The sequence below is a fragment of the Colossoma macropomum genome, unplaced genomic scaffold (assembly GCF_904425465.1).
Source record: "Colossoma macropomum unplaced genomic scaffold, Colossoma_macropomum, whole genome shotgun sequence".
NCBI classification, from domain to species: Eukaryota; Metazoa; Chordata; class Actinopteri; order Characiformes; family Serrasalmidae; genus Colossoma; species Colossoma macropomum.
The window spans coordinates 22078879-22223057 of NW_023494792.1; the positions used below are offsets into that span (position 1 = coordinate 22078879).

Consider the following 144179-nt stretch of genomic DNA (forward strand, 5'->3'; position numbering starts at 1 on the left):
GAAAACAGTGGTGGCAGCTCTACACCAGGGCTTTACTGAAAGAGCCACTGTAAAAGATATAAAATATAAAATATATGTTAATGTCTGTTACAAGCTTAAAATAAAACTCAAAAAATGTCTTTTACGAGCTTTAAATGTTTGTGATTAATCTAAAAAGGTCATGAAGTGTTAATGTGAATTGCCATTAACTCCTGTTAGGGTGCGGGAAGAAATTAGCGTTATCAAAGAGGTGATTTTTTTTTTACTTTTAAAGTTTTAAGTTTTAACATTTATGCCCCAGACAGGAAGCCTAGCACAAATAGTCCCTAATAGTCCAGTTTGCCACTGGAGTAACCAGTTTATTAGGAACACTACTGTCTATTTGCAAGTTTTACCTCCTTTGATCTCCAGATCAGCATGTGTTTGAATGTGTAAGTGATTGTGTTGGGCAGTTGTTGCAAATTGAACAGCTAAACAGTTTTGTTGTTTAACTTTTGCGGTGAACTATTGTGGTGCGTCCCAAAGATCTGGGGACTGTTCATCTCACTGTACCAATGAAAACACTGCTATGTTCTCTATGTTCTCAACACTGCTCAGATGATATGTTCCTTGTAACATGTTACATTATTATGCTGGTAATGTCCATTCAAGTGTGGATGAACTGTAGATATGAAGGGGTGAACTTGGTTGGCAACAACACTGAAATGCTGTGCTGTTCAGATGTGCTGTCGGGACCCTAACATGTGCCGGATAAAATATTCCCCTAGAATTCCCGTAGTCCATTAGACTGCCTCCATCAGCCTGCACTGATAACACCATATCAAACTACTGCATGGACTCATATTGGCCCCCTAAGCAGTCTAATTTTGCTCCTCAGCAGTCTAGTTTTATTGTTTCTTTGTTCATCAGGACCCAGCATGGTCTTAGACTCAGCTCATTGTAAAGTTTTGTTTTAACAGCCAAAATGCAACATTTTTGAGACCCAACAATCTTTACAATTTAGACCTGCTGTATAGAGTATATTTACATGCAGTTGTGTTACTTATAGTCATATTCACAACTTGATGCATGCTAGTAAGTAAGACTTGGAATAATGGATCTATAACAAAATAAAATTTTAAATGATTTATTGTTCTGACACATTCTGCTAGAGATGAGGTAAGAGGAACATGCATAAAATTTTCAAGGGGCCTAAAAAATTCAGGGCACTGTACAGCAAGTATGATGCAGATGCAAAGTTCAAGAGGGCAAAGGGAAAGTCAAAGAGAAAAAGAAATGCAATGGGGGGTGGTGGCCTTGATCCTCTTTGTCTATTTGATTACTAGGATCAGAGAGATTCACAGCGTGATTCAAAAAGATTCATCTGATTTCAAAATGATTTATTTCACTTGGAATTCATTACAGAACAATGCAGTAAATGGTTTAAGTGAGCATAAACTTTATTATGTAATTTTGCAGTTGCTCAATATGACCTCCTCCACCTGTACGGACAACATCAATGTGACAGTCTTCATCCCATACTCGTTTGAGCATGTCGGGTGTCACTGTACTCATGGCTATTTCAATGCGATTTCGGAGATCATCCAGTGTTGTGGAACCAACGACGAATGCTCTGATCTGTTGGAGGTTCACTGCCGATGAAAACCACGTTGCACAGTTATGATGGATTTACTTTTATTGAAGTGGAGAATGCAAAACGCTTTCTGCTCAGGAGTCTCCTTGCAGACTGAAGGGAGCCATCTCCCGGTGACAGTCAGAAACTCTATGACCCCCTCTTTCTATTGGTATGTGATTGGTTCCTAGGTGCCTCATGGTTGTAAAAATATGGCGCTTTGAAATCAGATGAATCTTTCTGAATCACCCTGTATAAACAGGATAGCTCATAGCACTCACTATAGTGGTTAGTGGCTAAAGTCCCACCCTTCAATAAAACAGACCATCACATTGTTGATAAATGTGTAATTGGAAAAAGACCTCCTTGTGGTGGACGTGTGTGCATGTGTTGCAGCCAGAACAACCTGAAACATCTTTTTTGTGTGTTATTTGAGCCAAAGACTACAAATTAGAATCAGATTTTACCTGTAATTTTATATGTTTTAAAATGTAAGCTTAGCTTGCAGACCTGGGTTTATAGGTCTCTCCTCAGTAGATAGGAACTTGGTCTTGTATTACAGGAAATAACTGCCTGGGAGCTTTGCCAAGATTGCCCCTCCAAGTGGACAAAGTTACCTACAAGGCCTTTGGCTCATTGGACGGTGTGTAGGAGTAGATTAGGTGTTTCATGTGGTGGACCTTCTGCTTTCATGATGTCACACATCTTCTGACATTAAACAGCAGTACTAATGACTGAATCGCTAAGTCCAGATGGATCTGATTGGCTGGCTGCTGCAGTGGAATGTGTTCTCAAGCGAGCAGCAGTCGGTGCCCAGTGTCCGGGCCACGCCCTTGCTCTCCGCCGACACCTACTCTGCCAAACTTGATTCCTCTGCAGTGCCTCCTGCCTCTCTGCTTGAGTGAGAAATAATGCTGCTCTAAAGGTTCTAGACTCTGTAGCTCCAGTGCAAGAAGCCGAATCAACCGCATGCCGATTATGGCTGGTTTATGGTGTTTATCAAAGCAGACTTTTGACAAGTTAATTATTCCCCACTTGTTCTCCACCAGTGAGCTCACAATATTTTCCTGTTCGGAGCGGTGTTGTGAGCAATAAGGAACTGTTGGAATGTGTTGCATGTGTCCTTACCAGTACTGAAGTCACTATCAATCACTGTTTCTGTAGAGTTTAATGAGTTTTTTTGGCTGTTCCGTGCTTTGACAATTAGACCACATTCAAGACTGATGAAAAGACATTATGGCTGTTTTTATAGAAAAGCCTTAAAAGTAAAACCTGCACTTTCTAATGGCAAACAAGCAAAACTATGCTGATTACAGCAAAGGATTTGCCTTTTACAAGTTTAAAGAAACTTCACGTAATGTAAATGTTCAATACCAATTCAGGGGTTCTTCTTAGAGTCGTTAAATTATGTGAAGGTTCCTTATAAGCCAAAACAGTTCTTCACACTCACACATCTAAGATCTTCAAAGAACCAAAGGTGTTTCTCCTGTACATGGCATTGTGCAAAGAACCATTTTTGGCATGCTTATTTTTAAGAGTGAAGCCGTAATGCATCTGTTTCAGTACTGTGTGCTTATATAGTAAACCTATTAAGTTGGAAAGTTGAGCCTCTTTCTCTCTCTTCTCCCTCTTTTGGAACCATAACTTTCTTTGAGCCTCATTAAATTCTATTACAAGCTATTTATTCAAGTTACTACATCATAAGATATACAACCTTATATCGATACTGGTGCGTTTAACATTGATAATAGTAGAATAACCATGACAAACGAATGTCTTTCTAGTGACCTCATGTGATAGTAAAATTCCCAGCATTGTGAGGGCTCACATTTCCGGTGTCTATTCTTGTGCACTCATTTTGCAAATGTATTCACACATGCCAACAGCAGAACTTTCATGCATCGGCATGCTTATCCAAACAGCCATCTGGATTTGAAATTTGTAGCCTTTATTCTTCCTCTGGCCTTGGTGATTTTATCTTGTAAACCCTGAAACTAGTATTTCAGGTCAGATGACAGAGCGCAGCAGCGGCAGAAGACAAAGAGCTCTAGAACACACCTATGCCCATAGCTGTTTGTCTCTTGGTCAAAGGTGCATGTATGCTGAGGTGTCGTCATACATGCTGTGAGGATCTGTTGTTCTGTGAAGAAGCAGAAGAGGGATTGTGAAACTCCTGAGAAGGAGCTGTTACATGAAGGCCAGATCCTGGAGAGAGAGAGACAGAGAGAGACAGAGAGAGAGAGGGGAGGGGGAGGCTATGGAAGGGGTAGTAAATCTTTAAGTGGGTCACAGGATGACATGTCATGCATAACACATGCGTGCCAGAAGTGTTCAGAATGCCATTGGCCATGTGATTATCACCATCTTTCATTAGACAGGCAACAATCACAAGCAATACAACACCTAATAAATGAAATACTGAAAGTAACCTTGAAAGCAACCATGATCGTCTTTGGGGAGCGAAGCTTGAGAGATTTTCCAAATCAAACAGTCTGTTGTATGATTCTAACACTGGAGATGTTATCATGTCACATGTGTAATATATACTGGAATGCAAGAAACTGAAATGTTGCCCACAACAAGTGCCAAAGATTACAGTTACAGAGCCACACCTGCCTCTGCATCATCTTCTGTTGTGCACATGAGAGCTGTTTAAGTGAAATATGGATGGTTTCCCATCATTGTTAGTATATAGGAAGCCAGTTTCATGTTTTAAATTCTGTGAATAAAGAAAGTAAATAAAAGCTTGCAAGAGAAGCCAAGCCTCTCCTGAAAATCCAAATAGCCTACATTGTTCTGCTGTCAGTTATGTAAGTGTGGAAGTAAAAGAGGGTGGACAACCATGATGGAAAGCTTTTGTACATTTTGTGTAGATGTTAGGATACTCCCCACCAATGCTGCAGCCTTTCAAAGGAGACAGTGGCCTAAAGCTCCTCCCCTGACCCCGCCCCTTCCCGCCCCTCCATCCTAGAGCCAGAGCAAGATCCCAAAGGAGACAACAGCCACTTCCTCAGAACACTGAGTCCACATTCCTCACATTCTGTCTGACCTCCATAAACAACATTCCAGCATGGGAAAGGCACTCTATCTCCAGTCCTCCATGATGCCTCTCATCAGTCTGCTTCTCTTTTATCTCTCGCTCTCTTTCTCGCTCTCTTTCTCTCCCATCTATCTCTTCTCTCTCTCCCATCTCTCACTTTCTTTCATTTCTTTCTCTCTGTCTCTCTCTTCCTCTCTCCCATCTCTCTCTTACTCTCTTTTTCTCTCCTCCAACTCTATCTCAGTCTCTCTCTTTTTCTCTTCCAACTCTATCTCACTCTCTCTGTCTCTCATTTCTATCTCTCTCTCCCATCTTATCCAAACCCATCTCATCATTCGTCTTGCTCTTGCTCTTTTATCTTTTTCTTCTTCCAGTTTCTCTCACTCTCTTTGTCTCTCTCCCCTTTTTCATGTTCATTTCTCTCTATTCTTCTCTTTATTGCTCTCTCTTCCATTTCTTTATCTCTTTCTTTTATCTCTCTTTTTTCTTTTACTCTTTGTCTCTCATCTCTTTCTGTCTTCCATCTCTTCCCCTCTCTCTCTTTTCTGTCTGTCTTTCATCTTTCTCTTTTCCATTTCTGTCTCTCTTTCATTTCTCTATATCCCTCTCTGTTTATCTCTTTGTTGCTCCATCTTTCATTTCTTTCTCATCCCATCTCTCAGTTTCTCTCTCCATCAACTCTTCCTCTCTCTTTTTAAATATTTCATTGTTTGTCTCTGTCTCTCCCAGCCAGTGCCATCTCCTCTCTCTTCTCTACCTCTCTTTAACCTCTTTCTCTTTTTCCCATTTCTTTCTTTCTTTCTTTCTTTCTTTCTTTCTTTCTTTCTTTCTTTCTTTCTTTCTTCTCTCTCTCTCTCTCTCTCTCTCTCTCTCTCTGCCTCCTATCAACTTTTTGTCTCTCATCTCTTTCGGTCTCCCATCTCTCCCAGTGCCAGCCTCTCTCTTTTTTCTGTCTCTCTTTCATCTTTCTTTCTTTTCCATTTCTGTCTCTCTTTTATTTCTTTCTCTCTCTCTCTCTCTCTCTCTCTCTCTCTCTCTCTCTCTCTCTCTCTCTCTCTCTGTCTCTTTCTTTCTCTTTCTGTCTCTCTCTCTCTCTTACAGCTCAGTGGAGACTCAGCTGGGAATTGTCCGAATTGCAGGCTGCGCCGACCGCTATACAAACACACACAGTGTATACAGGACAGACTAGCTGCTCCGTTGGAGAGAGAACACTTGGACGGACGAACAAACAGGACAGGGTGCAGTGATTCACAGTCCAGTCAACTGTAAGGAATGAAAAAAAAACAAAAACAAAAAAGACTACAAACTTGTACATTAGTCCTATTTTAAGAGAGTTGCGTGAGAGCACCTCGCACAAACAAGAGCTGACGAGTAAAGTAAAAGGCAGGAGCACATTAGCGGGTGCCGTATCTTGCCTGCTTGCAATCAGCTCAGTTATTTCAGCTATTTCATAACCATATGACCCCTGCATTTTCACAACAGGCTGTGCAAGTGGGTTGCGCATGCATTAACACACTGTCATCGACCTCAGGATAGTTTCAGTTTGACATGCCCCACTGGCTGCTAGAAAGTTTTCAGAGAGCTTCAGCCATAAAAGCTGGTTTAGAGCCACTTCCTAACATTAAACACGAGAATATACACATCCACTTTTAGATCAGTACTTTGGGATGATGTCTGCTAATCATAAGTATACATCTGCAGCATAGTGATTACCCCTGCATTTAGAAAGTCAATAATGTTACCACTGATAAGCTTCAGCTGTTCTAAAACACCCATAATAAGATTTAAAGGGTGTGTTAGTGTTTGTGAAGGAGCTGAGAGAGAGAGAGAGAGAGAGAGAGAGAGAGAGAGAGAGAGAGAGAGAGAGAGAGAGAGAGAGAGAGAGAGAGGGAGAGAACTGCTTGATCCGGTTGTAACTTTGAGTGTACATGCCAACTCCTCCCCCCTAGTGTGTTATTTGGTGGATTCTTTCTGTCTGTCTGTGGTTCTAAGTGTTCCAGGATAGAAAGAGAGAGAGAGAGAGAGAGAGACTGAAAGTTACTTACAATTAGGCTGCTGACTCGCAGCTTCACACACACGTGCATGCACACAGAAAATACATGTAACAGACACTTGTTTTTCTTTGGACACTGATGATATGGAGCAGAGATACTGGAAATAGATGATTCATTACTAGTTTTTACCTTACTGTCTCCAGTCCAGTCCTGGTGCAGCTCAATATTGCCATACAGCAGTAGTGAAGCTTGACTACAGCTAGGCCTTCAGTTCGGGCCATATGTCAAAACTCTGAGAAGAAAAAGGAAAAAACACCTGTATGATAAAGCTAATTTCTGCTATTGCCCCTGTGTGATTCTAGTAGTATGTTAGCATTAAGCTAACAGCATTTCACATAATGTTTTATGGCCATTCACATGTTTGTATTGAAAAAAAGGTCGATCCAAGCCGCTTAGTGGTATGCAAATTGATGGCAATATGAAGCCATGCAAACGCTGGCCTGGTGACAGCATTACCGGTGGAAATGGATGATCACCAGAAGAGAGCTTCAGCTGTGCAGACTGTTTATTTAAGGTGGCAAAAGCAGAAAGGTGCTCTGTACTCCTTGATTGTTTGCTGAACAATACAAGAAGATATTTGACATTGATGTCTCCCAAAAAAAAAACGAGATATTGACGCTGTTCTATCTCCAGAATGTTCGGTCTGATCAGTAATGGTGTGTTTTTACAGCTTTTTGATCCAAAATACGTTTTTTGTAAAATCTTTGTTAAATTATGAATTTTTTTCTATAGGAATGAATGGGGTGAAAAACTGTGCAACAATCTACTGTACTTCTGCTCGACCAAAAGACAGTTTCTCATATACTATCTCAGGGCAGGCCTCTGAGCACAAATTCAGTGATGCACTGACCCACACTTATCTGTTTGTCATTTTTACATCTCTTATTTCTCTCATAGATTCCTATTCATTTTTGCACACACAGAAACTCTATTACTTCTCTATTGTCTATATTTCATTGCCCGACAGCCACCAAACTGCATGTACTCACTCAGAGCAGGTCCCTAGGCTCTAAACCACAGCCACACTGACACTCCTCTATGTGTAATTTTTTCATCCCATGTTCCTCCCATACACTCCCATTCATTTTCGACTCCTCCCAAGCCCTAATCTTTCTTTTGTCCAACATCCACAAAACTGCGTGTATTCACTAAGGTCAGGTCCCCAAGCTCTAATTCACAGCCATACAGATATGCATACATCTATGTGTCATTTTTCCCCCTTTTTCTTCCCATAGACTTCTATTCATTTTTAACAATATCTAGCAGCCACTTGGCGACCCCCTAAGAAACACTCAGTAAGCATTTACCTAGCAACACTTTAGCAACCACCTGTGATATACCGTAGAAAACACCTAGTGACAACTTAGTAACCACCTAGGTTACTGTAGCAACCACTTAGCAACATGTTAGCAAACACCTAAGATACCATAATAACTTCCTTGGAAAATGCTATCAACTATCAGGAATACCATAGCAATCACCTAGTAACATCCTAGCAACCACCTTTGATACCATTGCAACCTCTTAGCAACAACCTAGCAACCACTTGGGATACAAGAGCAACCTCCTTGCAACACCCTAGCAACCACCTAGAATACCACAGTAACCAGCTAGCAACACCCTTGCAACAATGTAAAATACCATAGTAACTGCCTGTAAACACCCCAGCAACAGTTCTCGAAATACTTATACTGCGCAATCACTCTGCATTTCCATCAGGAAATGCACTATTCTAGTTATTAAATTATTAACCTTTATGTTTTTTTTTTTAATTCAGTAACTACAACTGATTATTCAGTAACTATTATTAAACTAATAAGTAAGTTATTTGGTTTCAAGAGGAACTGAAGTGTACAAGCCCTTTGGGTTTGAGGTAGAGATGGGTGCATTTCATGAAAACATTTATCGTGACTGTCGCGAATTAAGTCATTATACATCACAATATGTTCTGAGCATACTGTGGATATCAGAAGTTAAAGAACACTGACCAACTGCATGTTTCATTACAAAGAAGGCGTACTTAGCCCTGTGTAATTGGATTTAGCGCAGTGCAGTATGTGAAACACTGATTAAATGTCATTATATTCATAGTCTTTGATTGTATATTTTTTAATTGTGGTACTACAGTTTGTGGTGTCTCCCACTTGCTCCATGTTTCATAAGGGGATTTAGTGGCATGGTATGCAAAACTGCACAACGTGCGCCTTTCCTTCTTTAAACAACATTGTAACTGTTGTTTGTGTTGTTGGTTGTAAGTTTAAGATGTGTTTTTTTGTGTCATGCCATGAGTTTAGTGTTTACCACAAGTTGTATGGCTAGAAGTGACCTTCCCTGCTATTCCGGCTGCTAATCAGTGGCCATTTCTGCTTTGTTTAGTTTTACAGTATTGTGAAAATGTCTTGAAGTATTGTGGTGTTGATTTTTGCCATACTTGTGCCATTTTTGCCATATTTTTGCCTTATCTGGGTTAAAAAATAAGCCGTGTACTCTTCGTATTGCATGAGTAAAATGCACCCATGTGGTTTTGTGCTGAGACTGGCTGCAATTCTGAGGGCAGTCTAAATGCATTTCCAGACCTGTTCTCCTAAAATAACAGCCTGAGCTTCCACACTCTTATCCCAGAGTTCATCAGGCCTCTGTGTGCATTCGGCTAGGTGGAAAACAGTCAGCATCGTCCAGCAAGGGTGAAGACAGGCCCAAGATCAAAAGCTCCCTCTCGGGCTCTCCTCAGGCGCCCGCCATGACCATTTCCTGCCAGTCTGGTGTTTCACCGCAGCGCTCGCCATGCGGGAATAGACTGTGTTTAGTTTGGAATGCTTGGTCTCCATCACCCTGCTGAAGGTCCAGCCCATTGTAAACACACATCACCATGACAATAGTGCTCCATCCAATCAGGACAGTGATTTAAGATGATGTCAGAAAAGTAACAGGGATGAGTTGTTGATATGGAAGCATCAGCGTTGTGACAGAAGAGCCTAATTTTAATGGCAGTCTAATCGTCTCTGGCTGTCTGCAGGAGGAGCAGTGCAGGGTGTGTAAAACAGCACCGAAGGGTACAAATAAACCTCCAGTTGTGAGGAACACAAGAGGCCCATACCAAGGCTTAAGCTTTGTTCTGGCCAAGGAAAAAAAGAGCACAGCAGTTCATTCACTGCACAGTTGAATTATACAAATTCAAACTAAGGATGCTCACATTAGGGGCAAGTGAGACAAATCAGATCTTTTGCCTGATCTTAAAATAAAAAAAATCATAGCTGTGTGAAAAAAAATCAATACATGTTTGGGTACCCTTGGTAAAACTACACTTTTGAAAATAAGTGAACACATCCTCTACAGAGAACACACTTCTGAACAAAAAATCAAACATAAAATGTGGCCTATGCAAGAGTTGTGGCACGTTATATTTTATGTTTTGTTTTTTCAATATATTAACCTCAAATACATAGATATTTTGCACTGAAATTTGCAGAAAAATGTATCATGCAAAACTGAATTTTTACTTTTTTGAAAATAAATTAACTGGATGTAGTATATAAACACAGTAAAAATTAATTAATGTTTTTGGTGCATATATCCATACAAACATCATGGTAGAACATCAGAAGAAAAAAAGCCAGAAAAAAATGTATGAAATGGGCCATTTAAAGGTTAATAATATTTTTGCCATATCCTATAAAGATACCATTTTGGACGTATTTGGTTTTATGGTTAGAACAGCAACGTAATCCAGTACATGGCCATGTGACCATAAAGGGAGTGGTCAGACTGAAATTTGTGGGTATGTCAAGAACTACACCCTACGCCGATACGACCATCTTGTATCATTGTTGAAATGCATAGTGATGAATGTCTAGTGCGTTCTTACAGTCCACTGCAAAAGGATGTGTGCAAACAATAGAAGCGGTTATGGCATTCAGACTTGCTGAATAGTACATAAAAAGTACACCTCCATTAGAAGTGCATTCATTAGTATATTAGAACCTTGTTTCCGAAAAATGTGCACAATGTAAATAAAAGCAGAATGCAATGATGCGCAAATCATGAAAACATTTTCATTTTAATTGAAAATTGTACAAAGTCAGCACATCCATTATTGAAACCGAGAAATTGTATTGGTTTTTAAAAAAAAATATATATATATATATATATATATATGCCCATTTTGAATTTGATACCAGCAACATGTTTAAAAAAAGTTGGGACAGGCCATGTTTACCACTGTGCTGCATCATCTCTTCTTTTAACAACACTCTGTAAGTGTTTGGAAACTGTGGAGACCAATTGCTGTAGTTCTGAAAGTGAAATTTTCCCATTCTTGCTTGACATAGGATTTCAGCTGCTCAACAGTTCAGGGCCTCCTTTGTTCTCTTTTTCATTTCGTAATGTCCCAAACGTTTTCAATGAGTGACAGGTCTAGACTGCAGGCAGGCACTTGGACTCTTTTACTAAAGAGCCATGCTGATACAATACGTGTAGAATGTGTTCTACACTGTTATGCTGAAACAAGTAAGGTCTTCCCTGAAAAAGATGTCATCTGGATGGCAGCATGTGTTTCTCCAAAACCTGTATCATTCTGTATCATCCTGTATCATACCATCATGAGTGCTGGCTTTTGAACTGTGTACTGATAACAAGCTGGTCCAAGATGGTCCCTGGCCTCTTTAGCTCTGAGGACGCAGCATCCATGATTTTCAAAAAGAATTTCTAATTTTGATTTACAGGACACTTTCTGACTTTGCCTCAGTCCATCTTAAATGAGCTTGGGCCCAGGGAAGGCGGCAGTGTTTCTGGATCCTGTTTACAAATGTTTTCTTCACAATCATTGACATGCAGCACAAAAACATTTTTACATCAATAAGCTGGGACGTGTCAGTACAGCATACTCAGGCAGTCTTGAATGTGTGTGAGTGAGCACTGAAGACGACTGCTAGCAAGGTCTATCCTACCTCACCTGCAGCCTTAACTTTAAAAAACTGGGATATCCCGCAGATACACCCATAATGCACCATGTTGTTTTGTTTGAACATTCACATGCTGCTACTTAAATTGTTTAAGGTGGTTAGCTAACCTAGCTGTCTAGTCTGAGGTAACTTTTCACCGGAGGAGTAAAAAGAATAACACAGGAAGTAAAGGAAAATGTTTAGCAGGTAAGCAGTTTTCAGAACAGCAAAAAACAGCAAACACTACCAAAACTTTTTGAATGTATCCATTTTGCTACATTTGTGCAAGCTATGTTGCGTGTTCCCAGTCATACTGCCAAAATTAGTAGTTAATGTGGACTAAGGTGGACATGATGTTTTGCGTGCATATAACTTGACTACTGTTGTATAGTGTCGGATTTACTGAACAAATCTGTGTAATGTTAGCATACAAAGTTATTTACTTAAATCAGGAAATCTGTTCCCTGTAATGGTGTTCACTATAATCTTGATTTTCCAATGTACTGAATAGTAATTCACTGAGATAAAACTGCTCAAAAAATCAAGTATACCGATTTAGTTTTTCTACCTCATGTGAAAGCTACCCAGCTGTCCTTTACATTGTATGAATGAAATCTAATTATATGAACTTGCATTAAAAGTTAAGAACATTTTTGCCTTCTCTTGTAAAGTTACTTTTTTGGAGGGAACAGGTATGCATATCACTGTCGTCATCATCCAGCGTGAGCAGCATGTTAGTCATGGCTAATTTGGTGATAAATATGTGAATGCAGGTCATTTCTAGGCAGACACTGTTAAGAGCAAAAGATTGGATTTGAGCGAAAAATTGGGATTGAGCAATAAATGCTAAATGTTCATTGAGAGTGTACTCTACTCAGACGCTGGGTTGAGGATGTTAGGTGGTTTAGCTAGGTAGTTGGAATTAATTTAGTTGCTAGATTAGTGACTGTCACAATAACAACCCAGCCAACAGGGCAATTTCGGAAACAGCTTTTCATCAGGCAGCAGCAAAGACGGCAACTTGTAAGTAAACTTATGTAAAATATGGATATTTTACTGCTTATTATTCAGTGAAACCAATAAAGACAGGCGTTTTATTTCAGGAAAAATTTACATTATAAACTATATTTTTCTGGATGTGATGTGAGACTGATAGAATTAACTGCTAGCTAACGTTAGCTCGCTATTATGCTTGTTTCCACTGTCTTAGCAGAAGGTCACTGATAGTTGCAGCCTATTGTTTGATATTTGTTGATATTTATAACTGAATATTTGAATACTTTAATGCCACTTAATTTTTAAGTAGACATTAATGTTATCTGTGTAATTATTTTACTGTATTGTCTAATGTTAGCCTACCAACTGGGTAGCTAGCCTAGCTAGCTTTGGATAAGGTGCTGCTTTAGAGTGCTAAACGTTATGTATCTCAACATTTTTTCCTCTAACTTTTATCATATTTGTTTTACACATTTAGAACAAAAATAGTTAAAAATATATTAGCCATATATTAGGGTAAGTCTTGCTGAAAAAGACTATTATGACCATTAGCTAGGATTAAAACCTGATGGTTTTTCATTCTAATGGGTATTAGCTGAATGCTTACCATCAGAGACCACTAGTTGACTGTAGGTCAACCTTTGATCCCAATGAGAAACCAACAAATGCATCTATAATCAGTCTCCAAACATCTGTTAAAACATTAGAGCCCTTTCCACTGCGATATCAACTCGTCAGGAAAACACAAATTATGTTTTGCTGATGGGTTGATATCACAGTGTAAGGGATTCTAATAGCTTAATAGGTGATCTGGAACTGATTATAGGTGCATCTGATGGTTTGCTAATGGGATCTAAAGGTGTCCTACAGGAAACTAGTGGTTTCTAATGATAAACCTTAAGCCAATTTGCCTTAGAAAGCAAAATCATCAGGTTTTAATCCTTATAGTCTTTTTTTCAGCAGTTTTTATTCATTTTCAGCAATGTTTATTCATAATTCTTTCCACTGCTCTTCCAGGACCATGTGTGGCCAATGCAGAACACACTTACTCCCAGCAGTATGTCCACACAGCTGGTCACAGGGCAGCTGATGCTGTCACTTCAGCACAACACTGTTGGCTGTATCTGATCTCTGAGTGTGATGAATGCTTGCGGAGCCTGCGGGGTATCTGCTGTTCACTGTGGTCAGTGACAGAATGGACCTTTATTTCACTCTGAGTGAACACTGGCCCAGTGTTTGACCCTGACGCACCCTCTGGACCTCAGCATCTCCCCTGCAAAATGTGCTCTGGAGTTAGACTCAACAAACCATAGGCTTGTGTCTGGGCTCTACAGTTCTCACCAGCTGTACTGAAGTACAGGGTCATATGTTCTACAGGCCAGATTTAACAGCTGCTGTTGCTGGCAGCTGTGTACAGAACTGTTCAATACAGTCCTGCTGTATATGTATCTGCGCTACATATTTAGAAAGACACCTATGGTAGATGTTAGTGTATGTGTTTGTCTGAATTTGTACATAGCCACATTAAATGTTTGGTTGAACTGTCAAATACTGACTTTTGGCATAATTATATTGCATAATTATATATTTATCTAGCACAGTTACATGTTCTATCAATTACAGTAACCTATAAAAATCTGTCACACACTGAGGATACGTAACAAGGTCAGCATGTTGTGTGTCTTTTGTCCAGATGCAATTTCTTGTCTGAGTGCTGTCAGCAAACTTCAAAGCTCTGTTGAACTGGCTCATCTCAGATGCTAAAGCTGTCCGAAGCAGTAAATCCTTTCACAAACACGCTGGGGCTTCTGCTATGATGAACAGGTAAGACCCAAATGATCCTGAGCTCTGCTGAGGGCATCTCTCTGTTTCTAATCTTCCAGCTAGACCAGGATATCATCACTGTTGGAACAAAACTTTGTGTCTTTGCATTATTGTATTTAAAAAAATAAATTTAGCAGAATTTGAAAACACTAGCTGCTCTTGAAATTATAAAATTCTACTCAAACTTGCTCAAAATTAAAAAAAATTACTTTGAAAAACAAATTGTGTTCTATTAACTTCCATTCAAAGTTAGAAAGCTGTTTGTTCTGTGAAATTAGGATTTTGGAGATTTTGTCACAAAAGTGATGAGATGTAAGGCGCATCCAAGAGTTTTCAACAAACACAAAATAGGTATATTGGCTGTTGGCTAAGTAAATGTTAGGGATGTAATGGGAATTGTGGGCCAGTGCAGATTTTCTAAATTTTGTATGCGTACATATCTCCCGACAGAGATAATGACCTTGTTTTCTTATTTATTTATTTCTTTATTTAATCTGTATTTGTTTTTTCGTTGTTCAGTCAGTGCATCACACAGTTATACTGTGCACAAGTTCCAAACCATCCTTATTAACTGTTTCAAACATAAGATTAATAGAAAAGTGCACAGAGAAGTGAAGTCTTCTTTGAGTCTTCTAAATAATAATCCACTGTAAGGAGCAAATCTGCAGTTTCACTTGTGGAGTGTGTGCAAATCATTTGTGTGGATCTTCTTTCGCATATGTCATGCTGAGCTCATACTTTCCCTTTCTTCTCGGGGGCGTGTCTTCGCAGTTGACACTGAATCTGAAGGGCAGGATCCGATTCTGTCATTGGTCAGCTGCTTCCCTCTGTGTGTGAGCTTTACAGCTGCTGACACCTCCCAAACAAACGTGTCTCTTGACCCAGTCAAGATGGTCTTCAAAGTCATGTAAAAAAACAGAAGAGTGAAGATGGAATGTGTGACACATGGCGCTGTTTTCAGTTCATAAGAAGTTAACTCTTAAACTCCTACAGCTACAGCAGTCATGTTGCAAAATAGGAAATTAATGACAAAAACAACACAATCGCTATGAGTCGCTTTCTTTAAATCTGCTTTGACTAATTAGTTGGAATTTATGCCAACATGAGTTACACAGAAATGTGACCATTTCCTGGAAGGCCAGCAGCAGAACCTGCATGAAGAATCTTAAGTTCAACAGAGAAAGTGAGCAGAAAGCTAAAATGTGCAGCAAGAGAAAATGCCGTCTGTAGGAAAGAATGACTGCAGATCCGGGGCTTGTTAAATGCTGACGAATGACTACTTGTTTCATGGCTGAAAAATTTCACGTGCACTCTTGCACCATCTGCAGTTTACTAAGTGTGTAGCAGAGCAGTGTCCTTCAGATCCTGGAGACCCACATTTTAATCATCTCCATGATTCATTTTATTATGCCTAATATATTCAGTAAACATAATGAATGTAAACTTTACTACACAAAACAGGTAACTGTTCTATGGACTGTATATGATCATATAATTCTCAAGTGTGGTAAAAAAATATATTGTATGTGAAAGTTTGTGCACCCCCGGTTAAATGACGTTTTGTTGACTTTCTAATTGAAAATAGGAAAAAAATAAGAAACTATCCTCTACAGAGAACACACTTCTGCACATATTAATACACAATTATTGTTTATTTGCTGAAATTAACATAAAAATTGTGCAAACATTATGGCACATTTTGTATTGTATGTTATATTTTTTTTCCAATATGTTGAACTTAGCAAATAAATAAAAATTGTGGCCTAAAATTTGCCAAAAAAAAATGTTTGTTCCCTGTACAGAATGTGGTAACTAAATTTCACATAGGAAATCAACATTGTTATTTGACTGGTGGTGTTAAGCTTTTTCATACAATAGTATGGTAATATTGACCATAAAATACACTAAGTGAAAAACCTCATTTTTCTTATTTATTCATTTATTTAGTTCATTTATTGGCCTTCATTGACATTTTTTCTTTTGCACAGAAAGGGTTACATTTTCAGAAACATTTTAGAAAGCATATTGGCAGTAACGGTATATAAAGCCTAAATGGCAAAAATAAATAGGTAGAACTGTTGTTTTTTTTCTTTTTCTGGGAATGAAGTACCGCACTAAAGTCTAAACACCGAAGGAAACTAGTAACAAGTGCAGCCAGTCAGAAAAAATACATTTATGCTCAGAAACACTTTCCAAGAGTTCTTAGACAGGTAATGCTATCAAACAAAATATTTACAAACAATATGAGCATAAAAGATGAAAAATAAGGCCTGGATGCTGCATTTGGGAATAGAGATTCATCACCAATTCTTATATTCTCACATATTTAAACACTGGTGAATGAAGTACACAAACCTAAAACCTGAGTTATATTCTCTAATTAAATTACCTCTTTTATTCTGTTTATAAGATCATAGACAGATAATAGTTATCTCATTGGCCCTGTGATAAATACAATATTTGCTTAAAATGAGGTACAGGCACACGTACCGGAGACACAAGTAACTTTATATCCTTCATAGAAAATACAGTAAATTTAGACAGAACTGAATTCACTAATGTCTACCTCAAAGAAAGTAATCATAACTATTAATTGATCTACATAAAAAGACAGAACACCCTAAAGGCCAAATACTGCTTAAAAAGTCAGCCAATTAAAATATATAATCTTTTGATGAAACTCTAGTAAAGGCCATATCTTTTGTGACAGTAATCATGTATGTACACTTAAAATCCTACACTTTAAAATATGGAAACATAGGAAAGCTCATGCCTAATGGGCCACATACGTAATGGGCAATGTAATAACAAACGGTCTTTCACTATAAATCGTAACTCATTTCTTAACTTTAATTTGAGAAAGAAGCCCTAAAATGTGACCATGGTGAATATTGCTTTTCATGTGGAAAACATCCTTTTAATATCCACATCATAACTAAAATTCTTCAGCTTTGTCCTATAACTAATAAGATTAACATAAGAAACAAAAAATATTTGCAAACTTATGGAACTGATAATGGAATGTACAATTTGGACAGTTTGAATTACTGACAGGATGCCAACTGGACAGTCTGTAACTTTGTTACTCTCTGTAACTGTTACTGAGGTGGTTCAGGCTAAAGCAAGTCCATGGGCGAATGGAGACCCCAACATTTACATTTACGGCTGACAAACTCTCCATAATATATATGTATAGAAGTGGTATATACTACTTAATAAAATATCAAGAAACTAAAGCCCTCCAAGCAAAGAGTAAAAACAGGCAAAGTCACTTTGCAGAATCGTCCTAGTTGGAGGAAAATACTCAGACACAACCTCAGGGGCCAGGAACGTATTGTAATTGGTAATTTTAAAATAATACTAATAAAAACACACATTTCAAATTTTTTCCACCCTCTTGAAATACACTACAACAGGTTTCTTAGCAATTTCAATGCCGTATAGTTTTCAGTGACAAATGATATAATTGCAGTGTGTCAGGAAGTGAGAAGGGAACGCTTAGTTTTCCAAAAGAGCTCCATTTCACTTCTGGAAAACAGAACCGACAGTTCAGAATAATGACCTCAACCTCAACCTCCTATCAGCCAATAGGGATGCAGCTAACACAGCCACTGTTGAGTCACATCCTGTCTGTGGCTTCAGTAAAGTATACTTTACATAATAGTTCTTCAGTGCCTTATGTCAGTCCAGTGGATGTATGTATAAAATATCAGTTGTGTCAGCCACACTACAAAAGCACTGAGGGAATTATGATACAACATGCTGCAGATGGATGAAATAGAAAAAAAAGAAAACAATAAAATGTTTGTACAAAAATAGTTAAACCCAATATTCATTCAGACAAAACCAATTGAAAATTCTTATACCCACTAAAACATATTTTGAAATATTTTTGATTACAGGACCCAATCTGACAGAAACTCACTCAGTTCAGTAAAATCAGAATCAAACTACTGTATTAAACTACTCAATCACTTTGTTCTTGAAAAATGATTTATGACACAAAATATTATGGGCATTTTAACAAAAAAAGTACATCATTCATGTCATAAAACCCCAAAATGCATTATTATCTCCAATTTATTATAAACAAAACTACAAATCATTTAACAACATAAAAATATTTTGTTCAAACATAGTAAGTTATGTTCATGTCCAGAAGTTCTATTTAAAGACAGGAAAATTAATCTGAGTCTAGCTTGGAAAGATTGCCTGTTTTTTCCATCAGTGAATTATTGTGTAGAAATCAAGCTTATCAAAATCTTTTTGAGGAGCTTAAAAAGCCTAATCAGATATATGCCTTGCTCTTAAGGACAAAGTCAGCATTTTGGCAAATAACTGTATATTTGACTTCATTAGCTCATATGCAGTAAATAAGCCTTTTGAATTACTAAGCGAGTAAATTACTGAGGAGGCAATCACACTTGGGCCCATTGTGCAAAGGATCCACAGCAACCAGGCACCTTAAAATCTTTACTGGGCCCCTCATATAGCTTCGCACACCAATGTACACCAGTTACTCACAGAAACATCACATTTCTTACCAACATACCTCACCAGCTAACTTACATCAACACTACTCAGACAGAACTGATGTCTGGTTATCTCCTTCTTATTCATAATGCTGCTCATCCATGACCATTTTAAAACGGATCCTACACAGTCTGCAACACGATATATTCATTTTTTATAAGTTTAAATCTAAAAAAAAATTCATATGGTGGCCCATTTATTTTTTTTTTTTTAGCATAAGATAGTTACATCACTACCAACAGGACAACTCTTGTCCATTTATTTACAAAAAAAGGTGCATAAAGCAGTCCTCACATATGAAGGTAAATATTTAGGTGACAACATGCAAATAAGTGTAGTATTTCACTGATATGTTCTGAAGTACAGCTTTCTGCAAGGACAGCTAGTTCAACTCTAATGACATCCTATAAGCTGATCTAAATATTTGCCTGTTTTTGGTCCTACATCAGGATTAAAACATACATAGACTTGAGAGCTTGCTTAATTGGTTGCTCGTCTCTCATTATAAAAAGATCCACTTACAAAATATTCTCCCAGAAAACCCAATTAATATGGAAAATGTCTGGACTGATTGTGAAGTGAAATGTAATTATTTGCCAAAATGTTGATGTTTTCCCAAAGCACTAGTATTGCAGGAGGTCTTTAACACTGTTAGGAATGACTCAAGGAAGCTCCCATACACATTTCCAAAGTACCGGTGCACATCTGCCAACATTGACACAGTAGAGTCCTTATTTTAATCTTTCTCATACCCAGTACTGGTTCTTTTTTAGAGCTGGGTTTGTTGTCCGACAATGTTGCAGTAATTCGGGATCCGCCTCTTTGGACTCTATGGTGGTCATGGAAATGTTGTTTGCTGGATCGGTTTTCCTGAAGGTTTCCTGGCTGACCTCTCCATTCTTCGGCTTTGCTGTAGCTGTCTGGACGTTGTGCTTCCCTGTCTTGTTCCGTCTCACCAGGTAGTAAGCTAGCAGACCAGCCAGAAGCAGAAGAATCAGGATGACTAAAATGGGGATTAGGATGGCCCATAATGTGTTCCGTCTGGAAACTGGGGCTCTGTGGGAGCCAGTGGTGGCAGTGGTGGGGCTCACTCCATACGGCCATTCTCTCCCTCTGGTGTCGGGATAGCCTGCTTTACTCTTGTCTGAGGTAGGTACAGAGGGGGGAACCTTGAGGACTGTGGCACCGTAGACTCCTGCAGGGTCATAGGGAGCTGTCTTGAAAGAGAGAATGCACTCTGCAGGGGGAACTCCATGTGCTTTGAGGAGAAATCGGGCCTCATCCTGACCCTGGCTCTGATTTTGACCTTTGCCTTTTGGAACCCCTGTAGTGTTCAGAACCTCTAGAGCCACACGCCCCTCATCCAGGTCTCTCTGGGTGAAGGATTCCACAGGCTGGCCATCTGCTGATCCTCCTCTCTTCACAAACCTCGCTCCCTTTGGCTGCTGGGTCACACTAAAGGTTGGAGATGTTCTAGTTTTGTTGGCAAGCGGGGTTGCATCTAACAGCTTACGATCCACTAGGACTGTCGTGCCTCGTGGAAGCACAGGATCCTTGGCCACATTTGCTAAGGGTCTCACTGTAATGTTGAGAGCAGAGGAAACGTTAGCTGCTCTGCTGCGGGCCACAAAGGCGAAACTGTCACTCGGGGAAGTGGACTTGATGAAGCGGACGCTCACCCTCCCTTCCTTGATCTGTTTCTGGGTGAAGGCAGAGGTAGGCTGCCTGTCCACCATCACCGCTGCATACTTGGGCACGTTTGTGATCTTGTAAAGGACATCCTCCTCTCTGGCACCTCCTGTGGACACTTTCAACATGGCCTCTGTGATTGGAGTCTCGTCATCTCCCTGCTTCACTTGGATCTCCTGCACTTTGCTCAGCGTGAGTTTCTTAGCCAGGATGCCGATATGCAATGTGTGAGGTTCTGTTTGATGCTTCCCATCAGAGACAGTGAACTCCATGAAGCCATCTGACAAGGTGCCATCGCTCACAAATGCCACACGGCCCATGTTTACTTCCTCTTGGGTGAATTGCCGGATCCTGTCCCCAGTGTCTTTATAGATGATATGGCCATTAGCAGGGCTCTTTAAGATAGTGAACCTGACCTCATCTGGTGTGCTGTCTTGGTCGATGGTGTTGAGGTACTGCTTCGACAGCACAGTGGTGGAGCCTTGCAGAGCTTCCAGCAGCAGGTCCAGACGTTCTAGCTGTGGAGGGCTTGAGTCTCTTCGTGTGATAGAGATGAAGAAGATCTCCTCCAGCACCACAGCTCCTGGAGCAGCCTGAGGGGAGCGGCCATGGGGGTTCAGCCGCACACGGAAAGAAAAGCTGTCTGAGGATGCACCTGAGTCATCGTGAGAGTATTCCAGCTCCCCTTTGTTGATGTCATCTTGCAGAAAGTAGGGTGTGTCCCGGGGAAGATTGGCCCCTCTAAGAGTAAGCCGGCCTTGCACAGGAAATTTCCGTACCTCAAAAACAACGTCCTGTCCTGCTTGCTTCTCTTTTGGCAAACTGGCAAGCAGGTTAGATGCGTCCAGAATAGAACTGTCGATCACCTTAGATTGCCCCTGCACCACTGACATACCTAAAATACAAGCAGGAAGCAACACATTAGAAACATCTAATCACTGCTCAGTTGGAAGGATATCCTTTTTATACTCTAGCTGTTTAGCTGAGATTTTTGCTGAGTTAGCTGAGATATCTGCCAAATCTAGCCAAAGATGACTAGGTCAAAGGTAAAAATATATACTGTGTAATTCTATAAAATTCCACACATTTCATCAGTATACAGAACAGCAGGTAGTAGGGTGCTTATGAACGCATTTGACAGAAGAATGCTAAACGGACTCAGCATGATACCTTTGTTCTTCCACAGCTGCGAAGACACATTGCGGTTAGCGGCATAGTATGATACGGTGACAGGAAGCGTGTGGTTGAGTCGTGCTGCAGGTGGTGATGAGAGCTCAAGCTCAACAGAGTCTTTAACCACCCAGAAAGGCTCTGATGGCATCTGGTGCTCATAATACACAGCACTGGCATCCAGCTGATAACAAACATATAAACACATATACAAATATATTAACAAATACATAAACAGATAAAATGCTTTCATTATCACACACAGAATGAATGACGCTATGCAGAGGGATTGCTTTTGAAGAATAAAGGCAATATTTTACATCCATTCAAAGCTAAAAAAACACTTCAAATCACTTTCTGCTCTTCTAGTTTTCTTTTACATTGCATTTGTTGTATATCAGTGAAACAACTTTCTAGACACAGATGAAAACTAGTCATAGATAAAAAAAGAACTATTTTAAACAGAAAATCCACACATAAATCCTTTATGACTTAATTTAAACTAAGACTATTAAACCAAGCTGTGATTTTTGAAGCACTCAGAACAGCTTTTGTGAGTGATCACAAGCCAGTAAAAGGTTTTCTGAAATAGTCAACAAAACAATAACTTTTTTATCTTTATTGATTTTGTCAGGTAGGTTTATCAGGCATTTCAGTGAACATTTTGTTCTGCTTGTTGAGTATATGGTTAAAGTGGAACTTCTATGGGTGGTTTATAAAGGACAGAGCAAAGTCACAGTAGGAGTTTCTGTTGTGCTGGACTAAAGGACTGTTCTCTGGAATGAGCCTTCACTCTGAGGTCATTCTGTCCTGAACTGAACTCCTGCTGCTAAGCTCCTAAGGAGTTTTAGCACAGAGTGGAATCCCAGACCTTCACACACTGAATTACACTCAAAATGTTTGACTGACACATTTTTAAATTCTTCAGCTACAGTAAAAGCAAATTTATTTCACCACTGAGGCAATCTGAAAACCACTCAAAATACTATTAGTTGGGACACTGCTGACCAAAAATGAAAGTGCTGTCCATAAAAGGCTTGATTATGACAGATTTAGTGCTTAGTTATACCATATAATGGACACTGCAGGAACTTACATGTGCAGGGCTGCCCTCTGGTGGCTGGAGGGGGTTTAACATCTTAAAACTATTTAAATGTAATTTTTAACAGCAAACTTGTTTCAAATACATTGAAACAGTGATACACATTTGAGATGAAGTCACCTCAGTTTGTGTGAATTTGGTGATTTCCTCAAACTGTCCACTCTGGTTAGGTTTGATAAGTCGTCCAAGGCGTGGAGGCCTAACGAGAGAGTAGCTGATCTGATCTCCATCCTCACTAGTCACTGCGCGAAGTATATCACGATTGATCACTTGCCTGGAGCCTGAAAAAGGAGAAAATTCATTTATTGCATATTACTTGTGTTATATCAGATTAATGCACATTTCATATTCTTCTTCTTTTGCATTTGTGGCTACCTATGTGATACGACTATAAGAGAAAATCAAGCTGCAGTCTGCAGTAAATATCAAGGTCAACCCCCCCAGTGGTCCATATTCTATCATGAGGCATGTGTGCATAAAACATCTTTGCAGATCGAAGAGGAATGAGATGCTGACATGGTTTTCAACTTATGTACCACATGCTAGAGAATAGCTCATAGGCTGAGAGAGAGAGAGAGAGAGAGAGAGAGAGAGAGAGAGAGAGAGAGAGAGAGACAGAGAGACAGAGAGAGAGAAAGAGAGAGATGTTTGCCTGGGGACTGTCATCCTTTATTGAGTTTAAGTGTGGAGAGTGAGTTAGCCATTAGAAGCCCACCTGGGAAGACCAAGAGCTCGCCCTGTGCCTCCACAGAGATTGTCAGCTGTCTGGCAGTGACAGTGAAGAGGTAGAGAGGAGAGGTGTGGTCTCCATCTGTCACTGTGAAGGTGAAACTCCCAGATTTGGATCCTGATGGGAGAAGCAGCTTCCATTAGACAGATATATAAGATGCAAAATGGTCTGATATTACTACTTTGTGGTTCTTCAGTTTGCTCCTGAAAGAGATTTTTTGCCATCAGATGAGCTCTTCCAATGAGGGCCAGTAAAGCACTGAAGAGAAGTAGATCTACATGTTGCTAAGGTGCTGACTAATCCAAACATAAACGTGGAAGAATATAAGTCCTGTTACACCAGTTTAGAACCTGCATGATTGCCAAAGAACTATTTAGGAGGAAAAAAGTTTGTTTATGTTCAAATAGTTACATTCAGTTACATCCAGTCCAATAACTCCAAAGTGATATATGATATAACTGTAGGGGAAATTATGTTATGAAAAGTTAGGAGATTTAAGTTCAACCTATACATTTTTTGTTTAATACATTCTTCTACACTGAGTAACTTTTTTCATTATGTTCTTACCCAATTTTTCTCCCCAATTTTATCGTAGTCAAATCCCACCAGCTAGTTTGATCTCTCAGTACTGTAGTGGCTGCAGCTATTAAAGAACATACACAGCTTATGCACAAGTTGTGCTTTATTAACACATCTGCCCTGCGATGGACTGGCGACCTTTTTAGGGTGTATCCTGCCTTCCACCCAGTGACAGCTGGGATAGGCTCCAGCTCCCCCCGCGACCCAGAGGGATGAGCGGTTTAGATGATGTGTGTGTGTGTGTGTGTGTGTGTGTGTGTAGTTGGCCACAGCTAACTGGAGAATGCTAACTGCTAAAAGTTACTACTGACATGCCTCCCAGCCAATCACAGTTGTCTCTAAACATTCCTTCTTCAGTCAAGCGAAGGAAAAGCTCTGCAGTGAGAATGGCGATGGCAGTAAATTAGTTCAAATTTTCAGGCTAAAGATGAGAAAATGTGTTACTGCAGGATATTTAACTCAAAAGAGACACACTATGCTGATCGTCTGGAGGGTGGTGCTGTGTTTGTCATTCCTCAAGCTGAAAAAGTTTTCGATCAGAAGAACACACTTGCAGCTCAATGTCAAACTTATGCTGGCTCCAAGGTAAGCTAAATTTCATGTGGGTAACTGTATTTGCTAAAAATCACATTAATATGATGTCTGACAATAAGTAATGTTACAGTAATAAGTTGATAGCTAACTAATTAGCTTTTCTTAACTTAGCTGTTGACAGTTAATTAGGCAATTAAAATGTGTAAAATTATATATATTAATGTACTCAGATACATCATTCTTTGCATTATTTTGGTGTCTGCTGAACGATCTTGTGTAGAAGATGATGAGATCTCTTCAGTATATGACTTTATCCTGACCACCAGCATTAGCATTAGTACATCTGAAGGGGATCTTCCGTTGCTAAAACTTTTTCCTTATTAAACATGAGAATCTGCCACATTAACACTGAATAAATGACTTCCCTGGTTTAATTAATGTAAACATGGTTTCATATATGAAAACATGAGCCTCTAGTTTATTTCTGAATGAAAAGTGTTTTGAACGCTATCCTCTGTGTGCTTCTAAATGTTCCTACCGAATGTACTACTGACCTTTTTTGTAGTTTTAGTTTATTAGTAGACTGTCCACTAACAAATACCTGTGTTTCCTAGACAGTTTGACAAATTCCAACAAACATACACACAATAAGGCTTCTGTCACAAACTACTGACCTGTTGCATGTGGGCATGAGGATAAATTCATTTTTACCCTGTTTTAAATAATATCCTATGAAGCATAATGGCTTTTGTAATTCAGTACCTTCATGGATGAAAATGACCTCTCCGTTGTTGATCTGAGCTTGGGTGAAAGTATCAATACTATCATCAGGTGACTCTTTCAGAGCAACGATCCCATTGGTTGGTGCTTCTATTGAATATACCAGCTCTTCCGGAGGGGTGTCCACATCTTCTGTGTTCAACACTCTGTTTGTGATTTCCGACTCTTCACCAACAAGGACCTATCGAGAAGGGGTGGATAGAAGAAACACACAAGATTGGAAAACAAAACAAACTAGTGGAAAAAAAAATCCCTAAAAGGGTTTGATTGTTTTGCCATGGAGTGTAGCAGCTTGGCGTGTTATCTGAAGATAAAGAGCATTGCAAAGGGAGATGGGTCTCTCAGGCCTTGGCGGCCTCTAATGGACCCATAATGGCTGCAGAGCTGAATGGAACATTAATTGAAAGAGCCAGAGCAGATCTCCTGAAAGAGTGTCTTAAATAGCAGGAGTCAGTAGGGAGAACAGAGAGGTGTGCAGTGAAAGAGTCATATCGATTTATTCAGCCTTGCTCCCCTCTGCTGCCTCCATCTACCACTCTCCAGACAGAACCAGAGAGCGCTAGAAAAAAAGGCTGGCAGAGAAATTCAGTTCACGAAGCAGTGGCCCAGATAAGCAAGGTCTACAATTCCATTAACTTTTAGGGAAGCTATTTCCACGCAACGCATGTTTGAGAGCAGAGAAGGTACTTATTTAAACACCATAGCCAAAGTGCAATATCATATTAAACTACAAAGAATTCACCTTGCCCGCCTCATATCTAGTCAGTGGTAATGTGAGTTATATGTAATTCATAAGGGCAATGTGCCATGATTGCCAGGATCCCTTTATACCAGTTATGCCCTCTAGTGGTTACTGGGGGACTTGCATTTTGTGCCATAAGATATCCTATGTGGAGTGCATATGGTCGACCACGTGGTGGCAGCATTAGTACATTTGTGTATTCGGCTCCAGTCAGTACAATTTCATACCACAATTATCCTCCAAATTGTGTAGGAAATTGATATTTCTTCATAATCAATGTGTAACGCATATAACATTGATCGGATGCTGTGCAGCAAATTTAATTTCAGCTCGCTGAGGGAGCCGGGCTGTGTTTGAGAGAGACTTAACAAGCCATTATTACGGCAAGTCGTAATCACTCTCTGATTGAGCTGCTGTGTCCCCCAGAGTTTCTCTGTTCCACAGTCTACATGCTGCTGAATGTGCAGCTGAACTTATGTGCGTATGGTAGTCTGTGGGAATGTGTGATGGAGACATGCTGTCCAGAGAATGTATGAGTGAACGGGAGAGTGTGTAGGTCTGCTGAGTGTGTATTTGGAGGGAAGCCCTCTAATGGATGCCAGCTGGAGTTCCACTGGGCAGGATCTGTGTCACCACCATGTTATTCATCATGTCTGATCATCTGCTGCAGGTCATACAACACTGCAGCTTCCTGCCTTAAATCAACACAGCAGAGAGAGAGAGAGAGAGAGAGAGAGAGAGAGAGCAAAAAAGAATGAAAGGGTAAAGATAGAGGGAGCACAAGCAAAAAAGATAAATAGAGAAAGATATAAGGCTTAAGAGGGGAACAAGATCAACGAGGGAGAGAGAGAGAGAGAGAGAGACACAGAAAGACAGAGCAGAAAAGAAAGAGACAGAGGGAGAGAAAGAGTGAAAGAGTGTAAAAGAATAAAGGAACATGAGAAATAGAGAGAGAGAGAGAGGGAGAGAGAGAGAGAGAGAGAGAGAGAGAGATTAAAAAACAATGGGCCTCATTTACCAACCGTTCTTCAGGTGCCCTCTTAAAACCCACTTACACATTTTTCATGATGATTCTGTCATTCACCAATGTTTTCTTATTTGTGATTTGTTCTTAGGTAAAACCAGAACCTACACACACTCAAGAGCACAAAGAAGTGAACAGTTCTGCGGTACACGTAGGACCTCTCTCAAGAACAAAATTTAGACAAAATTTAGGAAGATATTGGTGAATGAGGCCCAATGAGAGAGATAGAGAGAGAGAAAGAGAGAGAGAGAGAGAGAGAGAGAGAGAGAGAGAGAGAGATAAAGAGAGAGCAAAAAAGAATGAAGGTGGAAGGGGGTGGGGTAGAGGGAGCACAAGCCAAAGAGAGAAGGATTAAGAAAGAATGAAGGAGAGAAAGAGGACAGCAAGAGCAAAAAATAGGGAAAAAGAGAGATCAAGACAGTGTGCGAAAGATAAAATACAGAGCAGGAAAGAGAGAGATATAAAAGAATGAAACTGAATGGGCGAGAGAACAAGAATGAAAGAAATGCAGAAAGAGTGAGAGAAGAAGCACAAGCAAAAGAGAAAAAGAGAGCGGCATCAAGAATGAGAAGGAGAGCGAGAGCAAAAGAAACAGAGAGAAACTGTAGGGGGAGAGAGAGAGAGGGAGAGAGAGAGTATATGCTCTGTACATGTGGAAAAAGACGTATCATTATTTCACATTTTGTGGGATAGTAATGGTGATTGGCCGGACCGCTCACAGATCCCAGAAGCCGAATTCCTGCTACAGTCATGGTTTTCCAAAAATATGAGTTACCAAGGCGATGCGAGACCACAGACAACATCAAAAAAACATGACACACTCGTTTCCAGTTGTGGGAGAAGAGCCGTTTGGTATTTTCCGACTGTGTATCTGTTCCAGGACCTCTGAGGTCTCTGTGAGACACTCTGTAATTCTATAGAGGCCCTCTGGTCGTGAGAGTCCATGAGAATGAGCCTCAGTCAGAAGTGATAGAGCTTTAGGGCTGTACCTCCAGGCCGGTGTTGAGCTGTAGCATGGGCGGCTCATCATTAACAGGGATGACGGTGATGCTGATGGTGACAGGTTGGCTGCGGCGGTTGATCTCATAGGCAGAGGCAGAGAGAGTGAGACTGTCCTCTGAGGTCTCTGTGCTGTCGTGAAGGTAGTAGATGAGACCCTGCTGCACCTGAGCATGCGAAGATAAAGCAAATACAGTGGATATAGGGGTGGAAAATATGGCAAAAATATAATCATGCATCATATATCATGATACTTGAAGACATTTTCATGGTTCATGCAATGTATCATGACATTTTGTTTATCTGAAGTTTAAGACGTTGGACGAGACACAAAACAGTATCATATTTAAAAATGCTATTAGAAAATGTAAATACTTTTATTTTTTTAGCTTCAAAGTTTCACATACTGCACACCACTACATCCAGTTAAACATTTATTATTATAAATTAGGCTTTCTCGGACTCCTGGCATTGCTGCAATTTAATTCATAACTTAATCTCGACAATAGAGGAAAACTTTAAAGGGAAATTCCACTGATTTTCTTGCTTAATTCAGTTGTTGAGGTGTAAACAAAGTAATTCAGAGTGGTTTGATGTGAAATTGTTCATTACAGCAAAGCAAGTATAGCCATTTTATTTACTATTAAAAGATAGACCAGTGATCTAGATGTGTCTTCTGAGTTTTTAGATGCAATTTAGATAACAGCAAAATTATGTTAGATCTGAAAAAACAAGTTTTTGTGGTGGAATATTTTGTCACACAGTGACTTGCATGTATCTCTCCACACAGCATATACTAAAAATGTTTTAAAAATTAGGTAAAAATATAAACTGTGGTAGGACATGTTTCAACATATTCAGGCAGCATATTCACAACCATTTCATGTTGCAACTTTCCGGGAAGGGAGCTTTTAGAAAAATTAAACTCTTCAGACGACTGGGTGTCATCACCACCATTGTGAACAATTCTGACTTGGTAAGTTTCTATGTCATTGAGCATTTAACATCAAACCACTCTGAATGACTTCAGTGACTGTTTTTATCTCAACCAATTAATTATGCAGAAATATTGAAAAATCTGTGGAATTTCCCTTTAAAGGGACACTGTGGGCACATGCTTACTTGCATCCTACAGTGATGCCGCAGTAGTCTCTAGAGTAGGATTTCCAGTTTAAACACTAAGAAAACCCCCTTCTGATGATGTCTCATGAGGGTGGGAGGAGCATATGAAAAACTACTAGCGCTCTATGGTGGATATTTGGGGCAGGTTGTATGGAATGTCCATATACAGAATGTCCAACCATCATGTGTGTACATATGCATACAAGACACTGCTCCACACACCAATATGAACCATAAACATACCATTCTAAACAATTCACTTTCACAGTAAAAGAGTATTTCCGCTACGTATACCACAGAGCACCACTGACCCAACTTACACACTTCCCACATACAAGCACTTACTCATCTCCACTTAAGTGCTACAATAGTGTGTGTGCATGATTGCATGTTTCTGTTGTTTTGTGCAACACTCTTGTGCAGCTGTAAACCCTGGGACCAAAAGCTTGTATACATATGTTCATTGCAGTCATTAACGGCTGGTCTGTTGGTGTGCTTTTGCTCCAGGCTGCTGCAGAGCGTGAGCAGGCTCTAGTACGCTGCTATGTGCAGATTTTAATGGCCTCCAGATGATCGCCACCTCATGAATGGAGCGACTCAGTCTTTTCACTGATGGCGGGTGTTTATCTGGCAGACTGGTGTTTTCTACAAGAAGCAACCTTTCTTATGTTGACGTATTTGATTACTGTGTATTTTGACTTCATTTGACTTTCGTTTCTGGTGCACGCTTCTAAACTCCAAGTGCCGGTGTCCATTGAAGCCCAGAGTAATGCTGGGAGCCTGTACTCTTTTCCACTGAGTAACACAAACTACCGCAACTCTTGTGTGCCTGTTCCATCGTTCATGCATGCCAAACAACAGCATGAAAAGAACCACCGGTCCCACATGAGTGAGTGGAGAAATTCCCAGTGATGTCTGATAATGAGCATGATACATGCCTCTTTCATTTAGGGGCCATTATTCTCTGGTTTCAGTCCTTTCCAAAGCTACTCTGCAGTTTTCTCCCTCAATATGGTACTCATTTAGAGTCCTGCTGAATTCTTTACGCTGTACTGCATAATAAAAAAGAGGCTCTATAAAGACATAACAGGAAGGATGCTATGGAGAATGAAACATTACCCACAGCTTTGTCAGGAGAATGCTCTGTCTAGAAACACTGCAAAATGACTATTTACTTTTTTACTGTTGCCTGTTGGTGTGAAGTGGTTATGGCAGCTACATGGAAACCAAAGTGGAGCCGTCATCCTAAGCTTAAAACTGTCGTAACCCTGGAACTAACCTAAACAAGTACTTGGGTTCGCCTTGGTTTACAACTCCACCGGAAAATTATGTTTGTTTAGGACAAACCTGACCTGATGACAGCTCAGCGTTTTTTCTATACCAGTCCAACAGAGCCACCCCACCAATTTAGCAAAGCCAAAACCTTCAATAAACTCCAAGTTTAAGAGCTTTGCCTGATCTGGGTTCAGTTTTCAGGCTACACTGATCTTTCTTCACAGTGGGGTCTTTGACAGTCTGGTAGTGCTCAGTAAAAAATGTGTGGATGCTTTATTATAGGAATATATGGGCCAGTTTATTTTGGCTTGGGGCAGCAGGGTAGCTCCGTCAGAGTTTCCACCCGTGCTTGAACAGAGAATGAGCTGAGGCCAAGCTCCACACTGCAGCCATAAGAACAGTGTCTAACCATCTCCACGAGGCTCAGCACTGCTACGCTCACATGACATATAGTGCTTTTCCATCAGAACCCAGTCATTTTACTCTCACTCTTTCCACTAGCAGACCTTTGGACCGCTGCTGTAAGTGACACACAGCTAGCAGTTCCAGCAAAAGCCTATCCTGAGAGGATTCGAAGAGAGCTAAGATCACGCTGAACAGAAAGAAGAGAGAGAAAGAAGAAGGGAATGAGAGAGAGAGAGAGAGAGAGAGAGAGAGAGAGAGAGAGAGAGGAGACATTGATTTCTTCTGTCACTTAAACACAGAGAACATCACTGTTCTGCGTTACAAACAACTGGTTTGATCAAAGTCTGGCTCAATGGCTATTATGCCATGAATGGCTTGTAATTAAGATGCAGAAAATGCTATTTTATGCCTGGCTGTGCTGAAATGATACAGCTAATACTGGGGAGAGAATTTATTTGTCTCAGAGTAACCACAGTGCCAGACTGCTTCCACTCCTTGTCCTTTTAATTAAACCAACAAAAACCTCCCCAGTCGCTCCTGGTCTCTTCTTCTGGTGTGATCAAAATTCGGCTTCTTTTTCCTTTAGCATAACAAAATGGTGGAGACACAAAAGCAACAAGAAAAAGCAAAGGTGTAATCCACCATTGCCTCTACCTCCTCTGCAGGACCAGAATAGAACAGTGATCTGGAAATGTGTGCATGTGGGTATTTTGGGACCTGTGCTCATCGTGCTCTCAGATTTAGGTAAAATAATAATAATAATTAAAATAATAATAATAATTTTAAGAAATTATTTTTACATTTAAAAACAATTATAATGTATATCAGATCCTACTTAAAGATCATATACACTTAATAACAAAGTAACATCCCCCTTTTCTTACAGTGTCCTTGAGAGGCTGAAGCTTTAGCATCAACCCCTCACCAAGCCATGGGCCTGCCAGTGGGCCAAAAGTTTGATTACAGACTTCTATAACCTAAGAAAAGCTCCATTAGTTTGCATTAAGGTCCCTGTAGTTACTGAATAATAAGCCTCAGTAAGTAATAAGCCAAGAAAAAAGTTGCTTCCTATTTTGTGATGAATACCTTAAATAATAATTGGTAGTGGTAAATAAAAGCAACATGTCATTAGGCCAGCTACATTGCAGAGTTTTAGTTTGCACTGTAACCTTTTCTTGGAATTAGATACAGTTCATTAACGAGGTACATTCAAAATCTGTGGTGAACTGTGATATTAGAGCTAGGCCTTCTCTTCGGCCCATGCACATAAAAACATGCTCAAAAAAATGAAAAAAAAAAAAAACAAGAAACATCCCACCATTACAATGCTCATTTCTGCTCACTCCCTATGGGATTTCTAATAGTATGTCACCACATTTCTCTGCCCATTCTAGATTAAACACACACATTTGAAGAATATAAAAGACCTGCCATATTTTTATTTGATGCTTGCAACAGACATCAGTGTATATTTTACCTGGTATGTTTCAGTTTTATTTTAGTGAAGAGTCCTGACACAGAACTGCTACTGTTTTCCACTTCTAACAAATGCCTGGAACCTAGTTGGGCTGTCACTCTTCCAGAAGGACTAGAGTGATATTTTCACAAAATTGGCCCCACCCATTGGAAATTAAAACCCAATTTTCTGACTGCACTGTCTCTTTCTACTTATGTTGGATAATAGAATGTACAATGCCTTCTGTCCAGCTCCTAAAGGCCAAACAAATGGAAAAAAAATCTTGAATGGACAATTTCTGTTGGCCTGTTCAAGATCTGAACCCATGAAAACTTAATCATAATAGTATTATACTACTTGTAGAGTTTAAATACAATAAGAATACAAATTAGCTACAAATTACAGACATGTATTGTTTTACTTCTCAGAAATTATTAGGCCTTTTTTTTAAGCCTAGAAGGCCCTGAGTGTTCCCTAGTGTTAAAAATAAACATCAAGGTACATAGGTAGGTACATAAATAAGCTTATATACTTTATATACTTTTAAGTAATATTAATAGCTTGTAAACTGTTAAAGACAGTGTCAGTTAAGATAAAGAATTCCCTGCTTGATATAGATAAGGTTAAGGTTGTGCCTATTATGAGAATATTATGCGGGCCGTTATTTGAGGAGAAAAACGGCTATACTCACATCTTTCCAGGTGAAGGAGACAATTCCTTCGTCGTCCTTGTCCAGGTATTTGATCTCTCCATTCTGAGGTGCCTCCTCCATGATGAACTCGATGTTGACAGACCTGTAGAAAGGGTGTGTGACATTGAGTACCTCCTCAGAGAGTGCCACGGCTCCTCCTTCCCTCAGTGTGAAGTTGACCACCTGGATGGGAATAAACCTGGGTACAATGTCCACCTGCACCCTCAGGTCCTCCACTGTGGTGAAGCCATTACTAATGTCCATTGTGAACCCGTCTGTACCTTGCAGCGAGGCTGACACGTACAGGATTGTGCCTTTATTTATATCCTCTTGTGTGAAGGAGTGGATATAGTCCAGCACGGGGGTAGCTGTGCTGTCTGAGTCACTGGTCATTTTGACCACATGGCCAAGACGTGGGGGTTCTTTAATGCTAAACACCATCTCAGTAGGGACGATATCTGCCTGCTCCACCTGAAGAGGAGATAGTAAAGTTTTTTGTATGTTAGTTAATACAGTTTAAGACTATATTTTTGCAGCTTTACCTGAGAGCAAACGATAACCCAAAACAAAAGTAAAATTTGTGGGTGTCATGTCTTTCCAAACACATGTGCAGTATATGCCTATCATTGTAAAAACACAAATTTAATGTGAAGACATGTTTACACAATCCAGCTTGTCCCATTTGGAATGACTCACAGTTCTGACATGTAATCATAGATTTCAGGGAAAGCTGGCATTGATATTGAAAATAGGTTCTCTTTTATATTACCCATTAAGCATGCAACAAACCTGAAAAATATTAAGCAAATACTTAGATGTGATTCAGAGTAAGACAAGCAAGGAGAACCCCATCTTTAATGAATTTGCAGGGAAGCTGGTATTCTTGAAGGCAGCACTGTGTGCTGCATGTAATTATTGAGTGTGCACACAGCGTAAGGTCAGCCACATACCAGATCTAAATCGCGATAGGCACAGAACTCTGCCTAAACTACTTCCTTTCAACACATATTTTGCAACAAAAAGCACAGTAGTATTTGGTTAGATTTATGAGTTCGTCATTTAGTAAGTTTGAGAGCAGTAACACTGTGGTTTTGGAAACTTCCATGGTTAAAATATGAGGCAGTGATAGTCTTTTGATTGTATGCATCTGTACATTTCAGTTACCCCGATGCACTAGTTGGCATATGCTGGATTGATGTCTTCTCTACTTGATTAACCACAATTTATCACCTTAGGAGATTAAAAGCAGGCACTCTTGCTCTCACTTTCATGTGTGAAACTAATTAACACTGAAAAAGGAGGCTGCATAACATATCAACCACATATGTCAAACTTTGCACTGGTATAACATAAGCTTCTTTCAACAGACACCAAAAAAATCCCCAAAAAGATGCTGTGAATTTCAGTAACATCAAAGGGTATGTAATTCTGCATATCCCCACTCTACATTTGCAGTAATGAGCATCCTTACCCCATTGTGTCAAGGGGAATTCTGCTGATTTTTAAAACATGTCTGTGTAATTCAATCGTTGAGATGTTAACAAGGTCAAGGTCAGTGATTTGATGTAAAATGATTGTATTAAAATGTACTAACTCTGATTTCTTTGCAAATGTGGTGATAGGAACAAGGGCTTGTGAGGCGTGCAATGTGAAATTAATCATATCTATCCAAAATGACCAGTGAACCCACACAAGTGTTCTGAAGTTTTGTATGTGATGCCGAAAATGGTAAAATAGTGGTAAATTAATTTACCTTAAAACATCCTGCTGTAGTTACCTCTCCAACATGAATCAATTAAAAATATATTTTAGCCCATGAGCTTAAATTAAAATTATCATTAAACAATACCTGAGATATCAAGCAACGTATTTGTTACCATTTCTTCATACAACTTTTTAGAAGCATTAAATGCTTTGCACATATGGTTCCTATCACCACCATAGTGAACATGACATGAACAAGTTTCTCTAGAATGGTATATATTACATTAAAATACTTTATGTCTTAACCATTTAATTGTGCAGACAATTTAATAATTCCCTGTTAAAATAGTCACATCAGAACATTGAATTAAAAGGCACACAGGTGGGCTCTCATTCATTCCATTTTTAAAATAATTGTTAAAGAATTGCATCATTGTGTTTGTTCTTATTTTAAATTCAATTTTGCTTAGATTTTGTTGCTGTTGATTGTGATCTTTAATCTCAGTGTAACTACCCTGGTTAAATGAAGGTAAAATAAAATTAAATAAAAAATTCAGCTCTTACCCGCAGATGATCCGAGTCAATAATGGAATGCTCTCCTTCATACGCAATGATCCCCTGATTGGAGGTAACCTGAGGTTCAGACAGATATCCTTTTTTGAAGATCTTGATTCTGAAAATCCCTTCCTCAGACAAGCCTTTTGCATGAACAGTGAAGGTAAACGAGTCTTTGGACCTCAGGCTCTGATCGCTGTGCTCATAGGACACCACTCCTTTCCTAAGGTCCTCCTGTGTGAACCGCTTGGCCTCGATACCACTGACTATAATCCTCCCATCACTGGGAGGAGAGGTTATGTCATACACAATTTCTGCAGCATTTCTGATGTCAGTGTTGGATTCTGTGCCCAGAAGACTGGTGTTAAGAGTCTTGGTGCTGCCATGGTCTATGACGACCATGGTGTTATTGACCACACGGAGGTATGGCTCACTTGCCTGAACCTGAAGCAGGGTTGTTGTCTTGTGCAATCCATCAGACACTTGAAGCTGGAACCGTTCACGGTCAGCACCTTGATGAACAAACAGAACCTTCCCATCCCTCAGGTCTGCCTGTGTGAAACGGTAGAGGGGTTGTGAAGGGTCTGCAGATGAGACAATGCTACCTGAGAGAATTCCCACTCGAACATAGACCAGCTGGGTGTCATTAAAGTCTGAGTCATCATCCCTGAACATAATATCATCAGTGGTCAGCAAACGCTGGCCATTTCTCACCACGCTAAAGGGTTTATTGATGACCCTTTGAGGTACATGATCATTTTTGGATTGAACCGCTATGTTAAATATTCCTTTGAGGACCTCCTGTCCTTCTGTGCTGCCTTCAGCTTCTTCAAACACAAGGAAGCTAAACTGGTCATGGTTGATCTCTGAGCCATCATGTTGATAGATAAGCCTGTTCAAGAGTAGGTCTTCATTACTGAAAACCCGAACTGCACCCTCAAACCTTGGCACACCAGGAGGGGAGTCTCTGATGAGGCGTCCATGCCTGGGGTCTTGAACAATCCTGTACACAAAATCTGTGGATCTGGGAGTCTGTACCCAGAGATATTCTTTATTCAGGATGTTTTCATTTCCTTCCAATACCACCAGTTTCTCATTGGTCAGGCTGGGTGCACTGGAGTCAGCTTTAACTCTGATTGGGTAGGTGTATACTCTAGAATACTGATCCTCTGCAGATACCTTGAACTGAAAATGGTCCTCAGCATCAACAGCCCTACGGATTGTGGGTCTGTAACTGACATGTCCATTCTCAACATCCTGTTGGGTGAAGCTATTTCCTTCTGACAAATCTCTGCCTTGCAACATCAAGGCACCCAGTGCTGGATGCTTCCAAAGGACATATTTTATTGATGCTGAATTAATACTCTTCCCCTTCACCACAGCTTCCAGGTTTTCATGTTTGATGACTTTTGGCTGCTGTTCGGTAATTTCAAGGGGGACAATCTTGGCCATTCTTACCTGATCAGGCATGATTTTAATTATAAATACATTGTCTGGAAGAGTAAACTGTCCAAGGTGAGCATTAAAGTGAATATACTCCGTTTCTGTGTCGTCCAGATCAGATGAGATTGTAGTGATGTACCTCAGTTTATTCTGCTCCAGGTCAGATTGATGAAATAGTGACACTCCCTGTGGTACACCGTTATCTGCAATAATTTGCAGTTCTCCGAATCTCAAAGGCTGTGTAACATTGAATATGATATCTCCATTCCTAGGAGTGGCAGAAACAGCCAGGTTCTGTATCCCTATAGATGAGTCACTGCCCTGAGTTAGGAGAAGTCCAGTGTTGGTGACTAGGCTCATCTGTGGGGCTGTAACTGCTAGTTTGAAAGTAGCTGACTGACTAATCTGATCCCCATCTGAAACTTGCAAGGTGAGTCCCGCCACTGAGCCTCCTCTGTGGACATAATAAATGAGTCCATCCTTAAGCTGTCTGCAGGTGAACTCACTCAGGCTCCTGCCAGGATGCTGTGCATTCTCCAAGTATCCATTAGGATTTGGGTTAGAGGTGACAGTAACGGTCAACTCATCACACCGATTATCTGAATCAACTATTTTGATCAGGTTAGGGCTTAAACGAGTGCGTCCATTTTCTGTGACTGAAATGTCTCCTCCACTAAGCTGGGGGATGTCATTGACAGGGAGGATTTCCACTTGAAGCACATACTGGTGGGGAGTTTTCAAACACTCTGGAAGATTGGAACCGAGTGCAACCACCTCTAGCTGGATTTGATCATTATACTTTTCATTGCCATCATGAAGATACTTAATCTTCTTATTCACCACATCCAGAAGAGTGAACTTTTTTGTGCGTTTAGTATTAATATTCATATCTACGAGCCCATACCAAGGATCAGCCTGTAAAGTGAAGATGATCTGAGACTGTCGCATTCCAACAGCATTTAGATTGAATGTTGGGTTGAGGTTGGTTACATCAATAATAGCCTCCCCACCCTCAGGAACCAGCAGAGGGCTGACATCCAAAAGTTTGGAGACATTTTGAAAGATCTCTGGCATGTCAGGAGTTGGGAAACAGTGCCTTTCTGCAGTGCCGGCGACATATCTGATACGCAGTGGGGCTGTAGTTGTGGTTGTCTCAAAATCATAATAGCTGGAATAATCATAATCTTCTCCCTCACATTTAACATGAACATCTTTAGTTATCAAGGCATCCTGTAGGCTTCTGTCTTTTTGGTTCACCTTGATTTCTCCTAGACAACCAATGAAGGACTCAGAAGTCATCTCCTCCTCCATACGAGACAGGTAGTCATCACGGAACACTTCTTTCATTTTCCCCTGGATGCCTCCTAAGTATAGATTTCCTACAAGGTCTAGGTTTTCTGATCCATTCAGAGGGAGTGAGACAGATTCGCTGTCCACTGTAATAGCAAAAGTGTTGGGCTCGATCTGCATCTTTATCCTGTGCCATTGATCATCATCCAACTGCACTTTTACGTTGTTAAGGACCACCATGCCACTGCCGACGTCTACCACACCTTTGAGGTGACCTCCTATTATGCCCATGGCAATGAAATCAGACTGGTGACCGGGATGGAAGAGAAGCAGTGCATCTTCAATAGTAGTTTTCATCAGTACCTCTATGTTGCGAGAGCCAGTGCTGGCCCTGGTCCAGGTTGGGAAGGACACAAAAGATTCTGGGCTGACAAAACTCGTGGCCTCCCCATCTCCTGCTTCAAACTCACTACTGCAGACTTCCTTGGTGTCTTGGCAGAAAGGAGTCTCTGAGGACAAAATATCAAACTGTTGGGACTTAAACGTTATGTTGCTCATACACCCACGGAAGAAGGGGACAGCAGTGCTGAGGTATTCGACGTCCAGATCTCTCACACCTCCAAGGAACACGCCTGTATCGATATTGAGGTCCTCCCCTTCTTGCATTTCAATGAAGGTTGTAAAAAGGTTGTCCACAGTCATGCTGAGTTTGCTTCCCTTCAGTGTGAGAGAAACTTGATGATCCAGTAGATTATTTAGCTGCACACCTGTAGAGGAGGTCAGCACTTTTTCACCTGATCCCATGTCTATCCTTGCCTGTGGAAATAAACACAAACAATAAGCATTAAGCATGTAAGGCTTTAGTGTTAAAGCCATGTATTTCACATTTACATTTGATTTACATTAAAGAAAGTTAAACCTCCTTGCTTCTCATTTTCTTTTTCCTCCAATACTGTTAAGCAATTAATTATGAGATTAAAATGTCAAGATTCTCGTTTTCAAATGACAGCCTGGGCAGACGAAGAAACAATGCTGTTTACAATGTTCAATCTAACGAAAGGCGTAGCTGGAAATGCCTTTTTAATGAAGAATCTCACAGTACGATGAATGATGAAATTGTTTTGAGAAAGGACATATTGCAACATAATTCCTGCATTTTCATTGCAGCAGTATATCCATACAATCTATGCACGCTGTGAGACCAAACATTTTCCTCAGCGGCTGAAAGATATCAACTCAGGTCAGTAACTCACTCCAGCTCCAGGGAAGATGTTTTCCATATGTGATGAGCAGAGAAGTGAAGCATAGCCTGATTAAATGTAAAGCAGCTGAAAATACATCTGACTCATCAGAATACCATTCAGGTCGACCACATACCAAATCACTGTGCATCTGAAAGATGGGATGAATATTTGGTTCTCGTAAAGAATTGAAAGCACAGTCTTTTAATGGCCACAAGAGAAATTTAACAAGGGTTTGAATTTGTTAATACACATGCTGTAAAAAAAAGGTTTGTAAAAAAATTACTTCATGAGGTAGCAAGCAATTTAACTGGTCAACTCAAATAAATACTTTGAAAGAAAGAATGCAATGCCAACTTTTAAGTCCAGATATTTTACATCAGTATTTTACATTCAAACCTCAGAAACACTTTTTACCAAGCAAGCTTGTCAAAATAAAGCCTATTTTTAATAATTCCATGGTTATACAAATATTTTCCATGCACTTCATGGGATTTAGGGTGTTGAATGTTTAATACAGTACCACTAAGCAAGTAGGGGAGAGCAAGTCTAATGCATTTTAGTTTTTGCTAAATCATTTGAAAAGTATTTAAGGAAGAATAATATTTTTCTATATAAGAAGCCTACACGTCTGCTACAAATGAAAACATAAACTTTGTTTCAATTTAGCTGAAAGTAGAAGAGCATGATATCAGCAAAAATGAAATATATTTTATTTACAAGGCAGCTATAGTATGTTTTGATGAATTTGTGCATAACACATCCAAAAAATTGGCTGTGGAATTTAAAAGGGAGATATAGACTGTTCTCACTATTTGAGTCTTAGTTGTAACACAGCTTACAATTAACCTCGCCATGAGGTTAGCCTGGCTAACTCTGACTACAGACACCAAGAAGGCAATTTAAAAAATAGGTGGGAATTCTGTGGCTTATACACACAGTTCAGTAATCAAAAACACCTGTGATCAAAAAAAGTTACTTTTATATACAATTACCTTTTTTAGATACAAAAACAGTCTTCAGGTGAAATCTTGAGAAATGTCTGACTGATTGCTGTCAAAATTTCATTTACATTGCTATGAGAATAAGAAAATGTGACTAAAAGCATATTCTAATTGAACCTGTTTAACTACACAAAATGTTACACTTTAGCCCTCATTAATTTGTGCCCCGCTATCTTGTGTAGTGAGTTTTTTGACACTTAAATAGGCAGTTGAGCTTATTACCTGCAACCTGCCATTGTAAAGCTCCAGGGAAAGGTAATCTTCATTTCCGGCAGCTAGGAGGAGGAGCCCACTGCGCCTGCTCGTCTTAAACTGGAGCGACAGATGAAAACTCAACAGATCCTGCACCGCATCTATCCGACAGTAACTATCCCCGAAGAATGAAACTGCAAGCAGAAAAAAGAGAGACAAAACATGATGCATGTGGCACTTCTGACTTTCATGTAATTCTGTTAAGGAGTCTGTCAAACAACGAGCTGCTAAAACATTAGGAAATTGAACATACACACAACGGATGTAAGTGTTGGACAGACTTGCGCGCTGATTCAGTCTTACACAGCTGCTGCAAACAAAAGGAAAACTGGAAGGGTTGTACAAACTGCTTCAAGGATTCTCTCTCTAAGCTATCAGTCAGAGCCCCATGAGAGAGTTTGGCCGCCAGCACTGCTGCAGGATTTCCCAGGCTTTGGTTGTGAGATTTCAGACTCTATGCTAATTCAGCCACCTGCCTAGCACAGAACCCCTCTCTTCTCCCTCCACCAATACAGCACACTCAGGAAGTGGATTATTTCCCATCGCTTCCACTCTTAGACTAAACCGGGCAACAGAGCTGGGTCTTACAGACAAGGGTTTCCAGGGCCTGAGCCAAGCCATATAGACAAGATGGACATTTCACAACAGCATACAAACTGGGCAGACTTGAAGGCACTGCAGCATGACTCTGGAAAGCCCCTAAGTGTTCTTTCAAAATGGACCAAAGTGTTAGGCCACAGATGCTTCTAGTGTGGATATTATCAGGCTTTTTCATCAAACAAAATAAAAAGCCTCACAGCCTCAAACCTTTCCCTTTTTTCAAACCTTCAAAGACGTATTCACACCAACTAATCAGTGAAAATGGTCAGTGCAACTGTAATATGGGAAAACATTCAAACAATAACGTATGCAAAAACATTTCACACGGTGTTGATGATGCATATTACTAGCCTCTTAGCATCTACTAAACTGACTCTCACAAACTTATTTCAGATGCAGTGTAAATTGGGCTTTGTTTTGAGCTAATCTGCAGCACTATTTTTTCATCTAGGCATCTGCATTGTGTTTCACCTTTGGCAACACCTAAAAATACTAACACTACAAGCAACAAGAGCATATTTTTTCTTTCTTTCTTTCTTTTCTTATTTTTGTCATCTGCTGAACTCCACAATCTGTGAGGAATGTACTGTGCAGTGGGGAAAAATAAAAATGACTCAAGAGCACAGCCCTTAAATAGTGCACATAAATAATGTTAAAGGCAGCATAATATGAAGGGAAACTGGCATTTATCAGCGCGCTCAGACTATTGTGATCAAAGTGAACTCATGCACTTTCTCTTTCTCTGTTTCTCTTTCTCCAATGAACAAAAGCTATAAGATAAAATGTTTAAAGCATTACCCAGTCACTGCAAGCATGTAGCTTGGTTCCTACAGTCAGTCACACAGTTAGTGCCCATGGCTTAGCAAAGAACGTTGGATCCCTCTGAAGAATATTCATGTAGATCACGCGCAGTGTTCACTTTGAAGATCATGCCAGCACACCAGGGCTTTTCCATGGTCTTTTTTAGGCTTTGAAACGCTTATACTAGGTTTCCTACATGCCTAACCTTGTACTAAAGGCCCCTTTTGCAACACATGTGGTAAAACTCTATATGTTTCCGTTCATTCCTCACTCCATATGCTTGTCTTTTTCATTGGAATCCCCTTAGATTTGGATTTCTCTTCATTTTTGGGGGGAATTACAGGAATGTCTGTGTAACATGGCTTTCAGTTATTACCAGTATGAAGTACCAGCCAGGTTTGGACACACCTACTTCCAGACGGCTTTTCCTTATAAATCAGAATAACAGTGAAGACGTTATTCTACATTTTGAAGTAGCATGTTTGGGATTATACAAGGACTGAGAACTGAAATGATCATTGGCGTGTCTATATCCACCATCGACACCTCCTACAACAAACGCTGCATCCACAAGGCCGCCAGCATTGTGGACAACCCCTCCCACCCCTGTCATGGACTATTCACCCTCCTGCCATCTGGCAGAAGGAACTGGAGCATTCAATCCACCACCTCCAGACTCTGCAACAGCTTCTTCCCTGAGGCGGTCAGATTACTGAAAACCCCCCAACATCCACCTGGACTAATCTAGACCTTTTCCAACATCCACAATACACTGATCACACACCCTTTTACCATCACTGCACGCTGGCACTTAAATGTTTTAATAATTTGAATGGTGCTATAGGACCTCAGTCTTTCTGTAGAGTTTAAAGTTGGCACTGTTTGTACTAACATGCTGCTTTGATGCCAATCGATGTCTATATATATGTATGTATGTACATACATTAAAAAATGTGATGCCCATTCATATGTATTGTTTTGTTGTCCTGTATTGTATTTATTGTCATGTGTAATTATTGTATATTCTGCACTCGTCTCATACTGTCATGTCTCCGCACTCTAAGCAGTACTGTGTAATGTGCTGCTGTTGTGTGCTGCACCATGGGGCCTGAAGAACAACATTTTGTTGCAATGAATACAAGTTATATTGAGGAATGACAATGAAGACCACTTGATTAGACTTGATGACTTGAAAATATTACTTTAAAATATCTGTAAGATTATGAAAACCTTACATTTGATCAAATGTATCAAGACCTTTGATTATCAGCGGCCAATCAAAGCACCTTAAACTTTGACAAACTTTTAGAAATGTAAAAAACACCACAGCTCTATACTTGGCTAAATAAGATGCCCAATATCTAAGAGTTTAGAGGAGAGTGAATTTTTACCCATTTCCTAAAGTGAAGATAAGGTGGATTAAACGGTGTAGAAGACTGATTAAACCTATAAATAATGACACGGAACTTGTCACTTATATCTCCTCCATGGTAGGTGGCTAAGTTATCTAACTAGCTCTATGCAGTCTTACAGAGCCAGTTCAACACTTCTGTCTTCTGACCATGATAATGTGCAGAGCAAAAATAGGTACCGACACTGACAATGTAAACAGGTAAGAGAGTGCACGAGTGTTTAAACAAGCATAAAATATGCCGACATGATTCTGGACACGAAAGTTTAGCGAATTAGCATTTAAAGTGGAAAAAGTCAAGTGAGGAGAGGAGATTAGAATACATCTAATGCCATTCCATACATGAGGTTTCGAATACTTTTTGTTTGATATTTTATTGGTCATGATGGTTAGAAAGGGTACATTTATATCTGATCAATTTGTAATGGTAGTCATGCAGAGTGGACACATCTCTCTGGTGTGTATTGCAGATTTTAATGGAATATTCTGGTGCATGGCGGTAGACAGAAGAAGCACTGCCAGACATTAGTAAGCTGCAAGCTAAAGAGCAGTGTGTGTGTGTGTGTGTGTGTGTGATTGAGTAAAAGAAAGAGAGAGAAAAGAGAGATGGATTAGTAGTTTAACTAAGAGAATCATAGTCAGCTTCATTATCCTCATGGCTCTACTTGTGGAGGGCCCACAGCTGAGGGAGCAGAGGATAAAATATGAGAATGGCTGAAGCCAAATAATTCCGCCTGCTGTTTCTGAGCTTCCTACAGCGCCAGAAGCAGCCAGAGTGAACTGAGCATGCCCCGAAAATGGGGGACACAATGGTTACTCTCAGCAGAGCCAGTGCGTGTCAAGCTGGAGCACATTAAACCTCTGAGATGATTGTGAAATAGGACACATATGTTCAAGGACCTAAGACCTTTTCTAGAGTTCAGCATGTACCATACATTTCACTTCCACAGCTACATTTTTTGTATGCTATTGGTGAGGTAAGGAGATATGGAGAAAATAAAACATCATGATACGTGATGACACTTTCAAAATACACAGTTTTTTAATTGTAATAATTGTTTTTTTATTTGGTTTAAAAACAAAATGACTGAGCAAAACATTTACATTTAAAAAACACTTTGAAAACTGAATACAATAATTGTTTTTATTCAGCATTTGTAAAAGTGAAGTATTTGAAGCTATTTAGGTTTTGGAGACCAAACTGGTAAAAATGTGGATAAAAAAACATTTTGTAACATCAGCTGTGCTTCAGACCCTTAAGCGGATGAATGTGAACACTTTAAAAAAATGAGCTCGGTCAAAACTTTGTGAAGGCCATGTCTTCTGAGAGTGTAAGTGAATTATCTTCTATTGTCATCATATCTTCATCAGTATAATGTTGATTTTGCATTTCAGACTTAAACACCAAGCCGGACCTTCTTTTTGAGTGCCATTAATATGTAAAGACATAGGATGTGTTCTGATAAACTCCTGTAAAATCCTACCTGATGCCTCTGACTTTTAAACTGTTATTTCAGTGCATGCATATTTTAGCAAGTATTTTTTTCCTCTTGAATCAATAATGCTACATCTTTCAATTTCAACAAAAAAATCTTCTTTCAGCTTTAAGAAGTAACAGGTGTTAAAATCAAACAGGTAGTAGCAATAAAGAATAAAGTAAGGAAATGCAAAATGGGCTGACACACATTCAACTACTTGTTACTGTGCAGTTTGTGCAGTTGCTGTATGTAAGTTGCTGTTTACAGACTCTCTATACAATTGATCTATTCATGTCCTGCCCACAAATATGGTCTTTAATACTAACTGTTGCAAAGTTGGACAAGTTTTACAGAACGCTGGAAAAAAATCTCATTCTATGAGAAACTGTAGTGCACAGCTTTCATATTTTGTTCAAAAATATTTTGAAAATTAAGCATGTTATTCATTTAAAAAGTGGGTTGTTATGTAACCAGGGTGATGTTAACATGGGATTTCCGAACTGCCTAGTTTGAATTAGCTACAGCAACACATTCTAGCTTGGTAGCCTAGTATTTTCAACTGGAAACTCATCATTATGTAGTGTATCTCAACTCTATCTAAATTCATTAGGTTAAATCTGATTTTTGACAACATTACGTAAAGGTTATCTAACCTCACAGCAGTTGCTAGAAAAGAACAGTTGTGGACAGAGCAGATGGGTCAGTTGGTCTCTTTATGACAGATGGAGTTAATTTATCATGATTACAATAACATTTCATCCTAAGATAACATATTGCCCTTGCGGTGAGGTGATGCCAACAGCATTCACAGCTCTTTTAAAGGTCTGGATTGTTGTGGATTGCGTTGTGTTATGAAGAATTAAATAGAGGTAAACAGTGTAAGGTTGCACTGTGTAGTTTGACAAATCATAACAGAGTCACAAACATTGGCTGTATTATTTGCCTGGTGATGGTAGTCAGTCCAGGTTTGGTAAAAGCACAAAGAAAGTCTAATAGGTCTTTAAGCCAGGCTATTTAGAGAGATTGTGTATACACAGGAGAAAATAAGGCTTTGGTGTCTAACACAAATAAGAAGACAGACTTTGTGTTTTAAAAAAAGCCTGATTTGTATCTTTTTTTAAAAATATACAGAGGATTACCCACTTCCACTCATCTTTGTTGTCTTGTGTTTATCCATGTCTTCCCCCAGACACAATATTAGGATCTGCAGTGGGAAATTCTGACTTCAGTGCATGACAATATGTATCTTTCTCACAGATCAGATGTCAGTCCAATGAATGCTATGAATGATATTATCTTGCTCACCACATCCAGGGCAACACTGACTAATTGTGTGCATGTCTTTTTGCTTCAGCAAGGCCAGATGGCAGTGATCTGATGATTGGGCCTGCTTGTATTTATAGCATTCACGGGGAAACTGAGTGTGCCTCTGTCTCCTCTATGAATGAATCTTCCCCATTTTACGGCCCAGCCCAAACCAGTGCCCGAACACATGTACAGAAGGGGGGAACAACCACAGCTCTAGGAAGCAGCCAGCCATTTGGAGCTTTTTCTGTTCTCGTGATTTGGCTAAGAGAATGAGTCAGAGCCCATGAAGAGTCAGGATTGTTTCTGAAGCTTGGGTTTTTGAGCCAGACTGAAACAGTCAACTAACAGCTTGAGAAGAGTCCAGACATGCTGAACCCAATAGCTGAGAGTTCTTGAATGCCTTGAAAAGCATTTGAGCTGAATGAGCATTTGTTGAGTGTGTTTTGAGAGCATAAATGTCCTCTCTTACTCTCCTTGAAGGAACTCTGCTTAGCTAACCCAGAAAAAATGGAATATGTTTCACAAATGGAATAATGTTCCACTGTTTCCTATTTACATTTTGGAATGTATTGGCAGCACTGTTATCTATTTCGTTAGGTTCATTAAAATACAGGCCAGGTAAATAAAGCTGCAATGACTAAAGTGCCCAAAAGACATTTTGATTTGCGTATCGTCGCTGTTGGAAGAAAATGCTGTATCGCCATTTTTGTCATTTCTTTTTTATATAATTGGTTATGACTGGCGCGGCAATGGCCTGGCGACCTGTCCAGGGTGTAATCCTGCCTTCAGCCCAATGACTGTTCCAGCACCCCCACGACCCAGAAGGATAAGCGGTTTAGAATATGTGTGTGTTTGTGTGTGTGGTTATGGCTTTGTGCACGGTGTCAAAATTTTATGATGAATGGGCGAATAGAAATGGTTCAAAATTACTTCGAATTAAATCTTGTTGCATTAACTTACATTGAAAGGCAAGAATGTTTTTTCCTTCTCTTGTAAAGTCGCCATATGGATATACTAGGTTTTGCTCCGACAAGATTAATAAGAACATCTGTCCAGTGTCGTCAAGTACAACAAATCCAACAACTTCAAATATTATTAAACTAATCTCTCTGCAATGCTCCCAAAAAAGCCTGGTGACAGTGTCATCATTTGTCGATGTACAAGATATTGTTTGTAGTGCCTCGAGTGTCCCTCCAGTGGAAATGTGATGATTTGCATTTCTGCTGAAACATCATGAAATGTATTGGATTATGATATTTTGGTTGAAGAAACTTGGGAAAACATGTTTCTGTCAGAGTCCTCCATAGCAACAGCTGACCACTGACCACCAAGTTTTCTGAGCAAACCGCTCTCTTGTGTAACTGCAGATGCAAAATTATGGACCCATGTCTATAAATAGTGGTTATGTTGGTGATTTGTTCCCCTGGTTGTTTAGTGATGCCATGGCAAAGAGAGAGACAGAGGGAAGTACAGAGAGAGCTGCTTATAATTATATGAAACATAAGACACTACCACTTAGCTGGAGCCACTCTATGTACGGACATGACAACATTTACTGTAAGTTCCTATGACAAGATTAGAAGTATACCTACAGTCTCGGCTATGAAAAGTATTTGAGGAAAGTCCCTTTACAATGTAGAAATGCAGCAATAATGACAAAAATAACTGTATTTCAGTATGTATTGCTCAGAGGAGGATTCATCTGTAAGAAAAGAAAAGGAGCAACTAGTAACTGTTTGGGTACTAATATGAAAATAGTATGTAATGTGGATTTAAGAGTGAGGAATTGCAGTGTGGGCCCATATACAGTTCCTTGAGAGATTTAGGGGTAAACCCTTATAAGTAGAGAGTTATTCCTTTTTTAATTTTTTTTAGGTATGCTGTCAAATTGTAATTGTGTAATTGCATTTTAATTGCATAGTGATTTACATAATTAATCACACTTAGAGTCCATTTTACTTTTCATTTCTAAGTGCATGTTAAACTTTTTTCTGTTTTGTGTTTTTCACTGTCAAGAAATCACAAAAATATGGGAAAATCATAAAGGACTGTTCTTCTTTCAGCCAAACAAGACTGTTCACACAACATGACTACATTACATCAAATTTATATCATGATAAAATATTTCTTCTTCTACTTTCAGACACAGATGCGGAACCAGCTGAAAGTTTAGAATCCTCACTCCTCACAAAATTTACCTGTTTCTAAATTAATATTAAATGAAATCAAATCATTCATGTCCATCAGTTTCCTTTAGAAATGAAGTAGTGACATATCATTTCAATGAACTCCAACATGAAAAAGATTTAGACAGTTGTGTTCTAGAGTTGGGGGTGGGGCTTAATCATGGCTGTTCTCACCCGTAAACCATTAACCGGCCCCGAGTAATGAGGGCCCCTTTATTAAGAGCAATTAAGGAGTTTTAACTGTGGATAGAGACTGAGCCAGGTTGTATGTGAGCGTTGAAGTTATTTAAGGCAGCTGGTTGCTTTAGTGTGCAGTTTCTGCATGAAGAGGACATAGTAAAGCTCAGCATAGCTCTGCTCTGGTGTTTTATAGAGCCCTGTGCTCTCTTTTGCTCCCCTCTACGGGACTCACTTTACTGCCGACCTGGAGCCTCGGCCAGCCAGCATCAAATCAAACTGAAAACCAGCTCAGCATCCCTTAACACTGCTATTCACCAAGATCCTCAGAGGAGCCCAAGCACCGGCAGACGCAGAGCAGAGGAATAAAATGTAAAAATGAGTCTCACTGAAAACCCCATAGCACGCCAGCGCTCTGCAGTTGAGGACGGGTGTACACACACACACACACACACACACACACACATATATATACACAAATCTAGGGCAAATATTATGTGAAAATATTCCACAATCCCAAAAGACCTCTACCTATGGGAAGAAAACTTTTACCTTACAGATACTCAGTTGCTGCATTTATATTCATTTGCTGCATGTCTGTTTCATGTGTCACTTTGAGTGCGTCATGAGTCATTTTTCATGTTTTGTAAAATAGACTTATTAAAATACAATCAGGACTTCTCAAAGAATTAAGTGTAAAATAGTAACTCAAATTACTTTCAGTGTTGGGCTATTTACTCAGAAAAGGCATCCATCACTAAATACTCATTACTTCTCTTAATATGTAATGGGATTACTTTCTTACTACTTGCTGTAAAAAGTAATCTCACTACTTATCATGTTACTTGTATGCTACTAAAACCTACACAAATATGTACCAACTGAAAAGTACAAGGAAAAACCCAATATAACTTTCAGGATTTTATTTAGAAAGTAATAGCCAATCACAGTAAACATTAAAAGGTCACTGATCCCTGCACTTCCCTTACTTTGGGTCAGTAGAGATGTTTAAAAAACAACAAAATAAAAATTGTTAAGAATAAAATGTAAAACTTGCATCACCTTTCTGGCCTGTTTAATTGAGGTTGGGGCTCTTCATCATGGGGATCTTCATCCATCACTTTCTTACTAGCATTATTAGTTGCTTCGAGACATGGTGTGTAAAGTTAAAGGCGGTGGAAGGTTGCTCTGCACAAATCATATTCACGAAATTGCACAGATGCAGGTAGTACATGCACACGCAAATTACAAACAAACAGATAATATAGAGGTGCAATATACAATGGTATGTAAAGGTTTAAACACCCCTTGTCAAATGACATGTTTTGTTGATTTGAGTGAAAATAAGTTAACACATCCTCTACAGAGAACACACTTAAAAATGGCATTTTCTGCACATTTTTGTGCACAATTTCTATTTATTTGCAAAGTTTAACACATAAACACAAAAAAACAAACGTAAACTATAAAATGTGCCACAACAAAACAGTTACTGTGCATTAAAATGTGCAGAAGTGTGTTCTCTGTAGAGCATGTGTAACTTATTTTCACTTAAAAAAATCAATAACACATGTCATTTGACCAGGTATGCCCAAACATTGTCTCTCAGAAACAAATAATTAATGGGCAACATTCTTATTAAGTCAGTAACTGCAGTGTGATTACAATAACTGTAATGTGTTGCACCACTTCGTTACAGGAAAAAGTGATTACACTACTGTAATGTGTTACTTTGTACCATGTTAGCCCCCCAACAGTGTTTACTCTACACTTACATGCTTAGCATTTGCTCACTTTGGGAAAGCTTTAGGCATCAGGCCTGCTGTATATTAGGTGAAAATCTGTGTTTGTGTTATGGGATTTCACATAATTGTAGCATTCAAATCATTTGAATTACTCATTATGCTGTTTACAGTGTGTGTGCATGTACACACACATATGAACATACAGCAAAGCAAGGCAAATTGCCTGCATGTTTTACTGATGAGAGAAACATGGGTGTGCATTTCAACAGGACCATAATGATCTCTCCACTCTAGAAAGAACTCTCTGTTGTCTGGGTTTGGCTCTTGTGTAGAGGCTGGGAAATTATCCCAAAATGAAAAAGAAAACACCTTTATTCTGTAAATGCACCAAATACTTGTGCTTCATCTTCCACTTAGCGCAGGAATGTATTTGCGCAAGTCTGGTGGCGAGTGTGACGGGGCGCCTCTGCATGGCTGTTTCATCATTAGATTAAACGCCAAGACTCCGGTGTAGAGCAGGAAGTGGCGGGGTGAGAGGTGAGGGTCGCAGGAGGCCTCCATCTGGAGAGAAAATCACCTAAAACCTCTCCAGCTCAGCTTCTTCAACCCATTTTCCCTTCCCCCTGCTCTCCACGTGAAACAGCCCAAACCTCACAGGCCTTAATCGAATGCTCAGATGTCATATAGTTGCGCACATTCGCCAGTTTCGCATTCACCACTTGGCAGGCTGCTGGGTTCCGTGTCTGCTTTGCAGTAGCTCATGTGCAGAGAATGGAGTGGGGGGGTGGGTGGGGGGGCATGGGGATTGGGGGAAAGTTCTACAGAAGCAAAAGTTACAATCCTACACTGTTGAAGCAGGAATGACCAAAGAGAGTTGTAAGACTCTTTGTCTCAGCCTCTGTAACTCAGTGATTGTCTGCAGCACCTTTCAAATTTTAATATGACACCCATATTTGTCTGTTTCAACAGTGGTTTACAAATTTACAACTTAATCACAGAATGAGTAAGCTGGTGTCAAATATGAAGAGTTACGGTGAGACAAACTGCCCCACTGCCAGGGCGGTCAGCCACTTTGGTCAGTCTCCTTAAATATAAATATATATATGTGTATACATATATATATATATATATATATATATATATATATATATATATATATATATATATATATATATATATATATATATATGTGTGTGTAGATATGTATGCAAACATTTGAACACCACTGGTCAAATGACATGTTTTGTTGATTTTCTAAGTGTAAATAAGTTAACACAACCTCTAAAGAGAACACACTTACATGTGACTTACATTTCTTTTTAACAAATGGAAAAATAAGACACAAAAAAAATGTAAAAAACCTTTTGCAGAGGCCAAATTTTGTTTGATTATTTTCCTCCAGTATGTTAAATTCGTCAAGTGAACCGTAATTCTGCTTAAACTTTTGCTTTCTTAACTCAAAATTGTTTTTTGTAAATAAGTCAGCACATCTATATAAACATATCAGTCACATGGTGGGCTTGTACAACAGTGATATCACTCCTTTAGCTTCTGATTGGCAAAACTGGGACCGTTACAACCTAGCCCGTGTTACAACCCTCCCTTGCTGTGCTCCCATTTTTCACGCTGCACTTTCCTCTCTGTTTATGTTAAACTCTTTCCGTTCTATAAACTTCAGGGCCACTGAGCCTGGAGAATCAGTTCAGGTTCATTACAGCACTTCGAGACTCTACGATGTTATTTGTCGTAAGAGTGGGCCGTATGACTCACCTATCAGCATTGTAAGAAAAACGGCTAGTTGAAGGTTGAAGGGTGATATTATGGAGAGAGAGCAGGCAGACCTGCTTTTTATATGCATCCGACACAAAGAGCCACTCTGTGGGCCACTCAGAGCTGCAGAAACATTCAACTTCCCACATCCACAAGGTGCGGCCACTGACATCACCTTCATCGTTAAGAAGCAGACCAGAGTAACAAGTGCCTATTTATCCTGCATTGATCTGAGGCTAATGGGGCAGCCATGTCTCACTCTAGCACAGTATCACTGTGAGAATCACTTGGTGAAAAGTGGCTGATGGCAGATGTCTGAGTTGTAAGAGTGAGCTCTGTGAGTGCTGGGTGTTCTGGCTTTGTAGGAAAGGCTGAGAAAAAGAGGGCTCACCCGCAATGTCAGACCAAACAAACCAGTCCTGACAGGGTAAAGTGCTTTTTACAAAGTCTACATGTTTAAAGGAATGGTTTGGCCAAAAAGAAAAAAACAGTTTTACACAGTTTTCCACTTACTTCAGATGTAGTTGATCAGCCAAGACATGCTTGCTTGTTTAGTTTGGTGCTGGAGCTATGAGACTAACCTTGCTAACCAACACTAGAAGTCAAAAAATACATCCTCAAAACCTTTTTCACACCACATCCAGCTCTTCATTAAAGTCATGCAGACCTTGCTGATGTGGTTTTGGGCACAGCATGACTTACTGTCAACTATAAAAATGAACTAAACTTAACTGCTAACTGACCACAGTGAAGTTGTGCCAAATTCCAACACCCCTTTGCATGAACGTATGTCATACAGGAAACTTGAATTTTCAAACTGAAGACAAAGGTTTTAAAATAGAAACAACAGAAATCTCAAATGTAATCTAGCATCTGTATTCCTGAGTGATGTACATGCGGAGGTCAGATTCTGAGAGGGATTGGAATTCGGAACAACTCCTCTTGTCTAAAATGGCTACCTGCTACTTTCAGCTACGTGGTGAAGTTTTGCTCATTGTCATAGCTCACAGTGAGTCATATTGTGTCCTAAACCACATCAACATGTCTGTGTGACCTAAAAGAAGACCTGGGTGCAGTTTAAGTGGATTGAGAGAAGTTTGAGAGAAGTTGAAGATGTATTTATGGATTTATTATGGTTATTGAGTCTTTGTGTTAGCAACGCTGCCTCGTAGCCCCAGCACTAAAGAAGCAACATTTGGAAAGCAAACACGTTTATGTTTTGTGTGTGTGTGTCTGTGTATATATGTATATATACACATATATTTGTATATATACATTGAGCATATGTAGGACTTGTCTTCCTGACAAGGCATTAAAACAAATGTGTCTGTGTCTGTGAGTTGAGCAGGGAGCCAATCCATGTTTATTTTACCCTGCTCCCCTGCTTAGATTCTGACCCCAGTAACCTCTGACCCCTGTGACATACCCCTGCAAATTTGTTCTTTTTTCAGGACGCTGACAGCATTCTGGAGCCGAGAGGACGGCCAAGACAGGAAATGCTGAATCCTGGATTATTCAGTCAAGGTGAGGAATTCTAGATTAGATTCAAACTCAAAGTTCAAGAGCTCTGGAGATTCTTATTGCTTGCAGATGTCCTCTTCTTTTGTGTGCTAGGTTTCTTCTCCAGCTCAGTAGAATGCCAGCTGCGTTGAACACAGCAAATGCAGCTTGTCGGAGCACAGCTGCATTACATAATCATTCTGTAAACATCCATGGCTGAGCTTAATGCTGGACAATCGCAAGCTTGTGCTGAGCCGTTAGTTCCAGCGATGATTATCGGCCATTGTGTTTTCAGTAGAGTGTGAAAGACTTCAGCGAGTCACAGATCACGCTCATAAATCAGCTAGTGGAAGTCTGAGGAGATTTAGGCTCTGGCCTGCCGCTGTATGCTCAAACTACCTTCTTTGTGTGCTGGCAGTGGGCTGGTGGCCCCTTTTCAGACAGCGTTAAAGTGTACAATCGTGTGTTCTTTGTAACTTTAGCTTTAGCAGGAGCCACAGTAGCTTTTGAGCATCATAAGCTTCTGTGTTCTTGATCAGAGAGGGACATTAGTCTCTAATTCTTTGCAGCTGGAAGCACAGAACGCCAGACTGACCCTGTCTAGCTCCTGCAGCCCCCTTTTTCCTTTAACTTTCCATTTTTCGGGGTCTCATAAATGCTTTTCCAGTAGCTCCCCCAGCTTTCCCAGAAGCCCTCAATCAGCGTCCTGCTCCTTCAGAGGCAACTCCACCCTCAGCAGCAGCTGCTTGCGCCACTGTTTCCACCAAGCTACCGTTTTCGGCCACACCCAGTTCTCTCTCTCTCACTCTGCCTCTCATTAGGGAGACATTAGGACTCCACCAATGCCTGACTCTGTCTCTCATTCTCTCTTTAAGAACATACTGCTGAAAATAAACACCCAGCTCAGGAAAACTGCAGAATTGCTTAAACCCCAGACTGATTGAGCCATTCATTTAAAGTGGCAGCATAGCAGTACTTTGTAGGGGTAAGAGAGAGGGGGGTGGCAGTATCAGTTACAGTAGAATATGTATATCTGGAGTTAAGCGCCACCTCGTCCCATGGGGGATTAATCAAGTAGAAAAGCTATTCTACTTCTTCATTCATAATATTTAGGACTAGCTGATTAGGCTTTTTCTTTTTCTTTTTTTCCTGTGCTAAGCCTCAAGCGGAGAAGAGAAGCAACCATTGAAATAAGTGATTTGTGAAAACTCCGATTTGCTCCACATTGCTTATTTGCCCCTAAAATGCACACACTGGCATGCCTTATCAGGCTGTGACACGAGGTGAAATGGAACACTCCGCTAGAGCGTGGCTACATTTTCAGTCTCTGTAGTTTTGGTACCACTCCGGATCAAACCCATACTCCGCTGGCACATTCAGGTTAATGGTTTAAACATGCGCTCGGCTGGGGATCCCCCAGAGATATCCTCCTCCATCCTCCTAACAGCCACTCATTTCCAGCTCTCTCCATTTCTATTTCACTTCTCCTTTTTTTTCTTCCCCAACATTCTTATTGCATTCATGCCAGATTACAGATGGGAGCACAGAGACAAAACCCCAGAACTGACTCCCTCCATAACATCATTAAGGTATTCAAACTTCAGCATTATTCAGCCAGCTTTTCCCACAGCTAGGCAGAGGTAAATATAGGCAAGACTCATCTTTGATCTGTCTCCCATCTTTCTTATCTCTCGGTCACTTGTCTTTTCTATACTTTCCTGACTGTCAAAATTGGGAATCACCAACCATGCCTTTTTTTTTTTTGCTGAAAATCAGTATCCTTAACTGACTGACTGACTCCCACGCAGTGTAGGCGGTGCCGCTCTGGGAAACTGAGTATATCAGCCACACTGAATGTTCACTGTGGCTGCAGTTCTGGAAAAAAGACTTAGCAAAACTGAACACAACAATAAAAGAGAGATCTGCTTAGCTAGCATATGTCTAGTTGCATGAATGGGTCACGTCCAAGAATATTGTTTTTCTGTTTTCTTAGCTTGCTTGCTTTGGGGAAAACATTTAGCAGAGTTAGCTGCGGTTAGCATGATTAGCAAGAAGCTTGCAGGCTAACAGGCCAAGCAGTCGTTTGGCTAAGGTAGCCTTGCCTAGTCTTGGTTCATATATTGGTTCAGGTATAATGTTTATATTATATTGTCTCAGCTTTCCTCAGTTGCTGAAACACAGCTCTATCAACAAAGAATTTTCAAATCCCCCCCAGATTCCAGATTGCAAAAATGATACTGAAACAGGGCTAATTGTACTACAAAAGTAGGCATAACATATAAAATCCACAAGTGTGATGGTACAGGTAAACAGAATTACTATCCCTATTACATGTGGATTACCTTTCCTCCAGTTTTATACAGGAATCAGTTTGTTGTGGACTAGGATATATTGATATGTTGTATTGCTGACAGGGTTTAGCTTTTTTTTGGTGCAATATACTCACTAAGCTGATTTACGCAAAAGATTATGTTTGCTTCAGGGGATTTTGGAGACAAAATGTGCTGTTCTGCAGAATGATAAAGTGGTTTAAGGCTTGAGTCAGCTGTTTGGAAATGACTAACTTTTCCACAAATTGCGTTTAAGCACCGGAGAAGAACTGTAATAAGCTCCAAGCGCAGATAGTCTTAAACAGTCTTTAACATTGTGACTCACTCTAGTCGCTTTGGAGTCCAGTGGGCAGATTAAGTGAAAGACCCATTTCTGGTGTTCTGCTGATCATGTAGGCTTTGGCTTGTCTTAGACAGTCAGACTAGTCATAATGTGCCTTATCACACGGTCGCAGCACAGACAACACAGCTGCACACCTATGACAGAATATTATAGGCAGCAGTGCGACGAAATCTAACATGAAAATGCCTGGAGCATATCTTGAAAATGTCTTATGCGTCCTCCAAATATTTCCCAGGCCTATTATTTCTCTATACCTTAAGTACGCCAGGCATCCATCACGGCGTTGAGACGGCTGTGCTGTAGTGAGGGTGAGATTAGCATGATGACAGCTACGAGGGTGTTTGAATGATTAGAGAAGTGAAATATGTGCAGCCTGCAGATTGCTGCCTCACATATCCACACAAAACATGGATCACTAAACGCAGTTTTACATACAATGAGGACAAGCCTACAGCCTTATTTAGATTAATATCTTCTCTCTCAGGGGGATCAGTCTTGAGGAAGATGGGCTTTTTGCACTCTTCACACTTATAGTATTGACATTCCTGTCAGTCTGTGATGGATTTGAGTTTGGCAGTGTACAAGACTGGGGTAAAGCAGGGTGGGTAGTATATAAACAAGGTTAGGAGTAAGGCTGAACAATACTGAGGAAAATGTCACATTGATATTTGTTTTCGTGGTAAAAACTGATATTTGTAAAAGAATAAAACAGTGAATCATGGCCATCGGAACTACAGGGGCGAGCGGGGATTTGACCCACCACTTTTCAAAGTGCTTGGGTGACACCCCACCACTATTTGAATGAGTTTAAGACACTTAAATGTCAAAAAATCTCAACCCTCCATAAACTGCACAGACTGCTGTGTTGGGGGGGGGGCAGAACATTTCCCAAACAACTAAACCATGTTTTACTGCAATACATAAATTAATGCTAAATTGTTACCTCACCATGGGAAGTATTTCTCACTGCTACTTTGCTAATTTAATACTTGATTTCTGCTTCTGAGCTGACTCCAGTGAAGCACTCAAGGTTAAAACATGAGCCCTTTCACACTCAAAACCTGAGACATTATCTAGATACTTTTACCTGTAATGTTTGGGCTTTGCATCATTCACACATGGAGCCTTTATGTGGCATTTTACCAGGACTTATACATGCCAGCTCCTTTATTTTGGAATTATGTACAACCCTGATTCCAAAAAAAGTTGGGATGCTGTGTAAAATGTAAATAAATGTAAATAAAACCACAATGCAGTGATTTACAAATCTAATAGACCCATATTTTATTAACAAGAGAACATAGAACACGTACCAGATGTTGAAAGTGAGACATTTTACCATTTCATGAAAAACATAAATACATTTAGAACTTGATGGCAGCAACGCATCTCAAAAAAGTTGGGACAAGGGCAACAAAAGGCTGGAAAAGTAAGTGGTACTAATAAAAAAAACAGCTGGAGGAGCAATTTAGAACTAACTCGCATGGCTGGGTATAAAAAAAGCATTTCAGAGAGCCAGAGTCTCTCAGAAGGAAAGATGGGCAGAGGTTCACCAATCTGCGAAAGACTGCATCTGAAAATTGTGGAACAATTTCCGAAAAATGTTCCTCAGCATAAAATTGTGAAGACTTTGGATATCCCACCATCTATAGTACATAATATCATCAAAAGATTAAGAGAATCTGGAGAAATTCCTGTACGCAAGGGACAAGGCCGACGGTCAATATTGGATGCATGTGATCTTCGGGCCCTCAGGTGGCACTACATTGAAAACAGGGATGGTTCTGTACTGGAAATCACTGCATGGGCTCAGGAACACTTCCAGAAATCATTGTCGGTGAACACAGTTCGCCGTGCCATCCACAAATGCAAGTAAAAGCTGTAACATGCAAAGAAGAAACCATATATAAACAAGATTCAGAAATGCCACCAACTTCTCTGGGCCCAAGCTCATTTAAGATGGACTGAGGTGAAGTGGAAAAGTGTCCTGTGTTCCAATGGATCAAAATTTGAAACACTTTTTGGAAATAATGGACACTGTGTCCTCCAGGCTAAAGACCTCCCAGCTTGTTATTAGCACACAGTTCAAAAGACAGCATCCATGATGGTATGGGGGAGAATTAGTGCACATGGCATGGGTATCTTGCACATCTGTGAAGGCAACATCAGTGCTGAATGAAATATACAGGTTTTGACAACATATGCTTCCATCCAGACAGCGTCTTTTTCAGGGAAGGCCTTCCGTATATGCTAAACTACATTAGCATCCACCACAATAGCATGGCTGTTGTTTGCAGAAGAAGAGTCTGGGTGCTGAACAGACCTGCCTGTAGTCTGGACCTTTCACCAATAGAAAACATTTAGTGCATCATGAAACAAAAAATCTGGCAAAGTACACCCAGGACTGTTGAGCAGCTAGAATCCTACATCAGACAAGAATGGGACTACATTCCCTTCCCAAAACTCCAGCAATTGGTCTCCTCACTTCCCAGACATTTACAGGCTGTTGTTAAAAGAAGAGGGGGTGCTACACAATGGGAGACATGGACCTGTCCCAACGTTTTTGAGATGCGTTGCTGCCATCAAGTTCTAAATGAGTTAATGTTTTTCATGAAATGGTAAAATGTCTCACTTTCAACATCTGATATGTGTTCTGTGTTCAATTGTGAATAAAATATGGTTCTATGAGATTTGCAAATCATTGCATTCTGTTTTTGTTTACATTTCTTTACATTTTACAGGTGGCGCAGTGGGTAGCGCTGTCGCCTCACAGCAAGAATGGCCTGGGTTCGATTCCCGGCCGGGCGACCAGGGTCATTTCTGTGTGGAGTTTGCCTGTTCTCCCCGTGTCTGCGTGGGTTTCCTCCCACAGTCCAAAAACATGCAGTCAGGCTAATTGGACATGCTAAATTGCCCCTAGGTATGAGTGTGTGTGTGTGAATGTGTATGTCTGCCCTGTGATGGACTGCCGACCTGTCCAGGGTGTATCCTGCCTTTTGCCCAATGACAGCTGGGATAGGCTCCAGCACCCCACCGCGACCCAGAAGGATAAGCGGTTTAGATGATGTATGTATGTACATTTTACACAGCATCTCAACTTTTTTGGAATCGGGGTTGTACAAAATACACTCCCATGACTTTATTCTTTATTCATTCTGCCTAGCCAGCCATGCTGGGTCCCTTCTGCACAGAAGCAGCATACGCACAGAGAAGATTTTTAACTGTCCTCTGAGGAATCCTGTACCATTTTCAGTATCAACACTACAAAACTACAAAACAAAAACTAAAAACAAAATCGCTACCCCAACCCCCCTTTTTTAGGTGTGGAACAATTTAAGTAAATTATCACTTTAGCAATAATAATGTGCACTTAAGGGGGGAATTAAAGGAGTCATTCAATATTCTGCATAGTTTATGCTCAGCTTAAGTAAAGTGCTTCAATCAAAAACAGCTCATTTTAAAGTGTAGTAGTTTTTACATAAATGTTAGATTGTTATTGGGTGAAGGTTTCAGTATTGATATCAGTATTAGAAAAGAATAGTGTTATCAGGCCATCTCTAATATTGTTACATATTGGTACATATTGCGATTGCAATGAAAAACCTGATATGACCCGATTAAGGATAGGCCTGCTTTATTTTTGACCAAATTCATGTACATTTGTGGATCATGTGAACGCCTTGATTCATCCAAACACCCAAGGGACATCTGTGATTGGTCAGAAGGCTTGCAGCACACAATAAAACATTCAGTGATTGATGAATGGAAGTGGTTAGAGGCTCTTTGAGTATTGCACACTTCTGCAATACCAGTGTCCCGAAGGCCAATATTGTGAAAATGATTAAAGGACAATATATGGTGCAGGCCTAACTGGGACGGGATAAAGGGTGGAAATGAGAGGGGTATAGAAATAGCGTTAGGGACATTTTATAAAGGAAACAAAGCTAGACTTAATCTGCCCATATTGTTAGGTTTATACAGATATTACAAGAATTCAGATTGTGAGTTAAACCCCTTGTCTCCCCCACATTTATAAGTGATCATGAATGATTTTATCTCTGAGCTGATGGGTGATATTGCTCTGGTAAAGAGCATTAAGGATGGTTTGTATCTGGGCAATGAGGGCATGGCAATAACTCATGGTAAAACTACAGAGACGGTTACATCTCCCACAGGAGCCATTACCCTGCTGGCTCTCTTCTCTCTGCTTCATTCCCAACCCTTCACTGATATATCTCACACGTTCACACACTCACACGTTCATCTGTGATGTTCCCTGAGAAGAAAATCCTGCACAAGTCATGAGACATGAAAACCCTTACTGATAACCTGACTATCATACACATTTTGCATTATGGTGATATAAATCGATTTCATCTGGAACTGAAATCAGATGTGGAGAAAACTGCATGCATGACCTTTATGTTATGGGCTGATACAGTTATGTATGCTTTGCTTGTGGTTTGAAGCTTCCAAGTAAGATGCTTCTACTCCATAATTCTGAAACTTTATGACCATGTTTGTAAAAGATCCTGAAATGTTTGGTTTGCAACGGCATTGATGAGATTTTTGACCTTAAAAATGTCAGCTGACCTCCTGTGAAGACTGTGCTGTGTGACATACGGCTATTTATTGCCTGCGTTAGTGCGATGAGTCAGATTGCTCCTCTCACTGTCTCTCATTAAAGCACTCTAAAATGTGCAGAGCAGGGATGCTCCAGCACTAGGGCTTTGAAACACTGAAGAAAGATTAAGGTCATATTTAGAACTCAAAGAACAATTTGAAAGGTTAAAGTCAATGTGAATCATTTTTTCCTCCACACTGTGGTGTATTTTCAAGTGAAACATGAAATTAGTGAGGGTCTCTGAGCTAGCTAAGTGTTTTCACTCAGCTATGGGTGGGGGTGGTGGGAGTGGGAGGAAACAAATTATTAGTAAATATTATTTTGCCCTGCCCCGGTGCATGGTGATGTGATAAAAAATCAGTAATTTTAGAAGTGAGCAAAAGTCACTCCAACTCGATTAAAGATTTCAGGAGAACAAACTTTCTGTCTTGTAATGTGATGATATGATGAGTCAAGGGTGTAACTTTGGGTTGACCACTGAAGGGGTTGAGCCAGACCATCTACAGCGAGTCTGGGGGCATGCAGAAATGAAATAGCAAAAGGTATTACACAGCTTTTGTAAATAAGTATAAGAAATCTAACTCAAAACTCTTTGGAGGTTATTCTCTAGTCTCTAGGCTACTGCACACTTTTAACACTTTTTATACAGTAACAAATGTTAAATACATCAAAAGGCACTATTACTCATGGCTCCATGTAACATGCTTGATGGAGGAATTTCAGTTGAAGGCAGAGAACATTTAAGCTCCTGTTTCCCATTCTGGGCACAACCAAGTTTTTAGAGGGGGCTTTTGGAGGGGGAAGGGGCCAAACAAACACATTTAAATCAATATTAATTAAACCAGTATTACTAATATTGATGGATTTACATTACAATAATAATGTTAACGATGTGAAGATGGTCAGTTGGTATACTGTCTGTTGCATCAAATATTGTTATATTACATTATACAATAATATATAGATATATCTGTAAATCATTTTAATTGAGAGTGTAGTATTATTGTTTAACCCTCTAAATTAAACTGAACACTAAAAGAAGCGTCATCAATATACAAGCACTACATGTTGAACATGGACATGACCTGAATCCACATGAGTGAGTCGTGTTCAGGGTGAACCAGCGTAAATCTAAACTTTACATAGAACTAGACACAGACTTTGCGCTATACTTTAGCTGATGACACAGTCCCGGAAAAGAACTTTGAGTAACTCGTTGGCGATGTACTTTTCCACACTCGCTGTCAATATACCCAGACTAAACATGTTTCGCCATATCTGCTGCACATATCCTCTGCTCAGCATCATTCTGACACCTGCTTTCAAATAACTAAAAATACTTTTAATAATAACATGTATTCCACAGGCATACTAAACATTCCATCATACCATGCCTGACTTTCAAAAGCATTCCGGGAATGATTATAAAACACGTTTCCTCACAAAGAGGTGAAAACATCTTACTTACTAAACATAATTTACCAACAAACAACACAAGGAACCAATTTGCAAAACTCTCTTTAACATTATTAAAATTTGTGCCGCACATTCCGATGCATTCCAACGCATTCAGGAGACTGCTGGTGGAACAGCGATGCCTTCTGCCTCTAATTTGTGATTTCTAATTTCACGCTTGCTTAATGGGAAGCTTTGAGGTGTGCCTGCTTCAGTGGGGGATGAGATGGAAAAGGACAGGCATTCAGTGAGATCCATTAGCATTCATTAGGAGGAATCAGATCAGCAGCCTCCACCACACTGAGCCTACTTATTAAACAACCTATATAGCCTTGTGCTTTATCTAAACCCAGCCTGATTCTCAGGAAGAACAGACACATTATGCTGAGATTATGATAGATTATCAATTTTCTTGTGGCTGAACACCAGCTCATGATTTCATGAATTCATACTCATGATGAACATGGCTTACTCCTTAAAGGACCCCACATCATGAAACAAGTAATTAGATGTAAGATATAAACACTGTTAAGGTTTCAAAATGCTCCCCAGTCATATTTTTTGCTTGGGCCACATTTATGTTTTATAGTTTTCCACAATATGTCAAATTCAGCAAATAAACAGTAACAGTGCATTAAAATGTGCCTAAGTGTGTTAACTGTAGAGCAGGGCGGTCAAACTCAACCACTAAAAGGGCCATATTAAAAAAATCTCAACAAATCTGTGGGCCAGAGAACGCCTAGGTTTTATTTCATTTTTAATGAACATTTCTCTATAAACCTGAACTGATTGTTTATTGGAAATACGCAAACTTCAACAGTAAAATAGACACTTGCAGTAGACCTTGAAATATTACATGAATACTTGAAATATTCAAAATCTAAATGTCCCCAGGAGCTCAGTCTTTTAAACCTACCTATTTGCTTGAACTAGACACCTGGCATCCTTTCTTTGCTGTAGGTTTATTAAGACTTGGGCTCATTTTCTGAGCTGCTGAGCTAACGTTAAGCGTTTATCTTGGCTGACGTGCAGTTAGTTGTTTGGTGATATGGCTGGTGTGGAACTGTGTAGAGACTGTGTAGAATGAGGTGTGACTGCTGTACCATGGATTGTTGTTAGAGTCTGAGCACACATTATGTTGCAGTGCATGCTGGGGACTATAGTGTAGCGCATTGTGAAATAGGCTAATATTAATTGAAAATTAAAACATTTTGCGGGACGAATATAATTGTGTGTTGTATCCGGCCCGCAGGCCTTGTGTTTGGGAAGTCAATCAGAACAGAGATCATTTAGATATACCAGTCTTAAAGGCACAGTAACAAAAACAGTTTTGTGCATAAACTCAAAGGGGGAAAAAATATATGAAAAATGTAGGATGTGGACCCTTTAAAGAAAGAGCTTTCTCAGTTTGTTTATGTATGGGAAGCCCTACAGGTTCTGTAATGAAATCATTAAAGGGTTGTTCAGCCTGGTACAAAAAGGTTTCAGGTTGGTTGTGTAGGTTGTCAGTAATGAAATTCAAAAAGTTACCTTAAACTTCAAGCTCTTTAGGAGGAAAAATAACACCAGAGCACACAAATCTACCCTTGTCAGGCTGAAGGATCACATTTTCGACAGGTTAATAGCAAACCCCTGTTCTTTTGGCCTTGCACTGGAAAACTTCATGGTACATAGACAAAGTGGTGGAAAGCACATTGTTTAAAGCACAAGAGCTTTCAGCTCCTCCACCTACAGTCTAGGGCATTTGGGCATTCTCTCAACTACAGCAGAATTTATCACATAAGTCTGTGCCCTCATCAAACATAGATTAGAGTGGTTAGTAGGAGCAGGTATGAGTATGGACACCAGGGAGGAAAATGAAGCAGCGCTGGGGAAATCAGCTCTCAAAAAGTTGCTGGTTGATGTATGAGCAAAGAAGCACAGATGCTACTGGACTAACAAACTAAGCCGAAAATCAAATCTTTGAGGAAGACGATGTTGTATAGCAATGCATGTATCAAGGAAAAATGGAAAAATCAATAGCAATACATTTTTTATAACCTTTTTCTGCTCATTAATCAGTATGATAAAATCTTTGCCAGTTTATAAATCAGTAATAATGTTACATACAGTAGGTTGTTTTAAAGATAGCGTCCAAAATTTAAGATACATGTTAGATTTCTAAAACTACATGTAAGGGAGACCCAGTGATTCCTCCAGACACAAATCAGTGCTCAAATGCCGTATCCAACTATAAGGAGTTGCCATATCTAATTGAAAGAAGCTCATTATTACTCAAGACAACATTTGTTTACACCAGATGTTTCTTCCCAATATCATGACCACTAAGAATGGCATTAATTCTCAAATGACAAACTATTATGCAACATGTGTTCAAGGTTAAATGCAGTTCGGTAGATCTGTGAAAGCGGTGTGTAAATGATGTTTCTCCTAAATTGTGATTTATGTTGAATAAATTTGATTAATTTGGACCATTTACACCTCGTTGTGCAATCCAGAACTCTTGCAATTGAATGCAATCAGCATCCAATTAAAATAATTTGATTAAGTTAATTAAAACCTTATGCTGAAAAAGTTCCAAGCCCATCTGTGACCACAGGCATGTTCTGCTATGACAAAGATGAATACTGGATGATAATCAGGGTCGTTACCTTTTTTTCTCAGACTCATTAGGGTTTGTTTAAGCAGATTGCTCTGAGGCGTCTGCACTCATGCGTAACAATAATGCAGTAAATATTTTAATAAATGAAGTTCCTACTGTAAGCACAAGTGAAAGCTATGATGGCGTCTGATCTTTTGGGACATAGGAATGTGCAGGACATAACCTTCAGCATACTTTTGGTCATCTTTTGGTCATCTTCTCATACTTAGCATCATTATCTATTACGTTTGACAGAAATGGGAGAGATGTTTCGTAATATTCACGCTGTTTTTGTACTATAAAAGTAACCTTTTGTCATTATTACCGTTTATTATTACTGAATGGTGTATATAACAGTAACAGAATTCACATCTGTATTATTGTAATCACTCTCTTGGTGTAATACAGCACTGAAGCACAGAACCCACTCACAATGAGAGCTAGCCAGGCTGGGTTAGTGTTTGAAAACCAGCCTGTTGGATGAGTGACTAGAGGGAAGGTATTCTTGCTATTGATTGGTAAGCTGAGGATGACTGATGACACTCTTTTGTGGCTCTCAGCAGAAAAGCTGCCCTCTTTTACATCTTAATTGTGAGGTAAAAGCATGCTGCACAGGCTAGAGGACTGTTTTTCAGTCACGGCCCCTAGTCAGTAATGAAGAGAAGTGCACTTGAGATAGTTTGAAAAACCTTCGTCTGAACATCCCCTTAATTTTAACAGGGTGTTACAACTAAGCCTCCCAAAGTAAACAATGTGTCCATTTTTTGGACATAAATTCAAAACAGTTTATTTTTCCTAAAATGTTTTATTCAAGACCTACACTGGCAAAAATAAGATAGGTGTCCTTTCACTTAACATATATATTTTGATTTATATATTTTTATGTGTTTAGGTTAAAAAGCACATTTTGTTCAAACATCATAGAGTTGTATTGAATTAATTGGAGTTGCATCAACTTACTAGACTTTTCTAGTCACTGTTACAACTGACCCTGTCAATGGGCTAAGTGTTAACATTTGCACTACTCATCACTTTTGGCTGAACTACACATAAACATTAGGTGCTTGAATCAAAGTGTTCATCGTTTAGCATAGATGTGTATGTCACTTGTATTCCAAAATTATACATTCTTGTAACAAAAAACAAAAAAATGAAATGTTATTGTGCCCAACCATCCCCTACGGCACGTAGTGTTGGTCAAATTATCAGAGGACCAAAATTGTATGCTTTCTCGGAGCTACTTCACATCCCAGATAACTGGACGCTTCGATTTTTGAGACACGCTGAGCTCCAGCTCTTGAATTCAGTTTGGAGAAACAATGCCTGATGCCAAAAAAAACAGTGATGCACTGAAATTACTTTGTTCAAATGTAAATATCATTTCCACATAGACAAACTACATTACATCAAAACAGTTTTGTCTTTTAGTTTAGTTACTGTGTTTAATTAACTGTGTTCTAAGACATGTAATACTGCTTTCTTCATTTGATTCCCATTTAAATCAAGTAACATTAATGCATCATGTTTTAGTGTACTCAAAATTAGTTAGAACTATATATAGTCTACCATGAAAGGCTAGACTAAGTTGCATTCTCTAAGATCCTGTTTGTGCGTTCACTTACAGATCCTGTGAGGATTTCATATTCTAACAGCGTCCAAACAGTAGCAATCTGAACATCCCTTCTGTAAAAGGTAAAACTGTGGTCATAACCATCACCACAGAATCTCGTTGCTCACACTTCTGCTATGTGAATATGTCAATAAAGTAAGTAGCTTATGAAATAGTTTCCATGTTTTATGAGCCGTTGCTCTATTTAATTGGAGCTTGTTTGGATGACGTTAGAGCTTCTTCAACAAACCTACTAACCACTAAATGCCTGTCTGAGGAATTCTCACTCACACTGATCTGTCATAACAAGGGACAGTTCACTGGCCTGGATCAATGGATATAATTGGATATAAAATACTTTGGAGTGCCATTGATCAAAGTTAATGACAAGTAGGATTGTGGGAGCGTGTGTGTTTGCGTGTGTGTTAGACCACAGGCTGACGGCACCACCCTTCCATTTGGTCTACTGGTGCGGCCCCTCCATCAGCCCAACAAACCACAGTCACACTCCAGCACATCCGCTCACATTGCATTTGAATACATGCTTGGTTATGTGCGTGTGCTCACACACACACAAACACACACACACGCTCACAGCAAACTGCTACTCCCTTAAGACTGCACCAGTGCTGGAGTGAGCAATCAGGAGAATTCCCAGTGCGTTTTGGGCTGGTTACTGCAGGCTAACTAATATAATCCTATACATAAGAGCACAAGAACTCAGAGAAAAACAGTAAACGTTACAACAAAGTACATATTTATAGTAATTTAAGGGTTAAATGAGCGGGACCCTCCTCAAGTGGTTCAACCCTCTTTAGCTGATTGTAATCTGTCACTTAATGAGTCTTATAGAGTGACTGGAGACAAGCCTATTCAAACTTGGTGTGGTGGTATGAATCTGGTGCTGCTGTTCTAAAGTGTTTGACAGAGTGCTGTATTTTTTGTTGCTTACCAACAAAGCAGTTTTCATATATGAAAAATAAAAAGATGTACAACAGTTGTAAAATGCACAAAGGCAAGAAGAATGAAGCATTTAAGGAGGATGCAGTGAAATTCTCCAAAGTATTGGATGCATGTGGTTGGATGCATGTGGTTCAGTGAGAAACCCTCACAGGAACTTATTTAGCTAGCATTAGAATTTCAACTTTCCTGACTGTGAAACATTAAAGATTAAACATTTCTCCAGTTTTCTTTTATAACTAGCTAACCAATAAATAAGAACTTGAAACAAAGAAGATGAAAGTGGACAGATTTTAGAAAAAGCTGTTAGATAACCTGATTTGAGCTCAGTGGTCAAGCATTTTTCCGCTAAGTTAGCTTATATCTAGTAAAAAGTTAGCTGTTCAGAAATGACTACATTTTCAGCCTGTTTTTCCACCATAGGAGTCCTGCTCTGGCCCTGCGCAGCACTGTCAAAACTAAAAAGCCACAAGTCCTCTAAATGTTAATATCTAGATTGTTGCATTACAGTGAATCCTCTTAAAGCGATGTTTCTGCAAAAAATCTAATTTTACAAAATGTCCCTCTTACCCTAAATGTAGTCAATTGTCCAAGACATGCTTGGTGTCTGGAGCTTCTCTGAAATGGAGCTACGAGGCTAACAAGTAATGAAATCTTAGCATCATGCAAACTGCATGTTCATGGTTGTGTTCAGACAGCAGGCAAACTGGATTTGTTTCTCAATCAGATGTTTTGAGATGCATTTGTAAAAAACCAATTGGAATCACATTTCAAACCACCTCCAAATGTGGTTTGGATCTGATTTGCAAAAATCAGATTTCATGTGTTTCTTTTGCCATCCAGACTATTAAAATCAATCTAGATACAATCTAGATATGCCAAAAATCTGATTTGGGCAGGCAGTCTGAACATAGCTAAACTGCTGTGAGAGTCTTTGAGTTTTGTCCATTTTGTCCATTTTTTATCAGTATAGATAAGAGTACAAACAGTACTTAACAGTGTCATACAGTGTCAGAAATAACAAAAGCGAGACTTACACAGTTTGAGGCAAATGTGTAGTTTGCATGATGTTAAGCTTTTGATGAATTGATGGTCATAAACTTCTATGACTTGTTAGCTTCATTAGCCTACATTAATCCTAAAGAAGCACCAAACATATCAGACACCACACCTTAGCTGACTACATTTCAGAAAAGAGTAAATTGAGAATTAGATTTCTGACAAATCATTTCTTTAAATGAACGATACTGGTGGCACCTTGAAGTGCATTCATGAGGTTCCTTGAGGCAGCCCTGGCAGCAGTGTTGTTCAGAGCATCGATGCGTGTGCATTTGTGGATTGTTTCTTCCCTCCTGAGTCCTGTGTGCGGCAGGATGTGTGAAGAGCTATAGAAAGCTTGCAATCTCACACAGACACACACTAAGTAAAGCCATTAGGCACGCATTCACTTAGAAAAGCAGCTCACATGAGGATGTGTGCGTGTGTATACGCAGCCTCTGGCCTGCCTCAGAGGTGGTCTGTCTGTCTATCCATTAGTCTGTCCCTCGTCAGGGCCATGCAGCAGCTGAGGGCCTAAACACTCCGCCAAGGCCACTCGTTTCCCCTGATTAAGTGAATGTTGGAGTCAATTAAGTCATTAAAGTGCTTGCGCTCACAGCAAACACGCTCGCTTAACTGTGCCAGCAGAGCGAGCAGGCTTTGATGAGGGATGTGGAGACGTGAACGCACCGCTTAACTCTCCACTAGAAATGGGAAGAAACGTGTGCTGGGTTTGAAGACCAAAAACCCTGTCCATCTACCCTTGCCAGGCTTTGAGGTGGTTCGCACGAGCGCTGGGAAGAACGTTCCTTTTTTATTTCTTTACGAGGCGCTGGCCGATCCCACCTCCAGACAGGAGGGGCAGCCCAACAGGGTGGAAGAGGAAAAACAGTGCACAGAAAAGTAAACAAAACTCAGACAAAGGTTATTTTTCACAGTGGTAGCTACTGCAAGAAAGGCGCTTTGTCTCTGCTAATTGCTAGCGCTCCAAAAAAACGTCACGTTCTGCCTGAAACATGTGGAAAGTGCCGCTGGGGAGAGAGTGTGAAGAAATTTTACGTCTAAAAAACGACCAAAAAAGGAAAGAGTTCTGCCAAACTGAGTAAGACACACTTGAGTAACAGTTCTTTCCAGAAGTGGGTTCCCCTTTCACTGCCAGATGGTTTGGCTCCGATTGGAGGGCGTTGGCTGTCTGCAGCTAGCGGTGACTCTCACTGCCCATGACAACAACACAAGCCCATAACACGTTTTATAATGGCTTTATTTATAAATTCTTTTTCTTTAAACAGCTTCTCACATGACCAAACCCTCAGAGCTGATTAGCTGAAAAAGTTATGGTGATACAAAGGAACTAGAGTCTAAAAGAGTCTATTCTGTATGTGATGCACGTTGCTGATGTCCAAAACACAGTATTTACAGTCTGTTATACAAAGCTGAATTGCTCAAATGGACTTGCTAAGTAGTCTCATTTTACTCTCCAGTGAACGGACACCTCCTTAACAGTCTACTTTCATAAACTCTCACTTGTATGCAGAGATTTCCATTTGAATATGCCTCCTACACATGAAATATGGGCTGTGGGGTGGTTTTGAATACCAATGGAAGTGAAGGGACAGTCCTCTCAACAGCTGTAGACTCTCATTTATGTATTACAAGCACATGTCTGGTTATACTGCGCTGTTGTAGACTGTATTGCCAATGGGCTATTAATCAGCAATGTACTGTAAATCTCCCCAAATATTCCCAAAGCAGTGCAAATGGTAAGGCCAATAGCCAAGATTACTCAGTACATTACTATCCAGGACTATAATTTAACTATATCACAATACAATTGTCGTGTCACTACAAATACAGTATTTATGTAAGTATACAAACTTAAAAGTGGACAAAATAGAAAATTACAAGGAATTACTGTCATATTTTAGCTATTAATCAACGTAGCTCATGCACTGGGAAAAGTTCACTGTTAAAATGTATAAATGTCTCTGTGAAATCTTGTGTCTGTATCCAATGAAGGTTCAAACAAACCACAGTGCGTATTTTCCAGCATGTAGCTCTAACAGGAGACTAAAGACTGTCTGCTAAATCATAACTTTAGCCAAAACTGTCCTTGAAATGCCATCTAAATATCACAAGCACAATACACATTCACTATTCTAGGGTTGCATGAATGGAAAGTGTGTTCAACTGAGTTACAATTATGAAATTCGGCCCAGTTACGCACATGCCTGAGTAAGACATTTGTATTCAATATGGAATGATTTCATCATGTGTGCCTGCCTTTCCACTATTATGCTGAGGGTTCAAGGCAGTTCTGTCAGAACATTTGCTCATATTTTACAGGGGGAATACTGTCTGAAACCCAGTTCCTCTCAAAACCACAAAAAGTCTGTGGAATTCTAATCAGCTGACACAGATGTCAGGTAGCGCCTGAATACATTCGATTCCAACTCACATTGCACAGCTAAAGCACTGGGAAAGCACTACACAAAAGCAGAGCTCAATATCAGCTCCACTAAAAGAACTTCTTGAACCTTTAGAAGGAGTTGAGAGTCAGTTAAGTAAAGAACTTTCAGTCACTGGAACCACTGAATAAGATAAATAGGAACCACTTGAAACAGTCAAATTGGACTATAAGTTAAATGACTGTAAGGCCTACAAAGCCCATTATTTAGCCAGGTTCCAAGTGAAATGTTGTTTTTCTTCTTGCTCTGTTTTGTGACTTTCTTGTGAAACCGACACAGATGAAATGACACATTTGACTCAAGAATTTCTCTGGTATGCAGCTTGGAAGCAGTGTGATTGCTGAGGGCCATACCGCACCTTTTATTTGAGGATGCAGCTCTCTGCACAAGATGGTTTAGATTCTCCAGCTAGATTCCGTGCTTTATCCAGATGACTCACTGTTGTTCAAAGGCTATGATTTACCAAATAGTTTTGAGTTACTGTGCCTGAAGTGCTTTGAATTCAAGTCTAAATTTGACTCCTGCTTATCATGTTGTTATGCAAGAGCCTACTACAGCCTGTAGCTTGAGGTCGGTGGTCTTTTTCTAAAAGACTTTCGACTGAACTAAAAATGGGTTGGTGGAGTAGGCGGGCAAAATCCAGATCAAAACACTTCTTTATTGTACAGCACTGTAGAAGCAAAATATGTCCACCCTGTTTACATTTTAGTAGAGGAAATTAATTTACACAAGGCCGTTCACTCTCTATGATGCATTAGGAACATAAACATTATTCTCCGCCTTTTCTGTTTGTGCTGGTTGAGGGCAGAGGTGGAGAATGTGTGGAGTTCATATACTGTGCTTGCTTATTGCCTTGATATGCATTTGCAAGATTTAGTCTCGCCTAACTTTCTGTTTATTATGCACAGTGGGCAGTCTTAATATGTTGTAACCTTCAGAATATTAGGTACAGGTATTTACACTGGCAGGGAAATGAAGTTGATTTAATGCAATGTGGCTGATGAAGTCATATTAAGGACCTACACAGCAGAGCCCAACTGATATACTACTTTTCCCATAATATTAGCTATTATCAATGGTCATTTAATCAGTATCAGCAATACACTGCCAATATCGATAATTACTGACTTTTTTGCTTACCGTATCTGCAAGATTTGGGCTCGAAATCTCCTGATGGTAGGTTGAAAACATTGACAGTGTCTCTTGGGAGCCCAATATGATTACTATTTAACTATATCACAAGTTTAACTATATGAACCCACTCATAGCAGCGCGACACACATGGACATACTACCATCTACTCTGTGGTGGTCCTGACCATTGAGGAACAGGCTAAAAGGCAGCTAATAAATTATACAGAGAAAAAGATGGACAACAGTCTGTGATTGCAGAGCTTTATTTTATGCACCTATACATTAAGCAGAGCTGATAAAATGCACAATGAATTTGGATACAATGAAGTGTACATAATCAAGTGGCCGGTTGGTGTATATTTCCTTGTACTAGCCTGCAAACAACTCACCTGCACACAGTGCAGTATTGATTCATGGGGTACAAGCTGAGCCTGCTGAGGTTTAATTTTGTATCTACATGACTGCTAGAAATGTCTGATATAAATATGAGCCCTGAAGGTGATGGATGAGAGACATGTTCTGCCTTTTGATGTATGTGCTCACTCTTAGTGAGCCTGGAAAGCTTAAGTTTATATAGCCCAGTAAGCAAGTCAGCCACCTACTGAATAGCCACAGCAGGCCTTTGCTGTAGAGCAAGCATTTATTTGAAAAAAATCATGAAAAGTATTAAATCATACATTATCTGGTCACAGTCTGAAACTGTGGCATATAATTGTACTTGAAAAACTAAGTATCTTAAGTATCTTATACAAAATACAATTATTGTGCATTCTGGAACTCACACCTTCTCCACCAGCTTAATGTTTAATAAGAGTGTGTCTTTCATTTTGAATTGCATAGAGTTTGTTCTGTTGTTGTTATGGTGGTAAAAGAGTTTCAGTGGTGGACATGCCCTACCTACAAGCTTTTAAAGAGGTTTATTGAGCTAATTTAACCCCCAGAATTGCTATAGATACGTAATTACATAATTACGTTATTTATTACATGACAATTGATGTTTGATTTTACAGGTTCAAGTCTGGACCTCTGGCTTTTTTTCCATTTGTTTCGATGTCAAAAACTAACACAAATGTTATGTGCAGTGTTGTAGTCCTAGGAAAAAAAACTGATAGTTAAAGTGCACGTAACATCTTGATGGTTCACATTAGTGTTTCTTGCTACCTTAAGTCATATCAGTATATTGACTGCAGTTGGTTAAAAACCCTAACAAGGTAGTATCCAGTGGCGGTAACCGTAGAAACAGATGAAAATGAACCAATCAAAATTGTTCATTACTCTTCATTTCAACAAATTCAAACATCACAACAAAAGAAATTGTACTTCTTGCCTTTAAAGAATTCAGTGGAGTAAGTGGGTATATGCATAAGCTTATCATTAACAGTCTATTGAAACAGCCCAGTAAAAAAAATGTCAGTATATGACATATATGTGCGTATATACTGACTACACCACTGCTTGTATATTACGTGAGACCTTAGCCTCTGTAGTTTCAACCAAATTTCTTGTTGTTTCTGGTTGTTTCAATAATCTATGAGTGAGGAAATAATTAAAACATAATACAACAAGGGGGGATCTTGGGGGAAAGCTAACAAGCACTCTGCAGCCATAATTAAGACCAGCCCTTATAGGTCTAAGCATTTATTGTCCCAGAGGTGTGAGACAGACATGCAGACAGATTTCAATAGCTCGCTTTCCTCAGTGTTACACTCCAGGCCTGCCGTTTCCTCTAGTTTATTTAAAGCTCTCGTGCATTGCCGATGACGACATGGCTCTGGCCACGAACACAAGAGTCACTGTGAGCCCCAGCTCCCACCACACCCTGCCCAAAGACCCCCCTACCGCCCCCACTCCATCAGCCTTTCACAGCACCCTGTGAGGCACTGCCTTCTCTTTATAGTTCAGCTATATTTATCCAGACTGCTCTTTGCGAATGTATGGGGCTGCCAGAAGCCTCTCCTTTTCCACTGCTCGATTGTGCCTCTGGGGAGCAACTGTGCAAACTTCCCAAAACACTTTAGCCCATGATGCAGATTTAACGTGGGACAAGAGAAGGAGCTAGCGCTGACACGCAGGCACGCTAACAGCTGTGCTTAGCTCCCAGTGGAAAGCACTCTGTTCACCCTCCACTTTCTCTCCTGCTGCCAAACCAGTTCACGCTTTAGTCACGGGAGAGCAGGGTTAGATTCCCATTTAGACTGGTCAAAGAAGCATCTCTAATTGGGATAAAGTACTGAATATTTTTTGTGTGAGAAAGGAAAATGAGAAGGGTTTCATGACCTGAGGTGACCTTCTACAGTACAGATGTTAGGCTATGTGTGCAGGTATCTGTCTTGGCTATACGGTTGTAGGAAAAACCTTTAATTTGTATTTTCTTTTACAAATTTTTTACATTATTTGTGTTTTCTTTAGACTTTAACCCTACATGCTGACATGTTTCACTGTGGCCAATGTGGACATGCAACCACCGTAATTCCTCTGGCGGCAGAGTTAAACGGGTTTAAGGGCCCGTCATCAGATTCTCAGAATGAATCACTGGAAAGATGCACGGTTGAATAGGGTTAAAAAGGTTCTTCACACTCCCACTACTCCTTTACAAATATGTTTTTTATCCATTACTTTTAACCCCTTAACATTCCAGGCTTAATTACATACTAAGGCTTATTATTCATCAAATACATGGACTTCAATGCAAACTAATGGAGCTTTTCTTATGTTATAGAAGTGTGTAAAAAACTTTGGGCTCACTGGTGGCGTTAAGACTGTAGAGCTTAAAATTCACAACAGATCAATAATAAGTGTTATAACTTCTCTATTTAAATATTGTAGCATCCTGCTACTGGCTTGCGCTGCCATAGAGGCTCATGGGAGTTGGGTGCTTCCCATAAAAGAGACACTTAATATTGATTATGTTGTTGTCTGTTAGTTTAAAGATGTGGTATGTGTCATTCGTGTTTTAATGTGTCTGGGGGTGTGGGTGTTTTGTGTTGGGTGTTGGTCACCACATGCTACAGTATAGATAGAGTTCATTTCAAAATAAAGCTACTGTCTGAAATAAAACAGATCCGCAGCCACTTTCTAGACTGTTACCAAGCAACCAGCACAACCATGTCTCAGGCTGTTCCATGTGATGTTGCTGGCAGGCAGGAACGCCCTACAAAAAATCATGGCGAGGATCAGCGTTGTGGGCGATGGCCCAGTTTCTTTATAAGCAGAAAGGAAAGCGTTCCTCTTTTAGGAAAGCCTTATGATGTTCTCTTATTCCCTCTGCTGTCTCCTGATGGTGAGTCAGTGCTGGTCTTCCTCTGAGGGATTCCACCAGCAGCAGCACACAGTGCAGCTGTATTACTCACCAACACATGAGCTACTCCAGACCTATCATCCTAATCTAATTACAATCACAGTTAGACTGGAGCGGTGTCATAGCACAGCATGAAACTGAATTATCAACAAACCAAGGCCAAACAGCTGACAGTGGTGCACAGTTTAATCTGATTATACAACCTCAGTGTTGTTTACTCATCTATTTTAGATGATAGAACTGCCAGTCTTCCCTTTTCAAAGGAATGCACCATCATCTAAGATGCCACTTCTGGGCCCACAGTCCTTGCACCCTTCATCACATTGAAATGTTTTGCTGAACTTACACTGAGAATGCCAATTAATATGGTTGAACCTTAGCAAAATAGGAAGTCTTATGTGTTTAGAAGGCAAGTTATTTCCATGTAAACAGAAGAAACAGAAGTGTGTACAGAAAACGTGAGCTTGTTCGTTGCTAGGAGGAAGTAAAAAAAAGAGGAACTCTAAATTAAATTAGTCTATTTGAATGAGAACATCATGTTGAATTTTGTCAAATGCTTTAGTTTTCTAGTCATGCATCAACAACAAGTACAAAACTGGTACACTGCAGTATAGAGATATTTATGGATAAATAAATCTTTTTCTCCAAATGTGGTGACATCTAATTATTGAAGATATGGAACAATATTTTTGCTTTACACTTTTCTAAATGTACCACCTCTCAGCAGTACCACAGCCAGAGTAAGCCCCGCTTACAAGTTGAGTGTGCCAGCTAGAACTCATTAGGCCTGGAGAAATCCCTATTGTGACGATGACAACCACAAGCTAGCCAACTTCAAGACCGACGTTGGCCTGCAACCGTATAAACGTCGCAATGGTGGTAGTGTCCACCCCAAGTGGGGTGGCCTAGGCCCATCCAGGCTCTCTTGTAGCTATGGGGTAGCCATCTTGTAGCTGTTTCTCAGTGCAAAACACACACATACTATTTAAATCAAGTAGGAGTCAATGATTCTAAGGTTATTATTACCCTCAGCACCATAAATCTAAAATACACCCATATCATCAGTCTTAGTTCTCAAATTTCATCCTTCAATTAGCTGTGTAACTATATGCAGAAGCCTCTTCCACAGGACTAATACTGCTTCCCCACTGCTACACCATGCAGCTGGTCTCTTTAAGTGTCTTTAACATTGGTTATGAGTCTGTAGTGGACTGTGGTGTGATTATAACAGGGGTGCTCAGATTTTTTGTCTTAGGGTACAAGACAAAACTTGTGGTGGGCTGAGGGCAAAACGGCATAAACATAAAGAAGGCAGGACACACTTTGGGCAGCCCTGATCTTTTACTGTGAGGATTGATACTTTGATGCATTGGACTCCCAATAGTTTATTGGACATTCTTGGAGATTAAACCAAGGCTTGGACTAAACTGCAATGCCGCTGGTGTTTCACCATTAAAAATCCTATTTAGTCTTTAGAAACTGGTGATAAGGGTATGGGCACACTATCATCTTCACCTTCCCACTGGTTATTCTGATTCTGCCCCTAAGAGGAGAGAACAGTTATCAGTGCACAACAAGCTTGCTATTACAATCATTATGGTGGTTTTAGACATGAACTCAGACCAGCATGGAGGCAGCTGTGTGAAACCTAGTACTGTCCCTGAACAAGAATATCTGGTGAGACGGAGAAGCAAATGAAGATGGCAGTGATGCTGAACATACATTCTGGAAAGACCTTATTTGTTGACTGAATTGAGGAAGGAGCAGCGCTGATGCCTGCTCCAGTTCTTGTATGCACTTTAACAACCAAACCTATTTGCATTTGAGTCACTTGTAGCCTCCTGCTTCCTGTAGCATTACTGAATATGGTTGTCATTCTTGCATTCCCAGCTGTGCTGTTTGTGAACTCAGCTGTACTTAGCTCTAAAATCAGTCCTGACAGGCATGTTTAGTCTGAGTATAAACGTAGTCTCCGAGTGCCACACCCAATGTCTGTCTCTCTCACTGTGACCCATCCAGCAGCGCTCCTCAAAGCGTGTGAGAAAAGCCTGAGATAAAGAGCTTTCAGTGACACAGCTATAGAACATGAGAGGCTCCACACATCTGCTTCTGTATTATTTTCAGTTTAGTAAAGAATCCTCCCTCTCTCTCCCTCTCTCTCTCTCTCTCTCTCTCTCTCTCTCTCTCTCTCTCTCTCTCTCTCTCTCTGATCTCTGTGCGGCATTCTCTCAGAAGGGAAACTCTCCTCATGACTGTTTCCAATGAGGGCCATTAAAAATGGATGCCCTGGGATAAAGAGTGCTACACAGTAGTTTTTCAGTTTCAAAGTAAATAAACAGAGAGGAAGAAAACTGAACACTCTTTTTTTCTTCATCTTTTTTATGAGAGAGCAACTTGCTCAACAGCCACACCCATATCCCAAACGACGATTGCTGGTGAGTTTTAAAACAGCGTCCACACCACGGTTCTCCATAGCAACTGACATACAAGAGATTCAGTGAGATGCAGCCTCATGAAAGTAACTCATTAAGATTAATATTTTATCTCAGGGTCACTGTAGGGGTCAGAACAACACACATATGACCCTGTCCAGAAAAGGTCACAGTTATGCATGGATCTTTGTGTGTGTTGTGGCCAAAATAAGGACTGTGTTTGGATTTGAGTCAAGGTGTGCATCTGTGTGTTTGTGTGTGTGTGTGTGTGTATAAGGACCAGGGGCTTATTTAAAATCTCCAACATAAATATAATCTGATCTGTTTTGACAGTGAGTTTGCTCAAAGACTGCTCATGCCATGTCACATCTATATCCAGAAAGTACCCCTGAGTACAGCGTAAAACATCACTCTCTCTCTCTCTCTCTCTCTCTCTCTCTCTCTCTCTAGGATTGGTGGAATGGTACACCAATAAACAACAGTTCAACAAAAAATCTAATTTGCAGTTTTCCATTTATTCAAGATATGTTTGGTGTCTGGAACTGTGAGGCTGATTACAATTAACAGAAGCTTGTACCTCCAAAAGGCTACCTAAAGGTTTAGACATAACGAACAATTTTATTTAGCAAGTTTAAACGTCATGGAACAAGGAAGGATTCAATAAGTACTTGTAAAAATCAGTAGAATGATCTGAGGAGGATGTGTGACTTAAATCTGTAGCACCAAAAATACACCAACTTGAGGAGAGGGCTGTGATAATGTGAAACCATTTAGAGCTGATCTGTCAGCTCAGTTTATCACATTGAACAGTTAAATGGATTTCCTGACGATTGTATTGGAAACCATTTACGTTTCCATCAAATTACACTACTGCTTGCTGTTCACCTGAGCCAAAGCCGCTGAAGCTCCGCTCCAGTGAGTTCCAGCCCAGTTTAACTCCTGCTTATCCCCAAATGTATCAATCATTTGAGCGAGATTAGTTTTACCAGAGGAGGTCCGATAATGTAATAAGTTTGTGATTTGACTGGCCGATTTGTACAAGATGAATCTGTGTAATTTCCCAGATTACTGCAAATACCCCAGATCGAAACATCATTGCTCGGATGTTTACCTCAGCGTTATGTGAAAGGCACAACACTTCTGAACAATAACAACATGTATGGTTAACTGGCCTATAGACTATATGCAATAGGCCAGTAAAGTGGGTTCATTTAACTTACCAAATGCTGCCCAATAAGACGGAAATTGCACTGAGTTGCGAGAAGTGCTTTCGAGATATTTCATTTCCCTTCTCCTTGTAATTCAGCCATCATCAAAAATGGTGTAGATTTCAGTAGGCTTGTCATGAACTTAAGGATTAAGGGTCAAATCAAGCTCCATTTTAGCTGCTAGGTATCTTTTCAGGTCTCAAAAAAAGAATGAAGGGAAGCACCGTTTTCTACGAAGCTGAAGTCAGCTTCTTGTTTGCCAGCTTCTTGTTATAATTTTCTTGTTACACCTTAAATAGTGCAGCAATAACTTCAAACAAGAAGCTGGTGAATAGGAAGCCAACTTCATCCTCATCCATTTTCTATTACCTATTATTTTGTTATTACTTGACTGAGATGTCGATTCAAGCAAGACTACTATTACTGGGGAGCTCTGAGTGGCAAATTATAGGAGGTAGCTATTCCTTAGCAGACTTGTAAAAACTACAGACATGGCAGATTCGTGCTGGATTAAATAAAGGAGCTCGTTGGTAATCACTCAAATTACATCACACCCCCAGGTGATGCTAATCATGCTCAAATAGGGCTTTAGACATGTGTGGAGTCTAAAGTTTACTTCTTTAGTTTTTCTGCTATCATTTACTATGTAAGTAGTGGAAGTTTATGACCACTATCCTAACACTGTGCAACTGCATTCTTACATCATTTCACTCTTGCGTTAAACTGTGTTGTATTGTTCAGTCTCAGATAGACTCACTTATGTGGTGAGTGACACTGTATGACATATGGTTATATATGAAAATGGACAAGACTACAGGCAAAATTCAAGCTTTGAGGTAGATTCTACTACTGTTTGTAGCTACGCTATTCAATTTTGCCCATTTTTATGGATACAGGATGTCAAACAGTGCCAGAATCATATGCAAGTCTACATAAAACAGCTTAACACTTTCACAATGCTGTTTAGTGGCCATGAGCTTACATTAATTATGTAAAAAAAATGTGTGAATTTGATTTTTTCTTTTGCCAAGTTGTTGCTTGAAGTGAACAGTGATGGGGATAGAACTGAAACTTTCACTCTCCTGCTGTCAGCATGGAACCAACAGGTACTAAAATTTCATTTAAGCCTTTTTGGCATTGATACCACTTTGTGCTTGAGAGCTTTAAAGGTGTCACTTCCTATAAAGGCTGAGACTCAGACCTGGTATGATACGAACAGTTCATTTTCAAATTCACACACCATTAATACCTGTGTAGAGAAGTGAGAAGTGTGAGTCCAACATACGCTGCTCTAAACATTAATGTGAAAACAATAGTCTAATTACTCAGTTATTAATTATTTATTATACAGTAGCTACTATGAATTATTCAGTAGCTAGTAAGAATTTACTATGGAAGGTATGTAGAGTTGAAAGTAAGGTGAAGCCTGATAGCCATTTAGAGTTTAAGGGCTTAAGTGTAGCACCACTCATGTCGGAGCAGTTAGTTAATGTAGATTTATTTGAATCAGTTTTGGCACTACTTTAACATTTCCTCTCTTGTTGGATGCACACACCTGTGATGTAACTGGATGCTCTTTATCATTTCAGCTTGAGTGCTCACACAATTGTGTATGATATGCTTCAACTTTAGCCCAAAAGAAACAAGTCTACAGCCTTTATCTATTCATGAGCAGCATAAGGGAGCATGTGGTGTGTGATTAGCAAAGATAAATGTTTGGCTGTATGTGTGACTGGTCCCAGCCTTCTGTTCAGCAGGATTGTGTGTTTTTATTCACTGTGTGTGTGTGTGTGTGTGTGTGCGTGTGTGTGTATGTGTGTGTGTGTATGTGTTTATGTGTGTGTGTCCACATTAACTTGCCCCATTCCTACTCAGTCCTTTTGGAGACCGCTGAAACGAACAGACTAATCTGGTCAATTTCCAAATGCAAATATTTTGTTTATTAATCCAACGTTCAGAGTTCTACTAACACTATTTACCCTGCCAGCTACACACTGAACTTTCTCTCTGTCTCTCTCTCTCTCTTTCACACACTCCTTGTATAGCCTCAAAAGCCCGTCTGCCGAAGACCTGTTTGTGTGGAGCGTTTCTACGGTGACATAGCAGAGGGAGAAGTGAGAGGAGACAGAATTGCTGTTCCGTTGTGCAGAGTTATTCATCATGCAGAACTGAACTGTTGCTTGCAGGTTACTTTGTGTGTATACTATACAGTATAGTCACCACAAAGGTATAATACAGGAGATATAAACACATTCAGCTTGCATATGAATTTTCATCACAGTTCAAAAAGACTTTTTTTCTTTTTCAGACAACATAAAGGGCAAAGGAAAAGAGCTTATTTGACCTTCAAACTAAAAATATACAGTATGATGCAAAAATCAGAAGCCACCCAGAAACTACCCATTTATGTAGTTCTTAGTCAAAACAGCCATTCAATTCAAAGTGAACAAACATACATTTCCCAAACTGGAGATTAAAAAAATGTAAAATTATACAGAGTAAATTGAACTTCTAAGAACCGTACAGGGCAACACCCCCATCAGATAAACAGAATTTAAAGCTTTCATCTTTGAGAGAGAGGAGAAAATCAAGCTCCACTCTTGATCTGAAAAAATCCACTGTGAGAAGACAACTCAACACTATGAGTCTGAAAGGATGTGCAGCTGAGAAAATTTGCTAATGAAAAGCTGCTGGTGTTCTTGGAACAATGGACTGACCACCTCAGAGTCCAGACCTCAACATCACTGAATCTGGATTATTTGGATCATGAGAAACAGAAAATACAACCAACTTCCAAGATTGAACTTTGAAGGTGTGGAAAAACATCCCTGTGGATTTCTTTAAAAGACTGAGTCTCCTGAAAAGAATGTAAGCTATAATAAATGCAAAGAGTGAACACACTAAATACTGAAAAAAATTATATTATATTTAGATGGTGAGGCTTCTGTGTAATTTTCTATTAAATATAGGTTTTCTTTTTTTCCTGATGCTGAAAAATGAATAACTTGTCATTAATGGCTGTTTTGACACAAAATTAAACAAATGAAGGGTGGCCTCTTACTTTTCCACAGTACTGTATCAATATTAAATGAATAGTTGAGGTAACAAAGTCCATATATACTAACAGCACTTGATGAAATGGAAATGCATGGCATGATTACATTAAGCTTATACAATGATCTATTTTTATTGTATAGCCACATATTCATCACATGTTAAACTCAGTGTTCTCAGTAACTGCTAGTAGTAGATTGAAGATTGAGTTGTACTGGCCTTCCACTTCTGTGTCTCTGCAGACAGACACACCCTCGATGTCTCTGTTTAATCTGGCTACACATATCAAGGCTGAGTTAAAGTGGAAAGTTCACACTCACGCACACTGTCTGTGTAGGTGGTGCTTATTTGGTAGTGCAGTAAGGAGATATAAACAGTTGAGAGGATGTGAGGTCATTGAGAAGCATTTCAGGTGCTTTATGAAGTGTTCTGTAGTTCCGCTGACCGTTCGGAGCTGGTCAAAATTCTCAGACATGCACACATAGACAATGGAGAGATATCTGAACTACTGAAAAAAACGGCTTATTATTCAGATATTAATCTTAAGATTTATTATTCAGTAACTACTATCCTTGCTCTGCCCACAAATGTGTTCCTTAATAGCAACTGTTGCTAGGTTGGTTGAGCTTTATAGAGCATAGTCCAGTTCATCCTATTGAAAAATTGTAGCACATGACTCTGGGCCGAACATACAGGCCACAATGCGCCTGAAATAAACTGATCTTATAAGACTGCAGCTTTAATCATGCCAATGCTCAAAGCCCTGCCCTCTAAATGCTTGCCAATGAGGTACTATGTTTAAAAATGACAAATAGTGGAAATAATGGAGCCATCGACAAGCTTGAGACAAAATAGAAAATAAAAGTTCAGTGATGAAAGAAATAGTGGTGTTAATAAATGATGTTCTTTTCCACCAATAAACAGTTTTAACAGGGATGCAACATGGCATATTTTGCGTCACATCTTCTCACATATGTACCTTGATCTTAAGATTTTAACAGTGTTATTCTGATGGTAAATGTCCTTTCACTGCATGTTCGAGACTTGTTCCTCTGTCTAGACACTGTGTCTACTGCAGTTGTTAAAGGAAGTCTCCCAACATATCTTTTGAGGCCCTCACACAAGTTACACCTGGTTTTAAAAGATGGAGGAAAATCCATGCAAAACTGGCCACCACTGGTTTCTCAAAGTATGACTCTGATTGGTGTAATAAGCTGCATATGTAATATCTCCACCCACTTCTTGCATGATCCTCTTACTTCTTGCAGGACCCTCATGCACGAAGAAGAGGAGTGCATTTGCATGGCCTGTAAAGTATGTATTTAGGCTTATGCACCAGTTTCGCATTGAACATGAAGACAGAATGTGCCTGATTTGCATCTGAAACTGTTGCAAAAGGCTGCATTATTAATGAAGTTGGCTTGAAAAGGTTGTTTGCTTATTATTACTCTATGATCAAAAAATTTGTAACGCTACTTGTCCTACAGCTTTGTGCTTGAACCGTAAAATTTTGCAGAACCGTAGACTCTGTAATCAAATAGGTTGCTTGTGCCTTTTTAACTGATTCAAATTATAGTCATTGTACAGCGTCTGTTCATCCATCACTGGTTCTTTCAACTATAAAATGTGTGACATATATTATATATAATATACAATGCTTACACCTCTATCTCTTTTTCCACCACAGTCAGTATACACTCTGTTCCAAATGTTTTGGACACTTTTCTTACATCACCATCATACAAATATGCTAGTAACACCTTAGCAACCACCTGGAATAGCATAGTAATGGCCAAGCCACACCTTAGCAACCACCTGGGATACCAACCCCCTAACAACAACCACGCAACACCTTAACAACAAGATGGAATACCATGGAAACCTCATAGCAACAGCACAGCGACTACCTGGAATTACTATTTAAATCCAATAAAGTTATCAAAAACACTGAACAGTGTTTTGCAACTGCTTTAACTTTTGAAGTGTTATCAGCTGGTTTTGTCATGCCAACTTAGTTCATTCACTAACTTTCACTTTTTGGTTTCAAATTCTTCTGGTTTTGATTAGCTACGCAACGTAGTCCAGTTTGGTAGCGTAGCAGTAGCACAGCATAGTGTAAACTGGAAAGTTAAAGTTATATAGTTCAATCTTGCAACAGTATGAAACTTTTTTGTATTTTTAGGCAAAACATGGATGGGTCAATTGTTTGGTGACTTCTATGAAACGAATATGTAACTTATGCAGATATGAGAATGAGGAATTGAAGTACAGGCCTGCATACAGACCCAAGTGGTTTAGGACCACGGTGGTAGGTCATTTCAGCTAGACTGCCAGCACTTACTGACCTCTTGTCAGGAGTTAGCATGGTTTATATTGTTGTCTTTACCTCTCAGTGAAAGTGAAATCAAAGTTAAGGAATAGGACTCAATCAAGCACTGAATGGGTCTCATTAAGATGACAGTGGAGTCTCCCTCTCCCTCTGCTGTAGACTCTCTCTGAGCGCTTTGATCTGCTGCCACTCTAATGATCCAAAGCCTGACTTCAGATCTCAATAAAGGCCACTTTAATACCCATTTAACTTCCCTTTTAATTAACACGCAGAGCTCAGAGTGGCTGTGAAGATGTGAGGGAGAGGCAGAAACAAAAGCGCTACAGCAGCTGTGGAGGGCTGAGAGCAGCTCGTGCCAGAGTGAAGTGTGTGTACTGATCTGTGCTCCTCAAAGCCTCTCTTCATTCAGCCTGGACGCTCCAGCACAGAGCTGCTGGCCACGGCGGAGTTCCCACCCCGATCTACCGGATACCAAACCCCTACACATACATACACACCATACACACACGCGCGCTCAAACTGCTGGGCGGAAACGTGTTTAATGGAGGGGGAGGGACAGAGAGAGAGAGAGAGATAGAGTGAGAGAGAGAGGAATTTCAGCTGAATAGCACTGTGGAAGCATTGTACACTGGCTACCTTTTTTCTTTCTCTCTCCATTTTCCTCCTTCTCTCTCTCTCTCTCTGTCTCTCTCTCCCTCCCTTTCCTTTCCTCTTTCTCCTTCTCCGTCTCTCTTCGTCTACCCCTCAGCCTCTCTCTCTTTCTACTTATTTTCTTCTTTCTTTCTCTCTCCCTTCCTTTTACCTCTTTTTCTCTCTCTCCCTTTTTCTACACCCCTTCCCCTCCCTCTTTCCTTCTCTCCATCCTTCTGTCTTTCTCTCCTTCTAGTTCTCTTTCATACCCTCCTTCCCTTATTCTTGCTCATTCTCCCTCTCTCACTCTCCCTCTTTCCCTCCTTTTCTCTCTCTTTCTCCTAATGTTCCTCTCCTTTTCTCTCCCACCCTCATTCCCCTCTTTCTCTATTTCTTTCTCCTTCTCTTCCTCTCTTTATTTTCCCTCTCCCTCTCTCTCTCCCTCCCTTATTCCCCCTCTCTCCATCTTTCTCTCCTTTCCTTCCTCTTTTTCTCTCTATGTTCTGCTCCTTCTCTTTCTCCTACCCTCTTTCCCCTCTTTTTCTCTCTCTCTTTCTCCTTTCTCTTCCTCTCTTTATTCGCCCTCTCCCTCCCTCTTTCCTCTCTCTCTCTCCCTCCCTCATTCCCCTCTCTCTCCCTCTCCCTCCGTCTCCCCTCCTCCTCATCCCCTCTCTATTGCTCTTTATCTCCTGTTTCCTTCTCTCTTTTTCTTTTTATTTCTCTCTGCCCCTCTCTCTCTGAAAGCAGAATGTAAGGGTGAATGCTGAATGAGTCTTTCTTCTGCCACCTCTCTCACCTTAACTCCACTTCTAACGGCAAAGCTTACACACCTACATGTCACACACACACCCACACCAGCCGAATGCTTACCTAAAAAGCCCACCTAAGACTTTCATCACAAACCACTCACTGGCACTTTATTTTTCAACATTGCAAAATTGCAGACTTCAGTTCTTCACCGTCATCACTACATAATGTACTAGTTTCATAATAGTTACTGAATAATTAGCCTGGAGTTTAAAGGGTTAATCTGGAGTGAGTACACTGGGCTCAATGCATCTCAATAACCAGTTGAACTCCATAGACCCACTTCAATTCACTCCCATAACTTACAGATTAGTTTCATAATAGCTATTTAACACAATTTGTACTACACTTTCAGGATGTCTTCAGTTAGGGAGCATAACTGTACTGTATTTCATTGCAGTCACTGTTTTTTAAGTAGCATTGCCTCTTTTTATTAGGCTTAGGCTTTTTATTTATGTTTCTATTTTAAAACATCTCAAATATACACATATTTAAGTTGCACGATTGGACCTTAAGGACCATTCTTGTACCTTTGACGGTACATTTACATTGCTTGTACCTTCATGAACGAAATATAGCTGTACAGTAACTATTTATCTGAGAATAGTGAGCCTTAAGATTAATCACTGAATAATAAGCCCTTGAGTTTAAGTGTGTAAGTGATGATGCTGACATTTCATACAGCATTACCATCACATTCACACACACACACAGGCATGCAGCCTCCTGTCTGTACTCCATTCATACTTCACATGACTCAGCCGCCTCACACAGCCACACTTTTAAAGGTCAGAATGTGCAGATGTGACTTATTCAGCACAAAGCAATGACACTGAGAAAAGTTTGCAAACTTTCTCAGTGCAGTTTCCGACTGAGCTCAGCGTCATCTGTGTGGCTCTAAGTAGAGGTTATTTCTGGACTGTGGGCTAGTTTAGCTTTCTTACCTCCGTGGCTGGTCTGGGGCAGGCAGAGCAGGGGCAGTAGAGCACACACAAGCAGCCGCAGCGCTTTCATGTTGTCCATGCAGTCCCAGTCTCAGTGTCTAGCTCTCCATTCACAGAGCTCACCCGCGTTTACAGAGTAGACAGTCTGCTCGGGGTGTTCTCATGGAGGGGGCGGATCAGCCAGGCCCCAGAGTGACACCCTGTTCCCCCCCAAAACTGTTCAGAGGGTCCACCCACCGCCCCTACCACACACACCTCTCACACGCACAGCCCTGCCCTACAACGTTTCTGGAGAAGGAGCTGACCAACTTTTTCCCTTTTTCCTCTCTCTCTCTCTCTCTCTCTCTCTCTCTCTCTCTGTCTCTCTCTCTCTCTCTCTCTCAGAGTCAGAATGTCCTCATAAAAAAATCTTATCTCCAAAATGGAAACATTCTAGGAGAAGTAAAAACATACTCTTAACTTGAAAATTAACTCTAAACTTTAATTCATTCATTCAAGGGTTTTCTGGAGCACTTTTAGCTCCCTGAAGCACCCTTAAATTATTCTTTAGAGAATAATTGTTGTAAATGGGATTTGCAGAACCGTTTTTAAAGTTTTTTCAACAGCCACACTGTTAAAATGATTCACTTTTTTGTTTTGCATCTATGTTAGGTAAACAATATAGAAGTTATTATACTCAGTCCCCCAACCAGCTGGGACTCTTTTCATTACACATTCCCGCCAAGCTTTTTCCCCTCTTGGACTCCCAGTTATGGATGGCTGTGACATCACTGGAATTCAAACTCACAACCTTTTAATATCAGGGATGATCCCTAAAAGTGATGTAACAAAGCTAACAGAATTAAGTTAACAGACGAATCATTTGTTATTTGAAGTTAAACGGAAATTTTTAAGTTGAATCATTTTCTTTTATAGTAAGTTGGTTGCACCACATAGGAAGTCAAGAAGTTGCCCAGATTTCTGTCCAGCAGTGTTGAACACAGTATAAAAATGTCTTTGTTTTAACTTTAATAGGTAGCATCTAGTGACATGTAGTGCAACATTCACCCCAACATCAGGAGGCTGTGAGTTTGAACCCCATCAATGCTGTGGTCATGTATTAGTAGGTCCACAAGGCTAGTAGGGGGGGTTGAGTAAACATCAAATTCTATATCGTTTACCTGACTGAGATGCAGAACTAAAGTTGAGTCAAGATGAGTCAAGACAAGAAAGGCTATGCCTTATAATCTTTGATTTGAGCTGAGTTTTAATTTGTTACAGCAGACATAATGTAAAGCTTCAAGGACAAATGCCTTTAGTTGGTGTAGCACATTAACATTATGGGGAGGTTCTTTAAACTCCAGAAAGGCTCTTAATACCTACACTTTTCATTCATTGAAAGGTTTTCAGAAGCATTGCAAGTGCGGTGTAAACAGCAGCTGGAATTTTCAAATAGTGTGGAGAAAAGAACAAGCAAAAAGTTGATCCAGAAGGAAGATATGATATGAGCTAACTCTTCTAATATTCATTCTTTTATTATTACAGGCCACACAATAACTGTGCTGGCAGACAGGTTACATTATTGTTGAACTTCTCATACTTTCACAGAACTGCTGAAGAGTGCAGTAAGAAACAGAGGAGCTGCAAATTGTTGTTTATATATATCTTTATTAAACTATCAGAATAGTGCTCTGTGGCTAAATGGTAAAACGGTTATAGTACCATTAAATACAGTGGGGAAGTGTGAAAGTATTAACCCCTTAAAATCCCAGGCTTAACACATGCTAAGGCTTACTACTCAGCAACTACAGGGACTTCAATGCAAACTGGCTGAGTTATTCTTAGGTAATAGAAGTTTATAATTAAACTTTGGGCCTCCAGTGTGCCATGGCCATTTAAGGGGTTAAATGTGGTTAGCACATTATATGTCACTGTTAAATCTCTATAGATAGATCTGACAACAAGTGAAAACTCATGTTTTCTCTGATTTTAAGCACTTTATTGCTTTCTTAAGATAATGTTTCTTCTTCCTCCATCTGTTCCTTGTTCCTTGTCTTGTTATTCTTTGTCTCCCTTCCTTTTTTTCCTTGTTACTCTTTCCTTTTGTCTGGTTTTGCAAATAATTCATACAGAATCTTATAAAAAATTAAATGTGGAGAAAAATCATATGGATTGTTAGGAAGAATTTCGAATGAAATGAATAAATTCCAAGTAGAAGCCCTACTGCAGAATTAAGCTTAACTGATTGTCAAGCTCCAGGTCACATTAATATGAATTTCTAAGTAAGCAAACTCTTCTCCATTCACAGCGGCCTTCCCCCTCTCCTTCTCTCCCTGCTTTCCTGCTTTTTTTCTCAAATTACACAGTCTGGACACACTTAAAGTTGAAGGACGTCTGCTTCTAAATCCTCACTCTGCTGCTGCTACACTTACACTCCTGCAACTTTAGTTCATTTGCTGTATGGGTTGAAATCTCTGACCAGTGATTGTTAGATTACAAATCTTTAGAAAACAATGCAATGAATCATGAAATCTCAAATTTCACCACGATTTGACTTGATTCTTTTCAATTATTTGGCATGATTTACAATTATTTGAAAAATAGACTGATGAGGCTGGAGGCACTACTTACATATGACTATTATCAATTATAACTGATTCAATATTCCAAAGTGATGCAGTTGAATCATCACCTTCAGACTGATGCATTCTTACATTGCATACTGTTGTTGGTAACGTAATGGAGAATTCCACCAATTTCTTAAAGAATCTGGCATAATTCAATAAAGATGTAAAGAAAAGCATTCAGACTGGTTTGATGTGAAATGCTCCATTCTAGAGTTTTGAAATGGTCCACTGTAGAGAAACTTACCAACACTGATTTCTTTACAGTGGTGATGATAGGACCCAGGAATCACAATGTCTACAATGCATATATAGCCATTTTATTTGCTATACAAAACTACCAGTGAATATAATGTATAATGTTGATGATGGTAAAATAGTGGTACATCTGAAAAGTTTTCTTTGGGGACTCTTTTGCCTTACAACTGCATGTATCTATTCACCATCTATGGATTTCTTAAATCTTAAAACTATCATTAAACAATAGCCCAGACATCAGGCAATATGTTTATTTCATGTAATTACTTTCTGTATTCTAAAGGCATTAAATCTTCAGTTTGATTCCTATCACCATCACTGTAAACATTTTGGCCTAAAGAAGTTTCTCTAGAAGTATTTCACATCAAACCACTCTGAATGAGTTAACAATTGTAATTATGCAGAGGTAATCATTGGTTGAGAGCAGATGCAGTAATATAGAAGATTATATTTGTTTTAGAGATGCCTCCTTCCATGTACAAGTTTTCCAAGAGCAGCTGAATGAAGTTTAGCGTGAAGGACTGAATGTCTGGTTTTTATGTTGCAGTGTTTGTCTAGAGCTGAGAGAGCCAGCGCCAGCTTCACATAAGGGAGACATAGTGCTCAGATTTCACCACCAGTGTCCTGAGCTTCTTCCCTCTTCTGCTGCTTCCGTCCTTCCGATCTGCTTTCGCACCTACAGCACTGATTAATCGCAACACGCACATGTATGTGTGTATGTGTGTGTGTCACTGTATTATTCTTCACCCTTTTTCAGTGCTTAAGAAAAAAAAAAAAACAATCTTTAACAGCTTCCAGATGCTCACAAAGGCTTATTGTCATCCATTCATTTTACCGGTGGCAGTGTGCTTTGTGTGGACAGTTCGGCAGACTGAAATCACCGTGGGCTCAGCAGACATTTCTTCTTGAAAAGGAGAATGTCTCTGGTTACACATATTTACTTTGAGAAGCAAAACAAAGGGAAGGAGACTAAAATTGAATTTCCTGACAAGGTGTTCCAGATTTCAAAGGCCGACGTCTTCGCATTGACCCAGAAAGAATTGGAGAAAAGCCATTCATTCAGGAAACAGCATGGAAAAGTGAAACCAACTAGGAACCACATATATGGCCAGAATACTTTCTGACTGTAATCAGTAAAGAACTGTCTAACCAATAGACAGCATTAGTTTCCCTTAGAGAAGACCATCTGTATTAATTCCAGAGAATGTGTAAGGTGGGGAATTGCCACTCAGTGATGTCTCAGTGTGTCAGTGGGTTTGTCAAACACTAGAGGGCACTACTGAGTGAGTCCAAAATGAATAAGTTCCTGTGAAGCTTTTGTGCACATGCTCCAATTTTCTGAACACAGAACAGCATAAAATATTACAAAACTGCTGTTACATTTTTGAATGCTTGTGAACCCTAGTGACTTTCTAACAGTGCTCGATCTTTAAAGACAGATTTGGAACACTTTTTTAGGAATCATGAACGTATTTATCCTGTTCGTAGCATAGCCGACTGGGAAGAGCTTGATGCTAACAGCAAATGAGCTGCAGAAAGCACTGTGCAGCTGTAGGCTAATTACCTCTAATGTGCTTCTCTGCTGCACAGTCACACAGGCTTTATCAAGGCTCAGATATTTATAGGAGAGGGTGATGGTAATGTTATACCTTCATCATTAGAAGAGAGGGATGTTATTAACAATATGTGTGTGTTCTGTTCTTACTGATCTGTGATATTTTGATTTTTGGGGAATCAGCGGATGAAGTGATGTCATTTTTTTTGTCTTCACAGTCATATGTCCCTGTGTAATTATACTCTCATTAACATGCTCATTGCAATCACATGAAATAATATGTACAGTTGGAGATGGATTTGTGATCCCCTCGTGCTTTGAATTACAATGTGAAATGTGTGTAACCATGTGGCTGAGCAGCCTGTTAAAGGGTTGAAACCTAATCTTAACCCTCACTCTGGCCCTAAACCTAACATGGCTCAGAATGAACTTGACAGTTTGTTAACAATGCACACATCTGGAGATAATCTAGAGGGGGCTACAGTGCTTTTTGTTCTTTTCAAAGTTTTCAAAGTTCATTGTTCATGGTAATCATCGGTATAATAAAGATAGAGACTGAAAACCACTGGAACATTCTCTTACGCTCTTCTGACTAAAACATTACCATTACTTTCTAGCAGGCTGCATCATATACAGCTGCATACAGCTGCATACTCTCATGTCTAGGCCCTGCATGTGTGTGTAAATGTCTATGTAAATGCTTCTGTGACTGTGTTTACATTTTTGTGTACCTCATGCAGCCTCTTCTCCATATAAACTCGCCGTTTCTAAATGACAAACAACATACCACTGATACTATTGCTGATTGTGCCAGAAGCCTTGAGTGCTACAAGGAGGTCTGGTAACTATTAAGTTTCATGTTGGAATTGACTGTAATGGTGTTTGGTTGATTGTAACGGCTCCCATTGCTATCAGCAGAGCCTGTACAACTGTACAGATTTTCTGATAGCTTTAGCACTCAGTGAACCAGAGGTCCATGTTAATATGTTTTTTATGGATTTTAAAGAGAGTGAATTTGACTCTGGCCTTTTCGAGCCATGTCAGATCCATTCAACTGGCACAATAAAAGTGATTTGGTAGATTTGTTTAGGGTGGTTGAATGAAATGCACTGGGTCCATTCTCTGCATGCTATCAAGAAAGGTCAGCTCTGGCCAGGACATCATACTGTCCTCATTTGATGCCCAATTCTAGGACTTATTGAAATTGTTGATCCGCGAAAGGATAAACATCACTGTGTTTTTAATCTACTGCCTGCGATTCTGTAGAAAAAATGACCGACATCTTCCATGAGTGAGTCTCATTGGCTGTAATACTCCAGGTGATATTATGTAAGGCTACTGATCATACACGTTTATCCTGTTGATTATGTTTGTCTTGAGTTTGCTTTCTTTCCACCTGTGCGTGTGTGGGTTGTGCGTTGACTGTATGTTGGAAGCATAACCTGATGAATTAGTGATGTTTCGCTGTGCTAAGAATAGTGGAAATATATACAAACATATATATACAAACAAATGTATATTTTACTTTAGAAAATATTTCTGGTTACTAATATCCTGGTATTGCATAACACGGACTGAGCTGACTGAACAAGTTCATTTTTATTCTGTACTTCATACTGAACACATTTAAAAGTGGTTGTATGATGTTAGGTGATTTTTTATAAGACATAGCCAATTACACTGTTTATTTAGCAGTAAAAATTAATGAACATGATAGCCTCAGTCTGGATATGCTCCTGTGTTGCTCCATGGACTGGTGGGGTGGGTTTGCATGCTTGAGTGACCTCATAACTCACCAAGACTTGTATGGTCAGGTATCATCTTGTGAGTTTAGCCAAGACCAGATGCTTCCCCTTGGAGGTGGGGATCTTCTGAAAATGGGATGCATGTATAAGAAAAAGTTTACATTGCAGTGTCACATGAAGATGTACACCCTCAAAAACACTTTTGGATTCCTAAAGAACCTTTTAATCAATGGTTCTTCAATGAATTGTTTAGACTATATTTTATACATATATGTATGTATGTATATATTAAGCATTATGTTCTCAAACTTGGGTCTGCAAAAATATCAGAAGTTCTTTCTCTACTTAGTTTTAATTTTAGTGTTTTTTTTAAATCTGCTTCAGCTGTATCTAAAAAAGTGGTACAGATGGTAGATGTTATTAAAAGTCATTCCGCACCTACTTTACAACTTACTTGTATTATCATAAAACAGGGCCATTGAATGTGCAGGTCAGCAGTAGCTGCAGAGAAAGCCAGCAAAATGGGCAAGGTTCTGGTAAGACATGGTCCTTGAGGAGTAAGGGGATGGTGAACAGGTAACAGGGGGGTAACGGAGGAAGGGGTGCTGAGTGGCACTTACTGTCTAAAAAGGGGGCCTTAGACTAAAAAAAGTAAAGAACCTCCATACGAGGTAAAGACTCTACATTAATTAGATGAGAAAGTTAGGTTAGATGGTTCTCTAGCAAACAAAGCTGGTGCTGCCAAGAAAATACTCATGATAAATAGATCATACAAGATTCAAATGTTTATTGAAAGGCCTAAAAGGCCATCTTAATAATTTCAAGAAAAAAAAAAAAAAAAAAACTAGGAAAACATGTTGGCGACAGTCTTTCTGGGACCCTTTTTGGTAAGTCTTCAAATAAGGATACTGATCCAAATCAGGGCTCATCAGTTTATTTAATCATATTCAGTGATACATAAAAAGGCATAAACTGATCCCAGATGTTCATTCATGCTCTGAGTAGTTTGATTAATATGCGTCATGTTTCTTTGAAACTTTATTTCTACAGTATACAACAGAGATGTTCACAAGTTGCTTCATGCAAGTCTGAGTCGAGTCTTGAATCTCTGGCAAATGCAAGTCTTAGAGAACTTTTGTTAGTCTCGTTATTAGCTGCAGGCATTGCCTTGTGCAAAAAGTAAACCATATTAAAGTGTTTCATTATAGAAGAATCTTCAATCTGAAGGACAGAACTGAATTACTACATGTAGTAAGTGCAGCGTTTGTAAGAAAGAGGCAAAACAACTTAAAATGGTTGGTTAATCTATAGTTTGTATAGCAAGTATAGCTAATCCAGAAATTTTAGTAAGTTTTAAAGGATTGTCTGTAAATTACTAAAACATCAGCTAGATTAGCTGACAACTTCAGCTGAATTAGCTACTACGATAGCTAGCATACTTGCTATCCAAACTACATGCTAGCCAACATTTTCAAGCTGTTTTGCCTCTTTTCTTGAAATACCTCACTTACTACATGTAGAGCTTCATTCTGTCTTTCAGACTGAAGGTTTTTCTATAATGAAACACTTATTATTTGGCGACATATCACACCTGATGTCTCTGTAAGCAGCAGGCGAATGGCATTGCAGTAATGACTATGAGTGACTGCAGCGAAAAAGGCAGTGAAGGTGACGCAAGTAAGGTTTTATTCAATTATTCCTTTTTATCAGGCTGAAATTTCACAAGTCTTTAGTCTAAGTTGGATCATGAGTCAGTCAATATTGCAACTTGAGTGTGACTCGAGTCCCCTTCTCTAGTATTCAACACAACAAATCACTGCTTCGCTTGTTTGGCTATGGATTTAATCAGGATCTCCTACTGTGCTCAGAAGACCTCATGCCTATGAACAGTGTCAGCGGAGGCTGTCAGAGATGACGTATTGAGAGAATGTGAGCTACAGCAGCAGTGTTTGCAGTGAACTGGTGGTGACAGGGGTCACCCAGCTGGTTTAGTCATTAGAGCGCAGACATGACGCTATCTGCAATCCCAAACCAAACATCTACAGAGGCAGCAAGTCAGCCAAAAGTGCGTCCAGGGCAGATAACATATGGGTTATGTTTCGCTGCTGTGTCATAGGAATTAGCCAAGCATTTCCCAGTAATGGCTGGATTACTAAAGAGCCACTCTTGTTTAATGTAAATGATTGGCAATTCAATATGCTCTGACCAATTATTGGTATTTAAATGTTTTATGGCCTACTAAAGTGCTGTATCAATTACTGGAAATTTCTGGAGTGATACCAGTCGAAACAGTGGGAAATTCATCCGGCTATTTAAGTGAAGTGTTTCTTGACGCTGTATTACAGGACGAAGTCCAAACCAAATGTCTATATTTGCTTTATTCTTCACATTTTGAGGTGCTTAATCTCTGTTTCCACTCTAGAGCCTGAGAAGCCTTGACTAAATGCTAATCCTCTTTATACTGAGCAGTAATGATCCCTCCCTTCTCTCTCCCTCTCTTGCTTTGTGGCAAATGCAGTAATTCTCTAAAGCAGGCCTGCTGGCTGTAGAGTCCAGGGAGAGCGATCAGAATCCCTCTGCAGGTATTACGCACTCCTCCGGTGAGCAGAGGAAGAGTGTGGGAAGGAGAAATTGACATATTGGATTAGTCCTTTCTCTCTGTGTATATGTGTGCGTTTTTGAACCTCCCACTCAAAAGAAATGGTGAACGGTGCCAATGCAGCCCAAAGAACGAGTGCATCCCACCTACAATTTGCCTTTGTGTGGATCTAGACAGTATGTTATTAAAAAAAAGAGTATGGCTGCCACTTCACTGAACTTGCTGCATGGTTATGCTGCACAGCAGCGCAAGAAAAGCTGGAAGTCCACATTGTTATTTTATTTTATTCTTTTTTGTATGTTGGTCTAATTCTGCCATCTCAAAGGGATGTCTTAATTAGAGAGAGGGAGTTGTGAGGCGACTCGCTGAAGCTGTCAGGAGAAAGAAGCAATCACCACAGAGATCTAAACACAAGCTTCACAGGAGAAGAGGAAAGGCACGTCAGTCATGCTCCGCCTGCAGCTCGACCTGTGAAGGGAAAACAGTGTGAGATCGAGGCAGAAAAACATATAAACACACTGTTCTGGGGCTGTGAGTGTGATGCAAAATCTGAGCATAAAGGGGCAGACCAGGTCAACAATCATCCATCGCTGTCAAAACCTCATAATTCCACTTTTATTTTTACACTCTCTGAAAATACCAGTGGCCCTTTGACTCACATTAAAAGATAAGAATGTTTTTCCCTTCTGTTTGCATGCAACACATCTTTAACTGTGTGTATTTAGAACTGCACATATAGTTGATATTTATAATGCATGTCTACATGTCATTGTTGGACATCTGATTTATAATGCAACAATATATGTTATTGATACTCATGTATCTACACTCACTGGCCACTTTATTAGGAACACATCCTTGTATCTGCACTCAATGTCCATTTTATCAGCTCCACTTATTATATAGGTGCACTTTGTAGTTCTACACTTACAGACTGTAGTCCATCTGTTTCTCTGCATACTTTGTTACACTCTTTCACCCTGTTCTTCAGTGCAGCACTGCAGTGACACTGATGTGCTGGTGGGTCATTAGTGTGTGCTGTGCTGGTATGACGTGCTGGAGTTTTAAACACTGTGTCCACTCTCTGTCCACTCTATTAGACACTCCTACCTTGTCAGTCCACCTTGTAGATGTAAAGTCAGAGACGATAGCTCATCTGCTGCTGCAAAGTTTGTGTTGGTCATCCTTCTAGTCCTTCATCAGTGGTCACAGGATGCTGCCCACAGGACACTGTTGGCTGGATATTTCTGGTTGGTGGACTATTCTCAGTCCAGCAGTGACACTGAGGTGTTTAAAAACTCCAGCAGCACTGCTGTGTCTGACCACTGAAGAACAGGGTGAAAGGGTGCTAAAAAGTATGCAGAGAAACAGATGGACTACAGTCTGTAATTGTAGAACTACAAAGTGCACCTCTATGGTAAGTAGAGCTGATAAAATGGACAATGAGTGTACATACAAGGAGATGTTCCAAATAAAGTGCTCATCGAGTGTATGTATAGTTATTGTCTATTTTATGTTTGGTATTTCTTTTGACATCAACACTGGGAAAAATTCCTTATATGTCTGCAATTGAAAGATAGATTCGACTGTGATGGGACAAAATGTCCTCAAAACACAACTGTGTTAAGAGCTTCTAAGATATTTGATTGAGTAATGTGTATTCAAGGAATTCAAGTAAATTGCACACAAGTAATTTGAGTAAGTGCTTATTAACCAGACTGCTCATTTATTTTATGTATTTCTACTACATTCAACTAAATATGGTTATATTCAAATATAAAAGGTAGAAGAAGCAATTATGGAAAGATCTACACAGTGTAGTTAGTTATTATAAACCCAGCAAATGTAGTAACTTGCTCTTACAGCCAACAACCAGAGGTGGGTAATAACTAGTTACAAAATATTAAACATGAATATAAATATTAATAAGCCATATACATTGATGGATTTATATTCTTGAATATTTTCAAGTCATAATATTTTCACTTCTATTCAAGTATATTAGTGAGAAAGGTGTCTGCTCTGTACTTAATTGCATTTCTGCCATTCATATTTAGTTACTAATTCCTTTTTGTGTTAGATTTCATTGTGATTTTTTTGCTTATATCATTTGTACTGCTTTGTGATTTGTTATGTGTCTGACTTTAGAGCTTTGGATTTTCTTTGAGACCAAAATAATCCTAAAGAGAAAATATTGGAGTCTAACAATCTTCGGTTTCTGTGCTGATAGATGCTGGATTTGGGCTACTAAGAAGTACTACTGCAGTTCTCTAAGTTGTTCACTGTTTAACCCTTGTGTGGTATTTGGGTCTGTGGGACCCATTTTCATTAGTTACCAAATGATGCAATTTATTATTATTTCAACCTCAGATTCTTTGGCCTTTGCTCATTTTCTGTGAAGAATATATAAAATAACACATTTTCCGTGACTTCACACTGTAAACCCCCTACACATTTATATTACACATGTAGTGTTGGGGTGAACCTGTGGAGAATAAAAGTGTGGAGGTGCTGTGTCCCTTCACTCTTCCTCATACATGGCCTGCTGTTAGTGTGTGTGTATGTGTGTGTATGTATTTGTATATGTGTGCTTGTGTTAGGGTGGACAACATGGACAGGCTGCTGACTGGCTACAGCTGCTAAAGAAGAACACTACACTGACAACAATAATGTGGTGGGTCCACCAGACCACTGAGTAACAAATCATCAACACCACACAAGGGTTAAGTAGTTTTTGGCCTGATACTTTTGTTTGTCTGCTCAAGCTACTTATTCGGGAAGGAACTTTTATTTGTACTTGTGCAACTATTTTACCCAAGTATAAATATTTTTACTTGAGCAAAGATCTGGGCTACTTTCCCCAGCTCTGCGAACAACAACAACAGAGGAAGCTTGGCCAGGGGGAAAGACAACATGAAGAGGAGGGAACAGTATGCAAGTATACTCTTAAAAAGATGGTTCTTGAAGGGTTCTTAAGCAAAGAAAATGGATCTATATATAATCATGAACACTTAAAGAACCCTGCGCATGATTAAAGGTTCTTTGCATCTTCAGATTGATGGGGAATGTGTATATGGTTCTATATAGAACCCAAAAGGGTTATTCAATTATTATGATGTCAAGCTTATATTAATAGAAGAACCCTTTTGGGTGCTACATAGAACCCTTTTCATAAAGGTTCTATATAGAATTACAGCACATTTTTCATCTTTTCATTAGTATATAGCACATTTTTTATCAATCTGAGGACCCCTTTCATGATGCAAAGAATGCTTTAATCATGAAAAGGGTTCTTTGAGTGTTCATTTTCTTTGCTAAAGCACTCTTGATGAACCATCTTTTTTAAGAGTAGAGCCAATGGGGAAGATGTTAAGCTTTACTCAACAAGGTTGCATTGACACTTATCAAGTGAATCTGACAGCTCACTGTATTTGACTAAGGAGCACAACTGTCTCAGTTTCACTCAGTTATGTGGGTTTGTCAGGCAACATCAACGTAAGAAAACTGATTAAAAGCAACATTGGAATGATTTCATTTTTTGAGCCTGTTCTGGTATTTAAAAACAAACAAACAAGCAAAAAAAACTCAACATGACTTGGTTAAAATGTGCTAGTAGAGCAGCAACATGAAAGGAGGCTGATCCTAACTTTCTCTGACTGGCAAACACCTCTGGGTCACTGTCTGTAGCCTACATACGTATGACTCAAAAAAGTATTTGGACACTTGAACCATCTAACTATTGGCAAACTTTTCTAAAGTTCTTTAGCTATTTGTTTTAAATGCTTTAAAAAAGATATTTGTTTCAGAGAAAAACACTTTTAGCACAACATCAAACTGATAGTAGACTTTCTGTGGAGAAAGCCTGGAGAAAAATTCTATCCAGACTGCACTGAAAGTAAAGAACAGAGATGCAAACGTTAAAGTCTGGGGCTGTTTTTCTTACAATGGTGTCAGTGAGCTTATGTTCATTGATGGGATCATGAACTCAGAAGTGTACAAAGACATTTTGAATGCAAGCTTGCAGATGTCTGCAAAGAAATTACTCAAACTAAAGCAACCTGAAACACATCAGCCACCTTTTGAAAGAATACTTTGGCCTAAAAAGTCAGGACAGTCTCCATATGACCTGTTTAAAATAAATGCTACTTGGTTTGACAGTCCACATAATACATACAATAGTATAGCAGAGATGTCCAAATACTTTTGGGCCACTTGCACTAGGTTGCACTCACACAGCTACTGTAAGTTGGGCGACTCTCCCCACCTCTGCTAACAACAACAAGGCTAGGCAGCTAGCCAAGGAGTAACAAACCACCCACATAATATCTCGCTGCTGTTGGAAGAAAACCTCGTAACTCCATTTTTGTTGTTTTTCAGTTTTTGACCTAATTTGAAAATGCCTGTTGCCTTTTACATTCTGTGTTAATTTCATGAAGAAGGAACCAAAAGAAACGGCCCAAAGTGACTTGGAAAAAAGTCTGGTTCCATTGACTTACATTAAAAGTAAAGTAGGTTTTGTCCTTCTCCTGTAAAGTTACCATTTTGGAGATACAAGGTTTTATTCTGACAACAGTGATCTGATCAACAGCAATACTTTGGTCAGAGACTGACCAGACCAACAAATCTTTTCCTGAACAGTGTCAGTGGGTGTGTTTTAACCCTATGTGGTTTACTTGGCTCCGCTCAGATAGCTAACTGTGCTAGCGAATCCTAGCTTAGCGACAAAGTAATTAAAGATATCTTTAGTGACCAAGTGCACAAATATTAGAATTTTAATGACAGTGAAAACATCAAATCATTTACTGAGAGGTTTTAATTGGTTCTGACACTGTGTTTGACTGTCTGTCTGTTTATGCATATAGGTCAGTGGTTCGTGCAGTTTTGGAAGAGTGGGTTTTTCTCAGAATATGTGAAAAAAACATATGTCAGTCATTAAAGTGGTGGGAAACTGCCCCAGTCATTTGAACAGCGCTGGGTCAAATGCCAGCTTAACCCTGTTCTGGAGGCCATGTTCAGAGATACAGGGTTTTGTTAGACCAGTGATGATGTGAACAAGTTCTCTTGGAATTCAGATCTCAACCACTTTTATTGAGGCTTCTACATCCAACCAGTGGAAACTTTTAGTTATAACATGTATAATGCTGTGATTTACACTGTAATGATAATCTGAGAGCAGATCGACCCCCACTATCACTTACAGCAAACTGCACAACAGTCAGCTACTGTAATGACCATGTGTTTTCTCTAGGACAGAAGGTAGGGCAATTAAAAGCCCATTATACTATAAACATGTATTGTACTGAGAAGTGATTTAGTCTTGTTAATTCATACTGACAATGCAGAAAACCATTATACAGCTACTCATGCATGGATTCAAGCAATGGAATCTTTTCATTGCGGTACACATAATGCTGTGATTTTATGAATATAATTTGAGAGCAAATCGACCTCTACTATCACTTACAGAAAACTGCAGAACAAGGAGCTGTAATGGCCATATATATTCTAAGAGAGATGGTAAGGCAATAAAGGCCTCTTAAATGATATACATACACTGAGAAATAAAGCAGTCATTAGCAGTTAATTCATTCTGACAATACAGGAAGCCATTATGCAGCTACCTCCAGTAAGGCTGATGCCATGCCTTTATTTACTGGTCACAGCTATCATCTATATTTAAGAACTTTTGGAAAGTGACAGTTCTGGATGGTGTGAATGAGGAGAGCTAACCTCCTCTGACATGGACAGGTCACAGAGGGTAGTTTTGAGAATACTGCCCTCTTGTGGAGGAACTTGTAAGAGGCAGTTTGAGGCCTCTTTTCACCTATTCTCACAAAAAAATGTCTTTCAGGCACATGTACTCTAGTATTAAGATTTCTCTTCTCTAGTGCTGCTGATGCGTTTGAGAAGTCTGTGTACATACCAGTCTCAAAGATTTGCCACAGATACGAAAAAAGTAACATCAGTGAAAACAAATAAAATGCGATCATATAAATCAAATTATCAGCACTGTTTATGATTGTTTATTCTTTTATGTGGCTGATTCATCCAAGTCCCCGCTGGATCCTGGGAAAAGCTCAGGCAGGATGCGGTGGGAGGAGAGGATAGGAATGTCCTGCTGAGAGAGGACAGTGAGATCAGGGGTCACACACTCTAAATTAAATCAGCACAGAGTGATGCGCTCCATTACCGTGTGAATTTAAAAACAAATATACACCCTGCACATGTAGGCATGCCCTCTTTTCCTCAGGAGCTTATGTGGGTGCTTTAATGTAGTGTCATAAACACATGAACACATTCTATAACGTCTCAGAATGTCTCCGATATGGGGCCTGTGGAAGAACACAGATGAGGAAGAATCAGTGCTTTTGCTTCAAGATGATGTTTAACCCTTTAATGTTCGGCTCAACCATGTGGTAGAGCACATTTTGAGTCACTATACATACCACAAAGAGCCATCTCGACCGTTTGGTAGACGTGAATATTTAAAAATTGTGGGGTCAAAAAAACAAAACAAAAAATAACCAAGTAAAAAAACATCAATTGTAAAAAAAACACCAATTGTTTTTAATATTGACCCAAACAAATAAAAAATACAAAAAATAAAATTCCATAGATTTTTTCTTGGTAAGGACGTTAAAGGGTTAAAGTAATAGTTTGGCAGAACATTAATTTACACAATTTTCCCCTTACCACAGATGTAGTTGATCAACCAAGTGTACTTTCCTCTTTAGTTTTACACCGGAGATATAAGGCTAATGGAGATAAAAAGTAATGAAAAATAATACCCCAAATTTGCATTGTGCGAACTGCATGCCTAGACCATCATGTTTACATTACCATTATTAATTTAGTACACTCTTTTATACAGCAAACACTGGAAACACTGGAAGCCAAACTGATATAGTGTACCCAGAGACGTAAAAGACAAAAGCCCAATCATAGCCTGATGACCTAAAAGACAAAAGCCCAGTCATAGCCTGATTTATATCAAAAATAAATAAAAGTATAAACCATGATGACAAATGAAGAAGAAGTAAACAGCCATTAAGGAGTGAAGTGCAGAAAGTAAGTGCAGAAAGATGTCACCCCCAACTGCAGTGAGTTGCTAAATGATCTGAAGTAAACTTGCTTATGTGGTTTCCAACACCGTATGACACTGTTACTTCTGCCTATTCTTGTAAATGACAGTAAGCTATACAGTGTCAGAAAGAGTAAATCTATTAGGGCATTTTCCACTGCACAAAGTACTGTAACCTTTGGTACCAGAAAACTGAAGCTGTGCTTTTTCTATAGTCTATTTTTTTTACTACTGAGGGTCCCAGTTTTATAGTTTTTGGCGCCTGTCTTTGGTGACAATATAGCGTATTCTCTACTCATGCAACAGAAGATAAAATCACCAAGCACTATTACACGATCAATAAGTACATCAGAATGTAAACTAAGATAGCATTTTAATGGGTCATTTGCTTTCTTTAGAATTACTAATGCTAAAGTTACTAGCCTTTGTAGCCTCCAGGGAGTGTTTTGATCATATTTTCACACTTGTCAGAGAAAAATATAAGCATTAGTTGATGCTAAACATGTTTCTGTTTAACTAAGACTTTTGTATGAGTGCTGAATTGCAGAAAAATCCACTATTTCATGTCAGCATAACTAGTGTTAAGCTAAGCTAACTAAGTAGGACAGCTAATGCGTCAATTCACCCTTCAGAAAAAATATGAAGCCTTGCTAGACCCTACACACGAGTCTGGGTAGACATTTTTGTGAGTGTGTGCTCATGCGCAGTCCAACCTAGCGTGGCCAGTAAGTTAATCTAACTTTCACCAGCAAGCAAAATAGCTAATTAGCACAATTATCATGAGACATACACTACAGTCATAAAATGACAAAATGAAAATAAAAAAATGGAAAATTAACTAGAAATAGAATTTTAAGCTCCATTGGTTATTTTTTGGGTCTGTTATTATTTTTGAATGTGTAGTGGAAAAATGCCTTTAGAGGTTGCTTAACAAAATGTTTAAGGTAAGTTTGTAATGATTTTTGCATGCAATGCTAATTAATAGAGTATAAAATTCCATTACTTGTTAGCTACACTTGCCTCAAAGCTCAAGCACAAAACTAAAGAAGCAAACTTCAAACATCTCGTCTGATCAACTACAATTGGAGTAAGAGGAAAATTCTGTCAGTTAGAGTTTTCACTGACCTATCTCGTTAACCAAGACCTATACGCAGAGAGCTGAAGGGCCTAGAGTCCTCATCAGTCTTAGAGCATGACTCAGCTTTAGGGGCCACCGTAAAACTGCCATCATCACGGGCACGCTTTACCCCTGCACTATTTCACCTGTGACATCTCTGATGGCCAACCCTGGTCACACACACGCACACATATCGTAGTGTATGAGGAATGGTGTTTACACTGTGCCTGGGGAAGTGGCTCTACATAATATATTGTCCCAGCGCTCCAGCATTTTGTAGGCTAGGCTTGACTGTCCTGCTTTGACTGATCTCCGGCTTTTAGCACGCAGTGGGCAGAGAATGTCCTGGAGGGTAGCTTTACACAGACAGTATTGCTGTCTTAAAGACACTAGATAGCCTGCAGTTACTTAGCAGCCGTGGACAAGCGTTAGTGGCTCTCCTCTTTATCCCCCTCTTTCTCTGCATCGTCTCCCTCTCTCAGCCACCTTGGCAGTCGGACGTGCAGACAAACACATCTTACTGTAATGACCTTCTCTGTGTCCTGGTGATTTCCCAACTGTCCGTGTGCCACGAGATCTGCCTCAGGAGGACTGGAGGCCACTCTGGGCCTGCACTCCGATAGCCTCTGGCCTAGCAAGCGGCTGCAGCATTTTGCCAGCTGCTGCTGCTGCCTGCCAAGCTCAGCTCACGCCAGGGCGGTCCTCACGGACACTGGCAAGAGAGTGGAGCGGCAGGTAGCGCGCGCGTGGGTGTGCTAGTGTGTCCATGGGTGTACGTACGTGCGTGTGCACGTGCGAGGCTCCAGATGGCCCTCTGCAGTGGCGGCTCATTGCCATGGCGATCAAAGGCCCAGGACACGCTGATGATCTCTCATTACTGGAGTCAGATAGCATTAACGGCCTGATCAAATTAGAGATAGAGAGAGTGAGGGAGCGGGAGAGAGAGATGGATGGATGCTATCCACTCGTCTCTATCTGCAGGGTGACGGCTCTAGATGGACTCGTGATGGCCGTCTGCTGTACACATGCTGAGTGCAAATTCAAATGTCACCCAGAGGCTTTCAGAAAACCTGTATTAGTTCTTCTGAGAAGTTGATTATAGAACTACACGCTCACTTTAGAACTCACTTTTAGAAACACGCACCTTGTACAGTTTAAGACTGTAGCCATGCACAATTACTGTTTGCCAATTCTAGTCGGCTCTAATACCCAACCTAAACCTTGTAATCAACCAAGAACCTGGTAATTAATTAGAATTCAAGTGTGATTGATCAGGAAAATGACCATACTGTGTTGCACTTGGGTCTGGGCCTCCAGGAATGCAGTTGATGACCTCTGGGATAACTAACAGAAACTGGACACGGCAAATGAAGGGCTACAGTCTGCAGTCTAACTGTAGAATGTTGCTGTTTCTAATAAAGTGGCCAGTGAATATGCAGTTGTAATATTAACTTCTCAGAAGATCTAATGAGCCAATCCTTATAGTCAGTTTTTGACCTTATGAACACTCTTGGTTGGACAGTTTTGGGTGCCGGACCCAGCAGTAAGACTGATGTGTGTACAAAACTCAGTAACACCACTGGACCTGATACACTCATGTCAGTGTCACTGCTGTGTTGAGAAAGGACCACCATCCAAATAATATCTGATCAGCAGCAATACTTTGGTCAGAGACTGACCAATGATGAATGGGGTAGAGGGTTAGCTGTTAAATTGTGTTTAAGTATAGATGGGCTACATTCTGTAATTCAGTGGCAAACCTGTGAAATAAAAATAGAATCTTCATGCAGAGTAAATTTAGACTCTGCAATTATTGTACTAAATTCATTAAGATTTGGCTGGAAACAAAAGGGTTAAATTCTTGAAAGAGCCAACAGAAAATTCTCAATCAGGGTTTTTTTCTCAGTGTAGGTAAATACAGCTAAGTAAGCTCTCCCATCAGGCAGGACTTCAGGAGGAGGAACTGAAAGCATAACGCTTCTGATTAACCATTAACATAATTAAGTGAAGTGTTCGTGGAATTAACCAAGGAACATTTTCATTTCCAATAGAGTGACTTTTTTTTGAGGAAAAATGTCACTTTAGACCTCCTGGAGCACCTAGATACATCACTGACTATGAGTACGAGCGATAGCTTGTCCAATACATTTCTGTCAGATGTTAGAAATGTTAAACAGTGGCACCACCCCTGTGCTCTTTGTTACAAACTTCAAATAAAACTTATTTAATCTCTTCTAGAAGCTTCAAATGTCTGCATTTTATCTAGAATGACCAAAAAAAGGTTCATGTGAATTGTTAGCTTAGTGCTAATATACTATTAGAATCCCATATGGGCGCTAGGTGAAATTAGCAAAATTGTAGAGTTTTGAAATGTATGGCCCTAATCGAAGGCCTTACTCTAATAGTAGTCATTTGCTACTGTTGTAATTGAACACCTATAGTGGACCTCTAAGGCAGGCGTAGCTCACAAAGTGGTTAGTCAGTGGAAATATAGGTGTTTCTGAAAGAAAGCAGATGATTAGTGTTGAACATTGCTTTAAGAACATTTTGTACCAAAAGTCCTGAGAACAAATAATGCAGAAGGAGGATTAGATGTTCTTTCTCATGAAGTTTGCTTCAAACCTTTTTCAGATTCAGTTTTCAGATACAACTCCTACACCCCAGTGCATTAAAGGAGAAACAGCCCACAGCAGCAGTGACAGAACAACCCTGCACAGCAGAATAAGACAGATACACTATAACACTGAGTCAAGTCAGGTGCCTTGGAGCTTGGACATCACCTCTACAACACGGAAAAATAATATAGATGCCCATTCTAATAAGAACCTTTGCTCTTCTGACCTTAATGAACCTTATTTGGAAGCAAATGGACATATACTCAAAGAGTGGAAAAACAAGCACGAGGCAGAGGAAAGAGTCAATAGTTACTCCACTAATCCCTCTCTGCTTGGCGAGCCCTAAAGAGACCAACTTGAAAGACACGGAGGAGTGGGTGTGGAGCAGAAGACAGATGTTAAAGTTCTTCTGAAACACAGGCCAGGGTGCATTCCCAAGCTGCATCCCTCACTTTCTGCCTCAGCCTTCTCCTCCTTCCATTCTCTTTGAATTCCTACGGTTATTACACTTGTCTCTCACCTCCTACTAGAGAGGCTGCTCAGTCCCTGGCTACACCATGTTCGAAGGGAGAGGAAGATTCTGAAGCATTGTTTCCCAGCTTTAGACCTGCAGTCCATCCATATAGCACAGTTGGTGTTTTCCATGTCCCTAAATCACATCATTAGCTAATGCTAGCTAATCCCTCTTCAGCTAAATCAGGTGAGTTAGAGTAGTGCTTTTCACAATATTTTTGGATCGTAGAACCCTTATGCTTATAATAGCACTTATGATAACATATTTTTGAGAATTGACTTTTCCACAAAATTTTCCACACCAATTACACAATTGAACAATTATGCTGTCATCATAAGCTAAGTCATAGAGTGACTATGAGAGGTAATCTCTGATATGGCAGTACAGCAATGATTAGCCTAGTAGCCAACTTAGCTTCCTTTTATGTGTACAATTATTTTGTAATTATCTAACAATGCTACGAGTAGATAACTCAGTTGTGAAGGGGGTGAGAGATGTTTGCCAATATTCCTATACCCTTTAGAACTCTAATTAATTAATTAATCACAAAGTTCATTTACAGTACTGTGCCGAAATAAGAGATCACCCTTCGTTTGTTAGATTTTTAGACAAAATGTCACTTAAATACAAGTTGTTCAGTCTTGAGCATGGAGTAAATGCAGAAAACAAATTTTGAGCTGTGTAAAATCACACAGCAACTACATGTAATATCAATGTTGCCAGTATTTACTGTGTTCACTCTTTTGTCACAGCCTCCATTCTTTTCAAGAGACCTACTTTCAGTTTTTCAAAGAAATCTGCAGGGATTTTTTTCAGTCTTGGAAGTTTCAGCTTGGTCTTAGAAGTTGGTTGCATTGGTGGTCAGTCCATTGCTCTGAGAACACCAGAAGCTCCTCTGCTTGATTTACAAGATTTCTGCCATTTTGTCTATTTTCTTTTTTCAGTAATGGCTTCTTGACAGCTACACATTCTTTGAGACTCATAGTGTTGAGTTTTCTCACAGTGGAAGGATGGACAAAAACTCCTGTGGATTTTTCAGATCTGAAGCAAGAGTGGAGCTTGATTTTCACCTCTGTCTCAAAGATGAAAGCTTTAAATTGTTTAACTGATGGTTTTGGTGGTCTACCAGGTCTCGCATTGTTGATTCCCATTTTTTCTGTATCTATTAATCAATTTATGAACTCCAGTTTTGGAAACTTCTGTTTTTTCCCTTTTTTTTCTTCAGCTTTTCTTTTCCCTATGCAAGTGCATTATATATATCATCTCCTCACAAATATCTCGTGAATGGTGATCTCTGACCTTTGTACAGTCCTGTACTTAGTTGTTGGTTTGCTTATACCATCCCTGCTAATAAATCATAAAAAATGTTAAATTTGATGGTAGTGGTCTCAAATGGTAACCATTAAGCCATTACCCATTAGAAAGCAAAACCATCAAATTTTAACCCTAATGGCAATAGTGGTCTTTTTCAGCAGGGATGTTCATCCACGTGTTTTGGAACCTTCATGTACCCTATTTCCTGACTGGGGACAAACTAACAACATGTCCACATCACCAGGGGAAAGAGATTAGACGAAAGTTGGTGTATTTCAAAAGAAATGTGAAGAAGTTTGCTGACCAGGGTTGGTGAACACTGCTGTAATGCGTTTCAGGGGGAGTTGAGAGTTTTGGAGGACGGTTGTTCCAGAAAAAGCTTTGAACCACAGTCAGTGTTTTCCTGCACCTGAGTCACATCATTAGCTAATCATCAAGTCCTTCTTTGACTTGATCAAAAATCAGAAGGAGGAGAAAACTGAAACTGTGCTGTGCAGGTGAGGCTTCCACACCTGGAGCACTGGTCTAATATTTTGGGGAGAGCTTTTTTTTTTTCTGTCTTCACTTATAAAATATCCATAGATGGAAGAGGATGTCTACAGCAGACAGGGACAGCAAAGCATGAAGCTTGTGTGATGCCTCGGTAAAACTTCTTCTGCTCTCTCCTTCCCAAAACAGAAAATACACCAGCCAGTAGAAACAGAAAGAGAGACAAAAACACTCCTAAAGATGAATGTGCCACAACACGTTCTTTGGAGCGATGCCATAGGAGAAACACATTTAGTTCCCTAAAGAACCTTTCAATGGACTTAAAAGGGCCAACTTTTTCTGCAGTTTCATCCTCTCTTCTCTGTTAGTCATGTAGTTTCTCGGTCTGTTGCTGCATTTATTTGTTATGTAAAGAAGTTACACATCATTTGCTTATGTATTATTACTTTGATTAAACAAAAAATAAGTGCATGCTGATCTGATTTGCTCTCTGAATGAGCTTGCATGCTCTGTCAGAAAAACGCACTGTACATCCAACAATAAAGGAAACCTTGTGCATCATTTATACACTGATAGAAAACATGGTGGCACACAGAAAGCACAGATTCTATGTTTTACTGTGTCTAACATGAACCGTAAATTCTTTGGCCAAATTCTCAGAATGGATCGCCAGCGAGATGCTTAGTTTAATAGGGTTAAAGAAGTCCTATGCCAAACTTCATAAAACCATACATTCAAGCCAAGAACGCAGTTAGGAATTCAGATATTTAGTGGCTGGGTTGCCAGTCTGGAAAGAGAATGGTGTGATAGATAATCTGTAGTGGAAGGAGATTGCATCCTATCTGGGAGTGCAATTCTGCGATCCCCCTGATAAATCAAATGCACTGTGGAGACAGAGTGGGAACATGACCATGTTTGCATCTCTACCAATATTCGCTTCGCCACAGCGTAATTACACAGGTAGTGAAGCTCATACGTGCAGATAAAGTCACCGAGTCTCCAGCACTGTCAGTTTTTCACAACAGCCAGCAGTGTGTTGAAAGGGGCTGTGGGTGGAACGCAAAGATATTGCACCAAGTAGTCTTTCTCTCTCTCTCTCTCTCACACATGCACATACACATCCATATAAACAGCTCGGAGAGATAGCGCTGGCCTGTTTCGCTATCCTCTAGCTTGGGGATAAGTGGCTAATATTCCCACTGCCGGGGAGCAAGGCCCTTATGAATGGATATTGAAATAGGGGGTCAGAGAGAACACATTTCACTCTTTGATTGAAGGCAAAACAGTTGAATCATGAGCACCGCCTGCTCTGAATACCAAACAGTGTGAGTTTATGAACAGTGGAAATGCATTCTGTGGAGAGCAAGGCTCCGCACTGACACACTCTTTGTTTTTGCCAACTGATGCCAGCGGCACCATGGGGAATGGAGGTGCTGCTAAATGAATTTGCTGCACTCACCAAAACCCATATTTGTTATTCGGTTCCTCGATTGTTCCCGCCTGATAATGAAATGTGTACTCAAATGACTTGAAAAAAAACAAATATTTTGGGGGTTTGCTGATATCGGCAGTTTAAAACACACAGAATTACGGCTCTAATATACCTCAAGTAAGCTACATTAATTTGGTGCATTCTCTAAGACCCATCATTGTTTTTCAGTTGCTTGATTGTTCTTGCCTGATAATGAAGCATAGGTTCAAATAAACTGAACTTCTGGGGGGCTTTCTGTTATCCCCAGTTTAAAACATTACATTAACAGCTCAAATACACCTCAAATTTATCTGATGCACTTTGCAAAATTCGTTGTTTGTTATTCAGTTCCTCTATTGTTCCCACCTGTTAATGAACTGTATGTTCAACTGACCTGAGAAAACCAACCATTTTTTGGGTTTACTGTTATCACCTATTTAAAACATACACAGAATTACAGCTTAAATTTACCTCAAGTAAGGTAAATTAATTTGGTGCATCCTCCAAGACCCATCAATGAGTGCGTTTACATGCACTTAATATTCCAATAACTGCAGAAAATCAGATTTTGTCAGTAATCCAATCAACAAATTTGGGTAATCAGATGACTGGAAAACTCTGGGTCTACGAGTCAGGCAGTAATCGAATTTCTGCTTTGCAACCAGCCAACAAACTCACAGAAGAAGACATGACGTAAACTTCATGCCGCAGCTTTTATTTTTAAACGCAGAGATGCTGCTTGCTTATTTCTGGTCCTGCGGTCTGTTTTCGCACGTGCGCAGACTGAGAAATTCAAAAGAAATCTGAGTAAGAGTTTACATGCACTCAGAAATCTGCTTACTGAGCTAAAATCCAGCTCTCTTGATTGGATTTCTTAATCGGATTTCTAGATTGGAGTGTTGCGTTTACATGACCATTTGAATAATCAGATAACTGCAAAAATCTGATTATGATCGGATTACTAAGTGCATGTAAAAGCACTAATTGTTTTCCAGTTGCTCTATTGTTCTTGCCTGATGATGAAATATATGTTCAAATAAACTGAAAAAAAAAAATTGTTTGCTGTTATCACCGTTTTGAAAACATAGCAGTATAAACAGGTCAATACGCCTCATGTAAGCTAAATGTATCTGATGCGCTTCCTGAAATTCATATTTGTTAATCGGTTCCTTTATTGTTCTCACTTCATAATGAAAAAAGTTCACAGAATTACAGCTCAAATATACCTCAAGTGAGGTAAATGAATCTGCTGCACCCTCCAAAACCCATATTTGTTATTCAGTTTCTTTATTGTTCTTGCCAAGTAATAAAATTTGTACAGGCTAAGAACATAAAGCTCGGATATGCTTGTGACCAAATATGTCAGAAGAGTGTGTCAGAGTCAGAGAAGATCCGTCCAAGCTAATGGCAAAAAAGTGAAATAGAAACAATTATACATGATTGAGTTTCTATTTGTGCTACAGACTCTTATCCCACAGAGAGTGATGTGAGTCGGTCTCATTCTTTCTCCTTCACTTGATTGTCACCAGCTGCTAGTAGTGGAATATATCTCATATGAAGTGGGGCGCGTACTTATTAGAGTCAGATGTGAGAGGCAGGGGAGGAGAGAAATTCTCTTCAGGCCCTGCGAGGGGAGCTGTTGCTTTAATCTCCACACAGAGACAGACACCCAGAGAGAGAGAGAGAGAGAGAGAGAATGAATGAGAAAGGACAGAAAGAGAGAGATAGACAGATAGATGGACAGATAGAAAGAGAGAGGGAGAGGGAGAGAGAGAGAGAGAGAGAGAGAGAGAGAGAGAGAGAGAGAGAGAGAGAGAGAGAGAGAGAGAGAGAGAGATTTTGTATGGTTGGCAGCTGCTGCCCTATCTGGGCAGACGTAAACACCTTTGCTTGTTTCCAATCAGGCAGTTTGGAGTTAAGCTTTTAGCTGATGAAGATGGCCTGATGGCTCTATTTCCTGTCCCAAAATCTCCTCTGGGATGTTGCTGCCAGCCTCTTTCCGCTGCCCTAAATAATAACAATCATAATAGCATTTACCTCACACAGATGTCCTGTTTGTGCAGGTTTATTGGCAGTATAAGAACATGCAGCAGTGTATTCAAACTCAGTGACCAACATGCTCGGTGTTGGTGAACAAGTTCATTGAGTACGCTCAGTGTTTCCTGAATGTAAATGTTGAGGCAATATTAATGAAGAGGAAACACACATTCATAATCCCTTTATTAATTATTGCTGATTGCTGTTTCCCATATATGCATTTTCACCTTCCTCATCATGAAATAATAATTGCTTTTCATTGGGCTCAGACACAATAGCCTTTTGCATTAGACATTGCATGGACTCATTATGGCTAAAATATGGAAGGTTAATGCATTTGGGCCATAGAAACCATAAGCTAGCCTCACATACAGCAACTGCGGTAAACTTGATGATCTTACAGCTGAAAAAAAAACCAAACAAATAAAATAAAACATGAATGCATACATATGAACAGTTAATATATTTTCTAACACTTTAAGCCCTTCAGTTGGCAGCGCTGTTACATTTGAAGGCTTACTACTCAGTGAATACATGAAAAACAATAATGTTATAGATGAGAGAAAGCCTGGCGGCTCCTGGCCATTTAAGGTGTTAAATATGTTGAATGTTGAGTACTACACTATGTTTTATGCAATTCCTTGTATTGCAACTACCCAGTTAGATTTTGCTAGAATGCATCTGTTACAACTTCAATCCTGTTGATAACTTCAAATACAAGCCACACATTCCTCTCCTTGTCAACATTATTTTCAGTTTTTACCTTTAATTTGTATTAGGTTTGTTTAGGCTTGTCATCAACTGACTTAGTTCATGCTTCTAAATCTATTTTAAATGAGGAATCACCATACAGTCCACCCAGATAAGACAGCTTGTGTCATCATCATCACCACCACCACCATCACCATCACCAACAGACTGAGGGTTCAGTCTTACAAGAAGAAGCTATAAAATCTAACATTTGTCTATTTATTCTCAAGTGTATAGCCTGGTTGTTCTTATATGGTGCTAAATAAGCACTAAATAAGGGGATGCTCATATTCATATTCATAGGTGAGCATTATTTGCTCATTTTGACACATTGTGATTTTATATGGTGAATTTGGACCAAAGATATTGTTAGATAATTACGTTTATAATAAAAATATCCCAGTTTACATTTTGTTGCAAAGTTTTAAACATGTATACATCCCTATTTATGATGAGTCACCTAACAGAAATATTCTGTTTATTAAATATGGAGGCAGAAGAGTTTGACAGGATTTCAGTGTTTGATACCAATTAGTATTGTTTTATATTTAGTTTCTTCCCTTTGTGTAAATGCTGGTTGTCTCTTACTTAGTACTTAATATCCCTCATTTCAGTTCAGTTTAAAGAAATGGAGAGGCTTGTGAAATTGTAGCTAGAGAGGGTTCTTTGACTAATTATGCAACCTTTATCTATATGAATATGGGGTATGACGTGATGATTTGTATCACTTTCATCACTAGGAAATAATGATTAAGAACTTCATTAAAGCCAGTTCATGTCCCTGTTCTTTATTTCTCCTCTGCACTCTTATGTTTTTTCAATATTACACTTACAATGCCTATTGCAGTTTCAGTGCCCATTTTCTCTTCTCGGGCAAACAGCTTTGTGTTGATTTCTACTGCTTGGCTTTGTTTACATCTTAAAGGCTCACCTTTAAAGTTAACTCAAAAACTCTAAAATTAACTTGTGATTGTCACTTTTACCTGATTTCATGTTGAAATGTTCTGTTTAAAAAGTGATCAGTACACCTGTAACCCTGAAAATAATTAAGAATCCATAAAATTATTCTCGAATTCTGTTCGTGTCTAAAGGGTTAAAAAAAGGTGGACAAGCCTGCTTTACAAAATCAAAAGTGTTCACTCAAAGAATCCTTTTTTAAAAGTCCAGAAATGACCACCTCATGTCCCCACTCTTCTAAAAAATTAGGGTCCATATAGAGCCTTTTCACACTTCTGTGTTGGATTCAGTGGACATTGTCATAGTAGGGAGAACATTACAGCAGTGGCAGCATTTGCAAATGGGAATGTAGATTAAGCCATCTTATGTTGTCTCTGATGTAGAGAACTCACATTTTTCCATCCTCAACCTAATTTACCTAATTTTCCTATTTTTGCCTAAAATGTGTTTGGTAGAGCAGTTTTATTTTTCAGAGAGGAGCAGCTTCAGCTTCACAAGGGCTACATTAAAAGTAGGCTACTGGCATCTGTTTCTGCGGCACTGGATGGGTGATCAGCACAGATTTAATGAAGATAAAATGCTGCCTGTGAACTGGTGAGAAAACATGATATTATTTGTTAATAAACTACTAACTGATGATGTTACCTTATGAGCCAGTGGACCGTGTGGATCAACAGTAGGGTTCTGTACGCAGAGATTATGTTGATTGGTATATTTTTACACTTTTTCACAGTTAACATTAACACTAGTGATATTACTTCTCAAACACTGAAGTAATTTAAGATTGCCATGCTTGTTAGCTTACACAGGAACAGTGTCCTGACCATTCACAACTATGGACACGATACAGACCTAAATCATATAATATGACCAAAAGACAATGAGGTGTAGCTGACTATGTTAACTTTACTCCCAATCTGCACAACAATGATTATATTCTAGTAAACATTCATCATCAATCATCGGGTAGCTTATTATGAGATTAATAACATCATAATCATGCAAGTAATTCTTAAAGAAAAGCTTGTAGACCTCATCAAGCTATCTCCTCTCTGAAAATGGAAACTCCTCCACCAAATGAACTATACCTTAGTACACCTTAATAAGGACAAAAAATAAGCACGTCCTCTACATCAGACAACAATACTGGACTTTGTCCACATTCTCATCCGTAAATGCCGGTGTGGAGCCCAGTCTCACCTCCCCATCCTGATTTATCTTTCCAGTGACCCTCGGGCAGAGTTAGCAAGTTAGCACATTTTTATTGTCAAGTGAGCCATTACAGTTAACTGTAAAACTTGCCCCTGATTTTAATTCAGTTATCTGATAGCTTTGTTGCATTTATTTATGAACATAAATGTTGATTGATGTATCTGATATATGATTCTTTCAACATTGTGAAAATCATGATTGGAAACCTGACTGTTGAGACATGTAAGCCTCAATGTAGTGTACATGTCCCATACTATTCAAATATATCATATGAACCAAGAAAAATATTTTAATTATTTGTAAAAATAGACAAATCCCTCTATCAGTAGGCTGCCATTTTTGTTGTGGCATAGAATCGTTGCTCTTTCTCTCATTCCTTGAGTGAAGAACAGTGAGCTAAATATCTGATTTAGCTCAAATATATCATTCAGCCCATCCGACTTTAGCTTGAGCATTACATTACTAACATTCCTTGCATTACACACTTTTTTGATTGTTTTATTCTCAGTAGCACTGAATTCAGAGCAGCCATATGACATCATCACAGTGAGACAATAGTGACCTACTAGTAGAGGGATTTTGCCTGTTCGATTTATACATCATATTTTGATAGTATTAGACATGGACACTATTTTAAGACATACACGTCTTGGCAGTCAGGGTTCCTTTTTAAAGAAAAGCGTCTGGCTGTACTGTGACTTTTACTTTTAACAACATTCACAAAGCTGTAAAATTCTATTATTTAGTTCAGTTCTACACTTTCAAATTATTTGTAAGCTTTCACACTGACTCTTGTTCATGGTTTTCGACTGGTACCTGTATTTATTTTCTCTTCATGGCTTACGAGGAGGGAATAGGCGGGTGTGTGAAAAGTGTCAGGGCTCTTTTATGAAACACAGGCAAACAGTGAAAGCACTGCTCCCTCAGTCTATTCTCAGCCATTTGGTAGCAGCCATACCTACATGCGCCGGGGGAAAAAGGCGAGACGAACTGCGTTACCTAAGTTGTCTGTGTTCGCGATGCGGTGTCACGCTCTTTGCTAAAATTCCCAGCGCTGTGTGTGAGCTATATTTTTTGTGTCAGCTCACAGACTAGGCCTTCTTTTTACAGGCCTCTTTCACAGACATGAGCAGTGTGTTGTTGCACAGTGTTGCTGGAAAGCCATAACTAAAATTCAGCATTAGAGTCGCTCTCTGTCACAAAATGACACAGGCGAGATGAAATCACAGAGATGGGAGCGCAGCACTAAACTGTCAACACACGCAGAAACATGCATACACACACACACTCCTGCGCACACTTGCGCACAAAGTCATCGTGTTCTCTGCTGTTGACAGGGCTGTGAGTCACCCTGCAGAGAATAATGTCCGTTCCTCGCTCTGAATATGTCAGCCTTGCTATTAGGCTGAGAGAGAGTTTAGCGTAGTGATTTAAAGTGACCCACATGTGCTAGTAATTGCTCTTTTGACACACTAACAGGACTGTATACAGGACAGGCCATCATGAACATCTTAGTGACCATTACACTCTGTATAGTGCAATTTAGGACAACGGCTGAAGGGAAATTATACAGATTTTTCAAAATTTCGGTGTAATTCATTCACTGGCATACAGAGTCCCACTGGTGACATCCTGTATAAATAAAAATAATGTGTGGCCATGACTTAGTAAAGTGTGGAAATAAGATAAGTAAGTCTTGGCAACGACTTAGTAAGGTGTGGGAATGAGATCCTAATGAGTGGCCACAACTTAAGGCATGATCTCATTCCCACACCTTACTAAGTCGTAGCCACCAGGGGTCACCCGGTGTCACAATGTCTACAACACAGATATAGATATTTTTTTAATGTTCAAAATGACCAGTGAACCTACATATGCCTTTTGAGCATTTCTATGTAATATTCATGATGACAAAACAGTGTCAAATCTGAAAAAAGACCTTTGGGTACTATTTTGCCTTATTACATTCTGCCATGAACAGATTGAAAATAAACACGTATTTAGGCCAAAACCTTCTTAAAACTGTCATAAATGCAGTAGGATATCCTTACTTTTAAACTGTGTAATCCTGCAGAATATCCATCTAGCTTCTAGTGCCCCCTGTAGGCTCCTGTACCTAAAGTGCCCATGAAGACCAAGCCAATACATTTACACTGTTATCTGGAAAAAGCACATGCAGGCTACAGTTTTCATCAGAGCTTCATAAGACCTGTTGGCACTTATACATGTTGTGTTTCAAAAGATTTCACTCTTTGATGTGTTCATATTTAACGTAATTGCTGCATTTTTAATGGTTCTTTCAAAGCAGAAATAGTACTATAGGAGAGAATATCTGCTTTAGAAGTTATAATGGAACTTCTTTAATTATGCAGAAATTTTGAGAAATTACTTTCCACTTACAGCCATCTGTCTGCTCATATACACACTAATATCACCAGTCGTTACACATGTTGAATCACACTGACAGGCTGCTTATAGCCAGTTGGCAAGTTGGCCAGCATAACTGACTTTACAGCTACAGCTACAGTTTTACAGCAGAATCAGTGGATTTTCAATGTTTGTTTGTGTTCTGTTTTGTAATGTGGCTTCTTCCACTGTTTTTTGCCAGATCCAATAGATTGGCAGTTAATTAGCGTTATCCTTCTGAAGCTAGACTGGCTTGCTGGGACTGAGAGAAGAGCCGGATTCTACAAATTGGTCATTTGAGCATATACAAGGCAAGTGCTATGCAAAAATAAAAGTTGTTAATGGGAGTTATGAAACTAGATTTTTAATTTTGGAGCATTTGCAGCACAATGTAAAGATGTAAGAACAAGGTATGGTATTTTCAAATTCTGTCAAAAAATTAAAGATAACTAATATACATATATATATATATATATATATATATATATATATATATATGTACATGCCACATGACTGGCTGATTAGATAATTGCATGAAAGAAACAGTATACAGATGTTCCTAATAAAGTGCTTGGTAACTGTATATATAGACTATATACACTATGCATCTTCTCATTCATGCAATTATCTAATCAGCCAATTGTGTGGCAACAATCAAATTCATGCAGATACAACCTAGCAGCATCAGGTAAGGTTCACATCAACAGTCAGAATGAGGAAAAAATGTGATCTCAGTGATTTTGACCCTGGCATGATTGTTGGTTGGTTTGAGTATTTCTATAACTGCTGATGTTCTGGGATTTTCATATACATTAGTCTGAGAGTTTACACAGAATTGTGCACCAACAAAAAAACTTCAAGTGAGTAGCAGTTCTGAAGATGGAAATGCCTTGTTGATAAAAGAGCTCAATGGAGAATGGGCAGACTGGTTTGAGCTGATATAAAGGCCACTGTTGACTTGTGGAGTCATGTAGAAGTTATTGAGAATAAATTAGATGTAGTCATGCACTTTTGAGGAGAAGGTTTAGTGGGAGCAAACAAAAATTATAGTGAATGTTGGCCCAATGTTCACCTCAACTAGCCCAAACAATCTTCTTGCTCTAAGCCTCAAGGTTATGTACCCATGATTGAGAAACATAGGAGGAAGACTGAACATTCTAAGATGACCTGACAGAATGACTATTTTAATCAACAGAATCAGACAGAATAAGCTAAGTCCACTAACTACGTAAACACTACGTTCACTCAGATAATCACTCTTTATAATTGTGGTGAGCAGAGAAGCAGGTTAGAATGCTCAACATGTTGAATCTAGAGGCAGATGGGCTACGACAGCAGAAGACTGTTGAGTTCCACTTCTGTCGAACAAGAGCAATAAGCTGAGGCTGCAGTGGGCACAGATTCACCATAACTGGACAGGTGAAGACTGGAAAAATGTGGCCTGGTCTGATGAATCTTGATTTCTTGATTGAAGCACACAGATGGTAGGGTCAGAATTCGATGCCAACAGCATGAACTCATGGACCCAACCTGCCTTGTGTCAACAGTCCAGGCTGGTGGAAGTTGTGTAACGGTGTGAGGAATGTTTTCGTGGCACACTTTGGGCCCGTTAATACTAACCAGTCATTGCTTAAATGCCATTTGAGTGTTGTTGCTGACCACGTGCATCTCTTTATGGCCAAAATTTACCCATGTTGTAAAGGCTTCTTCCAGCATGATAATGCATCATGTCACAAAGCAACAGTTGTCTCAAATTGGTTGTGTTGAACATGACGATGAGTTCAGTGTTTTTTAGTGGTCTTCCCAGTTACCAGATCAGAATCTGAAAACCTGCAAGTGCACTTGAGAAATCTGCAGGAACTGCTTGGTGCAATCACGTCGATATGGACCAGAATCTGAAAGGAATGTTTTCAACATCTTGTGGAATCCATATATATATATATATATAAGAGAAAATTAAATTACATTCAAAAAGCTATTTGTTAGGACAGTAAGCAATTATTGGCACAGAAACAATACTTACATTAGAATAAATACCAATAGCATTAATAGAATTTATATATCTTCTTTAATTGAGCCCTTGCAATGAAAAACAGTATGTGACATGTTTTAAATCATGCTCTGTATCTAAAACAAAGGAGTCACTTATAACTCGACAGAACTGACCACATGGATATAATTAGACAAGGAGGCTTTGCTGGTTAAAGCGCTATCTTAACTCTTTGTCACTTAACAGGGCTAGGGCAGATCCAAAACAGTCCAAAAATACAAACATAAAAAAACATAGTTTCGCTTTTAATGTAAAAGTAATGTATAAAATAAAATAGAAAAAATAAAATCGCAATAATAAAATCATAAAAAAACTAATAATCCAAAAAAGGGTGGATGGTTAATATATGGTTTTACTGATTTGGCCTATTTTGGTCTTGGTGAGTTTTATTGCAGCCTCAGATCAGAGCACCTATCAGCCTATCAGAAATCAGCCAGTATCCCTACAGTCTGTTCATAGTCATAGAATCACCAAAGGGCCATAAGCCCCCACACCCACCCTTCTGAAGAGAAGAGAGTATATTTCAAACACACAAAGTGAAATCATGGCATGACCCAGCAGAAACTGACATGTAGACACTACTCATGATGACTCAGGAGTTATGACTGGTAGTTATGTCACATGAGTATGGGCTGTGCTGGATGTGAGAAATGTCAAATTCATCAATCAGAAACCAAGCGAGGCTGAGACTCATCAACTACCTGAAAGAGGTGGAGAAACACCTAGCATGTCTTTCTCATGGAAAGAGGTGCACACACACGCATCTGTATGGCTTCAGATGCCTGAAAGGAAATCACACCTGTCAAAGCTCCTTCTTTCACAACATTCAGCTGAGTTTAGCAGTGCTGTGGCAACATCAATGCAATATTAAACTCAGAAAGGCATCAGTAGTATGAAAGTGCCTTTCCCTCGTTTCATCCCGGCAAACAGGGAGCTGAATCTTTGATGATCAAAAAAGAACAACAAAACCAAAAAATGACAGTGCATTTTGAACTTTAGTGGTGACTTGTTGAGCTAAGCCATCCCCTCCACATTTTGCTTGTATTTTGATTGCAGCATTTACTGAGTCAAAAAACAAAAACAAACTAAAACCCACATCTCAGCTAAAAGTAGTACAATTGTTTTTAGCTGATTGCATTCTGTTTATAATCAGAAGATCAGATGATTCAACAACAGAAAACAAACATAATTTTCAGGAATTGGAATGAAGTGCACCAGAGAAAGGAAAGTAACGCATTCAGTTCACAAATTATTTTAAAAATAACACAAAAACAGATTTATGAGATCAATTTGTCAGCAATTGTGTGTTGTTCATTTATGACTTACTGGCTAATGTTAGCGTATTAAAAATATTAAAACTAGAATGCTAATTAGCATGGAAGCAAGCTTGCTAAATAACTATTAATGGAATGTTTTCAGTGTTGAGAAGGCACAGTAGCGTATTGTAATGGAGCTCACAGTCAAACTACTCACAGAGTAGCTCCATGTTACCAAAATTTGCAGTGTTTACATTGTCAGAACACATTATGTGATAGTCACTTAACAACAACTCACTTTGTCTGAGAGCAGCATCATTTTCCAGTTGAAAAAGCCTGTGGATTTCTGCCAAATGCACATCAAGACGAGAGTAAATGTCTGCTTAGGTAAGGCTTCCAACCCTCATACATCTGGCTTTAGAATCTGGCTATGTTTCATAATGATGCTGCCACACTAATAATCTAGAAAGAGGCCCCAAATGACAGAAGGACTTAAAAAAAGAGATACTCTACAGCTGTCATAAAGTTCTACCCTACAGCACCAAATTATATTTTGAGGAGGCAACTGTGGAGCTCAACACTGACAATGTATCATGAGTAGTAATTAAGAAATCTTGCCTCCCTGATAATTAACATTCACAATTTAGTAATGCTATATTAACATCCACCAGTTAGTCAAACAATTGCTGACAAATTGATGTAATAAATCTGCTTTGATGTATTTTCATAAGAATTTGTGAACTGAATGCATTACTTTCCTTTCTCTGGTGAACTTCATTCCAATTCCTGAAAATTATGTTTACTTTCTGTCTGTTAGCCCACTCTCCTGCGTTCAGCCATCACATCTTCTGGAAACACAACAGAATCAGGCAGATGAATATTTTACACTGTGTGAAGCGGAGAAGTGAAGATTGACTTGGTAAAAGAGGGCTCTCAACTAAATGTTCAAATTGTAAAATCATAAACTGTCAACAGACAATTGATTTTATAAATTAAGCTATATAAATATAGGCTGTCAAATGATACAAAAATCATAATTGATCACATTATCACTCTAAAAATGTGTTTCGTCACTTACGAAGCCTTGCATATTATTCGTGAGCAAAATAACCTTGATCAGAAAGTATTTACTAATTCAACTGCATTTTTTCAATGTGTGAATGCAGGTTTCTGTCTTGGTTGATCTATTTATTCTCTCCTCTGAAAATCATGTAAATGAAGGTAGAATATGAATTGTTTCTAATTTTCATTATACTGCTATGTTACACTTTGTTTGGAGGGGAACTGGAAATTTCCACTTTGCTGTTGCTTTTGTTAGTTTGCTGCTCATTGATATGTCTATAGTTCTCACATGAGCACTGTCCACTGCAGTCTGCTGAAGGTGTCCTCCAATGCTATGTTACTGATATTACTGATATTGCAGGCATCAGCGCTGTTTTGCAGTGATAAACAAATTCACAAAGGCAGTAGCTGTAAAAGCTGGTAAATGTTGGTTTTCTTTAAAAGAGAGTCATGAATAGAACTTGCTATATAAAAGTTGTATTTGAGTAAGAAGGCTACAGTCATGGTATCAGTCATAGCATTATACAGTGTGCGAGCAGCTAGGATTCAGGGTGGAACCTCAGGTTCAAAGGGTCAAACTAAGAAAATGCATTTTTTTAACAGTGTTACAAAAATTCATGCTGTTCATAATGTATCATTACATATTACATATCACATTAACTATTACATCACTGAAAAAGTATACATAATACCCATTAAATATGTTTTTGTTTTACTTTTATAACAAGTTATAAACTGAATATATAAATCTCATTAACTGTATTTTATCTCTGATACTTTAAATTACTGTTTCTACATTGTTTAAGGATTTAAATGTTCATAAATATGCCACAGCAGCACACTTCTTTACTTTAGTAGCACAACTTTTGTTCTAAAGAAGAACAATCTCTGTCTTTAATTTAAAGGCTCATATCTTGGAAAACCACAGTTCTTTACTTTTTAGTAGTTTTTAGTAATAGTTAAAAAATAAAATAGTTGAATGTAGTCAAAATATTTATATGCTGCATCAAAATAGTTTGATGTAATATATAAACATGATTAACATTTCAAAACACACTGACAACTAAGCTCCAACAACAATTCATTTACATATATCCACCCATTTAGCCTACAGAACTCTCACTGAAGTTATAAGGAGTGTTTCAGCCCAGGATGCTTTTTGAATGAAGCATAATATGTTTGACATTATTTACATATATCAGTATTGAAGTCACAGTTAGAAAAACAGCCTGTGTAATTCAAAGGGATAAAGAGAGGTTGGAAAAAAATAATTATAATTGTTTTGTAAACCACATAAACAGTTTTGGTCTGTCATTTTTACCAAATATGATGATAAAGCCTCATTCCCAACCAGGAACATGAAGCCCCTTGTCTTGTCTTTGAATAAAGGATTTACTCAGTGGAGAAACTGTATAGGAAGTGGGTAGACATTTCCTCTTTGAGCTACAATTGGACTTGTATTTTGCTGCATCATTGGAGCATAGCAAAAGTCATTTATGAAATAAGGGTCATTATAATCCTTGTGTGAGGGTCAGATGGAACATCTTTGAGGAGGAGCTTGTGTGTTTTAACCCAATCGATCAGACCCAGCAGCCGCTGAAATGATGAAAGAGCCTGAGAGTGAAATATACCCCTCTAAAATAGCTCTAATGCTTTTCTGAAGACAGAGCGAGAAAGAGAGAGGCAGGGAGAAAGAGATTGATACTGATGAATGTGAGTGGTGTCAGGTATCTTGATAATCACTGCCAATGTAGAAGACAAACATACCATATGGAGGAGCATAGAGCTGGCGGAGAAGGGGAGTGAATGAATGAACAGAGAAAGCTAAAGAGAAATGAAAATTAATTTCAAGGCTTGGGCTTAACCATCCATAAAATCTAATCTATGATGCCTTGTTTCCATCTGCATATCGCAAAGGAACAGAGTACAGTCTTTTTCCCTTGAGTTCGTTTAGTTTGTACTGTCTCAAACCTTGAAAGAAGTGCTGTTTGTTAACAAATCTTGCATGTTTTAATCATATCTAATTTAATCAAATCAACCATCAACCTCAGCACTTTCACTTGCAAAAAATGGCTCTTCGGAGCAATTTTTGATTTCTTGAACAACATTTCAATGGATGTTTAAAAAGTGGTTCTTCTATGGCATCGCTCCACCTCAGTTTGAATTTTTGCACTCTTATTTGAGGTTTGTTGAAAATGCATATGACAGCTTGCCTAATTCCAATCCAAGGGTGTTTTTCCTTTAAATATTCAAAAACAAGAACCCAAATAGGAGCGTGTGCAATGGTAAATCATTTCTCACCTTCTTGAGAGACCACTGGAATCATAATAATCATGCTGATTTTTTTTTTGTCTTTTTGATCATTGTATGCCTCTCTAAAGTGCTTTTGGTTAATTATTACTCACCAATAACTGGTCATGTATTAGTGCCTGGTGACTTGACCTTCGCCTGGAAGAATAAAGAATTCGATGTGTTGTTATTGACATTGACCAAACACAGAAGTACCTTTAGGTCCTGTGGGTACAGGTACCAACAACCATAAAACTAGAACCTTCGGCACTGGACTGATGACCTATGGAAAAAGCACAGTTCTACTTTTCTGGTGCCAAAGATTGCAGTACCTTGTGCATTGGAAACTGTTCATCTACATAGCACTTATACAGCTAGTAAAGGCTGAACTGTTCATGTGGTCACTGGACAGTATTGTGATGTCAGCAGGGGAAGAAACAGGGGAGGTCATGAATCTGCTGCGAGAAGTGCTCTTTATTGAACACACTGAAACCATGGGGGAGGTCACCACTAGCCACATTTCAGCCCAATACTGACTAACCCCCAACCCAAAAGCACAGGATCCAACACTAGATAACACAGTAAACAAGTACATATATCTTAAAATAACAACTAACAACACCAAACAACACAACAAGTCCCTTTGTTGGAGGGCATGAGCTACCATGAGCCTTTGCGTGTGGTCATCTGCGTGTGGTCAGCGGTTCGCTACAGTATTTCGAAGCTTTGACCATGCCTTCAGTGCTGTACAGTGGTAGCATGAGAGGAGATTGTGATTGAGGGAAGAGAGAGAGCTCTCAGAATTAGGGCTGGAATTCTGGGTGGCTTCTGCTTTGAGCAAGAAGGCTGGACTGGGCATAATAGGGCATTACATTGGAAGGAGGAGGGGTTTCAGGCATGGTCCTCCCCCCAGTTATTCAATAATTCCATATTGTGCAACAGATAGCATCCTCTGCCTATAGCATACTGAATGTTTGCCAATGTTGGGGAAATTAATCAAACATAGCTAGCATGTAGGCTTACTCTCTTGGACATTTAAAAATCTAACAGAAAAATCATATTGTTATATTGTGTTATTTACTGTATGTGACACACCACTCTTTCAAAAGATCCCTGGTGCTTTTTTGTGGTAAGCTCCATCATTAAAGAATGAGATATTCCAGTAAGTTTATAGACTTTTTCATTTTTAGTCATATAATCACAAACAAGCATATGTGTGTGTCTGTGCAGAAGGATATGGTTTCTTATGCGGCTTTATATGAGCCACTCAAGTTCTCTTCTTCTGAAGGCCCCAACTGAAGCTGTTTGATGCTGAAGAGAGACTTGTGACACTTGGCTCATTGCTGTAGATTGTGGTAATTAGAACAGCTCAGAAAGACGCTGCGGTGTTTGATAATTATAACTCACTGCTGGATGCTGTATGCTTGTCTTAAAATATTTATGTACTCGTAATCTGGGTGATATGGTGGAAACAGGGAAAACGCATTATATAAGACATCTGCTGCATGGCCCATACAATTGCGGGAGTCTCCTTAATGTTCCGTGGCAAAAACCATCAAAGAAACAAGAGGTGCGCGTAGCTGTCTCTAAGAAGAGCTCAAACGCTTTTGTGTCTCATGCATCATTGAGATCCATTTACATTGATTTCTTTGGCCAGGTTTGAAGCATTGGTCGCTTTAAAACTGTAGCTAAGCTATTAGAACGGTACAGAGAGAGAAAGCTGCTAGTCGCCTTGGCTTTGGCTGTTTCACAGTTCTTGGATGTAATGTGGCATGAACAAGCTGAAGTTTGTCTGTAATCACTACAGCACCTGTGTTGCTCTGTTTAATGCACACTCTTGCGGAGAGGTTTGAGTACAGTTTGACCTGCTATCATGTTGACAAGCAGGATTTCCCCATCATACTGTCAACACAAGTGCCATATTTAGCAGGCTGCTTGGCAAGCAGGTTGTCTCCATCATACTGCTCGCACAGGTCCAACAATTAGCAGGCATAGTTTTAGGCGGTGGTTTCAGTAACAATTCTATAGGAGAAGTGAGCTGAACTTATTAATCATTGCAGACTGTATGTTACCTTTGCTTTACCTCCTTACGTTGTGATTAGACAGCACACATTTCTATATATAGAACAAATTATGTTCTATATAATGAACTACAAACTCCTTCACTTTTAAAATAATCATTTATTCATTTTATTGCAATTATGTTTATTTGAGGACACATACAAAATGTTTAGACATGAGCTAAAACTGTAGGACAAGCTATAAGCTACACTATATGTAATCCTAAATAATTTATTGGTGCCTCTAGACAGGTTAGTTCTTTAATTAGCACTTTATTCCTCCTAAAAAAACTCTCCACAGCAATCAGGCATGATGTTAACACTTTTCTCTGTAGCGTTTGCAGTAATATGACACCAAGTTAGCTCAGCAAATCTCATTCTGGAGTCTGAACCTATGAACTTAACTCAATTATGCCACACGTTTCCATTCAATCAATTTGAGTAGTCTACCTCAACATGAAGTTCAATTGTTGATTGACCAAATATGAAATATTTTAGTATACTTTGTTTGGGTTTCATTGGAATGGAATTCTCTTTGGATCAACGTAAATCATTTCCATTCACTGAAGTGTATTTTTGTCAATTTTATGTAAACCAGTTACTCAAAGACAACACAGTTCAATGGTTAATATAAACATATATGGAGTTCAAAGGTCAAATAATCCTGCTGGTCAATGCTTTTTGTTGAGTGTATCAGTCATATCTCAAAATGTAGAGGTCAGGGAAAAAAATAAGGTGGATAGGAACCTGCTTAGAGTGATGACTTGGAGAAAGCTAATCAGAGCCACATGCTGGACAAGGATCATTTGTGCTGTGAATAGGAAAAAAGCAGCTGCTCTCAGAGCATTGCAAATGGGAGTTTGAAGCCAGAAACATTTGCAGTGTGATTAGAGTTTTTGCTTATCAGCTATCAGAAGAGGAATAGCCTTCTCTCCAGCATGGCAGCCCATACTCAATTCTTTCACTCCTAAAGAAGATTTGGCTTTAAATTAATGAACAATAAAATCAATTAAGTAGATCAGAACATCCAATCAATAGCCTAATTACAGGTAATTTAACGCCTCAGCTGGAATTGATTCTATTTATTATGCAGCTGTGAATTAATCAAAGCAAAACCATTGCAAAGATAAAGACACACACAATAATTCTCTCTCTCTCTCTCTCTCTCTCTCTCTCTCTCTCTCTCTCTCTCTCTCTCACTCTCTCTGCAGTTTTGAAATCTCCTGAACACCCTACAGTATGCATTGGACCGTGGTGCTATAGAGAGTGTTACCCAATCCTGAAATAGCCCTGCGCTGCAAAAATTTGTTTGCTCTGCTCTAACACACATGGCTCAACTCATACGTTAATTATCAAGCCCTTCACGCGCTAAATCAAGAGAGTTAAACTAAGGAAACTCTAAAGCATGCAGTTCGGGGCTGTTCCAGGACTTGGATTACACAACGCAGCATTAAAACGATCCCAGTAGAGATAACATATTTATTCTACTGAGCGTGTTTTAAAACCATAGTGCCACACTCTTTCCTGTTCATGTACGGAAGCTTCGGCCGAGCTGCTTACAGTAGAGCTCTTGTAGGCTGTGAAGATTTGGGTACACTGACCCATTTGCAACAGAGTGTGGAAATCCATTGTAGGTGCCGTTGTAACCTAGATACACAGAATTCATTTTGAGAGACCATTCACTAACCCAAATAATTACAATCTGAATACCTGCAGTCTCTCTCTGCCTCTATCAGCTCTGCTGTAGAGACTAATTAAACATTTCAGATAAATATGTGATGGAGTCCTTAACAGTGAAGTAACAAGTCTTTCCTGGGCGCATATTCACAGCTTTTGGGCCGGTACCCTTAATACAGAAAGGGGTAAGTTCAGCAAAACCTGACATAACAGTGCAAAATTCTAATATAGCCAAGATGATTATGATATGGTAGCAGAGATCTCTCACAGTCAACCTCACAACATCTAATGAGCATTTTTCAAACAACTCAGAACAGGTTAAAAGAACAGAACTGGCACAAGTGGCCCAATAATCATTCAAGCCAGTTACATGACATGAGGGAAATTTCAATTCAAAATTTTCTGTGAGATAATTTGGCTTAATAAAATTACTCAAAACACATAAAAAATGTCTAGAAATAAGTTAAAATCTTATAATAAGCTTACAGCAATCTCAACATGAAGAATATTAGATATATCCTAGATTTAAGATCATTTCACTTGCCAAAGTATCATTTTTTGCAGTGTGCTCCAGCGCTGGCTGGCTGCTAACTCACTTGCCATAATGGTGCTGGTGCTAGCTTCAATGGTAGCAAAATGTTTGGATTAATAATTTTTCTGGAAATGCTCTTTTCTGATTTGGTAATGCGACCTTCCACCCATACCTTAACTGAGATCTTACACATCTTCTCTTCTGTCTTCAGGTTGAGAAAAGTGTGACAATTCACTCTGGGAAATTGGGCCTCCTTAAGTAACTTGACACTGACACTTTTGTGTTGTTCTGTACTCTCATCGCATGTTAAATGAAACAGTGATTTGAATTTAAATTATCTGAACCATATTGGAATCACTGTATGTATAGACCTTCATTTAAAGGGACCATAAGTAATTACACAGTTACTTGATGTGGTATTTAAATCTGGAATCTGTTCCTGTTGTCTCTCAAAATCAGGACCAAAGAAGTGCCATTAAAGCAGGACATCAAGGTACTAAAATCAGACCAGACCAAAACAATAGGTGTGTCAAAATCAGCTGTTTGATACATTCTTAAAAGGGCACTGGTGGGCTTAGCAACAGCAAACAACCTGGTAGACTACAGCAGAAAAAACGGCTAAGGAACTCATGAACAGTATGCAGGATGTAAATGCAGTTGTATCAAAACCTGCTATAAAGAAGACAGTTCTGTGTGTCCTCCACCTTCCTGGTATCCTGTGTTTGTTTACTCTGGATCTACCTGTCTTTTGTTATGATAATGATTTTGAATTATTATGGTTTTGTTAGACATGTTTGTCTGGACCTTTAGTAATACATTCTGCCTTTATATACACTAAAATATGTGAGCACTTGAACACCACTTCTATATTGTTATACATCGCTGAGGTCAGGCACTGATGTTGGATAATAAAGCCTCGTTCACAGTCCCCTTTCCAATTCATCCCAAAGGTTTTTAATGCGGTTAAGGTCAGGTCTGTCTGCATGCCAGTCGAGTTCTTCCTCACCAAACTTACCAAAGCATTTCTTTACGGGCCTCGCTTTGTGCACGGGGCACTGTCATGTTGATATAGGAAAAGACCTTCCTCAAACTGCTGCTCAGTCCAAACCATGGAAAACCCCAGACCATTATTCCTCCTCCACCAAACTTTACAGTTGGTAATGTACATTCATACAGGCAACATTTTTTCTGGCATCCACCAAACAGATTCATCACACTGCCAGATGTGTGATTCATCACTTCAGGGAATACATTTCCACTACTTTAGAGTGCAGTGGAGATGTGCTTTACACTACCCTGGCTGACAGTTGACATTACACATACTGATCTTAGGCTTAGCCATGAAGCTCCTGAGGAACAGTTCTTGTTTTGACGTTGCTTTCACAGGTACTTTGGAACTCGGAAATGAGTATGGTAAATAAAGCTGGGATTTTTACGTGCTACATGCTTTGTCACCTGGTGATCCCGTTCTGTGAGACTGTGTGGCCTACTGCGTCATGGCTGAACTGTTGTTGCTCCTATATGCTTCCACTTGACAATAACAGCACTTTCAGTTCACTTGCTGACTAGGGCAGTTCTAGCAGGGCAGAAATGTAAACTGATTTGATAGAAAGGTGGCATTCTATGACAGTGTCATATACTATTCTACTGACAGTGTTAGAAGTTCAAGTTGATGCTAAAAGTTGCTGCATTACAGCATGGCAGTGCATCGCCAGATTAGATACCCAGCTTCTGCTGATGTCGACTGAAAATAATTTGCAACCAAGTACTACATATGACCACTTACATACAAGTTACTCAATCATGTATATAGTTCACTCAGTACCACTAGAAAAACCTTTTGAATTAATCTGTTTTAGGTCCAGTGTGCTTGAGTATAAAACAAGGATCAAATCAGTGAATAAGTGTGAACATTCAGAAAAGTCTGTAATCTCATGGCCAAATCCTTCTTCTTCTTCTCTTTTCTCTTGAACCTCTCCTCTCCTTTCACCTGTTTGTGAGTGTGTGTGTGTGTGTATTGATGTATAGGTGTCCTGCTGCTGTAGCTACCAGTGTTTGCTGCTGTGGCAGCACAGATGGATTGTAGCCCCTTTGTTTCTCTCCTACAGGCTTTTTCTCCTGCTATTGTGTCCATTCCTGTGGGTGCAAACACCTCCACCTATACACACCACCTCCTCTCTCTCCCTCTCTCTCTTTCTGTCTCTCTCTCTCTTACTTTCTCTTTAACTCTGTCCTGCCTTTTCTTTCTTTCTTTCTTTCTTTCTTTCTTTCTTTCTTTCTTTCTTTCTTTCTTTTATTCTTTTTAACACTTTCTCTCATTCTTTCTTTCTTTCTCTTACTACTTTCCTTCTCACTTTTTCTCTTTCTCTTTCACTCTTTCTGCCTTGTTCTCTTATTCTTTCTTTCCTTTTCTCTCTCTTTTTCTTTATTTCATTCTCTCTCCCTCTCTGTCTCTCTTAGCCTATTCCTTTCTCTTCTTCTCCCTTTTGTCTTTCCCTTTCTTTCTTTCTTTGTTTCTTTGTTTCTTTCTTTCTTTCTTTTTCATTCTCTCAGTCTTTCTCACTTATTCTCTTTCCTTCTCTCCTTCCCCTTTTTCTGTCTTTTTTCTCTCTCCATGGCTTCCTCTTTCTTTCTTTCTTTCTTTCTTTCTTTCTTTATTACTCTTTCCACACCCCTCCCTCTCTCTCTCCCCCTCTCTCTCTCTTTCTCCCTCTCTCTCTCCCTCTCCTGTGGTTTGATAGGGTACTCCACCACCTGCTGTACCACTGAATTAATCACCAGAAGCATCCAGTCATTAATATGCCAGTAAATCATATGGATTGCTTAACATTCTGGGGTGATGGCTGGCTTTGACTCATGGAGCAGAGGGGTCAAGCTGAGTTGAAGGACAATCAGCATCCGCATCGATGTCTGCTGAATAAAATTCACTGTTGACTTCCTGCATAAATAATTGGCCTCCATTGATTAGCCTCCAAAATTACCAACTTTTTACTATTTAATTGGGAAAACGCAGAGGTTAAAAAAGTTGCTTAACTAACAAATTGACCTGGACATCTGTTGTTTTGATGATTCGGCTCCATCTCGAGCCACCAGCATCCTCTCGGATTTGTTTTTATACAGAGGGTAGTGCGTGAGGGTACATAATTTAACTGTATTGTGTTCAGCCCCGACACACTAACAGAGTGTTAAAGCAGAGCTAAAACTACAAAGAATATCTGAGTACAAATTACTCTGTGTCTCTTGGTGGAGCCTTAAAAAATGAATGGACTTTTTTATTTAAATAAGCATCTGAATCACTGTGCCTAGTGAAATCATTAAATCACTACTTTTCATAAATTACAATATGGTGTATTTTGAATTCTGGACGCTGATGTCTATCCTTAATAGTTCCCTGTTTAGAGCTAGTTAGATCGACTTCTTGTAAATTTATTTTAACAGAATTCCCAACAGTCTCTACCAAAGTAAAATGGGAAAAGGACATTGTTTTGTGTTCTACCACATTAACACAACATAAGCAAGATTTGATGTTTTAAAGTGTAAGTAAAGGTTAAATGAATTAGATGTAATAGAAGAGCGAGTCAGTGAATCAGTAGATTGTTACTGTGGGTAGAGCTAAATTTACACTATCTGTAGAGTGTAGCCTCCACAAGTCTGGATCAGCATTGCCTTGGCTTTATGGTTAGTGGCCTGTGATGTGAGCACACAATCTGCACTGTGATAGTTCATACCAGTGAGTAAACACCTGTACTTAGGTACAGTAATGTATGGTCAATTGAACTGACCTTCAAAGAAATTATTATTCTTTTGTTAATTATTAATCGTTGTGTCTACTTCATTGTAGTTTTATAATTACAGTGAAAATTACAATAGAATGTCTTACAGTGCATTATTATGTATTCATATTTCTGTACTGGCAAAAAATCTAGAAATAGTTGTAAATTTGACAGATTTTTTACAGTGAAAAAACAATGTCAGTTTGATGTTGAAATGCTATTTTTGCTCTTTATGGCTGTACCATGCATTTTTGACAACCTTTGTATTCAAAAAAGAAATACCATGCTGTAAAATAAACCTGTAAAAATGATTGTTATTGTGAATTAATGCCTTTGAACTCTGATGTTGCTGAAGACTGTTTAAAGTACTTTGCATGGCAAAACAAACAAACAAATGGATTCTTGATCAAATCAAGCCTCATCTTTCACTCAAAGCCCAGATAACCAAAGCTCTCTTATTTTAGATACATTCTAAGAAAAACTGATTCACTGGAAAAGTGATTATTGGAACAAGTGAGGGTAAAAGAGGAAGAAGACGACCAACTAGAAAATGGATGAGAACAATCATAATCATAAAAAAGCCAGAAGTCAGAAGACAGGATATTCTGGAGAAACACTGTCCACATGGTTACCAGCAGGAACTGACTTGACGGCTCTTCATAATGACAATAATAATTGTAAAATATTGTAAAACGTCTGTAGTGTGTATATCTCCTCTGAGCCAAATTCAGCTGTTCTCTGTTTTTTCATCTTCATTATTACACAATGATTTCTGATGTGTGCTCCACGTTAAACAGATTTCCTTTTTGTCCAGTATTGGGCAAAACAGCTCTGTGAAGCTTGTCAACTGTTTATATGACCAGTGAAATTCTGGCTCTTCTGATAGAATTTACAATTAAATATTTAGAATCAAGTGGACTCCTGTTTCTGTTACCATGAACTGTAGTACTCACAGAACTATACTGCTCACATTTCTTCAAGCACCAAATCTGAATGTGTAGCCGTTTCTCCTCTCTGAGGAGGAGGTGGAGCATTTGGCAGCTGCACTTTCTCATATGTGGTCGATCTCTGAATCAGCTCAACCTCCAGCCAGGAATATCTGATATCTGCAACCTCTCAGTCTTTCGTGAAATAGCACCTGACTCAATGTCTGCTCTTTCTCTCTCTCTCTCTCTCTCTCTCTTTCTCTCTCTCTCTCTCTGTTTCTCTCTCTCAGTTCATTTCTAGACAGTATTATTGTCATGACTGAATCAAGTACATTTTACGGAGTAGCTACTGGGAGGGCAGGGGGAGGGTTTGGAGGTGGGCTATTGCACTGGGGACCATGGTACAAGGGGCTCACAGAGACTGAGCCTACTAATATCTTTACAGGGCCCCTCATAGAGATACTGATAAAAATGTACAGCCGTGATTCATAGAAAGATCCAATTTCTTGTCAACATACTTCACTGGTTAACTTCTATCAACACTACACAGACAGAACTGATGTTTATTTTTCCCTCTTTTCATCTCTGTGTTCATAATGCAGCTCATCCATGGTAACTAGTTTTCAAACAGATCCTTCACAACCTGCAACATGATATTTTCATTATTTATGAGCGTAAAATCTTAAACGTGCAGTTTATTGTTAACATTTGGGTTAAGATTAGTTGCTAGCGGTGAAGCGGCATGCCTTGAGAGCATCAACTTTTCTAAAAAAAAAAAAAATAATAGCTAATAAAATAACATTGTCATTTTTTGTTCATAATGGGGACATACTGGGGTCCAAATCTGCACTGCAGCCCGTACGATTCTAGATACAACAACAATATTGCTGAAACATATAATTCATTGCATCTAAAAATATTAAACAATAGTAATAGTAGCAATAACATGAATAGTAGCAACAACAACATCAGCAGCAACAATATGGACAACAGCAATAATATTCATAATTATAATAATAGTCACTGTTATCACACATGACACTGGTCGTAGTAAGTCAGTTGGACTTACAGAGACATTAATTCTGTCTCTCTCCTTCTCTCTCTCTCTCTCTCTCTCTCCCTCTCTCTTTCTCTCCCTCTCTCTCTCTCTCTCTCTCTCTCTCTCTCTCTCTCTCATAGCTGGTCCCTATCAGATGGCACACTTTGCTTTGACAAATCTTCACCCTCTGCCGTTGTCCCTTGATATTCTGGATTTGTTGATTTGTCAAAGAACACAAAGGCAGAACACTGGTCCAACATGGTCGAAGGGAATAAAGAGAAAAAGAGACGTGTAACTAATAATGCATCTCTGGGCTCTGAGTTTCCACTATACTGATGTGTAGCTGTGTGCTTCAGTCAGATTTGGTCAAAGGCATTCAGCAGTGCTTGGCTACAATAAAGAAAGGCTAAAGCCTCAGGGTGGCTGGGAGTGGATAGAGGAGATCCATTCATGTGCTATTGACCTTACAAGTGCTAGCTGCCTCAAGGCTATAAGCAGGGTTTATGTAAACTGATAAAGTGTCTGGTCACTTTCAAATACCCAGGGTTTTAATACATGAGTGTGCAGGGTCTCTAGGGAGAGTTTCTCTTTTAGTCTCCGCTTGAAAATGTTATTGAGAGACTTAACTGTGTCCTTGAGGGAAAAACAACACTCAATAATACTTAGGTGGTCTTCTCTTCTCTTCTCTTCTCTTCTCTTCTCTTCTCTTCTCTTCTCTTCTCTTCTCTTCTCTTCCCTTCCCTTCCCTTCCCTTCCCTTCCCCCATCTTCCCTTTCCAACCCCTCCCTTGTCCTCTCCTGTTCTCTCCTCTCCTCTGATGACAGAGGGCTGTGTGTGGACCTGCAGTGCAAGGATGCTGAACGTTGTTCATTCTGCCGTGGCTTGCTGAGACACTGGGAGGGCTCTTGGTGATCAGCTTCACTGACTCAGTGGAAACAACAGAGTGTGAAACTGCTCGATCAATGGAATAAGTGAACTCATACCAGTTTGATGTCTTAATAAAAACGGCCATCCCTCCTCAGGTGAAAGTGGGGATGCGTTTGCCTTTAAGAATACTTGGTAAAAAATGCAACACCATTTTTTTTTCTCAACATGCGTCACAATGTGTTGGAGTGCTGAGGGGGCTGCGGCATTCCCAGATTTCAGGACTGTTTAAGTGCAAACGCTAAAAATAATTAAGAAATTAACAATTTTACAAGTTCACACTGTAATGTTTACATTAACACTGCATTTTCATCACACAGAGCTGAGTCTTCTCCATCAACAATTGCTGGCTAAAATACAAGACGGTAAGTCGTTGAGGTGCAAAAAGAGAATATGTAGATTGTGTTTTTGAGGTTTTTTTAACTTAAAAAAATCATCTCACATTATAATGTCTCACATTTAGAATAGATTACCTTTTTTAACGGTTATCTCCCACTTGATGTGTGTTCCAAAGTTGAATCTCAGTGTGTGGCTGTGGGTGTGATACAATCGGTTACATATAAACAATCTGATTGGCTGTCACTCACCCAGAAGGAAAGAGAGCAGAGTGAGCAGAGTGTAGTAATTCAGTTTGAAGTGTCAGTTAAATGTGTTAGATGTATTAGATGTGTTAATCAAATGAGAGAAGAATTTGACATAAAACGTCATCGATCCAAAAATAACCTGTAAAGTCGCATAAAAATGGTTCACATACCAAAGAATTAAGCCAGACCTGCAATCAATTGAAAATTAAGCTGAAAGGAAATTCCATGAGTGAGGACCAAAGACACTGTGCATGGAGTATTGTAAGTGCTGTCCCACCTTATTCAGCATTGTAAGAGAAGATTCCTCACTGCTACCTTCACAAAACGTAAGGTGCAGAAAATAGTAAAATAGTAAATACAGTACTGACAATATTATACACTATATGTCCAAAGGTTTGTAGAAACCTGCCCAACCAATGTTTCTTCTGAAATCAAGTGTATTAATAAAGAGTTTGCCCACCCGTTGCTGCCGTAACAGCCTCCACACTTCTAGGAAGGCTTTACACTAGATGTTGGAACGTTGCTGTGAGGATGTGATTCCATTAGCCACAAGAGCTTTAGTGAGGTCAGGTACTGATGTTGGATGATTAGTTCTGGATCACAAACACCAACTCATTCCAAATGTATTTGCGTGTGCTGTGTGTGGACAATGAATTGTTTCATTACACACTTCTATAACCTAAGCACAACTCAACTAGTTTGCACTGAAGTCCCTGTAGTTACAGAATAATAAGCCTTAGTATGTAATAAGCCTGGGATTTTAAGGAGTTAAAGTAGCTGAATTCACTAATTATGGGTGTCTGTATATGTTTGGACTGTATTTTCTACTTTAGATATTTTTCCTTCAGTGAAAGATCAAGTATCTCTCGTGTTTTCAATGTAAGATCAAGTTGACAAACAGCAAAGGCAGTTTTCTAAAGGTGCCAAACATTCTGGAGGGCACTGCCATGTGTAATGCTGTGGACTGCAGGGCCTGGTATATTCTTTAAAGTTATGCTAATATGATGGGAAATCAACCATGAGGGGAGGCAGGGACAGGGCCCTGGGGTGGACAGAGAGAAAGAGAGTGGAAAAAGAAAAAAGGGAATGTGGGGGACGGAGGGAAAGAGAGAGAGAGGCAGTGGTGAATAGCTGTAGGTGAGGAGCAGATGTAGTTCCTTTGGCTGTGTCTTTTATACGAGGCATGTTGGGTGTGTGCGTTGGTGACTGTGAGCAGTCATGCAGCGTCTCCACAGAAAGAACTTCATCACCATAAACTCTTTTCCAAGCGATTAGTCTTTTATGTAGAGAGAAACCTGCTCTAGTTAATTTTATACACAGCGCTGGCATCAGCACCTAACAACTCATAAACACTGAACAATCCCTATGTAGAGCTCACCAAACAACCTGACAGAGAATATAGCATCTGAGCATGCTCCACACCCTCTAATGGAGAAAATGAACACAAAGAGCACTATAATACTCAGGGCCTGATGTAATAGGCCTTTTCTGCCAGTTTCAGGCGCAAATCAGCCACAATCTGCTCACGTGTTACATACAAAACTGTTGCACGAGCCTAAATGTGCAATTTACAGACCCAGCCCTGTTGTGTTTTAGCATCTATTAAATATACATTTCCACAATTTCATGTTTCAGTTATCTCCCAAACTTTTCCCAAAAATGGCCTAAAAATGAGTGTATTGTATTTTCCTTTTTCTCAGTCGCTTTTTACAGTTCTGCTGCGCGGGTGCAGTCCCCAGTGTATTGTATACTCTTTAATACCTCTTTGTTTACAGCCTCTGCATCAAACGTAACAGTCCAGCTCCTACTTATTACCTTCAATATGGCACAGACTGGAACCAGCGTCACACTAACGCAAAACTATGTGTGTAAGCATAATGAAAACTACTCTGAACACAAGTCACCCAGGCAGCCACATAGGTACAGTATAGCATCAAACAAGTGGCCAGCCCACGCAGTCACATAGTTCAAGAGGCCGGTCCAGTGGCACAAGCTACAAAATCAAGCTGAAAGAATATTTGGTAACACTTTTTTTTGAACCCTGCTAAATAACATCGATGTCATGTTAACATTACTGGTAATTGTAAATGACCATCATGTCACATGCTAAGTATGTATATTCTTGTTAGATGTCATGATGTCAAACATTTTGACTTGTCATAACAATTACCAGTAATGATAACATGATACTGTTATATTACTGAACCAAATATGTTATGACAGCATTTGACATCTGCTGTAACATGTTCATGTCAATGTTATGTAGCAGGGTTCAAAACACACTGTTTCAGCTCTCAAGAACAGATGCACATAGATGACATTCCCAAAATATGCCATAATGTGACTGTAAGATATGCATGCAGTTGGTGCTGTTTTGCAATTTCATATATATATATATATTAGACCTGTGCATGGTTTGTGCAGCCCTAGTAAATCAATCAGATGCATTGTGAGCACATATTGCAGTAACATCAAGGCACATTTTGTGCTGTGCCTGTGCTTGTACAGACATCTGGTCCTGAGTTGTTTTTTTTATTTGGTTCTAATGGACCAAGAGAGAAATAGCACATCTTAGGCACTTCTCTTATTCAGAGAAATGAGATTTATCACTTGAAGAAATGAAACTGTGGATAAGAGCTCAGTCGATCTGATATACATAACGTATCTGGCAGTGCTGATCTCCCGAGTATTCAAGTACATTTGGACAGTTGTTGTAAATTAGTGAATTTCACATGTGCTTTCTATATATATATATATATATATATATATATATATATATATATTATATATATATATATATATATATATATATTGTTTTTTTTTGGTTTTTTGACTATGAGAAGTTCATACAAATGTATGCAACTGACATGTTTTGTTGATTTTGTAAGTGAAAAGTTAACATCCTCTACAGAGAACACATGGGGTGGAAAATGTCATATTTAAGTGTGTTATCTGTAGCAGATAACTTATTTTCACTTAGGAAATCAACAAAACATGGAATTGGACAAGTGGTGTTAAAACTTTTGCATGTGACTGTACATGTGATTCTCTTCATATCATGGAGAGCGCACATCAAGTGCACAACAGGACTTACACCAGTGCCCTAAAGTGATATCCATATGATTTAGCACTTTTAAATTAAATTCACATTTAAATTATCCTCTCTCACATTCTGTCCATCTCCCAAACTACATCAGAACATCATTAGTGCAGTGGGAGCTCATTACATCTACAAAAATTGTGTAGTGTGAACATGCCATTAGAGTTTTGCCTTCGCTAATGTACAGTAGCCAATTAATCTCATCAGCTAATGAGCAATATGAGCTGAAGTAGGTGTGTTACTGCAAGTTACATCAGGGAGAATGTTGTGCAATGCTGTGCACTGGTGCATGATCTTGATTTGAGTGTTTGAGTTGCTAGTGAGGACTTCAGCAAAGGCCGCTGTCTAAAACACAGCAGCTCCGATGTTGATTGAAAGTATGCACACTTGCGTTCACCATGACTCCAGCCTTGCAGGCCTGTTTAATGAGACATCGTTTCGATCTGCTGGGGATCTACTCCGAGTCATTCCTCGCAGGGCAGACATCTAAATCTGTAATTAGATATCTGCCCCTTGGAGGCATGAGGGAAGGCATATTGAAACAAACTGATTTTTTGACATTTCTAAGATCTGTCCCACCAGATGACGGAAAATGTGCAGATGGTTAAATTCCTTAGAACCTTTCTAGAAACACAGCTTTCTTATACAATGTCCTTAATTCCTAGAAAACAAACGCACGCTTGATAAGTTCGTTTTCTTTTTGCAAAAGTGACCTTTTAAAGGCCTGGGCGAGCAGCGTGGTGTAATAATATTATTACAGGGTGAATTATTCTGTGCAAGTAACTCATTTTTAGTCATATGGAAACTCAGCAGCTGTCTGATCTTTATATAGCACTGCCCTGGGCACCAGAAACCAGCTCCATACTCACATGCATGCACACACACAGAGATCTTTCACTCTCTTCTGAAGCTCGCAGCATGAACTCAGAGAGCTACGTGTATTGTATAGTGGTGTCCTAGGTTAGGTGGAATTTCTGCATTCAAAAATACTTTTTTTTTTTTACATTTCTTTTCATTTCTCTGCCCAACACACACTTTTGACCTTTCATGCTGAGCCAGCGGGTAATTACAGCCCTGAGGTGTAACTCTCCAAGAGGGAGAGAAAGAATGAGAGAGGCTGGAGAGAAACAGACAAGAGGGCAGAAGGAACAAAGAGGAACCTGAGTGGAGTGTTATCTGTTTAACCCTTAAAAATAAAGGTTTCTAAATGGTTCTTGGCTTTCATCTGTGGTCCAAAACAGATTTAATTGCTGTAGAACCTTTACATCATGTGGAGGTTCTTTATACTTTAAAGAGGTTCTTCACACTCACATCTCATTTACAAAAAAAGTTCTCCTATTCAAAGGTAAACTGGATCTTCCATGATATGATGGATTACATGGATGATGGATAAAGCCTACATACTACTTTATCACCAAAAAAATTAAATCAAACAATAATTGTAATACTTTCTTTGGAAGAATGTGAGGTAACTCCAAAGTACTAGATAATTATTTCCACTGACATGATGGTATCTCCCAAGGAAGAACTAAAATGAATGTAATAAATAAGCCATTCATTATAGTACAGTCCATAATTGTTGCAAACAATTTAATTTATAAAGGCAGATCAAATCAGTGATTAATTTCTTGATTCTGTTGAATTTAATGCACAAAAAACATTTAGCGCAAATTTGATACACTTTATAACTGTGGGTCACAACACAGGAGCATCAGCTAATCAGACTCATGATGTTCATGACACTCAAACTCTTCTGAGTAAACAGCTGAAGCATTTATAGAAACAGTAGACAGAAGAGCCATGCCCCCCCCATAAAGTGCATTTACATGCATTTAATAATCTAATAACGGGTTTTGTCAGTAATTCACTCAATGCATTTACATGCACTTGGGTAATCAGATAATGAGAAAACTCCGGATCAGGCAATAATTAGATTTCTGCTTGCCTACCAGCCAAAAACTCACAAAATAAGATGTGATGTAAACGTAACGTGAAACTGAAATGTCATGCTATGGCTTTTCTTTTTAAAACATCAAGTCACTTTAGCAGAAATATAAAGATACTTCATCTAGAAGACCAAGAATTTCTTCATTTCATTAAGTATGTAGTTGGTTTCAGCTTTTCTCCCGATGTGTTTTGTTGCCACCTTGCGGGTGCAGTGTTAAATGCTGCTTACTTACATTTTTGGGACAGTGGTCTGTTTTTGCATATGCATAGACTGAGAAAAATGAAAGAAATCAGAGTAAGGGTTCACATGCACTTAAAAACTTGATTACTGAGCTGAAATACAGCTCTTTTTATTGGATTTCTGGGCCTTAATCCAATCAGAGTGTGCTATTTACATAGCCACTTTTTAACAGATTTACCTCTGTTCTAGCAGCATGGTGACGCCTACAAATGGGTATCTGTTGTTGTGGAGTCCAAAACTGCACAACCTACACAGTCCTTTGTTTGAGGAACTTGCCTTCCCTTTTCATCCAGTAAGTGTTCTGAATGTTTTTGTTAAAATCTGACTTTGTGCTGTGTGCAAACATTGTGCTTGCACAGAGTACAAAGTCCTCCCCTATTTACATAAAATGATTAGGTCCTGCCTCCAAACCAGGTGCGGATGGAATTTGCTAGTAGTGAGGAGTTTCGATAGGGAATCATGTTTCAGCCTCCTTTATATTAAATATTAGCCATTCAAATTACATTAAAACTGTGAAAGATAGCCTTTAAGAGGGTATCAGTCTTGCATTAAAAAAGTAAATTCCACTGTATGCAGAATGCTGCATGCGTGTCTGCGCAGTGTTATATTTGGCCTGTGGTGTTGGGGCCCAATGTGATATATTTTCATGTGGCCCAAAGTCCCTGATGGCGCCCCTGTTGCAGTGTACATAGATAATAATACTGAAGTAAAAGGTAGTGATGTTAGCTGTTAGACTAGCCTAATGCTGCTGCACATAGTCACATCTCAGTGTGTGCATCTTGATTTCCTCATCCCTCTGTTTTATCTTTCAGTGAGAATGCAGTATCACTGGTGTGGTGGAGTGATTTTATTCTGTGCCAGTGCCTTTTTGGCACCTTTACTTTTTAAGAACGTGAAAATGCTAGATTCACTTTTTTATCTCTTCCACAGATATTCCAGAAAGTACAGTGCTCAGCCTTGCTTACAACACATGCACACACACACACAAATCTACTGCAGTTATTTTGGTCTCGATTTACTTTTTCATGAAGGAGCTATGGGCTGAGTGGGCATAACATATTTGTGGCAGTGTATGGAGACTGGAGTTGGTCATAAAGATTGTAATGGAAAATAAAAACTATAGCTTGTTCAACATAACCGCTTAAAGGATTAACCCTAAAGTGCAGACTCTGCCCCCAGCAGCTAATCCTGTCTAAACGTAACCTGGCTGGGTATTGAGGATTTAAATATCCTCAATCTATGATAACGTATGAGTTTTATTTTCATTTTCTCTCAGAGACCTGGGGGGCATTGCTATATATCATTAGATTTGAGTAATACCCTCATAACAGCAAATGAAGCTGCATGTTTATTTCATGATATTCTAAATATACACAGTTATGAGAAAATGTTGTGAACCCTTTGAAAATATTGTCATTTGAGCATGACTGACTTGTAAAATGTGATAAGTCACACAAATAAATACAACAGTAACCATAATGTCATGGTAGATGTTGTATATACTGTCTTGAGTTGGCATGACAGATTTTATTTAGTAATATGAGCCATCATAACATTTAACATCATGACAACTCTGGACAGTATTATTTAACAACACACTACATTTTACAGTGACAGTCATACGCAAATATTTTGAACAGTCACAGTCATCAATGGAAAAATATGTGAACACATAAAAAGAAGGGTAATTGGAGTTGGTGGAGTAATTGGAATGGGTGGTCCAATCACTTAAGGTGTGGTTTGATTTGCATGTGTAAACACACAAACAAATTAACAAATAAACAAACAAAGAAAAACATGGTGACATTTCAGAATTGAGCGCGTTTACATGCACTTAATAATCTGATGATTATAAGATTTCAGCAATTATCTGATTATTCAAGTGGTCATGTAAACAGCATACCCAGATTTCTTAGATGGAATTAAGAATCTGAATAAGAAATCTGAAAAAGAGAGCTGGATTGTAACTCAATAATCAGGATTTTCAGTGCATGTAAACCTTTACTCTGATTTCTTTCATTTTTCTCAGTCTGTAAAAACAGACGGCAAGCATCATTTAACACAGCACCCACCAGATGGCAACAAAACACTTTTGGGATGATGCTGAAACCAAATACATGATTGACAAAATGAAGAATTTCAATATTCTTCATCTTCTACATGATGTATATTCACATAATCTGGTAAATTGACTGTGAGTGTTTTAAAAAAAAGCTGTGGCATAACACTGTTTTACATTACGTTTACATCATGTCTTGTCCTGTGAGTTTTTTGGCAGGTTGCAAAACAGAAATCTGATTATGGTCCATCTCATGTAGACCTAGAATTTTCCCGGGTTTACTCAAGTGCATGTAAATGCACTGAATCAATTAATGAAACAATCAGATTTTCTGCAGTTATCTGATTATTAAGTGCATGTAAAAACACCCATGGGAGAAAATGCCATTGTAACACTCTTTTTAAGCCTTATCAAACCAGTAGCTGGCAATTACCTGACTCTTAATTACTTATTTATTAAGCAATAAAGCATGGTGAATAACTTCAATATCTCAGTAATAAATCACCAATTAACCCTAAAGATAAACTGTGATTATTGCTAAATAATATTATGATTATTGATATTAATATGTTAATGTTAATATGTTAATATATTAAGAAGATGCTAACTACTGTTGTAGGCTTTATTTGAACATGGGTCTCCATGGGTCATGAACTGTGCTTATTAACAAAACTTCTACTCAATACCTAACCTGATAGATTGCATCTCATCAGATATTCTTTGCAAAAGAACTTGTCTTTGTACTATTCTCAATCAAAGTTTAAATGATTTGCACATCATTGCATTCTTTTAGTTCTTGATAAGACTTAATAAGAGCACACACACACAACTCTGGTGATCTGCTCCTCACAACAACATTCTGTTGAGTTGTAAGATGGTCCAATCAAAAGAGATTT

General features: G+C 39.3%; 1 protein-coding gene across 1 annotated transcript; it reads right to left on the reverse strand.

Moving 5' to 3' along the window:
- Positions 1 to 18429: 18429 nt before the first annotated feature.
- On the reverse strand, positions 18430 to 87259 carry cspg4 (chondroitin sulfate proteoglycan 4). Its single transcript, XM_036576582.1, has 10 exons — positions 87042 to 87259; positions 40736 to 40899; positions 35545 to 39084; positions 33277 to 33747; positions 28318 to 28494; positions 25545 to 25743; positions 23655 to 23786; positions 23060 to 23220; positions 21838 to 22021; positions 18430 to 21562 (listed from the first exon to the last, which is right to left on the reverse strand). Exons 1-10 carry the CDS (start codon positions 87118 to 87120, stop codon positions 19725 to 19727), a joined length of 6945 nt encoding a protein of 2314 aa, XP_036432475.1. The 5' UTR covers positions 87121 to 87259; the 3' UTR covers positions 18430 to 19724.
- Positions 87260 to 144179: the final 56920 nt, after the last annotated feature.

Coding starts and splice junctions, on each gene's coding strand:
- cspg4 (XM_036576582.1), bottom strand. CDS start 87,120: ATGGACAACATGAAAGCGCTGCGGCTGCTTGTGTGTGCTCTACTGCCC. Junction 23,787..25,544: donor GGTCATTTTCATCCATGAAG/GTACTGAATTAC, acceptor TTCTCCCATCAG/GATCCAAATCTGGGAGTTTC. Junction 21,563..21,837: donor GCAGCTGTGGAAGAACAAAG/GTATCATGCTGA, acceptor CTTGTATTTTAG/GTATGTCAGTGGTGCAGGGG.